This window comes from Pholis gunnellus (assembly GCF_910591455.1).
Source record: "Pholis gunnellus genome assembly, chromosome: 13".
In the NCBI taxonomy this organism is placed as follows: Eukaryota; Metazoa; Chordata; class Actinopteri; order Perciformes; family Pholidae; genus Pholis; species Pholis gunnellus.
Window position 1 is genome coordinate 22,873,285 of NC_136540.1, and position 144,179 is coordinate 23,017,463.

General features: G+C 42.4%; 4 protein-coding genes across 6 annotated transcripts; 3 read left to right on the plus strand and 1 right to left on the minus strand.

Annotated features, from left to right (window-relative positions):
• Positions 1-5,614: 5,614 nt before the first annotated feature.
• Positions 5,615-114,447, plus strand: LOC306705474 (protein turtle homolog B-like; the record flags this gene model as incomplete). Its single annotated transcript, XM_079172243.1, has 21 exons — positions 5,615-5,678; positions 36,732-36,923; positions 50,316-50,462; positions 60,492-60,643; positions 61,920-62,037; positions 71,585-71,726; positions 76,908-77,053; positions 81,819-81,961; positions 82,171-82,311; positions 82,436-82,552; positions 83,062-83,212; positions 84,571-84,694; positions 86,864-87,039; positions 89,267-89,493; positions 94,240-94,324; positions 97,207-97,371; positions 98,658-98,703; positions 100,636-100,722; positions 105,548-107,170; positions 112,332-112,459; positions 114,233-114,447. 21 exons carry the CDS (start codon positions 5,615-5,617, stop codon positions 114,445-114,447), a joined length of 4,389 nt encoding a protein of 1,462 aa, XP_079028369.1.
• LOC306705463 (uncharacterized protein) lies at positions 13,335-14,512 on the minus strand. The gene is made up of 3 exons (XM_079172228.1): positions 14,375-14,512; positions 14,019-14,105; positions 13,335-13,848 (listed from the first exon to the last, which is right to left on the minus strand). Exons 1-3 carry the CDS (start codon positions 14,427-14,429, stop codon positions 13,598-13,600), a joined length of 393 nt encoding a protein of 130 aa, XP_079028354.1. The 5' UTR covers positions 14,430-14,512; the 3' UTR covers positions 13,335-13,597.
• Positions 114,448-128,150: 13,703 nt separating the features above from the next.
• acat1 (acetyl-CoA acetyltransferase 1) lies at positions 128,151-134,464 on the plus strand. The gene is made up of 12 exons (XM_079172260.1): positions 128,151-128,260; positions 128,871-128,918; positions 129,006-129,123; positions 129,345-129,440; positions 129,928-130,028; positions 130,290-130,433; positions 130,744-130,894; positions 130,980-131,075; positions 131,348-131,461; positions 131,914-131,978; positions 133,322-133,479; positions 134,057-134,464. The coding sequence occupies exons 1-12, from the start codon at positions 128,210-128,212 to the stop codon at positions 134,175-134,177; spliced, it is 1,263 nt and encodes a 420-aa protein (XP_079028386.1). The 5' UTR covers positions 128,151-128,209; the 3' UTR covers positions 134,178-134,464.
• A 1,084-nt stretch (positions 134,465-135,548) lies between these two features.
• tmprss2 (transmembrane serine protease 2) lies at positions 135,549-142,946 on the plus strand. 3 transcript variants are annotated; one of them, XM_079171207.1, is made up of 14 exons: positions 135,549-135,670; positions 136,565-136,621; positions 136,816-137,008; positions 138,313-138,405; positions 138,520-138,636; positions 138,731-138,860; positions 139,901-140,017; positions 140,139-140,179; positions 140,329-140,497; positions 140,612-140,784; positions 140,878-140,973; positions 141,153-141,295; positions 141,369-141,521; positions 142,676-142,946. In XM_079171207.1, exons 2-14 carry the CDS (start codon positions 136,607-136,609, stop codon positions 142,682-142,684), a joined length of 1,449 nt encoding a protein of 482 aa, XP_079027333.1. In that variant the 5' UTR covers positions 135,549-135,670; positions 136,565-136,606; the 3' UTR covers positions 142,685-142,946. The 3 variants fall into 3 exon arrangements, with proteins under 3 accessions (XP_079027333.1, XP_079027335.1, XP_079027334.1); XM_079171209.1 differs by having other exon boundaries at positions 135,582-135,670; positions 136,574-136,621; XM_079171208.1 differs by lacking the exon at positions 135,549-135,670 and adding an exon at positions 136,155-136,210.
• Positions 142,947-144,179: the final 1,233 nt, after the last annotated feature.

The following is a 144,179-nucleotide window of genomic DNA, read 5'->3' on the forward strand; positions in this document are numbered from 1 at the left end:
ATTGCAGCAACTCCCTTCATCACCACCACCAGTGTCTGGACTCTAGGGGGATTAGGCCTTATCTGACCTCAGCATCACTACCCGTCTATTATCCTACTTCAGGATGGAGTCCAATCGCCAAGATTTTGCACCATTCAAATTGTATGCATGTGTAATAAATGATTGTTAAATTCTAATGAAGTCTCCCCTGATTTAAATATATTTGTTCAGTTGGAACATCATCAGTGTTTTCATCAATGCAATGTACAGATGCAGCCACCTAGAATTTCCCCTGCCTCCATGATGGTTTCTAGGCCGATCAGTGCTGGGACCTTGCCTCGTCCTTGGCTTAAAGGAGATCGGCCTTGATGACATAGTGAACACGGGGGCGACTCTTAAGGTCCCTATGGGGCCATATGTGGAAGCCAGTTGCAATGGTTTATCAATCAATCCATAAGAAACACAGACATCAAGGTGATCACCAAAGTCAGTGGGGTTAATCATCTGGAGACCGTGACATCTGCACAAAATGTTGTGCCAATCTATGCAGTAGATGTAAATATTTTGCATGGATAAGTGGAAATTTGACCCTCTAGTAGTGCCAATACAGCAGCTGAAAAGTCAGGGGATAACCAAAGTCAGCAGGCTTCAACCTCTGGGGAACATGAATGTTTTAACAATATTTGAATGACAATCTATCCAATAGTTGTAGAGATACTTCAGTCTGGACCAAACTGGTGGAGCAACAGATGAGCTGGCTGACATTCCCAACAATAAAGTCACACCACTAGCATGGCTGTAAAGCAATTTTACACTATTATGACCATAACATATCCTGAAGGAGTTGTAATTTTAATGTTAATTGGTTTCCTAATTGCAAATCCAACAAAAAACACATTGTCAGGCTTCAAAATCAGACCATGGTCCAACATAATAAGCTACTGGAGTACTATGAAGGTAGTGAAAATGAGGAGTCTCACTGTGCCGGATCACCATTTGGAGCCATATTGACAGACTGCTACAAGGGGGGGCATTGATCCCCTCCCAAGTCCAGACTGAGTGCTCACAGGCACATGTTAAACCTGTTTCCACATTAGCCAGCTCCCTCAGCAGGTCACACAAAGCCCTCACATTAAGCCCACTGACATGCCACGCAACTGAAAATGGTATATTGGTGAAGTCGTGTTTGTGACCAGCTATTTCAGTATAGGACACGTTTCAGACAGCAACCCACTCCTGACTTTCGACACATTTATTCATTCCATTCATTCATTTTAGCATCTGCAAGCTGACTCATTTTTTTCACAAAATCACAAATAACTATCCAACATGTCACGATGGTATTTGCAGTGTTGGGTAAGCTACTTTGAAAGTGTTGTGAGCTGAGCTACCATTTACTCTCCATTAAATGAAGTTTCACTACACTAAAGCTAACCCAGAATAATATATATATATATATATATATATATATATATATATATATATATATATATATATATATATATATACCTTTTATATAGTATATATGTTATAATAATGAATAATAAGTGGATGTAAAAGTTTGAGTGGATGGATGGGTCCAACAAACAGCCACATGTGAACGTTAAAACTAATCCAATATGTTTCCATCCAAAAAATAATTGAGATTGCAGTTTAGCTGTAGGGGAACGTCATTTTTCGGAAACAGAGTAATACAATCACTCTTGACCTGCAGATGTGATATTTTCCATACCACGTGTTCACCATGTACATTTTAAGGTATAACTATACCTTTTTTTCCCATCAACATTTTCTTCTTCTCTAGACATTTCTTCGATGATCAGTGGGTCCACCACTTTGGTCTACCTGACTTTTCCTTATCAGAAGGTCCAAATTTCCACTGATCTGATCTTAACATCCTACTAGATTGGCACCAGATTTTTAAATCATGGACCCCAGAAGATGGTTCCTAATGACTACTTCTCTTGCACTGGTCTGTTGCACAAGCTTTAAATTAATCAGTGGGCTCCGGTCCCTTTGATAACATTTACATTTGGGGAGTGTTGTATTTTTGATTAAAGTTATGACCAAAAGCCATCAATCAATTATCAAACTGTTGCTGATTAGTTTTTTGTCCATGGACCAATGGATCAATTGAACATTGTTTGTTTCAGCTGTATTCACCACAGTTTCCCCCTCAAACAAATAAGTTATACTGAAACTGAGGAGATACAAGTTATGGGGGGACTGAATTTCAATTTCAACAGTTTCATCATCACCACATATATAAACAGTCTGTAGCTACGACCAACAGCTGACGATTACACCTGGCTCATTAGTCACCAGGGAGGAACAAAAACCTGATGCGAGCTGAGTGTAAGTAGATCACAGAATAGCCATGAAAGCTGAATTTGAATATACCATTTGCACTTCACACAGCTCTTTTATAGCACACTGCTCCGTGTGACAGTTAGCTGTGAGACATGGCTGCGCTCCCATCACCGTGGCGTTCTGAATGGCTGTTTAGCATCAGGAAAAGGACCTTCGGCTGCATCTGTAGCCAGTCGGTCATAGGAGCTGACATGCTGGGACTTGACATGCCAAACTCTCCTGGCTGTTTCATGAGGAAGAAGAGCCAACGCGAGTAACTGAGGACTCGCAGGCCTTGAGGAGAGACGGAGATCAAGGTGGCCCCAGAAAAAAGAGTGTGACAGAGAATGAGAGAGGATATCTTGTATCTGGATGTTTACCTCTAAATGCTGCTTTACATTAACATCTCTATCAGTCAGTATAAAAAAGAAGAAGAAAAGATGAACAAGAATCCCTCTTATGTTCCTCACTTACAAAAGTAAAACCTTTGGAGTAGGAGAATGTTTTAATGATCAAGTTTTGTTGTTTTTTCCCCAAAACTTGATTCTCTTGTTAAGTTTCCTATCTTTAGAATTTGCCTGTAAAACAACAAAGACTCTGCGTATAGTGTAACATGACACTTCACCATGTTGGGACTGTATTAATCTACTCAGAGTCTGCCGCTAGTCTTCAGTCTGTAAGGCTGTGCTTACACATCGCAATGCTTTCAGCATGCTACCATGTTCCCAATGACAATGCTATGATTGTATATGTAGCAGAAAATTACATACGAATTGAGGGGATTTCAAGTTTTAAGACTTTCAAGTTTTTATTTTTAATTTTTAATTTTTGAAGAGTGAATGCAGTCACCAGAAGTATAAAGCTAACGTTAGGCTATAAACAAACTATACCACTGTCACATGGACAAACAGTAAAAATCTTGAGCTTGTGTTAACCACAGACATTATTTCAGGGATCTAAACAAAAACCCATTCATTTGGAGAAAAAGGAGCCGGAAGTGCAAAAATGCTGACTCATTTCTCTGTTTTAGGACTCATTCCTGCAGCACGCTAGCTGGAGCAGTAGCTAGCTAGCTAGCTTGAGTTCTTCGCTATAAGCACCCTTGGTGATGTGTGTCTCATGTAGCATTTATGTTGCAGTCAAAAATGTAATTAATCTTAAGAATAAATGCCAAGTTTGTAGAGATCAAATAACTTTACAAGATTTTGCATTTAGTTTTATAAAATAAAGTTGTAGTCTGTTATGATTTACATAAATAATGTATATATATTTATTTATAAAACTACTGTATATACATACACACATATATAAACTTCTTAAAAAATAGACATTATTCTTAAGGGAGATGTTACCCTGGTTTACCAAATAGGTCTTTCAGAAAAAAAGATTTTCATTTTATTAAATTAAAAACATAATTTTGTCAAACCACTGAGAAGAAGTGTGAGGAATAGGATATTTCAAACAAATTATTCACATTTAACATGAATTCAATCAAAAGTCCCAATACATCTTCTGTGCTGTATCTTGAAGATGAAAACAAATATCTGATGTTGCAAGATGACTTGTAGCATCTGTCACATGTGTCATCATTGGGCCAGCGTGGGGAAAATGTGTGGATACAAACTAAATATACAAGCTGGGTACATTTGGACATGAATAAGAAACATGATGAGACGAACACTTGCAATATGAAACAGCAGGACCTCGAATAACTCCGAATTGATTTATTTGTCATATTGCTGGAGGCGTTTACTGGAACCTCCTCCTCGTGAAGGAGCAGCCCCGGGTCCTTAGACTTGGAGCTGGAGGAGAAGTGGCTCTGAGGCAGAGGGTGCTCTATGAGCAAGGCCGACTGAGTCAGTAGAATTTGAAACTGTCCTTGACTGAATGAATCACTGTATCAATGAAGATGAATCATGCTGTATTCAAGTTATTTATTACGAATTGTTTTAGTCGGCGTTCTATGATCGCAGTGATCTTCCATGTTAATGCAACACACTGCTTCAGTCATTTATAGTGGACATTCTTTACAAATGGATTTGAATGTATGGGTAGCACATGGCAGTGATCCACATGATGATGCACACAGTCAGGCTCGAGGATTCCTCTCGTCTAAATGCGCAGGATGATACCGCAGCTCCGATACGGCTTCACACTCCAACCCACCTTAAAACGGTTACCCTCCGGTGCTGCATTCAGGTCCTACGTGAAAAAATGCAATCATCCTTTTTTCGACACAGAATTTAGAAACTTGCAGTTTTGTGGATAAATCCTGATTCTTCAGAACCAAACTAAATAATGTGTCACACATAAACACCTACAGCCAAGCAATGGTTGTATTATTATCTTAAACGAGCAAGGGGGATTTTCATTGGATGCCCTCACAGGGTAACCACCTGTTAGATTTTGCCAACTGTTGAGATACCATGAAGTCATAGCTTCTAAATAAAGGGTGAACTCATTCATTGAAAAACTGGCCTCTTGTCCTTGTAAAATGAAGTTTCAGTCTTACTCAATCCTTAGGATAGTTACCATGTTACCACAACAATCATAACTTTTGCCTTCTGTTTTATGATTTGTATTTTTTCCTGGCAGCATGCTGTAATAATAACAACAGCAATGTCTTTAATTATATAACACATACATAAATACATAAAACATAACAGAGAAACAGCAATAAAAGAAGAAAAGCACATAAAAGAGTAATCTTTTGCTTCTAACTCTACTATTAAATCGATTAGCTAGTGTTTAAAAACGTAATATCCATGATTTTATTTCCAATAATGTCAATTTAAATGCGTTAAGGGTGCAAAGGCCATTAATGAGAAAGCAAACTGTCTTTCTAGCTGACATGAGCACACTAAGGTGGTGTCCTTTAACTTAAGCGTGAAATATCCGAGTATGACCGTGTTCAGTGAACGCAACACTCCATCTGAGAAAGCGACAGCGCAGGTGACCAATCAGCGTCCGGACTTCCTCCCACGCCCATCAATGGAACGAGTGCGGAGGCGGGGCCGCGGTTATCTAGGAGCTCGCGCTTGGTTTCACTGCGTCGTCTGCTCTCGTCCCATTGGCGCAGGTGATCCGTCTCAGGATGCGAGAGGAGAGCGGAGGAGAGGGGAAGAGAGAGGGGAAAGCGCCGATGGAAAAGTGTCCAGGGCTCGGTTAACAAGAAAACAGGATACCGGCCCGCTTCAGTTCGTCCTGGGACACTCGGCGATGAGAGATTAACCGAAAGGGGCACTTTGAGATATGATGAGGTTTATTTCTGGCCGGCAATAGTACTATGATTTGGTATGTGGCCACTTTGATAGCAAGTGTATTCAGCACCCGAGGAACGGCCGCTCAAGGTGAGTCGAAGTGCAGTGTGTGTATCCAATGACGTGTATTGCTCAAGTTTTAACTTAGCTTTTTTTTCTTTAAAAAAAACAAAACGTTTTCCCGCTTCTCTGTTTGCTAACTTTGAATATGTCGCTTGTATGTTAAAAAAATGTCACACTTTACGCCATGAAGTTCATACGTGTGTTCACCGCCGCACCTGAGCGGAGCCGGGCCGGCGAATGATGAGGGAAACGGGTCGGTTAACCGTGAAATGACTTGTAACACACGGAGGATAAGGAACTCCTTTGGTTAGACCTTTAATTTAAAAAAATAAAAAGAGAGGACAACCTGTTTATTTCCATTGTAATACACCGCGGACATGCGTGTTAAACGGCACTACTGGGAGTTCTGTCGTGTGTGGCTCCGGGCTGATAGATTGCGGGCTGTTTGGGTTGACATGTCCCTCCCAACATGTGTGAGTTTGCTCTCCTGGAGCTCCAGGACGTTTTTTTTTTTTTTACTGCAGCAGCTCGGTTACACTGAGCAGGACACCGGCTTGAAATGCGAAGGCAAATGTGATTAGCATGGTGCGCTGGTGTAGATGTCATTACAATGCTATGAGTGGATGAACCTCTTCGTATGGAGCCGTTCTTTGCTGAAGCAGACTCTGAGCAGCTGTGTGTCCGTTAGAGGGAGCGCTTTCTGAGGCAGCACCGCATCGGGGTGGATTCCAGACAGAGGCGGCTTCTCAGGCATGTCAAGTGGGATGCAACTTTGATCACATGTACGGTGACTTCATGTGAGCTTGAAACAGTTTACTTTATTCTATCTTATTTTAACAAATCTGAATGTGCTTTCATGTGGAGAAGAGCACAGGTTTTGGTTTGACAAGATGGCGCCATAGGCTGGAGATCACCTGCAGCTGACCTCTGACCTCCCTGTAGAGCGCTAAAAGAGAAGGTCATTGTTGTGTCTGAAAGCCAAGGGGTCATCTTTCACGACCTCAGAAACAGGGCTGCAACTAGTGATCATTTTCATTATCATCTGTTGCTATTTTTCTATTGTTTGGAATATTAAATATCAGAGAATATAGAAATTTGGCAATGACAATTTTCAAAATACCCCCAAAAATATCTCATGGCTTTTAATGACCAGCTAACAGTCCCAAACCCGATAGAACACCAAGCAAAAACAAGGGAATATGGACATTTGTGAAGCTGAAACCAATGAATTTTGATGAAAAAATAAATTATTAAATAAATAAAAAATAATTATCTCATGATTGACAATCTACTAATCATCTAACAAAAGCTCTAATACAGCTCTAATGCAAAATGACATCATCCCCCAATCCCTGGACTCAACATGCAGCTGAGTGGTGAGAAAGTAAAGCTGCACCTCATCCAAAAAAAAAAAAAAAAGGAATCCCTGCTACTTTTACACCCCCCCCCCCCTCCTTCTTCCTCCCCCTTTACCACTCATCTTCAAGAGAGGAGAGATGGAGGAAAGTGGGGCAGCGTCTGTGCTTCAGCATCACTGATTAACGACGAATGAAGGAGAAGCTTGATGACATCAAACAGGCTTCATGTCGTCACGCTTTCAAACTTTTTTTTTTGCACCAAAAATCTTGCAGGTTTTAACGCGTGTTCACTTTCGTTGACATCCCTCTGGCCCGCCGACGGGGCCCGGCTACACGTTATGTGCAATTATGTAACGTCCCGCTTAAAGAGGATACACTTAAAGCGTTGTCTGCCAAACGAGGGGGGGGGGGGGGGGGGGGGGGGCGACTTAGGGAGATGTTATTAAGCGGCTTCCCTCGTCTCTTCCGTGGTCGGGAGGGCAGGCGACTTGGCAGAAAACGAGCACTGACTTCTGAAGAGCGTCTCTTCAGTCGACCGGCTATGCATGTACCGGCCCCGTGCTTTAACGTGTCGCTCCGCGGCCGTCGATGCTGCGTGCACACGGGCGAACACGCTAGCCGTCGGAAGCGGGCGGCCTTCTGGCCGAGTGCTGCCATCTCCAGCTGGCAGCTGGCGAAGCGAGAACCCTGGACCCGAGCCAGACCGTCTCTCTGTTCTCTCCCACTCCTCTCTGGTTTCCTCTCTTCCTCACCTTGTGTCATCCCCTCCCTCCCTCCTCTCACTCTGTCTGACTCAGGTCCTCGCCATCCTCCCTCCGCCTCCTCTCTCTCCTGCTCCTTCCTGTCGCCTTCCTCTTCCGTACACTCGGGTGAACTTGTATCCCTCCAGGTTTCAAGTGGCCTCTCTCTCTCTCTCTCTCTCTCTCTCTCTCTCTCTCTCTCTCTCTCTCTCTCTCTCTCTTAGCGATGGGCCGGGTAGGCGAGGAGAAGGGAACATGGTGGGCTGTGTTAATGGATGCTCGGGGGTTGCGCTCCACGGCAACCGTCTGCTTGCCATACTTGTTACTCCTGCCCACGCACACACACAAAAGCATCCCCTGGGGGGCCAGTGTGTCTTTAACCAGGCTCTGAACATATGCCTGCTAACAGGCTGCCTGCCCCGGACTAAGCTGGGCTCGTTATGACGAAGCTGCGAGATAAATGCCACTCGGTCGCTCAGTAAATACATGTGCCAACAACATGCCAAGAGGGCTGGAGGGGGGGGGAGGAGGAGGGGGGGGTGATGTTGGAGGATAATGGACGTAAACAATGGGGAAAAAATGAAGAGCATTTTCCTTTTTTGTATTGTTTTTCTATTGAAAGCTCTTAGGAGTGCTTTCACATCCAGCCTGTTTAGTTCTGGTTAATCTTCTTCTTGTGAGCTGGTATGAAAGCCGTAACAGACGATATGGGATAATAAAGCCTTGACAGAATCTTTGGCGTTTAGACTCTACAGGGAGATTTTTAATGGAGGGGCAGAAGCAAGAGAGACCCCCCCTCCTCCCTCCTCCCTCTCTCCCCTTGGAGTCCAGACACCGGTGGTGCTGGTGGCCGATGATTCTGCTGAGACTGGTAGGCTGATGAAGCTGATGGATCGATGTAGACTGGGCGGCGGCGAGGGGGGGGGGGGGGGGGGTGACAGCAGCATCGATGTTCTAGAGACAGAGACACAATCGTATTTGAAAAGAGACAGCAGCAAGATGATTGGCTTACAATGTAGGCGTGTCACCGTGCCATTGGATGGATGTGAGCAGCTGATGAGAACAGCTGATACCACCATTGATTTCCTCTTTTCACTGCATTATAGAGCATATATCAGAGAGGGAATTCAGAGCACTTGCTCTAAGTAGCTTATGATATGTAATTAGAACTACTAATATCAAGATTTGTATTTAAATCAAAGCACGTGTTTAAAATTCAATTTCCAGTGTTTTTATCCAAATATCCACTCTAAATAGATCCTTTTTGACAGTTTACATTGACTTCGGTATAGTTGTAATTATTTTTTGGGACGGTGGTAAAACAACAAAAGAAGGTTAGTCTGGATCCCTGCTGTCAAATGTAGCTCTGAGAAATGAAATCAGGATCGGCCAAGAACATTGCAATCGGTGCATCTCTATGTTGGTCTGTAAGCGAAACACGACCCGTAGCCTGAGAGAGTTGTTCTATAGTCTTCCGTGGCTCTGGAGGAGCTTTGTCAAGTCTGCTAGGACTGCACTGACTCCAGTGATTCCACTTACTTACCTCCAAGTTCCTGCTGTCCAGCCCTCTCTATCCTCAGCAGCAATAAGAAAACAAGTTGAGTTAACTAGTATCATAAAGACTGCAGTCCCAGAGAGGACAATCAACAAAACAAGGATGAATGATTCTAAGTTAGGAGCCGATGAGGTTTTCTTTGGTGTGGTCAAAGGTTCCACTGTCATGAACTCCAGCTGCACCACATACCTGAGCCCTCTCTCTGACGCTGTGCTTATGAGAAACATCAGTGTGCTTTTATTTGCATCAAGGCGACGAGCGTTCAACTACTTTCCTTAACACTGGTTTTCTTCTAGGACAGTGAACTGAAGACAGCACCTTGGGCTTTTTATAGACCGAGCGGTTCATTGAGATAAATAATCTGCTGGTTAATGAGTTCATTTTTGTTAGTTGCAGTCCTAAAGGTTTTGCCAGTCATTCCTCTTCTAACAATTACATCCTTTTCCTTGTCCATGACAATCCAGAACTTCCTATATTTGACAAGAATGTTCACTGTCCACGTTTCCATGTTTTTATGCGTGTGATAGAAACAGCAGGTTTTTATTAGTGTTGGTCCTCTAAGCTGATTGGGGAAGTATTTCGTTTGCATCTCTGACCTCTGACCTCTGCAGACGAATGTATTTACAGCTGGATTAGTTTTTGGTGTGGTCCTTCTCGCTGCATGTCGGCTCTGTGTTTGCGTGGGTGAAACGAGATTATTCTGGAGCTCCGAAGCTCCCGGAAAACTTTTGAACTTGTGTGTGTGTGTGTGTGTGAATGGAGCATTTTCTGCCTAATTAATTCTAACTCCCAGAAACTTCTATTTAGCTGCTTACTCTTCTTCCCTGCAGTATTTGTAGACTTGTTTTATTGAAGGATAGCCCCGAACAAATCTTCACATTTTCCTATACAATTTTCACAATAAAAGTCCCCTGATATTTTGTTATTTAAAAGATTTTATTTTGAAGCAGCCAAATCGGGAAGTGTTGGGTTTTAATCAGCTGTTACTGGGTTTCCTCCTCTCTTCTCTTTGCTCGTACCCCTGTTTTTTTATATTTTTGTGATCCCTACAGTATGATCACTTAATGAGTGTTCTCCCAGTAAGTGGGTGGCTACTTGGCAAAAAAACAAAGCTGCTGACCAAGAAAAGAAGACTCGTGTCTCGTTCACAGCATGGATTGCAATCTTGTGGCTGTTCAGCATTTTCTTGCTGTTGAGCCTTCTGTGTGGCTTTTTAAATTAGGAGTGCTCCGAAACTGATACATTTATTGATCTGATGCCCCTTTTTATTTCGGATGTAGAATAAACACATTTCATTTCCTTTAAATTCTTCACAATAAAAGTCCCCTGTTATTTGTGCTGCTTACCTTTCCTCCCCACAGTATAAGCAGACTTGGGTTTTTTTAACCTCTTCCACTCCCCCTCCCTATTTTGGAGCAAAAACGCCTAAAATGACGTACCCAAATTAGAATGGCTATAACGTCTGAACCACTCCGACTATATGCATCAATGATGTCTTGTCAGAAAGAAAACCCCCTATAGTTTATTGTGAAAGTGTCAGAAAACATGTAGGTCATACAGAAACAGAGCAGTGGACTTTTGAAGTCAGTCAAAATTGAAGATTTTTGTCCTCCGAAAATGAAAAAGTATCTTTCAGTATAAATAACTGTCTGTGGCTGTATCTGTACCAGTAAAGGACAGTATAGGGTTGTGTTAAGGCTGAAGTTTCTCAAACAGAGGAGAAGAAGAGCACAGAGGAGAATAAGCAGCCCCCCCCCCCCCCCCCCCCCTTGCTCCCTTTGTTCCATCAGCAAGCAGGGCCAGAATCAAATGGTTCAGGTTAAAATCAAAAGTATTTAATATCTAACAGAAGCCAAAACAAATGCAAACTGAATTACACAGTAAAACAAACATAATATTCCATGAAATATGAGGCCCCGTTCACACCACAGGACAGAATGGTGTGTCTGTCCCATGATGCGGAGGAGGTCTGAGGATCTTCTGCAATTCGAAGATCCTTTGTCCCTGCTGAGTCTCTCAAAAGTATCATGTTTCACATTCCACAGCTCATGGAATGCTCAGTGATTGGCCGGATTCCAATCAGCCCCTCCTGGGCAGATGACCCATTGTTCTGTTCTTCTCACCTAGGTCAGCCAGCTTCGTTCCAACCCCCGCTGGCAGACACCTCCTTACATTCTTGGGGCCAGTTCCTTTGTTTGATTCGCCAAACCCCCGCTTCCAGTACAGTCCTCACACCTTCCTCTTACAGTATGAAATGACCTCTGATGATGAAATTGCTTCTTGGTCTAAACTCTTACAAGTAAACACACTGTAACATATAACATCCAGCACCAGGAATGCTCTAAAACTTAAATCCCTCACAGTTGTAACTACACTATCAGTGAACAACTGCCTTAAAATTTGAAGAAGATTGGACAAAGTATGACCATTCTACAGTGTTTCTTCCATGAAGAAATCTAGGCGGAGCTCTAAAAGGACATTTGGAGACACAAATGGACACATGGTAACCAAGTGATATTCTGACACACTAACGGTGTTTTTTCCTTTACATTTTGATATATTTCATCAATTAGAGCTAAAATGCTCACAAATTTAGAATTTCCAACTTTTCAATAGATTTTTGGTATTACCAATGTGTATAACTGTTTAATAACCACCAATAGCAATGCAAAATATAACTTTGACTCCAAGTGGAGCAGATTTATTGAGAAAGAAAAAAAGGCATACATATATTACACATCACACATTACACTTCACACATCACACACTTGGAAACAACAAATATTCTGTTGGTCATGCCACTGGATGAAACAGTTCCTTTTAGGAAGAAAGCAGAGGGGGGTGGTGCACTTCCTGCAACTCACAGGTGTCTTGTTCTTGCAAAGAACACATTGCCTTCGACCCTTTGTTGCATTGTCAGAGGGAAAGATGGGTCCACATGTTGCTGATCGTGAAGTCTGAGAAGGATTCTGCTTGGTCATTTCTCTGATAAGGAGCTCCCTAAACTTTTTATGCGTCACTGGGGTCTCTCCATTGTGAACTGCAAGCTCCTTGTATATTATATAGCTGTTCACCACAGCAATGTCCAACATGTGGTAGAACACTTTTTTATACCACTTCATTGTTTTCTGGAGAACATTGTAGTAGCCTATCAGTGCATCTGATAGGTCCACTCCTCCCATGTAGGCATTGTAATCCTTTACAGCATCTGGAACGGGGACATCAATTCTGCAGACAACTCCACTATCATCTCTCAGCCTCCTAGTGGCACTGAGACCACTGAACGCTTGGTGGAAGTTAGATGCCACAGTCACCAGTTTGGTGTCCATCCACTGGACAAACAGCAACTTATCCACTTGTAGCCATCTGATGTCTCCCCGCTTGGCCCTCTTCCCCAGTTTATTGTCTTCGGTGGCAGGGAAACCCCTACAGTTCTCACGCATAGTCCCACAAGCCATTATTTTTTTTTGGTCCAAATCAGTCAGAAGCTTGGGACTGGTGTAGAAATTGTCCATGTATAGCTGGTATCCTGTTCCCAACAGTGGAATTTCCAGAAGCCTCATCACAGCAGAGTGGCCCAGTCCATCTGTCAACTGTACTGCTGTCTTCCCCTCGTAAATGAAAAAATTCCACGTGTAGCCATTCATGTCCGCAAGCACAAACAGTTTTATTCCCCACTTGGTTGGTTTTAGTGGTAAATACTGTTTGAAACTTAGCCTGGCTTTTGTGGCTACCATTCTCTCATCTATGGCCAGCCTCTGGTCAGGATGATAGGATGCCTTACACGCTACCATAATGTCATCATAAAGTGGCTTGACTTTGAAAAGCCGGTCATGCTGTGGAGTTCCCCTTTTCTCTTCATTTTTGTCATCCTCATCAGGGTCACTGAGGTGGAGACACCAGAAGATGGCATTGAACCGATTTCGACTCATGGCTGAGGCTGGAAAGTTGAAATTGTACGGCGGTATTCTCCTCCAGTAGTCATCTCTTGAAGGGCACCTCACCAGTCCACAGAAAATGACGACGGCCAAAAATGTGAAAAACTCATCCTTTGCTAGGGGTTTCCATTTGAATTTCTTTCCTGCCGCCTTCAGTTTCTGTGCCATCTTATTTGTGTTTGTAATGATAGTACGTACAACAGTGCGGTGGAAAAAAAGCTTGAACAGCTGGAAGGGTGACCACCTTAAATCCCGGCTGACAGTGGGGCCACATGGATTACACGGGTGAAAGTTGTGTGGGAGAGGCTGCGTGTCAGGGTTAGATGTCTCAAACCATTGTGCTGTCTCTTCCTCTTCACCTCTCCTTTGTGTAGTGGGGGTCTGCGCAGGAGGTGCTGATGGGGCCGTTGACACACTTCTCCGACCTGTGCTCAGTGCGGGTTTGGTCAATGGCTTTGCTCTTTGTCTTGAACATGTGAGCTTCGAGGGGGTTGCTGGAGGTGTTGGTCTTCTCTTTGTCCCGGATGGTAGTGGGGGAGGACTGACGATGATGGCCCTGGTTGCTGACTGAGCCCACTTGGTTCATCTGTGTCCTCCTCATCCAGACTGTGAGAAAAGTTTTAGAATGAGTTGGTATCACTACTGGAATAATAATTCTATTCACCAATTTGTAGCTCCATGCAAATATAAAAACTCCATGGGACAATACAGTAGAATAACAGTAATAGTACAATAATAGCATGCAAAATACTTGTAGTCACAGATGAAACACATACCGTGACTTTCTTTTTTTTCTTGGTGTGGTGGCAACAGGAGAGGCCAGTGGAGGCTCCCAGTCATCATCATCATCATCATCATCGACACTGAGAAAAAGAATAAACAAGATTATAATTAGTTTATGCAACTTCCAATAAAAATAATTGTTTCAGCTAGACTGCTAGAAGACAAGTAATAACTACTCAAATGTGGTCAAATGAACAAAACATCCTAAACTCATACATACAATGGATAACTAGCATGTGGAAGAAGTATGTCTCTCCACCAAAAGCGACTATGTAGCAAACAACACACACCAGAATAGCATAACGATATATAACACGTGTGAAACATGAAATAAATATAGAAATCTTACTTGACCATGACTGGATCAATCCCATGTGCAAACAAATCCTCCTCGTCTGTGGCATAATCCTGGTCACTGTCAGAGGAATCCTCAAACACCGTTTGAGGATACTTAGATTTCCTTGTATTTTTAGCCATTGCAAATTTAAAAAACGAAGTATCTACGGTCGAAGACGTGGCCTCTGTGAGCAGACTTGTTGTTCGTAAATGCGTATGGCCGAGTATGCAGGTAGCTCCGTTACGCGAGACTGTATACGCCCCCAGGAAAGCTCGATTTGCATATGCAAAACATCGTTAGACAGCCTGAAGTCTCCTCAAGACGAAGGGCTTGACAAGCCTAAACGTATCGCTAGCTGTTACTAATGAAATGCACACAAACAAAAACAGAGCAAATCCACGTTTTCAGGGCAGGTAAAGATAGCTCGGTCTCCTGGCTTCAATACATTACTGCCAGTGAACACACAACACTGAGCCAGATGCTAACATAGTGCAGTGTTGAAAACCGGCGTCATTATGATCGCCAAAGTCATTTTTAGATACAGACACACCATAATGAAGCTTCAGAAAAGAGCTGCACATGAAAAGTGAAAAATATGACCGCGTTGGTTGACGGCTTATGAGAGAGTTAGATTAGGTTTGTACTATAAGTACCTATCTTTTCTGCAGCCCCTAGTTCCATGGTAACACCCGCTAGAACATTCACTAGTAAATTCGGGTCTGTACTCCCCGTCCAAATGCTGCAAGACCCGACTTGCAAAGATGAGGATTTTGTGAATCCTGGGAAACCAAGCACGTCCATGTTTTTTTTTACGTATTTTGCATGAGCAAGTCGTAAGAACGGAAGGGGAAGGGATCGCGGACGCCGGCTTCCTCGCGGAGTTTAAGAGGTTTTAATAATAGCTGCTTACAAAGGTCTGCAAATTCTGTGATAAAAAAAAATTCCAAGCAATTCTTCTCCCCTTTATTTTTGCTGCTTATTTGTTCTCCCTACAGTATCAGTATACTTGTTTTATTGAAGAATAGCTGCTAACAAAGCGCTGCTAATTTGCTCATAAACATATTTTCTTTAAATTCCTCTTCACAATAAAAGTCCCCCGTTATTTTAGCTGCTTACTCTTCTTCCCTGTAGTATTAGTAGACTTGTTTTATTGAAGGATAGCCCCTAACAAATCTCCTCATTTTCCTATACAAATTTCACAATAAAAGTCCCCTGATATTTTGTTATTTAAAAGATTTTATTTTGAAGCAGGCGAATCGGGAAATGTTGTGTTTTAATCAGCTGTTACTGGGTTTCCTCCTCTCTTCTCTTTGCTCTTTTGGTAAGGTGGGGAAGATGATGGAGACCTATGTTTGATAGATAGTCCGGATTGTGCCAACATGCATACTACACCTTACCGAGATCAGAACTCAATGCGAGCCAGACCACCTCGGCATGTGGATCTCACTGTGAGCGAGATCTGATCTCAGAGCATAGAGACTTGACAGTTAACACATTCCTGTCATGATCGCACAACAACAGTGGCATTAAAAAAGACGAGTGTGACTCAACATATTTCAGTATAACTTGACAACCTAGCTCTCACCGGTTCACTTAAATCTTACAACTCCTCCCTGGACTCTGCCAGTGGACCAGATGAATGAGCCACGACTCCCATCAGTCTATTTTTATGCTTTTAGAACTTCAAACGAGTCATTTCCTCTCTGGAGTGTACATGTTCTTTAAAGTTCAGTGTGTGTGTGTGTGTGTGTGTAGGTGTGTAGGTGTGCATTGCTTCTCATTGCAGACCAGATTTGAAACTTGAATCAGAGCGAGGTGGCCTTCTCTGCGCCCCGTGGCTTTGGATAAATTGTTTCTCTAATTCCAACACTCTACTTCCTGTATTGAGGTCACACATCCTGGTAAAATCAGAGGATGCATCATGGAAGGCCCACTAGTTTTAATTTGTTCCATGAATCTTTGAAATGTTTGGTCAGCAGTAAGAAAGTTTCGATGTGATGAGAGTAAGTCTACATTTCCCCCCATGGGGGCTCCATTTAGCAAGGAAACATATCAATAGGTAGGTCTTCAAATGTCTTGTTGTGTCCGACCAACAGTCCAAACCCACAGAGATCGAGTTTACTCTGATATAACAGAGAGACGAGAAGATGCTGAGAATCAGCTGAACGTGTATCTGCGGTCCACGTACGGCTGTGCGGTAGCATCTGCTGTGCTTCTTGTACTGAAGCCTTCACTCCCCCTGAGCTTAATGAAAAGCAGCACCCCTGTTGCCCGGGGGCCAAACGACACACTTCATAAAAGTCACCGACCTTTAGATGGGAATCAACCTGGTATTCGGGCCAAGCGGCAGCGGTGACTGGAAGCTGCTGTCGGGCCCCCCCGAGCTCCCAGCAGCCTCCATTTTGATTCGTCCGACTTGTCTGCTGGGGTCGCTCGGCCGGATGAACCGATGGAAACGATTGAGACGCTTCACGTGTGGTTTTAGATCGTCGCAGATCCCTGTCAAATATGTGAGCAGTCCACAGGGTGTTAGTGTGTTTCTATTTCAGTCCAAATAACCCAGAAACACACCTGATTCATGTTTACAACGGGAGTACTACTGCTGTCACTGCTGTCTTCCAGTACTCTAGGAGGGATGTTTCCATTTGTGTTGGGGTCATAGATCAGATTTAGATATTATGACTAAACTTTACTGTATGCACTGCTGTGAACTTTTGTAAATTGGCAACTTAAGAAGCTTTAATAAGCGTGGAATCTTTATTTTATTGCAAGCGTTTGTGCATTTGTCTGCAGCATCGCTCAGTGTCCTGAGGTCGTCGCTTAATTAATTGCTGGAAAGACGGCGTTGCTTATCTAGTATTGCCTTCCTGTGTAACTCCAATTATATATCCCCCCTCAAAGGAGCAGGGAGCCAGCAGAGAAGAATGGTGTATAGTTCAACATGGATAAAGACACCATATCTCTTTAGTTGTCTCTCAACTCGCGTGAGACCAAAACGTACTCCCTCGTAACCCCCTCACAGCGTCTCCTCACATCTGTGAGGGACTGAAGTCGACTGTGGTGGTTCGTTGTACCGCTCACGATAAAGGGTTTGACTTGGAGCGTCCCTCGCAGCACAATCCCTTCAGCATGGTATTGCTCTCTGGCATTTGCTCTGAATATGCTGTACTGGTGTCCTTTAGCTGACTCATCGTAAAGCTGGCCAGCTCGTAATTGCTGGAGCCCTTCTGCTGCAGTCAGGATGCACAGAATGGACACGACATCACAACGTTGTTGTTACATCGTGACTTGTTTTCACCGAGCTGTATACACCGTGTGTAGCAAGCCGCATGTTAAAAAGGATGCCAAAATAACATCATGATGCAGATTTGCAAAAAGTCTTAAGTTCATGCTCTGTTAGGTCTGTAGGCAAGACGACAAGCAAACACATTTTAAAACGCTTGTTTTTTTGATGGGGTTCGGATGGATGACTTCTAGGCAAAAATTTTTAAAGACAGACGTTTGACTCAATCCGCTGCCATGTTGATGCTGGTTTTTCGACACCTGACAGCAGAAATGATGAAGACACTCCGACGAAGGGCGACACGCCCCCAGCTATTCATGAACTAGACCAGAGGATGGATTTGAACATTTTCAGACTTTCTTCTCTCTGTTTGGAGGGCTGTGGGGGAAAATTACCACTTGTGGGCCTACCAATCAAACTGAATTTTTCCAGCAGCCAATCAGAGTGCAAGATACTGTAAAACCCAATTCTCAACGTTGCTCTATGCAGAAATACTGGTGTCCTCCTTGAAGTTGTGAGAAAAATAAGTAATTTTTCTGTAAGGTGAACTCCTTTTCTGTTTGCTGTAGTTTATACGTGTCATTAGCATGTCGTTCACAGCTGCCTGGGGGTTTGCAGTTGGGCATATGGACTGACAGACGTACACAGCGGCCCGGTCCCTGATGGGCAGAGGCAGCTTTATTCCAGTCAGCGAGCAGGAAGGAACCATGAAGGAGGCAGTTCAGGTGCATGAGGGATTTTGATGGCGCTCCTTGGCTGGTCTTACTGCCCAGCTGTCGTCACATTTAGGGGTTTAGATAAGGCCACGATGAAGTGGAGACACCCCTGTTCTTTAAGAATAGCTGTGGATGAATTAAAGTTTGGGTGGAGTGTTGAGTCTGGCCTGACGCCGCTGCGTCTGTCAGCTCTCCCATTCAGCCTCCAACGGTCCTGAGATCTTGCAGCCGTCGAGGCAGATCCGTGGTCCCTCATGAGGCTTGTCATCCTCACTATTATGACATTCACATTGAACCTTTGAAGTATCTGACATTGTTTGCAGACAACGGCAATGCATCCTGCCTCCAGTTCGTGTTCAAAGGGATGCCTTTCCTGGGGTTGACAGTGTGATCCTGATCTGCTGAGAGATCCCAGTGTCCAACACAACAGGTCAGCAGACTGCGACCATTTAGTCCCATTTTGGTCCCAAACATGATACATTATTTAATAGTTACGACTAGGGTTGGGCGATAAGATGATATATATAGTCAGCAATATAAAAATGTGTATTCGTTTAAAAAAAAAGTATATCGAAAAACCAGCGACCGTACAGCGTTACGGTAATATACGTCTTTATTACGACGGTGTGTTTTTTTGGTTTCCTGCTAACATGCATCTTGGTTACTGTGCTGCTCTGTATACTTTCTCTCAATACTGCACTCCCCTCCCCTCCCCTCCCTCCATCCTGAGCCGGCTGGCTTCCTGCCCTGTCTCATTTTACAGCCTAGCCCACTGATGCAGCACAGTCAGCTTCCTCCACGCCGACTTCTCGAGACCCATTAAACATTCATTGGATAGGGCTATAAGATACCTCAGTGTAGCCCTCAGCTCTGCTACTCTAAATTCAGCCCAAGATCTGAGCTTTACACTCTTAACCATGATACCGAAGGCAAAATTCTATAGGCATGTGTCTGAGAGGAGCAGTAGAAAATGCATGCAATAGACAAACTGATTGATCATGTTGGCGTGGCACACTATGTGACACATGATCCTCTCGTGGCAGCAGTGTTGGAGTACATGGAACCACTGACAGATGAATGTTGTTGTTGGCTGTGATAAGGCCCAAACTATTAAGAGCAGCTCATGATCACTAGGATGTTCCTTCTTCATTTATCCGTTGCATCAGAGAAGCTCGAAGAGAACATGTGAGAACAAATCCAACCACCCAAGAGCAAAGTAACCTAGAAACCCAGTCCAACTCTTTTCCAATGAAAGTGGCTCGCAGCACTAGCTCCTAAAGGCGCTAAATGTAGTCGGCAACACTGACAGCTCGTCCCTTCAGGCCTGACTCTCAAGCCACTCCCCCAAAATGATCATTATGAACATAAACTCAGTACTCACAGCTGACAGACTAGCAGCTTGTGGAAGACTCCGGTGACGATCAATGAGTGAATGGTTCAGAGTGCGATCGGGGTAAACAGGCAGGTAGCCCATCCAATAATTTCCTTCGGCCTGAATGAAATGATTGGAATGATTGGTAATTATTCTAATTCCATTACCATCTCTAGCTTTGATAGTTTAATGCTCACAAACTCGGCTAATGAGCTTCACTGGGACCCATGTGTGAGAGGTTTGACCTGGCAACATGAGAAAACAACCCAACTGTCCCGTTCAGGTGTCGCTCGACTCTGGTTGGCACACCGAAGCATGTGACAGCACCTGTTTCCAACTGAGCTCGCCTGCTTCAAACCAGCGACAAGAACAAAGAGTAAAAACACAAAAAAGTAAACCTCTAATGAAATATACAAAACTTTTTTAAGATAAAAGCTTTTGCAATTTGGAACCCGTCGCCTATGGGTCTGACAATTTAGCCTCTGGGGGGCAACGGACAATATTTCTGGGGTTCTAGCGTAGCCGTTAGATAACCGGATATCCGGGCCAAGACTTCCTCTTCTGTGCGCCGCTCATTGTTTACGGTGAAATAAGCAACGGGAGACACCACAATAGATTTGAGACGTCTTCGACCGGATTGTTGAATAAGAAGCCAGCTAATTTGTCAGCTAATGAAAAGCTAAATCGTTGTCAGGTGGTAGCCAATTTGTTCCGGGATTGCATTATAGGCCAATGCGTTCCACATCGTTAGTTCTTGACACACAGTGTTTACTTGCATTCAACCAAAGCCCACTCGAACGTGATTGGTCAATAATACTGAGACTGGAACGCTTCCGATACCAACATCTCGTCCCATCGCCAACAGATTCTCTTCATATGTGTTTGTAGGGATTAAAACTATTGTGTTGTGGTAAGAAGCTGATTAAAAAAATACACTTTCAAGGTCTTTAAAGTAGCTCTATATTCTCAGCTGCCGTATACATGTGCAGTACTTTCAGCCCTCTGCCCATGGTGGTATCCATGACGGCTGCCTCCGAGGTGTCGAGTAACAACTTACTTAGTGTTTCACTGACATGAATTGTTTGTAATCTTTCCATCAAAAGGTCAGAGCACTCTAGCCCAGCTATAAGGAACAACGCAGACATGCGAGGCATCGATGAAGCGCTCTGGTAATTCACTGAAATGTACAACAGAGCAGCTTGGAGACAACGTAATGTAAAGGAACAGTGTGCGGTTTCACATGTGGAGGATGCAGGATGCTTGTGGAGGGGAGGGGAATGGAAAACAGTAGAAGAGAATAGTCAGTTCACTGGGGACACGGGGGGAGCATGGAATAGCTGTCATGTCTAAATAGAGACATATTAGGGGAGCTGGCACCGTATCTCCTCTACCTCCAGGTGAAATGTGCTTACTGTGGACATCGGACAGCAGCGTTTTGCAAACAATACAGGATATGTGTCCTACACATCTGCCATGAATCCTATTTCAAGCCCTCATCAGAGTATGCCGTTGAGTGTCTGCTACAGTTGTAATGTATGCACTTCCTGCCTTTCCTCCTCTGGCCTCTTTCCTTAAATAACGTTCATATTTTTGAGTAAAACAGCAGGACTTAATAAAAGTCAGTTTGTAATAAGAAAAGAGAAGATTAAACGATAGGTAGGTAATTATTTCCTTACTGCCAGTTTCAATATGCTGTGCTGTGGTTTACCTTATCTAGTGGGACCTGATGCCATGACCTTGTCAGAGCAATGACAGCCGCCCATTACTTCCTGATACGCAGACGCACGCACGTGGAGCTATCCCTTCGGAACAGCCCGAGGCCTGAAGATGGAGGGGGGCTCCTGAGCCCTTTTCCCTTTGTCAGATCCGTTTGTTCATCGATTGTGGTTGGCAAACACGAGTCGGGTCCGCGGGGACGGTCGGTGACTAATCGGAGCGATAGCTCGTATAACTAGAGAGATTTATTTCAGAGCGAGTGCTCCCCTCTGGTTTCTGTCAACTCGTCCTGGATTGTTTCGACGTGTCCGCTGCTAAATTGCAGGTTCAAGGGCAGAAATGTCGGCATGTTTAGCGGCTGTACATGAGCCGCGCCTGTTGAGATAAATAATGGCTTTTTAAAACCAAATAATGATGGCTGCTGTCATTTAATGCTGCATATACACATATATTCAAAGTATCAACCTGCTGATATTGAAGTTGATCCAGCTTGTAGGCCACTCTGTGGAACGGGAAAATAGTTCTGCAATGTTCCTGTCGGTAGGGCTGAGCAATTTATTGATATTATATCAATGTCGAGGTATGAGACTAGATATTGTCTCAGATTGTTACATATCGTGGCATAAGTGTTGCTTTAAAGACTGCATTACAGTAAAGTCATGTCATTTTCTGAACTTACCAGAGTGTTATAGCTGTTCTATTATTTGCCCCTTAGTCATTATATCCAGATTGCTGATGATTATTTATGAAAGAAATCTCAATCTCTGTTGATATTTTGTGAAATGACCAATGGTCAGTCAATGCTATAATACCGTCGCAATATTTATATTGATGTGTTTGATCAAAAATATACTCTCCATATCTACACCCTACCTGTGGGTCATTATGACTATAATATTGGATTGTAGGGAGGAGTCACCTGGTCATTTAAAGAGCAAATATATGTGTGTGTGTTTTCCCCTATAAAATCCTATAAAAAATACTTTTTTGTAATGCAAAAGAAAATAACGCGAAATATCCTTTTCATTGATATTCAATGCGGAAGTGTCTTAAAACTTGCATTCTCTCTACTGACCATCAGGGGGCGACTCCTCCGGTTGCAAAAATAAGTCAGATTGTATAGAAGTCTATGAGAAAATGACTCTACTTCTCTCTTGATTTATTACCTCAGTAAACATTGTAAACATGAGTTTATGGTCTGGCACTTCTCCGCATTCCAAATATGGTAACTTCTGTTCATTGGTTGCGAAAAAAACAACACGGTAACGGCCGTATTCCAAGATGGCGACGGTGAATACGGCAAACTCGAGGCTTTAAAACTATCAGTCCACAAACCAATGGGTGACATCACAATGACTACGTCCACTTCTTATACACAGACTATGAGTTGAACAAGTGAAGTGAAGATAACGTTGTTGGTAGCCTACCGGTTACATGCAGAAGTGAAGGACACGCCAACACATGCTTAGACATTCAGAGTTTTTAGCAGATCGGTGATGCTCTTTTCCCCTCATTGTTCTCTGGGAAATTTGCTGGTCCCGGTTGTGAGAGAAATGTGAGAAAATCTACCATTGTCAATGGTAGTAGAGTGTCCACAGTAGATATAGCTTAATCGTGTGTGTGTGTGTGTGGGTGTGTGTGTGGTGCATACCCCTGCTGGTGCTGCAGAAAACACACACTAATGATTTCTCCCAGAACGAGGCTGAGGCTGCAGCTTCTTGTAGTCCACACAGACAGCGAGGCCGCTTCAGGTCTGTCCTGTAACTCCGGTCCAACACTTAAGTGATTAGCATACATGAAATGACTCTGCAGATTAATTGAAGAAGAAGAAAATGAGACACACACACAGCTATCACTGAAGTAATGTGGGAGGAAACGCCGTTGACTTGCATTCACATCTACAGCCATTTTACTGAAGGGTTTTTGATCAAAGCTTACATCAGGCCTTAAAGTAATCTTTTGAAGCAGCCAAAAAGAGCAGCCTGCGGTTTGGGCTGAAAAGAGAGGATACCAGCTGGGCAGTCAACTCCATCATAGCTAAGTTATGTAACACACGCTCAAGCAAAGCATGTAGGCATGCACAGTCAACAGCTCCTAGTTATTGTACGTCTACAGTGGGGTTTTTCCCGAATTAGTGATTTGTCTGTCAATTAACTAGAGCTGTCATCTGTTTTTTTAAGCCGTTTGCTGCTCACGTGCTGTGAGATTAGAAAACACACAGTAGTTATCAGCACCATGGAGAGTTACTGAACATAATTCATTTTCAGAAAGCTCTCGCTCGCTGCATTTTCTTTGATCGTACATGTCAATAAAAAAAGGTTTAGAATAGAAAATACAAGTTTGCACTCAAGCCAAGAGTTGTTTCACCAAGCAAGTTTAGTTTGTCAGAAAAGATTTTAATTGGTTTCATACATTTAGATCAGTTTGATCAGACTAATTAAACTTTCTGTGTCACGCTGCAAGTTCATCTTAGTCTGGACTTCTTTGGACTGCTTGGGTTCACTGTCTGGTATCCTGAAGCTGGCTTTCAACTTGTTCACAATCTGGCTATGAGCACGTTTGTTTGAAAGAGGCCTTAATAATAATCAACACTGTCAGAACCACGAGTAGAGTATTAAATATATCAAAGTAAGCCGATACTGTTAACAGGAAGCTGTAGAGACCGACGAAATAATATAAGTAAAGCCATAATATCAGGCTGAAAATATATAAGGCTAGACAAGTGAGAATGATTACATGACCTTTTTAGAAATGGTTGGCATATTCAACATTGACATTTTGTCTCAGGCTGTTTTTGCTGCCAAAGCAGAGAGGAAAACTACAAATAGTCTGTTCAAGGATAATTTGTTTCCAGACATCTACACAAGAAAAACATGACACACAACCAGACCAAAACAGTAGTTTTTTAACTTGCATCAGGAGGATTAAAAAAACAGCAGCAACAAAACAATTCTCTGGGCCGACATCTTAAACAGAGTTTGCCTCCTCTCGTCCCACCGGAGTCCTGCGTCCTCTGGCGGTCCGCCCGTCAAGTTCATCTTCGTCCAGGACCGCGATGGCGCCAGGTCTCTGCAAAGATGTGGGCACAACAGTCACCCATGTCCCATCGTTGGGCTAGCCCTGATTTTCTTGTGACCGAACATTAGCCAGGAGCAGACTGAGTGGTGGAATAGCCTCAGGTCCTAGCTGGGTTAGCTTAGCTTCCATCGCGGCTCCCCTCCCTCTCGACTCCGTTTTGCGGTGGTGTTTGGTCGGGCAGGTCTGGCTGGGTGGTCGGCTTTGGGAGGTGATCGTTTTAAGGTCCGCTCCCCAATCACCACGCTTCCTTCTCTGATGTTGATGAGTGTATTCTGTCATACGTCATAAGTGCTCCAGTTATAAACATGAAAAGACAACAAATGAAGACACAATTCACGGGAGCTACTGGCCGCAGCATGCACATGCGCTGCCGTTGCGAATGGCAAATAATAATAAAGGTCACAGTGGTCATACCTTTTTATTTACAAAATCATATCTCATTGAGTCTTAGAAGATGTAATACTCACAAAGTCTCATGTGATGCTAAGGTGCAGTTATGCAGTAATACAACAAAACAGTTATGACCAGCTTTGTGTGGATAATGATCTATTTTGGTAGAAGTCTACGTCACAAAACCATGTGAGTAGAAAAGAAAAACTATTATTAAATCTCTGACGTGATCCACATGGCAAACAAAGTAATTCTACTAATCTATAAAATGTCAGTCTTTTTTTCTTTACTGGAAGTGATTATCAGTTTAAAAGGCAACTCTTTTACAAAGCCTTTTGCAACAAAGGTCACCTGAGAGATTAGCCTGTAGACGTCAGGGAGAACAAGTTTTGGAGACATATTCATGATAGAGTGAAAGCTGGCAGAATTGGTCCTTATGGGTAAAACAATATATTATTTAGAGTAATCAGGACGGAGTGTGATATTAAATATGAACGCGTAGTTGATGGTGTGACACAGATGATTTGGAAGGTAATACCTTTCCTTGTATTCATAAATCTTAAAGGAGAAGCAAATTTTAAACCAATTTATAAAAATGCCACGTTAAGACACCAAGACGTTGAGGAAAGACATTTGGTATCAAAAACCTTTGACATTTGGGGATTTCTTCAAATTCTTTGGCAATTGGATGGCGAACAGCTCATTGAGTCAACTGCAGGCTGCCATGCTTTGAGTCTGCAGAGCCCTGAAGCCCCATCCCCGATGCTGCACAGAGAGCGGTTCGCTTGTCTATTCAAAGTTTATTAATATTGAACGTGTCCGAAACTGCACCAACACGGCACCGACTTCAGTTCCCAGCAATACACCCGCCAAGTGTGAAGTGGATCAGATGAACGCTTTTCGAGGTATGCGAAGGACACACAGACAGACAGAACGACAGACTCCTTGCTTTATAGTTAGATGTTTTAAAAATAATGGTGTGCCGCTTTCACACACCAGAACGCACAAGGAGCACTGGAAGTGATGGATTGTCATCATGACCTGTTCCCAGTTTCTTTTACAAGGAAAACGAGTGAAGCAGGCTGAAGCTCGTAACGCATGCTGGCAGCTGAGCAGATGCTAAATGTCCACACACACCAAGAATGCATCTCTACACAGTCGGCCCGTAATGTGCGCTATTTATTCCGATTAGTTTTCCCTCACATAATGTTCCCGCCTTCACTTGGAAGCGCTCCAACAACCAGCTGTCTGTGGCAGCCCAGAGTTTGATTAGGGCGTTCTCACCTTCCCAAACGAAGTGTACCGAGGGTGTGGATGTGCTACAGTTTGATTCAATTGCAGCATGGCAGCCGCTTTCACACCTGCCATGCTGCAAGAGGAGAACACCGAACCTTCATCTCAACAGAAGCGAGAATGTCAGTAACAGTATTTTTGATTTTTTCAAAAGACTCACACAATGCAACACATTTGAACACCTTTGTATTGTTAACCAAAGCTGTAAAATTGCAGCTCTACTAATCATTTCTTGTTTTAGAAATCATACAGACGCAGTGCGGTCATTTATTTCTCATACCTGACAATTTTTACATATCACTGAATTGGTTTAATTTCAGTCGCCGAGGCCGTGGTTACACTTCTCTATTCAATACGACTTTTGCCATCCCATCATGTAAAGACTTACTAACTGCACGCTAAGTCTGTACGCTCCGAGATCAGATCTGGCTCGCATTCAGGTTCGATCAGCCTGACCTCGTGCCTAGGTGGCCCGACTCTCATTGAGTTCTGATGTCAGTGAGCTGTGGACAGCATGTGGACACAATCCGGACAATCTATCAAACATAGGTCTCCATCATCCTCCCCCACTCGTAGAGTTCGTCTACCAAAGAGAGCAGGGTAGAGAGGAGGGGAAACCAGCAGCTGCTAATGAAAACCCAACACTTCCTGATTGTGCTGCTTCAAAGTAAAAGCTTTTAATTATCAAAATACTGGGGGTGTTTTGTTGTAAAAAATGTATAGAATAATACGTCAATCAGTTGCTTTTCATCAATAAAACAAGTCTACTAATGCCGCAGGGAGGAAAAGTAATCAGAAAAAATAACGGGGACTTTTATTGTGAGAATTATTGGAAATTAAATATGTTAATCAGTGAATCAGCGGAGCTCTGGATGCGGCTATCCTTCAATAAAACAAGTCTACTAATGCGGCAGGAAGGAGTAAGCAGCTAAAATAACGGGGGACTTTTATTTTGAAGAATTTAAAGGAAAGGAAATGCGTTCATCCACTGTTCTCCAGCCGCTTCTATCGCCACAAAATATACCAGAACACTAACCAATCAGGCGGGTCACACTGAAGTGTCAGCTGCCGACACACAAATACGGACACGGCTGTGTTCCTATCTGGGGCATCCAATCATAAAAGTGGCATTGAAAAGACAAGTGTGACCCCGGCCTCAGTTGCCCTCGCTTATTGGTGAGCATTCCTCAACTTGATTGTACGCTGATCCTCCCTCTACCATCTGCCCTTAATTCCAGCCAGTCAACGGGAGGTAAGAGGCTCAAAAACACTTTGTTTTCCTCCTCAACACACATGGCAAATTCTGAGATTCTTAGGTAGAAGCCTGCAACAGGTTCAAAAGTTGAAGCACCACTTTTCCAAACGAGTTCAAATGCATCCTTACCAGCAGGTTCACTGAGCAGTGTTTGCAAGAGTGAACTGTCTTTCTAAAGAGATTTATACAAGCATTACTTTCTAATAGTTGGATTTTGCAAACTCTTCTAATTACTCCTGGCTAGTTCATCATATGTTAAAAAAATGTAAAGCGGTGTGGCAATTCTCAAACTCACCAGATGAAAGCCCAGTCTGATAATTGGTGTCAGACAAATAGTGAAATTACTATAATATGCATGAAATGTAATCCCATCATTTTCATATGTAAATGCTGCATATATGGAGCAATAATTTGAATGAGACACCTCTTTAAATGTTAAAGTAAAATGATCTGTCAAAATACCCTGTAGTTTACCCTCAACATAGAAGTGTTTTATACCTGGGCCTTCAGTGCTGTCCTACTGCAGTGGAACCGCCTCCTAATAACCTCATTATGACGCCACAGCTACAGGTTTTTATTTGTTTCTAGGGGTGTAACAATACACATATTCGTATTGAAGCGTTCGGTACATTACTAACCGAACAATACGTTTGAATAATACTAGTGCATTTTTATACATCTTACATTTATACAGCACCTCTAAAAACAGAGTTCACAGTGCTTTAACAGTCAAAGCAGCAAAAACACGGCTCCACTCAAATTGACACTTATTTTGTCTTTTTCATACCACTGATTGGTCAAAGACAACCGTCACTAGCGTGACACAGGACGTCCTGCACAAATCTTCCGTTTTTTTATAATTTTTTCATCATCAGTGAGACAGCACTATCCACAGTAGAAAACGAATTAGAGAAAAATGACCTGGCAACAAAAGTGAGCTGAGTAGAGTCGAGCCGTGCGGTGCAGTGAAAACGAAGCAAAAGCCTACATCTGCTAGCCTACTTGCTAGCAGTCTTTTCTTGCATATCTATGGTGGCGCGTTGTCTCCACTAACTGTTGGTAGGCAGAATAGTGAGAAACCACCAGCAGGAATGTATCTCATCACCAGTGTGCTGCTACACATGGCCTTAAAAACTACTCCATATTGCTCCTAGTGGTTTAGTGTCCACAAACTAAACAAATAAATACATCCAAATAAATAATTGTCCCTCTTCAAAAGGTATGCAAAGGTTACAGAAAGTTCTTTCACCATGTGACACCCTGAAGGTCTGAGTAGACCTCTAAGATTTTACCCAATTAAATCAAATCATTACGAAGGATTAAAGTCCAAATGCTGATCTGAACTGAGATATGCTCCTTTTAAGTTTGACTTCGCCTGCTTTCACCTATTCATCTCAGAACCATCTGCTCTGTCTGAATTTCCGGATTCTGGATGCGTGTTTCTAATCAGCAGTTATTACTTCCTGGATCTTTGGAAGGTTCTGCCCTCTGGCAGAGAACATGGAAATCTGAATTTCATTCAGGAATCCGTCGGGACACCAGGAAAAAGGGGTCATGGAGGAGGACAGGATTAACGGACAAAATACTTAGTGGGCATTCTGTCGACACCATGATAGAACCGGCTGACCTGAAATCTGTGTTTAAAAGTTGTTGTCTGACTGAGAGCCGCCTGAGTCACCTTGACCGGTGGCTTCTGCTGTTTGCGTGGACTGACAACAAAATAGAAATTGCTTCCCGGGTTTAAATGCCTTTTGAAAGTCAACCCTGTTGTCTCGATGTGCTGACTATTCACAAATGTTTGCCGTGTTACTATATAAAGGCTACCACCAACATAACGTTAAAGCTTCTGTTTGCTTTACTCCTCGTGTGATGCGGGAGGGATCAGATTCACAGGAGAAAGATCTCCTGTGAATTCCAAATGATGAAAGCTTGAAAGTGGGAGTCCAGAATTGAGGTCAAGTCTCCCACTCTTTGGTGTAGCATTAGTGTTTTAAGCCACCCTGATATATCTAAGGATTGTAGCACAAGCTGACAAACAAAAAAATGAGCAATGCAATTTCCTAAAGCTCATACGCAGAACGGTTTGACTTTCTGGGTGCTGATTTCTGGATTTCTTTCTATTTAAACAGAGTCACAGTTCATTCTCACTCACTGCTCTTCCCAAGTGAATTATCTCCTCCTGCAAGAAGTATTTGCACAATGAATACACCGTAGTTCACACATTGTGCTTTATTGATCTAGAACTGTACTTGTCTTTGATCTCACACTGGAGAATTGAGGCTCTTAATAACTCGTCCAATGCTTTTCGGGTTAGAAAACTATTCGGATACTGTAAAAAAAAAAGAAATCCCATTTTTCGTTCTCCAAATGCATTTAGCATGAGAATGTTGTTTGTTGAGCTCAGTCATCTTATTAGCACTCTGTAGGGTTGTACGAAAATAGAGAGTATTACACTGTTATGTTTTGTAATACTGCATCAATTCTCAAAAAACATTAATGATTTTAAATAATGGTTAACATGCAAAGATCAGTCAATACTTTACATTTTTTTTAAAATTAAGTGTATGTGTGTATGTGTCCTCTCAAAGTAGGGCTGGGATGTTGAACGTTACATGGACTACGATGAATGCAGATCACACTCGTCTGATTGCATAACAAAGTAAAGTTTTCTAAAATTAGATATAAAAAGTCTCGATATATCGCAGTATGTTGAATCTTAACCCATGTATCATAATGCGTATAGTATCGCCAAAATTCATGACAGTACACAGCGCTAGTACTCTCTTTAATTAAAACTTTAGAGAAGGATGACATGTTTTAACAAAGGCTGACCCAAATGCTTTGAAGTTTAGAAGCTTCGACCATTACCATGGTAATCAACGTCCAAATCAGTGTTCAAATGCATGTTTGTTTAAATTTTTGTGCATTACCAGGTGGTAACCTCCAGATCTAAAAAGTGAAGCCAGTGCAGAAGTGTCTTCAAACTTGCATTCTCTCTAGTGTCCACCAGGGGGCGATGCCTCTGGTTGTATAGAAGTCTATGAGAAAATGACTACTTCTCTCTTGATTTATTACCTCAGTAAACATTGTAAACATGAGTTTATGGTCTCAATCTCTAGTTTCAAGTCTTCTTCAATACAGCATGATGTTCATTTAGTAAATGATGGTCCATTCAGAGTCAAACAGACCATAAAGCAGAGTATGCTTTAGGGCGGGGCTACACAGTTATTGACATGTTGCTACCACAGCGTTGTCTGGTCTGGGAGTTGTCCATGTTTTTATCTTAGAACTTTTAAAACGGCAGTCCACAAACCATTGGGTGACGTCACGGCGACTACGTCTACATCTTCATAACAGTCTATGTGCATTACCCCATAAAAAATCCCATATAGCCCCTGAAATAAGGAATAATATCTCACAGTATTTATTATGCATCAATATGAATTACTATGAGTTATTCTCAGACGGGTAGCGCTCTCCTACTGACATGAGCCACTGCATAACTTTGAGCCACACGGTTTAAGCCTCCAGATTCTGGTAGCAGATGGTGATGGAGTTTAAAGGCCAATGCAGAAAGAAAGAGAAAATGTTCTAATACAGTACACATTACTACTTGGCTTTTTAGACACAAACTTGCACTAGTATTTGAGAACTGATCATAATGAACCCCCAGTTCATTGTAAATCTCCTTTGGCTCAGCGGGCGGGCCGGTAACATCATTAATGGCGACATTAATTTCAATGAGCTGCCGTTTTATTTTCGCCACCTCAACTTTGGAATACGATACAGGAGTGCAGGTGCAAGAATAATAGGCAGCGTGACAATGCACTGACCTTCCTATTGTCATTAATAATTCATGTTGTATTTTGTAAAAATCTCATTTATTTTTCATTTTTGTTGGCACTTAGCAGAGTGGGCCAGTTGTCACTGCTAGACAGAGCCAGGGGACCGGCTGAGACAGGGACGGGGGAAGCTCCAGTATATTTGGTGTTTTAAGTGCTAACACAGAGTCTCAGCTGAAATATTACGCCAGAGTGTGTCCTGTGTGTGTGTGTGTGTGTGTTTGTGGTAACGCTTCATACTTGCATTGTTAATTGCATCCCACTGAATTTTCACGCACGGTCTCGTTTATCACCTTGAATAAATATAGAATTGCAGTTTTCTCCGAGGCTTCAGTGTGAATATAAGCCTGTCTGCACTGTCACATGGTATTACGCTGTCATCTATCCTCTGTTATACTGCCATATAGCAGAGGAAGAGCACTTAATATGTGACACACCGGGGCCTGGGATCAAATATTACTCGTAAATCATTTTAGAATAGCAGTTTACTGGAGCATTATGAAGGAGAGAATACCATAAACACACATAAATCATATAGAAGGGTTCTGTCTTTTCTTTGCAAAATTCGAACATTTCATTTGAAATGTCTTTAAAATGAAAATCGCTCAAGTGACTGACAAAAAGCAGAGTGAATATTTTGTCAATCTACATGTTATGTTTTATATAGTTTTCAAATAAAGCTTATGGCGTTATAAATAAGGTTGATCATTGGATAAACCTTATCCAATGATCTGGGCTAATGGTAGATGCTCATTTTAGCTGCAGGAAGAATAAAACCACCAAAACCTAAAAGAATGCAGTTCTTCAAATGGCCACTTGAGGCTGGCTCCAAAAGCGAGTCAATCCCCATAGACCCCCATGTCAAAATGCCAAACATTACAGCAGTAATAGACGTGTTTGCAGCAAAAAAACGGTTTTAATCATATTTACTTTCATGACAACTGTACGGAGGTTGAATTTTTATATATAACTCACCCATTTAAATTATATGGAGGCTTAAAGTTATGCATGATTAAGGCCGTGGCCGCTTCGAGCAACAGGCGAGTGATGCTAACGCCGATAGAGTACGTCCCCCAGCAACGCTGCTAGCAGCAAAACCCGGGAGCCAAGAAATCTGCGCATTTGGGAACGAGTGTGCGCTCCGGACGGGCCAAGCCAAGAAAAGGCATTGCACTAGTTCTTTAAATGGCGTAACTATTAAAAATAAAAACTACGGTAGTCCAGCTAATGACAGTAAGCCGTGTTGACGCAGTCGGTGAGTTTCACCGTGGTATAAAGTGATTTCACACACACACTGGCACAACTCTACAAAGTGTCTTTCCATCCACCACTTTTTATGTGCATTTTCAAATTTGCACATTTTAAAACCTTTGCAAAAAAGGTTTATGCTTGGCTGTTGTGGAATTGTTTGTGTATTGATACAAATTTCAATGGAAACAGAGGCGAATAGATGCATGAAACATGTCTTTGTGTCCGCTGAAGAGACAAAAATAACGGCAGACTAAAACTACGTCTTTCCTCAAATGAATCGATGAAACTGGATAGACAGTAAATGCACGTTTTTCTACATTTTTGTTGGTTTGATGCTTTTAATCACGTCATCTCGATAGTCACTGAACAGAAGTGGATAAAGGCACACATCTGTTTAACGTTTGCTCTGCATTCGGACGGAAACCTGGCTTATGGATCTTTTAAAATGTCTACAATTGACCCTATAAATCCGTTTATAGGGTCAAAAACACCACAGATCAAACATCTACATATTTCTCTTCTGATTGAACTGGGACACAATATATTTTTAATGTGACGGTGGCTTTCAAGAAGTATTATAATATTACACAAGTGTTACAGTACTCCTTACTTAAAAGACAACCTGGTTTTCGGTATTTCTTATTTCAGCATAAAAGACTCATGCAAAGCGGGTAAAGGATTTTTTCCATCACACAACAATCACACATACCCAGCAAGCATACCCTCCCCATCTCTCTTCCGCCGTGCTCACACTCTTGGTACTGCGTGTGTGTGTGTGTGTGTGTGTGTGTGTGTGTGAGTGCACCTCAGTGGTTGTACCTAGCGATGGTGCCCTCCCCCGGGTCTTTGATTGTAGATGAGCTGAACCCTTATGGGTGGGGATGGGCAAACGAGCTGTGCCTCTCCTCTCTCCCTTACTCCCTCTCCGTCTCATCAGTTACAAACAGTGAAGTCATACCTTCCAAGGGACCATTTATTTTTTTGGTGTTATCTGCCATGATGTCACCGGCAGCCAATCAACACATAGCGCCGCTTGAGGAAGCGTGTGGGTGTGTATGTGTGTGTGTGTGTGTGTGTGGGGAGGGGTGTTCACCACTGGGAAAAGCACAGTTATTATCTGGCTCAGCTAGGCGAGCTCCAGAGCACACATGCTCTTCAAAATCACGAAATCTGCGGGCTCCTTCTGATCCCCGCTGCCTCTCAGTGATGTAATGCACTCTGTGTTACATAAGAGCGCTGTATGCTGCGTGGCATTGATAGGCCTGTGATGGTAATGATGTATTCAGATACAGTCCACACGGCGCATTGTGTTTCACGAGGTGATTAGCCGCCCTGTGTTTGGGGAAATACAGCTCAACTGCTGTTAGAATTTCACTTTGAATCTGCTCCTTTTCATTCCATTAGTTCAGACAATTAGGCCTTATCATCAGATAAACATCCTCTGTTTAGTGCAAAACCCAGACAGTTAGTCGAATTCCATATTGACCTCACTTCAAGGTGACTGTGGAGGCCTTTCATGCTTCCCTGCTGCAGCCTTAATACGCCCAAACCTTCAAGTCAAGACAGATAATTCGGCTTTGCGCTTTACGGCCGGCCTCGAACGGATATTCAGTTATTGCAGCGGTGTAATTTGTTTGGTCTGTTTCACAGCGAGCACATTCTGCTAATTGCGAATCGGGAGGAGCATCAAGTGCCTGGGATTGAAGCTCAGCAGAATGTCATCCTCTGAGCGTTTGTGCTTTCAGCGAGCTGCTCCTCCTGACCTTTTTCTTTGCTGTTACACACACACACACACACACTCCGCTGAAAGACGCGTAAGATACCCCGAAGCATTACTGTGTTCATCGTCCTACTGGTTGGCCACACACCACAAGCAGTGAAAACATTCTGAATACAGCGTATATTTAGGTGTCTAAAATACGTTTTGCATCCACTGGGGATAAGTACCTCACACAACCCCACTTTAAAAAAAAGATCCAAACTATCCCTTTAAATATAAGTGCAGCTTTAAATCAATCATTTCTACAGCACAGGTTTCTAAATATTTGCCATTCGTCCGTCATCTGCACTTGAGTGTAGGAAGAGTTTCAGCTGATCGTAAAAAGATGACGTCCTTTGCTTTGCTACAAAATGTTAACGCCATAACTAGCGATCGTCCTTGCTTTAGTTATTTGCAGATGTTATAGATAAAGTCCCGTTGCACACGACGCCCATGAGAGACCGCGCAGGCAGCGGAGCAGCGTCTGTGTGCAGGAGGAACTCGCTGCCCCGCCCGGCCTCCTCGCAGGCCGCAGAGGCACGAGCAGCGAGTGCATCCGATTAGCCATATATATCGACTGGTAAAATGCTACCACGCTCGTAAAGCCAGGCTACATAGTAATTAGCCTGGGATCGATGTGTGGCCCGTCGAGCAGCTAGCCTGACAGACGCACAGCTTCACTGGGGTTACTCCAATCACCGAGCCAACGGAGGGAATTCTTCTTGTGAAAGGTCAAAGTGTTATTGAACATCAGTTGCATTACTGTCACATTACCTCCTGCATGTTTGCGTCCTGTCAGTCGGAATTAGATGGAAAAAAAAGACTCTGCCGAGATGAATCACATTCAAGTGTCTGCGGGTGCCGTTAATCTTCTCCTGTTCCCAGCCCCTTGGCCTTGGCTCTGTATTGGATTTGTCGCCGGCGGTCCTTTCCGCCCTGAGTGATGGAACATATTGCTTAGCACATGTTTGTGTTATCACACACACACACTTTCACTCACTTCTCTGGGTGGAACCCTTTTTTGCTTTCCGAAGACCTTCTTGCTACGTTTCTCTCTAATCGGAACCATCTCTGATCAGGCGAAGCGGCTTACCACCACCCCCGCCTTGTTTACTTCACGTCGACTGATGCCACGATAGCCTCCAGATCAGACGACGTGATCGTCACTGAAAGGTGATGAATGGAGCGTCAACACTGTTTGGCAATACTAGTTTACCGTCAAGTACCCCGAAAGGATTCATTTGTCATTTAATCGGAAACATGCTTATTGGCTTATTGGCCCGCTCTAGAATGGGAAGCCATTTTCGCAGCAGCCATTTTAAGGTGTGATAGCATAGTAAACAGAGGCGTAATCGATGATAAATAAATGATGGTCCCGTTCTATTTAGCGTGTAGCAGTCATTCCAGTGAGCCTGCATACGCAATACCAGGGCCATGGCCCATCGAAATGGAACAGGGCCAGAATTCATGTTATTAATTACATCTGTGTTAATTAACCCTTCAATGTTTTGTCAAATGGCTGCTCTGAAAAGGGCCGATTGTCAATTAGCTGTCAACTCATGATACGATATTATCACGCTACGATCTTATGGTGAGTTTAGACCTTTTTGTGATAATCAGAGTATTTCGATAACGTGTACAGTACATCGCGATACTTTGCAATTTATTCTTTTTTTCAATTACAATTTAAGTATTTTGTCTGTTTTTCCACTCGGTTCATCTCACTTCACACATCTCACTCTTATTGCAGCAAAATGGGTTTGTCAGTGACGCAGACACTGACCACCTCCATCTTTGTTTTCCTGCCAATATCGCTGACACAGCACCTTCTAGTGGACTGAAAAAGCCTTGTTACCAAAAGGTTTAATTTGTGTATGCGATATTAATAGTTCATTTAATAGAAGATTGATACTTGGTGTCCGTTTGTATCGATACAATATTGCCACGCAAAATATTGCAATACTGTGCTGTGTGGATTTTTTTTTAACCCCACCCCGAGTCTTTATGCCAAGCTAAGCCAATCAGCTGCTGGCTGTAGCTTCACATTTAGCGCATTGACATGAGAGTGGGGTCCACCGTCTCATCTAACTCTCTGCCAGAAAGCGAATGAGCGTATGTTCTACACATGTCAAACTATTGCCTTGAACGAAGCTTTTACATGCTGACTGTTACTGTTGCTGTTGTTATTGAGTGGACGACAGCAGGAAGCTGGTGGAGGTCACGTGGTCGGCTCCCAGAAATAGGATTCATTATTCTCTAACCCTTGAAAATGATCTGCCTGCCTTTGTATCTGCTCTGTGGTTGCAGCAGGAGTATTGTACACGCTCTAAATGTGTGAAGATTTGAATTTAAATGTAATGGTGTGAAATGGGCTCGTTGACCTGGCTGACCTGTGAATGCCATTAACCCTCCAGGTGCCCACGGAGTGCGAGAGGAGCCCCAATTTGTGACGGCCCACGCGGGAGAGAACGTCATCCTGGGATGCGACGTGTCCCACCCCCTGAACGGCCAGCCCTACGTGGTGGAGTGGTTCAAGTATGGAATGCCCATCCCCTTCTTCATCAACTTTCGCTTCTACCCTCCTCACGTGGACCCGGAGTACGCCGGTAAGATGGTGAACGCAGTCACATTCACACCACAAACGGCGAAATGTCACTGCTCTCTCCGGTCAAACATTTCACGCCTCTTTAAATCTCTGACCCCAGACAGCATCACTCAGAAGTGTGCTCGGTTGCCCCCAGAACTTAGCGGTGCACCGGATCATTAAACTCACGGTTCGGATCGGACCACAGATGGGATCAGCACAAAAGAAAAAAGGGAGCAAATATTATTTTAACAGATCCCAGATCATGTATTTTTTTGCCGCCGATACTAATTGCTGATCATTGATGACATCATGATAATATAAGTTATGATTTAATAGAACAAATTTTCACAGAACAGAGCCTGAACGCATCATAAGTGAGCGTCACCTATGTTTGTTAGCAGTTAGCGGTGTTGCTACGGACACCAGCTCTCCTCCTGTCCATTGAAACACGGATTGGTTGTTTTCAATGTAACATTATGAGAGAAGCATAAATGCTGATTTCCTGATCGCATATTTTACGGATTGGTGGCGAGGGGAAGTGCGTGGATGTGAGGCAGGAGTCGCTCACGGGGATGTTTCACGTTCTATTTTTAGACACGTTTAATGACATCGATAAGTCCCGACCTGTGAGGTTCAGGGCTGATTTAATACAGTATGGTGAACGGCGTGTTGAGCTATTTTAAACCCATTAAATACAGGGTTTTTTCCTGCTTCCTGGTTTTGGAAAGAACTGTCAATACTAAAACCAGTCATATGATTTAGTTTACAGCTCAAAAAGCACGTTTGAGTGTGCAGCACCACGTTCCCCCTCCAGACATAAACAAGGCTGTGCTTTCACTGTGATGTTTGTTTTTACATTCATCTGCTGACGGTGCTGAACTCTGTGTAACATCATGACACACCAGCAGGATTTATGACATCACACACTAGTTTGGAAAGCCCATCACAGTGATGACAGAAAACTATTGAGCAAAACCATATTAATAGAGAAACTCCCGCCAATCAAAAAGTTATATTCACTTTCGAATATCAGCTTTTTTTTACTAATCAAATATATATTTTTGTTTAGAATATTTGTGGACAGCCCTGATTCAAAGCAATTGTTACAAATGTGCATCAATAGAAAGTGAACTAGGTGCGTTTCCAGTAGATACAGTAGATACAGTGTCTCCCTTGATGTATAGAAGAGTCTCCCTTACAGGTGCAGCAGTGCGTTCTGGGAAAAGTTATGCTGGAGTCGTCACTTCCATCCAGCTCCTCTCACATAGAGAGAATTCACATCAAAATATTTGGATGGAAACATGGTGTTATAGCAGCAGTGTGGGATCTTCAATGAATAGCTCGAGAGAGTGACGGTGGGTCCGCTCGGAGCAGACGGCTGTAAAGGGGTCAGCTGGAAGTAAATATACAGTGCAGGTTCGGTTTGTCTCTGAGTAAACGTTGCAGCGCCTCAAGACCGAAGAAAGCTATGCGAGTTAACTTCCTTGAAACCTGTTTTTGTTACACTAGGTCAGCAATAGACAGACGTTTTGGAATGAAGCAATTTAAAATACATCTGTGCAACCAGAGACAGATTTATCGACACCGTTTTGCCAACAATCGCATCATTTTGGACAGTCAGGGTCAGTTGAAAAGCCAGACACAACCGCACCGCTGTGTGGCATCAAATAGACAGGAAATTACAATCAAACCGCAAATCGCAATTAGTTGTACAACAATTAATTGGCAATTAAAATGTCATGACCATCACAGTTAGGGCTGGGCGATAAGGATAAAATCAAATACCACAATATTCTCTCAACAAATACCTCAATATCGATATTGAGAGGATAGCTATGGGTTGGCCGTTGATTCTTTTACAACATATTTACACAATGAGATTTTTGATTGTTAAATAAGTAATGTGGATATAATGACTAAGTGGGTAAAGACAAATCAAAGAAATGCTAGAGTCTCATATCACGATATTGATGTAATATTGATGTATTGCTCAGCCCTGGTGTACAGTGATAACTATTTGTTTTCAGCTCACTGAGTTGTGTTTCGTTCATGATATCTGTCTTAGTGAAACCAGCGGAAGAACGCTCAGGATATAGAATCACATTTTGGATCCGCTCTCTGTTTTGGTAAACAAAGACATGACTTCTTGACAATAGTGCTGTCTTTGATCAGTGGTGTGCTCACAGCGGTCGACTGTAATAAATCTGTTTACTAACTAAAGCAGACAGCTTTAATGAGATGACATGTCCTTTAGAGAGCAGCTCTTTCCACCACAGATTAATCATGTGTTGTGCTCAAGGTGAAGCGGATTTCCCCGTTTGCCTGCTTTTGATTTCCTCCCCTCTGATCATTACATTTCAGAAATAATCCCCCCCTTCAAAGAGCTTTTATCATGTATTTATTCATGTCATAATAAATTAAATGTCAACTTTTCCACGTGTGAGGAGGAGTCAGCGTAGCATCCACATGTTGGATCATCCAACGAGTTCAACAGCATTTCCCTTCTGAGCGTTATGACGTAATAACAATTTCATCATCACGACAGTTCATACTATTTTATTTTGACCTTCAGCGAGACGCCACACAAATACATACATTCACTTCAAATTTCAATGGCCAATGAAAAATCATTAAAAACAAAGCTGATTGTTGATCAGCTACTACCACTAAAACAAGATAAGTGTAAACTCTACTTATATATATATATATAGCACTCAAACACAGTTTCAAAGTCATTATCAATAAGAACAAAAACAGGAAAAAATAAATCTAAACAATTAAATTAAAAACTCCAATATATATAATTATATACAAATGACAAGAGACCAAAGATCTCAGGGAGCATTCGGCAATAACTAGTCAGAATAAAGACCGCGTGGCTGGGCCGCTCAGGCCTTTCAAAGTTTTTAGTAAGATGTTTTTGTGAAAAGAATACAGATAGATATCGACCTGTGGTTACTGTCATTTTCTTCTCACTATTGTAGAAAATTCTGGCATTAATAGATAAATCTGTGCGTCGTCTGCGTAAAAGGTGTTCCTAAAGCAAGCATGCGAAAGGAAATAAAGTATCGACACACACCACAGAGAAAAGACATTGTGGCTGATCTCTAGCATCAGCAGGACCTACACAGAAACACTGTGAAGGAGAAGCCAAACCTTTGAAGAGCTGTGCCACTAATAACCACACAGGTTTCAATTTATTCATTAACTTAAGAAGAGCGTTTTTAGTACTATGATGGTTCCTAAAATCAGATTGAAACAAATCAATTGTACTGTTTTCTCAAATTCATTGTTTTTCACAATTTCACTAATCATTATTGAGAGGCTCTAAGGTTCAATTTAAGACATTTTCATGTTGAACCATGAGATTATTTCTCAATAATCTGGATGCAGGATATTCTTGAGAATTGGGAAACTTTAACATCTGTGATATTATGTTAATATTAGTATCACAAAAAGCCCTTCATAATGCGAAATCATTTTCTTTATTTCTCTATTAGTTAGTCCAAGAAATATACACTTTGAAGCAGGATTTTTGCTCTCACAGTTTAAGTCCCATCGTTTGAAACACAGTATAATATCCACTAGTCTACCATGCCGTTTAAAAAGCGGATACTAATCTTCACGTGTGATTGAAAGGCAGCCGGTTGATCTGCCGCTGTCTGCATCAGATACAGGAAAAGGTGTATTTTTAAAGAGTCCTTTACATCCCACCTGCCAGCCGCAGCAGGAAGAAAAATAGAGTGTCAGACTAGGAGATTGTGTCAAAAATACTCAAGCTTTGTGTGATCTTTCATGCACCCTCACACACTTTGTCCTCATTGATTAGATCACCAAGTTTCAGAAGCTTTTGGTTACAGTTACAGAATCCTGACCGCAGCAAAAAGAGCAGCAGGATGGGAATGCAAATCTTTTCAAAGGCCGTATAACAATGAAGTTAGGTTCAGCTTTAAATATCTGCATGTAACTAACATAACTCAAAGTCACTTTAAATCTGTATCTCAAGTTTTCTTGGCTGGATACAGGTTTTAGTAGCAGCCCGCTATGTTCACAATATAAGTGCCAAAGCAACAAAATGGCCAAGCGCGGTCAACTACATTGTCGGCGAGTCGCTGTTGAAGTGTTTCTCAAGCGCGCGTTGACGTTGTTACGCCGTTAAATATCACTGGGAACCAGGCGGCAACCTCCAGTTCTTCCAAGTGAAGCCAATGTGGAAGTGTCTTAAAACCTGCATTCTCTCAACTGACCATCAGGGGGCGACTTCTCTGGTTGTATAGAAGTCTATGAGAAAATGACTCTACTTCTGTCTTGATTTATTACCTCAGTAAACATTGTAAACATGAGTTTATGGTCTCAATCTCTAGTTTCAAGTCTTCTTCAATACAGCATGATGTTCATTTAGTAAATGATGGTCCATTTAGAGTCAAACAGACCATAAAGCAGGGTATGATTTAGGGCGGGGCTTACTGTGATTGACAAGTAGCTGCCAAATTCCAAATATGGTTACACCGTTCATTGGTTGCGAAAAAACCCCCTGCTGTTCAGTAGAGAGAATGCAAGTTTTAGGAGACTTCACTCTGCAGAACAGGAAGTTCCCGCCTGGTCCCGACCTGGTCTTTGGGAATGAGTGCTTCAGAGACTTATTGTCAGTCAAGCCCCCATGTTTTTTGAGGAGGATAAGGATATCGATATCTGGTAGTTTTAGTAAATTTGTTAATTGTATCTGGGTAAACTCTTTCTAGTTCCTCTTGTCAGGTTGTACAGCGTCCCATCAGATGACACATTGTTCATTCAATTTTTTTACCCCCGTTCAAGGCTCTTATCACTGTTGGCCTTGTTGAATTGTCTAAACATAGCATTCACTTACATTCATAGAGTGATGTTTCTTTGTACAGACACTGGTTGGTTGAGAGCACATCACCCAGTCAACAGCATAAAGTTTCATTTCTGCTGCTACGTAATAAAGGTTAATTAATAACACTACCGCCAGCAACGTTTGTCATTTTAACTGGAGAGAGTGACAGCCATCGCAGGCTAAAAACAGCTTCATGTGAAGACCAGAATCCACATTTAGAGTCCCAGGGAGACGGAAGTCAGAGTGTGTTTTGCTTCTGTGCTGTGAAATGAGATACATTTAGGAGACGGATTCAAATCAAATCCTTTGCATTTGATTGGACTGCTAAAACGTGGGCTGGGTTAGAGTTTAGCGTGATACTACAGATGACTGTTAGCTCCACACACACCTCCCTCACCTGTTGTTAGATCAGGAGGAGGCCACAGGGGGAAGTAGTGCTGGGCCATATGACCGCATACATTGTCAAACAAACTAAAATGTCTATTGTTTATATTTTTAATACATTGTTTCCATCACAATGTTTAAAGAACCAGCGGCCGAGCAATATCTCTCTGACCCTCACATGTGGGAGCTGGAGTCCTCAGCTGTTTTAGAATCACGGAGAGGACACAACATGCGGAAACAGTCTCAGACTAAAACCATTAGAGCTCGTAAGAAAGTCAGACACGGACCAGAAAATGCTCTACTTTTCATTCAGTATCTAATTAAAAAATGTGAATGTAGGTAAAACTATTGCATGTAATGTCTGCCCTGCAGTGACACAGAGCTGGTTGAGTATTGGCAACGTTTCCCCTTGAATGAATTAGATCTCAGCCACATTGGTTCGGAAATGTCCACTCATATCCCAACTCACCTCTCTTCCTGTCTCTCCTCATGTTGCTCCATTAGCTGCTGCGATCCACAAACGGCGAGGTGCGGTTTCATATGAGCGACGAGGTAGTCGCCCAAAGTCTCATCTGATTGGATGATTTTCTAAGTGCAGGATGAGTCACCAAAACATTTCAAACCGTTTTACAGAAGCGAAACGACAGGAAGTCGATTTAAAAAAGATACTAGATCCAGATGTTTTGATATACATTTGTCATATAACAAGAGATGAATGGACAATTAACACAGGATTAAAACTGGGAAGATGTATATTATATTATATTTATATTAACAGAGGCAAACATTAGTTTGTATCATATATTGCTTTAGAAACTTCAAACGCTATAATAAAGACTGCATACATTGAACTGGTTTTTAGGGACCATACACACACAACCTCGGCTTAGCGTTGTTTTGAAATTCTTCTCGCCGTCTTTTCAGTCCCATGAGACACATGGCCGACTTTAGCCTTCAGCGAGGCGACCATTCATCTCGTTGTTTCATAGCGCAGAAGTGAAATATGTGAAGTTCTTTAGCCGGGGCGCAGGCGAGCATCAACCACCCACTGTGCTTTCAGTGTGACATCATGGAAGATCACAGGTCACAGCCAAAAGCTGCTGAGATACATAGAGGTTCACATTGTGCCCTCTTTAGATCGGGATGTTGCGGAGGGTTAATGAGCGGAGCCAACCACAGGGCCACTGTTTCCTAGACACCGATCTGCCCTTCTGTCTCAAACAAGCCTTTGTCTTATGTTCTTCATAGAGAGGAGGAAGGAGAACACATCCGTGAGAGTAGAGGAGGCAGACAAAGTCTCAAACATGAGAACCAGCAGAAGGAAGAGATGGACAAACGTTCATAGTCACTAAGGAAGAGAGCAATAGAAATTGAAGATGGAGGGACAGAGAAAAAAGTAATAAAGAAACAGCAGGAAGTGGTGGCAGATTACATTGTTGAATGCCCCCCCCATCATCGTGGAAGATCTCCAAGCTGATCCCAAATGGGGACATTTTAAAAATGACCCAGCAGACATTCACTGAAGCTAATAAATCTGCTTTGCCCTTCTTCCTAAATTAGGCAGAATACGGGGAGCTCAGATTGTAATCCAGGTTTGATCAATTGCAATTTTTCTTTGCTGTCGATCGATCGGTGCGTATAGAACTGATGTTCTTATATAACAATCAAGGTTTAAACTTACTGTTTTTAGCACAGTTAAATATGAAGTAATATGTATGAGAATATGTCTTATCAGAAGCGTGGCCTTTGATGATACCACTGCAGTGTTAACAAGCCAACCCGCAGCACCAGGCGACCTCATGTGAAGTTTTTGAAAATGTGGACCCAAAGGCGAGTCCTCTGATGTTATCACAGTTAATGTCAGTCAACGAGGAGTGGGGCTCTGTGACAGGCTGCCATGTGCCGACTGCAGGAAGCCGATAGAAGAGACAAGAAGTGGGGTCGGACTGACTGGGTAGAAGACAACAGAGGAACAGCTGGAGTTGTCATAATTACTCCAATGATCAGAAGTCCCGCTGACTACTGCTCTTCTTGCCGTAGGGATACTGTTCTTGTCAGTCATTACAATATTCTAGGCTCACACTTCAGGCCGTATATTCCATCTGTGAATTGAAGAGGGATTTAAATGAGAATTTGTCTGGTCCAATGTATCGTCTGTCCATTTATTTTTTATCCGAACTGAAATATCTCAACAACTAGAGTCAAAATCCTGCACACAAGGCCTGCACATTCTTTTTCAAATCTGCGACCTGGAAGGACATTGCTCAATTTTGTGCAGCATCTGTGATCCGCTGTTCACTAACTTCACTGTGTGACTTCACCCAAAGCAAAATGTATAGTCAGAGACTGTAGGTCAGCTGCGACATAACATCACAACAGACTTGATTGACTTGTAAGTCAACTTGACACTTGAGTCCTCACACGAAAAAGTTGACCTGGGACTTCCAAAAGTCCAGTGTGGTCATTGTGGTCGTGTGGTCTTTAACCCTCTGAACAACCCGCCGCTTTGGGCCGTTTTTTATGCTTGCGCCACATTTTACTCTCCGTGGCCTTGAATTGCTCTGCAATATAAAACTCCTGCACCTCTATGGAAACCGTAGGCTAGAAGTAGAGAGACATGTATTTGGTGCAGTATAATACAGTTTCCATGCCATAAACCATAAAAATGAATTTCTTTGGTAATTTACTGAACACAAATTGGAAAATAATACAATCTATATATACAACATTTCTACAAGTTTCCACATGTGGTACCAATGTTTGAAGAAAAAGGAGGCTCTACCTTCTGTATTGATTGAACTATTGACGTATTTACGACCTCTGCAGGCTGCTGTTCTTTCACTGAATTTATTTTACCTGACTGTTGGTCTCAGACGAATCAATTACGGCTTCCTAGTTGTGCTGAAAATGTAATGCTTTTTACAGGATCTAGACAGCAATGACGGGTTTTGGGCGATTGTTTAAAGAACAGTTGCATATATACGTAGCAGAGATTAGCCTGTCGTGTTAGCTCTGACAGGTACATATTCTTCCAAAAAGAAGAAAAATGGATGCTGTTTGAAGTGATTAATTACTGCTGTGGGGTTTTGCTCGGCTTAATTCACCACCAGTGGACTTGTGGCTTTCATGAAGTTTGCCCAGCCTGGGCTTTGTGTGTGATAATGACATAATTGCTGCTGAAAGCAGTTAATGAAGAATGAATAGAAAACAAAGCCAAAGGGAGCATGGAGTGTTCTTTTTAAATGCCACTAAAGCCCTTTAGTGGCTCCTCACCTCAGTCAATAGTAGCTGTAGCCTCTTACTGAACTGTCAAAAGGACTGCGCGACTGCTTCTCACTCTCCATAGGAAATGAATAGAAAGATTTAGAAGCTCTCCGTCGCCGGATCCGGTTGAAATGCACCGTTGGACATTTTTCTGAACACAGGAAGTGGTTGTGGCATCACACGGTACAGGGAACATCACAAAGATAAAGCATGAGACTGGCAGTACTCTTTATTTTTCTTATTGTCCCAATAACAATGCTATTATAAAAGACCAAAACCCATTAATTCATTTATCTTACTATCAAGAAGAGATGGGGTTGAATGGAGTCCAGTTCAAAATATGCTCATCCAAAGTGAATCCTTTCAAATCTTTTAGGCGGTTTGTTCTGTAAAGTTCTTACGTTAACATGATGTGTGGTTGATACAAATTCAGGCAGGGATTCAAGAAGTTGTTGACTTTGGTGAAGCACATCCTCACATTGGAACGTTTAAGTTCAGGGTCAGTCAGTCTTATTATCTCCACCAGGAGATTATGCATTCGGTCATGTGTGTGCAGCTCTATGTCTGTCCACGACTGATCTCACATACTAGCTCACCCATCAGCCCAATATCTATTGTGCTCAGTTATGACTAAGCATAGAATCAGAATCAGCTTTATTGGCCATGTATGCGTACGCAAATGTATTTTAAAAAAATAGATAAAAGGACAGCAAAAAAACTAAAACAGATGTAGGTATAAACATTTAACAATATGTACAATATAAGTATAAACATATATCCAAAAAGTATATATATATAATTTATATATGAACATAAACAATGGCAATGGAATTGAGGAGATAGTGCAAGTAGTGATAATAGTGCAGACAGAGGTAGTAGTGCAATATGACGGCCAGCAGAAAGAAGCTGTTCCTGTGTCTGGTGCTTTTGCCGTACTGTGCTCTGTAGCGCCTACCAGAGGGGAGGAGTTATTGTTGTCCAAAAACTATAGGAACACTCCAATGAGCAATATGTTTTTAGTGATGTTCCACCATGGTACATACACACTGAGCCTTACTGAGCCATTTAAAAACATGAAGTCAAACAGTATAGTATATTTGTGTCTTTTTTACAGAGCAGAGGATTGCAGAAAGTATTTAGAGATGCACTCAGACATTGGTTGTTCATTGGTTTTGGTCTTTTTGTGGAATTCTTCAAAAATATTCAATTTATAGAGCAACGCCATCTTAATCCTTTAATCTGGTAAACAAATTCACCACATTTGAGCATCCTGGTGTACCTAGTGCCCAAACAATTGATGCGTTGCCGTGTAAGTAACATTAGGTCGACCGCGATAAGCTTTTTCTCCAACCTGTGTTTACCTTAAATCCCCCTCTCCGGTAATATATTTTTCGCGTCAGCCTAGGCTGTCAGGCAAATGACAACTTACTGACGTGAAAACAAGAACAAGACCTGCATTCATACACTTAAAAATAGCTTGACACTTTCCAGCTGTCAGAGGAGTTAAAAATGAATCCAGCTTCAGTGAACACACAGAGCCAACAGAAAGCATCACAACCCCGATGCTGTGTTGACTGAGCAGTGGAGATTGTCTGAAATAAATGAGTGGAGATTGTCTGAAATAAATGAGTAGGACGTGACCTCAGGGGGATTATTTTGATTTGCGAATATCACTCTCAGCAGCAGGACTCAATGATGCAGATTGGTATAAAATTAAACAAATAGACTTTCGGCTAAAAACATGGAGCCATAGATCATTTTAGGTTCAATGATCAAGTTCTTCAATCAAATGTCATCATTAGTTCTGCAGTTATTTTTTTAAATTCATGATCAGATATTGAAGCATACACCTGGTTATAAGAAGTGGACGCTGACGTCGTGACGTCACGCGCTGGTTTCTGGACTCCGGTGTTTATGCCTCGTGTTCAGCATTTTGGCAACCGCCATCTTGGATTTTGTCCGTAGACCATCACATATGGTAAACACAATGTCTACACAGCCCTTCAGCACTAGTTTTATACCAGTTTTTTTCTGATTGTCCTAAAGCACAATAATTATAAAATATATTTTTATTATTTATGTATTATTTTGGGTGTTATGTGAATTGCTCTTCCTCAGGATGCTGGATCCAACCGGGTCAGTACTATGTTTCCAAGGCCCTATATTCCCAGTGCCCTATATTGTCAGGGTCCTGTGTTCCCAGGGTCCCATGTTCCTAAAGTCCTATGTTCCCAGTGTGCTATATTCCCAGGGTCCTATGTTCTGAGGGTCCTTTGTTCCCAGTGTGCAAGGTTGCTAGTATCCGATGTTCCCAGGGACCTAATTTCCAAGTGTGCTTTGTTCACAGGGTCCTATGTTCCGAGGGCTTTTTTTCCCCAGTGTGCTAGGTTGCTAATATCCGATGTATTTGCGCATTTCATGTTCGCTCCGAGGTGAGGCAGCGATGAGCTGTGCCTCATCTCAGATTGTGCAATCCCTCACAAACTGGGTTGAGCGCATGTCTTTTGCTTTCTCATTGTTTGTCACCACTGTAATATTTGTAGACACTTGTATTATATGTCCTCTCTTTCCATAGAATAGGTCATGTATTTCACGTATGTGTAGAACATATTTAGTCTTGCTGATCTGACATAAAACTGCAGCGAAGAAGCACAGAGGGGAGGCAAACAGTACATCTGCCTCAATGAAGGGGGCGTGCAAGAGCCCACGAGTCGGGTTTATGCTTGTTCTGCCGTTGCCCTTCTTCTACACTTCTCTTCTTCTTACATTTTGCTTTGACCGCAAAAATCCGTCGGAGCCGGATCGCGGCGCACATGCTATATGTACTGTCGTAGAATATTTTTATGTTAATCGGGAGAAGAGAGTGATATTCGCAAATCAAAATAATCCAAGTCTCCAAATCATTCAAAGTTGTCCTTTTCCATTTATTCTCTTGCAAGAGGGAGAATCCCCCAACACAGCTCTTCACACAGAGACTGCTGGGAGCATTCTTCAACATCAGTTCAAATCCTCACATACTATATACTAAAGCAGAAACAGTCTCCTCCTTCAGACAGGTCAAAGGTGTCTTACGCTGGTTGATCTTATCTTCCATTTTCCATTGATCTCATTGTCATTCTCATTTACATTAACCCAAACATCCCCAGGACAGGAACAAACCCCCAGTGTGACCCTTTGATCATCTTCCTGTGTCTGTCTTTACAGTCCTCTAAAGTAAACAGTAACTCTGTTCCTGATCTGATCCTAAATCATGTCGACACAGAGCTATCTGTTCTTACCCCATGTATGGACAGAGCTAAATGTCTAACTCTGTTCTTCTAATGTTTCTAAACCATTTCATGATACAAATATATATTTTTTACCATTACAGTACCTTACCTATAGTGTGTGTACAGAATACTGATATGAAATATGAAAAACAACCAATGTGCAAGCTGCCAATTGAATGGTGATTCATATAGTTGTAAATCTGACTCTGAAAGAGTCAGTGCCTCACCAGCCACGAACCTCACCGCACGTCACTGGTCTGTGGGTAATTCTTCCTCAGCATGCTGGGGAATCAGTATGCAGCAAAGCGAAGGGCCATGTGTGACAATGAGGCACCACTATGCTTTCACACAGTAAGCGAACAGCACCGCGTGTTTATACAGACACACTCATGCATGATTTCTTGTTCATTACCTTAAATACATCAAGTCCAGAAAAGGATACCCACTACTGTTTGGACACGCTGTTTACCCTAAGACAAAGAGAAATGGAGGTGGAATCAAAGGGCAAGTACACAGCAGTGGATAGTGAAGGACACATAGATACGTCTGTATACTAAAGGCATAGTTCACACTCAATAATTAACACGGAGTGTCTTTCTCAGCTCTTTCCAGTCAGGCAAGAGAGGAGACAGACATGGTTGGAAGCTGGACAAATATAATCTGATGTATAAATAGCCTAACCACGACACACACACACACACACACACACACACACACACACACACACACACACACACACACACACACACACGCTATAGGGAAAAAACATCACTTTGACCGTCTACCTCAACTCAACTCACTGAGGCAGCCGCCAGTGCAGCTGATATATTTACCTGTGGTGTCATGCTGCAGAGGAGATTTAGGGGGGCAAACAAACATTAGTCAGGAATACCCTCAAAGTGGAGCGGACTGGGGGATTAATGAAGGATAGCAGGGCTTTGAAAACGCAGACGTTTTGAGCCGCTGCGCGCTCCCTGAAAGCCCTTTGTTTAGCCTTTATTGCCAGTCGCCATCTGTTATGATCCAGTTGCCAGATTGCCCTGAGCGACATCATCAATCCACCCCCCCCCTCTCAGCTTTTGATCTGTAAAAGTAAGCCGTCCCTGACTCTGCTGTACTCACCAAGTCGGTATCTGTTCCGACGGATTGTTGGCTCCTGCGTAACCCCGAGGCTCCCCCGCTGTCACGCTGGCCACTTCCCACTCCTCAAAGCAAGCAACGACCTGTCCTTGCCTCGGCGCGTCTCCAAAATAGACCGCCACACACGCACACAGTAGCTTAAGTGACAGATTTCATTGCGCGCATGCAGCTGCAGCCGGTCTCCCACTATGATGTTGTGTTGCACTTTAACCGTGCAGCAGAAAAACAGGCCTGCACTGCGATGTCGCCCTGTGACACCAACTCTCCGAGTTCTGTGATCCCTTTATATTTATATCAGAACCTGTTCAAAGGTTGATTTTCTCTTAAACATTCACCCCGCGTTCCCTCTTCTCCCCATCCATTCACCTCTCACCTGCTCCTTCCCCGTCTCCTTCATTTCCCTCATTAAATTCAAACCCACCCGTCCCTCCTCACCTCTCCGCTCGCCTCCTTTTTTCCGCTGACACGTCATCTCTGTGTTTCTGTGTCTCTCGTCCAGGCCGGGCCAGTCTTCACGGCAAGTCCTCCCTGCGGATAGAGAACGTGCGCTCAGACGACCAGGGCTGGTATGAGTGTAAGGTGCTGATGCTGGAGCAGCAGTATGACACCTTCCACAACGGCAGTTGGGTGCATCTGACCGTCAACGGTGAGTCCCATGAGCATGCTTTACTCACACTGTTCAACACTAACAGATATGTATACGGAACACATGTGGACTGATGTATAATTATAGGTATATTGATTATTAGTGATATTGTTATTGAGACGTGCACAATCAATGCAAACACACGCACACACACACACACAGTATTGCAGGCAATTGGGATGCCTCTCCCAATACCAATCCTTATGCACAAGGACATGGAATAAGATACACTCAGATGAACTGCTGTGATAATGTAAATAAGCCAGTGTGAATCTATAATGAATGAAGTAATTCAGTCATAAAGACTATTAACCAAAATGAATTCCTACATCAACAGAAGGATTGTGAGGCTAATGTTAAAACTATTCAAATATTATATATATATATATGTTATATGTCAAAGGTTACTCATTTCTCCATAATGCTGTTCTTTTCGTAACTTGATAACCAAAATGAAACTTGGCTGTCGTCTGGTTTAAGTTATCTCTCTCTCTGTGGCCGCTCTGTAACGTCACTGTTTCTTTGTTCCAAACAAATCCAACAGAGTGGGACGTCTTCTCTTTACCTTTTACCATGTCTGAACGATTTGGCAAAAACGTCCGCTTAGCCTCAAGTAGCCTGTAAAAAGGCTAGTAAGGCCTACTGACATTCTATAATATAGGACTATAGGGCTTCAACCAACAAATATTTTTACTATTAATTAATCTTATTAATTATCGACCAAGATACCAAACAAGACACGGGGGGCTTTGTTGAATCTCTCTCTGTCTCTACTGTCTGTAAAAGAAAGAAAAAGAAAAACTCTCATCACAGTTTTTCAGATTCTTGACCAAAAAGTCAGCTGCAATCATAGCATGAATGTCACATTTTATTTGGGTAGCAATAATGTCAAGTAAGCACAAGGTCAAAGCTTAAATCCCCACAGCGACAAGTCCGCAGTATCATGACACTGATTATGGGTTATTGTTTGTGGCGTCTCACTGTCAGAACTAGAAGACCGACCAAGTTGTCCCTGAGACGAAACCACTGCGCTCACCGATGACGTCTCCAGAGAGGAGCACTGCACAAACACCTGAGCGTCAAATGAGTAACCCACACAAGTGTGAACACAGACTATTCTTGCCTTCAGTTGGTAGCCCAAGCGTTCATCGAGACACTTAATCAGTCGGCATATGATGACGCCGGTTGCTGTGGCAACAGACACACCAGCTACGGTTCTGCACACGTGGTCACGGTGCATTAGCTCGCTTTCATCAGTGTTGCTCTTGGTCTGTTTGACTTCTCCCTGCCTCTTCTCTCTCTCTGTCTCTCTCTCTTTCTCTGTCTGTCTCTCTCTCTCTCTGTCTGTCTCTCTCTCTGTCTGTCTCTCTCTCTCTGTCTGTCTGTCTGTCTGTGTCCGTCTCTCTCTCTGTCTCTCTGTCTGTCTCTCTCTCTCTCTCTGTCTCTCTGTCTGTCTGTCTGTCTGTCTGTCGCTCTGTCTCTCTCTCCCTCTGAAGTGCTTTGAAGGCCTCAGGCTTCCTCCTCTGCCTCTTTTCTCTTTCTGTCTCCACGTCCATCACTCCTCTGCTGTCCTTCAGTGTCTTGGTGCCACAGCAGACATGAGCCGAGGCACTTGTGTAGACAAGCAGTGTTGTTGTACAGAGCACAGCTGATCGGGTTGCTAGTTCTACCAAAATGAAGAGGTCAACTTTGTTCAGAGATGTGCCGACATGGGAATAAATGACTGGAGTTGTCAGTTTATGATTCAAAGTCTGAGTATGTAGAGATGTCAAACCATGAATAATGAAGTCATGAAAACTTTATTGTATTGAGGCATATTCCCAAATGCTTAATTTACACAGTACTTTTTGGCCGTGCAGAATCAACAAATGACAAACTGCAGGTTGACAATACAAGTCCAGTTTTGAAACATGAACTCTACACATCGGATGAACTGTACATCTTACTGTCATCACGGTGTCCTCCCTGAGGCTTGTGTTGAATAGGAAATGTGTTTAAGTGTTGGAGATAGTTGTGAAATTAAACACTATTGTGGTTGTGGCAGAGTTTCTAGTGTTTCTGCTCTTTCCTGAGAAGAAAAAAAAAGAAGCTAGGTGTCAGTGAGAAAACAGCCAGTGTGGGTGGGAGGTCAATATGAGAGCATAATTACAGTATACCAATAAAACAGAGAGCTTTTTTCCCCTTAAAAATAGTAGCATATAACATGGCATGTGTTGTGTAAGTGAAAAAAAAGATGGTTGCACCGTGTTAGTTTATAAAAACAGGTAGAAGAAGGCTCATCGTTGGTGATCAGTGCACATAATCTTTGCATGCATGCTTGCAACCAATAGATGGTTAGTTAGTGACCACTCAATAGACAGGCAATGGCTGAGCAACAGTGATGGTGACCCATATGATGCAAGCCAGAAAGCCTTCACAGAGTTCTCCTTCATCGTCGCGTTTCGAGCCATCTCCGAGGAGATGGAGGTTCACATGGAGGACAGGAGGCGGCGTGCGAGCCACAGCAGCATTGATTGCTGTAGAGATGTCTCGGTTCTCTCACAGCCGAGGTCGGCGAGGCCGAGGAGGTTTGCTCGGGGAAATAAAAGGTCCTTCGATGGAGAGGCTTACAGCGGTGAAGCGGAGGCAGGGTCAGGGGGGGCCCGTTGCTTCACTGTTTTGATGATGTCATCCACATGCAGGCGTAAACTCCCACCTCAGGCAAAATGTCCAGCTTTGGCGACGGTGTTCTGCACCATGTTAGACATATGTAGGTACACAATCCAGTGATCTGTGGCTGTAGAAGTTATGATGCGGCGGCCAAAGTGTAGTCTGATTCGCCGGATGTAGACTCTGTGGGTATAGGCCTGCCATTGGCCGCCCATTTCAGCCGGTACTGTATTTTGCAAGGGACACCTTTGTTGTGTAATGTGCTTAGCGCTGCCCATGGAGATTGTGATTGGTTTAAAGAAAAACGAACACGCCAGAGCGTTATTTTCCCCCAGTAGCAGAATGATAATGTCAGACCTTTTTTTAGCGATGACACAGGCTATCAGAGACTACAAAAACATTAAAGATCAGAACTAGAGCCAGCTTCTAAATGTTTTGGTCATGTCCACATCAAATATCAAACTCACTCCAAGTGAAGATTTGGTGCGTAGCAGTCCTCAAACATGTCAAATATACATCGTCTTATCAGACAACCTTCCGCTCATGGCAGCCAAGCAGCGTCCCTCCTTCTCCGCTGTTTGTATTATTTCACACTTCTGTTCCATCAGTAACAATGTCACCGACTGAGAGGTGAGTTCCATGCCCTCTCTCAAACTGCCTGGTCATTGATTGGTCATTATTATATTGGAATCGGTCAATTTAATGTTGCACTCTGAGGAGACCTTTGCAGCTCTCCGAAATAAAGGACTATTTTTAAATCACATTGTTATTGTGAAAATCTTTGTCCAATAAGTGTCGATGGTAAATGTAGTCAATTAAAGCAATCAATTCCTCAGTGCGTGCTGTTTTGACTCAGAAAGCTAAGTTCTCCTGTTAGCGGAGCCGGCAGTGCCTACATGTACCAGGATGCATTGCGTGTGAGCATGGCGCAGCTCATGCAGTCGCAGCCTCAGCCTCTCCCCGCAATATTTCTTCAGTCGCATACTCTCTCCAAAAACAATGTTCAACGTCCAGAACATGCTCCGCACTCATATTTACATTTGTAGTCTTGGATAACCTGACTAGTTCACAATACAAGCAAAGAGAACAAGGCAGTTCTGTTTTTGAGCTGCCCAATGGCTACCCAGAGGCGAGAGACTACAAATCTTCCTTGAATCCAACTACGTCACTGTCACGTCAAACTGGCGGTGCTTGGATGCAGGATGAATACAGGGTCAATATAGCGCGCACTGAGGAATTTACGCGCTTCGATCAACTACATTTCCCATCAATACTGATTGGCCATCCAGATGAACGGTGGCTTTCTTTTTGACTGAGCATGTACCTGCACATTTTCTGACCACAGAGGTGAGAAAATAAATGGTCAAGCCTCAAGAGCTCCATTGGCGGTGAAGCCCTTGTGAAATAGAGCTGAAAGAAACTGTAAAAAAAAAAAAGAAGGAAAGAAAAGTCTTTTGGCTTCCATTTGATGGGGTTTAGTGTGATCTATGAGGTGCTCTCTACATCTACAGTAGATGAATCCACCCAAGCTTCACATCCTCGCATCTGAGTTTCCGTCGATACAGTTAAGTGTGCAGTCGCAGTGAACCAGTTGGCGCTTCCAGCGTCGGTGTACTTCCCTCAGAGATAAAGCTGTGACTCCCATCATCTCAGTGCCTCTCATCACCTGCCGCATTATTAGCGTGAGTGTGTTGAATCCCTAACTAACTGCTCCAGCACCATGTGTAAAGTGTGGCTAATATTTTTTCGGAATTGCCTCGGCGGTATCTGTGAGGTGTCAGGGCCCTGCTACATACTTGTGCCGCATGAAGCTCCAGCAGTGCTGCTATTTATAGACCCCCCCCCCCCCCACCACATTTGCAATCCACCTCTCTCCCTATCGTCGTCAAACATCAGTGGCTGTCAGTGATGACTCTGAGCACTTTAGCTGTCAGCCTTGTTGGCGTTGAAGCGACGCATATAGATTCCGGGTGAGATGCATACAGATTGTGGGTGAGAGCGTTATATCGCGCCGATGCTTTTCCTCTACAAATTTACACCTGTGCTCGGATCCCCGTGAACTTGTATCACCCTCCAACTCCTTCGGGGGCCGAGTGCGAGTGGAGAACAGGAGGAGCAGGGAGCGAGAGGATGGGTTTGTAAGGATGATGTAATTATTGTGCAAGATATGTGCTTGAATGGAAGGAATGCCAGACCAGTTATTGCTTGAAAGAGGCGTTGTTGCGAAGTGCCTAAAACCCCCTTAGCTGCTGTAAACTCACTGCAGCTCACAGCCGCTCACAGCTTATTGCTTTTATAAAACGATTACTACACATACCTGGCAAGCTTTCATAAATAAACAAACAGCAACAACAACAAAAAAATGCAATAATTCATGAACAACAAATTCTGCCAAGCAATGTAGTTCCTCAGCGAACACAGCAGAACGTTTGCCAAGCGACACACAGATGTAGTCGACGCACAAAGAAAGCCTGCTTAAAGATTAGGGTGATTATTAGCATTTATCTGGATACAGCGCTATCAAATGGTGCAACTGTTGAAGGAGCGTTCAATCATGTTAGCATTGTTCTTTGCTGGTACAGGTGGGTTTTAATCACCTCCGTATGCTCTCTGGAAGACCTAACGTGAGGGGAAAGGAAAAAAAAAAGTTGTCACCATGTTGCAGTTATATTATAACCATCATGTATCTACCATCAGTGACCATTAAGTTCCAAACATAGCTTGAGAAACGTGAGCATAATAGGCTACAAATAAAAACATGGAAACCAGCTAAAGTAAGGTGGTTAACCTACCAGGGGTCGCTGGTGTAGTCTGTCCGCTCTGGATGGTGAACCACATTGTCCACATAGTCTGTGTGACGGTCCTGTGTTGTGTCGAATACTGTTTCCCTATCGGCATGAACGCGGCTCAGACAATCTTTTTGCACTCAAGACGCTGCTGTTGTGAGACAATTATGCATTTTTTTTACCCACTAAGCGGGTTAGAAAAGTGATGTGTGGATTTGTGGACGGAGGAAGAGGATCACTGGTCCTGTGGGCAGCATCCCAGTTTTCTGCCCTCTCAGGGCATTACTCTTCCTCTTTTTTTCCTCCCTTCTAAATTGATTTAGACTCCCGCTGTTTGCCTCGCTCTCCCTCACAGTGTAGGCCCCAATCCAGCACAAGGTGACGCCAAAGAAGCAAGGTTCATATCTCCCAGGGACGGTCTTCAACCGCTCCCCTTAAAATAGCTCGCCATCCCCTGTATTCTGCAGCAGAACTCTGCAGTGCCTGCATGCTGCACACCAGCCATCTTTCCTCTCTGTTTAGTCTTTACCCGTCTTTCTACCACTTTACTTTACCCCCCTTTTTTCACTCTTATCAGCTGTTTAGCACTTTCAAACACATACAGACACTTTCTTCAGCACAGGTTGAGGTCATTGAGGAGAATGGGATGAAGAGGTAATTTTGCCACACTCCTGGCCACTGGCCACTGATTATCCCATATACTGACAGAGCAACAAGCACAGCCCTGAATGGAGACAAAAAGCTGCATTAAGAATCAGAACTTGTTTCAGATTACATTAAAATCCACTTAGTCTAAGATATTATAGAATCATAATTGGCCCTATCTTCATTATGAAGCATTGTGTTGGCCTCATTTGCACTTGTTTCATATTTGAGTGGCCTGTGAGTGACTTATGTGGTGACGTGGAAGTACAGGTACTTAATGATACTGTGTCAGTCTGGTAAAACAGTCGGTATGAAGAGCAGACTGTTTTTAGTTTAAACGTTGACATTTTACTTATCGGTGGTTCGAAGAAACTGGGGCCGGAAATAGAAAAAAGAAAATCTTGGTCATCTGAAATTCTACCTACTCTTCAACCAATCGATTGGTCGATGGGACAAAAAAAAAAGAATTCTGCACGATTGACTAAATGGCCACAGTGCTCTACATGGTTACTTGAATTACTTATAAATAAACATAAAAAGCTTTTTGCCCAAATAAAATGATTAGTAATCTAGATCATGTTTTTTAATACCCACCTAGCTGGACCTAGCGGACCTGATACAACAGCCGATACGCACTGCCGAACCTGCAAAAATATACATTAATCAACCGATCCCGACCTGCAAACTGCCAACTGTATGCAGTATAGTAGCACTATTATCAGGACTGAAGATTGGACGAGGACAGAACTGACCAATGGTCGGACAAGAGCATATCGATCTACCATCCGACCAGATGGTGCCGACCCAAGCAGAAACGCTCGTCTGTGTGAGATGCGTATTGTTGTTGTGATCGCTGTGACGGCTACATTGACATTTGAGTGTGTACACACCCGACACAAACTTCCTCCATGGCCAGTCCCTGCACTGGAGCACAGTTGGCTCTGAACATTTTATCGCCTGTCACATATGCCACCGCTCAGTAAAGGTCGACGGTATCCGGACCTCGTGATGGTGGTCACTGTCATGGTAGATTTATGAATCACATCTCATTACCTGCAGATTTTGACAGGTCAGTATCATCAAGCACGGCAAACTCCCAGATCACTCCTCCTTGCATTTCACTCATCAGTCATACTACATACACACTATATTACTTACAGCTATTTGCCTGAGAGCTAACGGTTTACATTAATTTCGCTACGCTGCAAAGAGATTACATTTGTTTGGAAATGGCATTCCATCACGTAATTCAAACAATTTGCTTTGAATAAAGGCTTTTCTCGCTCGCCAAAACAGAAAAATAAACATGGTTTCTGAATGCAAAGCTGGCTATCAATTATTGGCCAAAGTGCCCTTGAATGCACCACAGAGGAGAGTTTTATAAATAGCACCTGCTCACTACTGCAGTTCACATGATGACATAGATGTAACTATAGCAAACGGTACAGGTGAATGATCTGAAATACTGTGTCTAGTCTGCAGCTAATGCACTAAAATATGAAAAAACACCATTACTGGAAAAAAAAAGAAAAAACATTTAAAAAAATATCATAATATTACAATAGAAATGTATTCCAGAAGATATCCGCCATATTCTAATGTGGTAATATAGATATTAATACACATCATATATCTCTGCTATAACTATTTCTAGAAATATAGAGGGATATAATCCTATTCATTGTTTCATATTTTTACACGCCAGTCTTTGATGAAATATCTTTAGCAATTGGAGATAATACAAGAATAAGATTGAAATTCCAACACATTTGCTGTTCTCTTACTTTTGCTTGAGATATGAAATGAATAGATGGAAATAAATGTCTCTTAAGGAGTTGCACGGTGCGAGTGCCGCCACGGTCACCACCTCTGTGGTGTGGCGAAGCGTGTGGCGTTGGAATTAGCACTATGGCCTGGCTTATGGCTGCAGATAGAATGACATGTTAGCCATTGAGAGGCTCGTGGATTACACGCGTAAGCAGATCAGCTTCGGTCCTAAGGTGATTAGATTGAGAATATCAAAACAGGAATTATGACCAAACAAAATCTGCATCAAATCACTGACAATGATATATCCATGTGTGCGTGTTGGTTCAGGTTGAACGGGGAATATACAGCTTAAGTATATGTGATAGGAAGACGTGCCAACTGTCTTGTGTGATCATCCGTCCTCATAATCTAGACGGCCTCTGAGCTAAAGAGGATTCTGAAAAATGTTTTTACATAATGCAGCATGCCTGGACATCACCACTAAAGAAGCACACTTGATTCGAGTGTCAGAGCCCTGATAGGCAAGGAGATTTTTTTTTTTTGCAGTTTCTCTAGCTCAAATGGGTCATTAGATATTATGACACACTCGTTTGTAAACCTTTCACTATACTGTATGTGTTCAATTTATGCAAAGTTAGTTAAATTGCAAAATGAACTTCTCCACATCATTATTTTGCTCTTACGCAGTTTAAAACTCAAAAAACGGTCTTCTTCATGTGACAAACGTTTGGGTTTATTTAGACATCGCGAACCAAAGTGTGAAGAGGTGCTTTGCCAGGAGAATTTAAAGAAGATGGCACCTAAGCTAAGTCGTGTTAGATGATATTAAATGCCATGGTCTGAAACATGTGTTGTAGAAAAAGAATATTCTATAAATGCTGGAATAATATCACAATCTTCATAATGAGAGTCAGTAAGGTCGCTAGTTGCCTCCATTACAATGCAACCACCATCGTTTACAGTGTTTTTTTTCTTCATAATTACACACAGTTCAAATGATAAGGAAATAAAAGATGGTATTTTTATGGATTAAGACACATCTTGTCATTAGTAGTTTTAATGTATTATAAGATGTTTAGAGCTTAAACAGCTCATAATTCATCTCTAATATCTATTTATGTGAAAACATCTCCTTCAAACATCTGGATTTATTCAAGTTTCTCACCAACACTACATTTTACGAGATTACAAGTGAACACATCATGACAACGTTATAAATGACCTTTGCCCAATACTTATTTCCACTCAACAGATCCTGAACGCATCATAATGCACCTGAACAGAGCCTTCCTTCGCTGGCCTTTAGCGGTGCTGCTAACGTTACTAGCTGTCCTGTCCATTTAAACACGGATTGGTTGTTTACAATGTAACATTACCAGAGATCGGTGACTAGAGAAGCATAAATGCTGATGTCCCGATCGCATATTTGACTCAATATTGGCGGATAACGATCGTCAGCAAAACTTTATTGGTTAACGTTAAACTGTGGAATTAATCCGCGGTTCACACGCGTGCCGAGTCGTGAGGGCGGATTGACAGTGGTCCGTTACACCACTATTTATTGCTATTATTATACTTAACCTTTATGAAAGTCATGAAACTGATGTAATAAAAACCTGTTATTGGAGTCTGCATTAAACTTTAAGGAGGCCGTTTTTTCCCCACATTGCCATGCTGGCTCATCAAGAGACACTTCTGACAGTTGGTCAGACTCCTTCACAGCCTCCTGGCAGCCATCACATACCAGTATGTGTTACAACCGTTGTAAACACAATATGTTGTGTCTGTTAATATATACGGCAACATTTATATCTACTACTGCAGTTTGTCTTCATCTGTGGAGCTTCAGGATGCATTGCTCACTCACTGTGCAGTATGCTTGCAGCTAACGCTTAACAATAAACAAGAGAGCGCAAGAAAGTCCCAGAAGCTTTTGAACTCATAAGAACATCGTAGCTTTGTCTTTCATAGTGTGAACGTATCGCAAGAGTTGTCGTTGTCTGATGAATGTGGTTTAATGCTGCTAACGGTATGCAACCGTTTATATTGGGTCAAAAGAAGATGTCGACAGAAGGAAGTCTCCAACTTTTGGTCCTTCTGCTATCTGTGCTTTATCCTTTTGAAACATGTTTAACCCGTCCTTGTTTATTCTGTTTCTCCCCGTCCTCTGACTCCTCAGCTCCCCCCACGTTCACGGATACGCCACCTCAGTATGTAGAGGCCAAGGAGGGGGGCAGCATCACTTTGACCTGTACGGCCTTCGGCAACCCCAAGCCCTCGGTCAGCTGGCTGCGGGAAGGCAGCCTCATGGTCAGCAGTGCCAAGTATAAGGTATAGAACTCAAGCACATCATTCACACAGAGTGTGAGACAATGACATCATCGACGCACACAAGGGAGAGACAGAGACAAGAGGAGAGGCCGAATCTCCTGGAGAATCTGTCAACCTATTAATGAGTCTGAGCCTTCTGTAAGAGTAGCAGCTCAGTGAATGCATCGCTATCCCAATTGGGATTTTTATATTTGCTCTCACTATGACAGTTTGGTTTTAGTTTTTAGAGTTTGTGTTTAATGAGAAGAAAGAAGCCTTTGTGTTAAAGCTGTATAGTATCGAGCATTGAGTGCTGCGTGTAAGAATGGAAATGACTCCCCCACATTAGATCAATTATTTAAACTTTGTTCACAGCAGAATTATGTTTCAGTCGCAGGCAGCAGCTAGACTACACTGTATACTTCTATAGTGGACTAACATGGAGACGTGCTCTACACTGACTGAAGATTTAGGCAATGCTGTAATCTGAATAACCCGTTTGGTGTCAATGCAGAAGTCTGCACTCTGATCTCTGTTTGAAGCTGCTGCTTCTTGCTGTCAGATGTTTTGGATTGAAAATGAAATCCTCTGAGTCCATTTTGACTTCAGCAGTGTTGATGTGATGTGACGCACTAACCATAGAGATGTGTTGTTTTTTAAAGCTTCTGCAAAAAAATGCCAGACAAGTTAAAGTCAGCTGATAACTACATGTTCACACTTGTTTTCATGTTTGTCTTAAAACACTGATCTACAAACAGTGGAGTTCCTCTTTAAGCTAAACTGCTCACACAAAACGTAATCCACATCACAAGCCACACCAAACTGCTTTTATCCGCCCAATGAAATAAGAAGTAAAACCGCCCGACCACCACCAAGATCTGCCATACGCAGCGTTTCACTGCCTCACAACTGGGCCCTGTGGTGACAGTGTGTAGTAAAAGCTGCCTCTGTGTCTGATGCCTACAGTTACTGTATGCTTTGACCTTTATCAGACCTTTACCTTCCCTCATGGTTCCATCTTCCATTTATCATGATGTTTACATATATTCTAAAGTGATTGTTTGGAAATATATTATTCTTATTTATTTGCTTTACTTTTTAAAATGTTATTTGGACTCAAAACCTAACGTGTATGTGTGTGTATGTGTGTAAACACACAGTGACTCACTGGATAAAAATAACATTCTTTGTTTGGAAGACCAAAGTTTAAGGCCTTTTGTAACCCACGGTCCATTTTAACAGTAGTTAAATGTCTATGTTTGTGTGTGTGTGTGTGTGTGTGTGTGTGTGTGTTCAGGTGTCTGATGGGAGTCTGACGGTGCTATCCATCACCAGGGAGGACCGTGGGGCCTACACGTGTCGAGCCTTCAGCCCCCAGGGAGAGGTCATTCACACCACGCGGCTGCTAGTGCAAGGTAGGCACATGTGTCCGTGTTGCTGCCAGGAGCAGGCTGTGTAGTGGAGTAGCTAGGTTAGCTTAGCTTCCATCTCGGCCCTCCTGCCTCTCCTCCCTCTCCTCCCTCTCCTCCCTGCGGCAGTTCGGCGGCGTTTGGTCCGAGGGCCGCTGCACCTTTTTCCGATGTTGAGTGTATTCTTTCATATGCCACGAATGCTCCAGTAATAAACACGAAGGAAAAAACAACAAATTAAGAAATTCATGGGAGAAAAAACCTTACTTAGTTATCACAAACTGTGAAAATGCCTCTCAAACAACGTGAGGCATTTTCCAAACTGTCACCAAGTTACACACTGAAACTAACTACACGTCAATCTGACCCTGACTTATGATAAAGCAAAACTATCCACCAGTTTATTAAAATCCTGGGGTCTGACCAGATTAATGAGCATGGAGGAGAGAAAGGTGGCTTCTACGAGGAAAAGTCGAGTATAGTACACAACACTCCAAATGTAATACACTGTACAGAATGCAAAACATGATTACAGTTGTTTGCCTTGACTCTACATAGACAATATCTGCATTTAGGCTACTACAGTTATTTCATTATGACTGTTTTTACTGTGAGTTTGCATTCAGTTTAATGTATCTGGGTACATTTTGTGCAACATAATGACCCCACTGAGAGCAGAGCAGCTAAGGAAGAGGGAGAAAGTCGTAAGAGAGAGATTGGTTTTGTAAGAATAGAAGTATAGAGAGAAAATAGAAAATATTTGTTTCTATAATCAAGAAAGATGGAGCAGATCTGGGTTTACTATTATCTAGCACAGACTAATCGATAAAGTACGCAGCAAGCTACCAGACCTGTGCACCAACAAGGACTCACAACATGATCTATATTGATCCACAACAACAGAAACTATGAGAGCCCTCAATCCACAGCTGTTCTTTTTTATCTCCGCCAGGAGAATCACGCGACCACTGCCCGTTGATTCCCCACTCACCACTCTGAACCGGCCCCCGGCCAGTAGGGGCCGCTAGTGATAACACAGCGAAGTGCATCGCCGACCCAGGAAGTGACGCGATAATTACAGTTCAGTGTGTCGGACAAGATCGTTTATTCTCACGAAATGATGTCGAACGGCGGTACACATATTGAGCATGTAGTGCATAGTATTTGATTTAGGGCACAGTCAAAGTCTGTCTTTTTAAAGAGCGAAATCCTAAATCCTTACTTCATAAAGTACCTAGTGCAGATGCAGCGTTCTGCACACACTGCAAGAGTACATTTTTAGTTGCGCACAGTGGAAAAGCTGATACAAAAGATCATATTAAGACGGCCAGGTAGCAATATACATTAGTATGAGCATGAGCAGATACATTGCATACACGGGACAAATTAGCGTCCCGTTGGGGGGTTTGAAAGTGTTGTCGCCCTAGCATAGATTCAAATGTGAGCGTATCTGTTGGTGAGATGTGCGAGGGGGGATCTGCACTCTAGTTTGTACTTAATCAAGTCCTAAGAACAACAATTTATAGGATAAAAAAGGTATATAGAGTGTTAATAACCACTCGATAAAGCTGAGAGTCTGCAGCTACACAACAGTTGTACTTTGAGCTAGCTAAATAAAAACTTGGTGATGGTATAACATTTACTATATAGGTAGCATATGTACATATTGTGTCTCGTTTAAAGCATCTACAAAAAGAAATGTAAGACATTGTGGGTTTAAAAAAGCAACTCCAGATCCCACTTGTGCTAAGTTTCCACTGCATGGTACAGCACGGCTCAGCACGACTCAGCACGGCTCAGCTCAACTCACTTTTGGATCCAGGTCCTATTCTCTATTTGTTTTCCACTTCAAACAATACTCCCTCAGTGTATGCGAGACTCTCAGCTGATCGGCATGATCGCGACATAATCTGCAACAGATCACTTGCTGGATCCTTTCATTGGGCACCAAACCAGCTGTACGGCGTAGTGCATGTAGTGTAAGATGTCGGCTTGTGGACAGTTGATTAAAGAAATCTGGGTTGAGTAAATGTGGCCATATATAAATGGCGGGTTTGTGCAGGACGCACCATATTGCCGAACCATATTATGAACAATTCTCTCTCACCAGTCAGCGGTCTGCAAAGTTTGAACTCTACCCTCGAGTATCAGCTCAGCTAGTTTGGAACAATAAAAAACAAAAACAAAAAGGTAGTAACTGAGAACCACAGAAACAGTCAAATTGGGTAGAGCCGTGCCTTATCACGCAGTGGAAATGCAGCAATAGTTACACATAGTTACTTCTTTAATACATGTATATATAACTTGAACGTCTGTACCAAACCTCATGGCAACGTCGAGACATTCCCTCAAAACAAATCAAATCAGCCTCGTGGTGGCGACGGAGGAGGTGGACCAGCTGACAGCACACTAACATTGCTGGTCCTTGAGCTAAACCATAAAGTAAACAGCATTAAGTGAAAGTTTGACTTCATTTGATTAAAGCTAAATACATCCCTTCCCTGCTGGTGTAAAACAGACACAACCTTTGTGATATCAGCTCGCTGATCCCCCAAGCGTGCTATCGCATCCGTGCGAACACAACAGGCTGAGTAGAATTTAAATAGTGTATGATGCAGCAGTACGTTTAGGAATGGGACTAGACTGGGACTGAAATTAGTTTGGGGGCGGCTAACAGCTGCATTCTACAGCAGCAACATTTAAGACTTGATTGCTTAGCAATTGTATTCATACATTTGAGCAGTTTATTATTCATAGAGGCCTATGGAGTAAAAAGAATCAGAGGATGAGAGCGTTTCACGCCCGCAGCTCTAAGTGAAATGTCCGCTTCCGTAACTATAACAATCTGTCTGTATCCGTCCACGCTTTGCCACAAAATCAAGACACATTGAGCAGATTAATTATTCACTGTCTGCAACGGGCAACATCATGCACAGATTGCTGCTCAGTCACCTTTTTTTTTCTCCAGGAATTGAAAGTAAACACAGTATCAAATGTGTCTGTGCAGCGACCTTAGATTTGATACGCCTCACCAAAGAGGATAAATGAAAAATCGGCAAACATGGCATTCCAGGTCATCCCATTTAAAGATTGCTGCCCCAGATCAACACAGCTGAGTGGTCATGACCTCATCTGAACTCAGGGGGAATTGAGGCTTGATCTCTTAACTGAAACACTTTCACTGAGTTTTTCACCACATTGATTCCTATCATTCTTGTAGAAATTCAACAAAGTAGCAAAAGACATGCTCACTTCATAACAAATGCCAGTTAGACACCAGAAAAAGGACTAAGCAAGAGGGGACTATGAGACCTTAAGCTGGCTGTCGGCCGTATAATGCTCTGCCAAACCAGAGAATTATGCTTCTAGCTCCTTCACTGTGGTGTTTGACCTTCACTGTGCAGAATGATGTGCAGTGTTTGCTTCACATTCATCTGCTCATTTACTTATTGTACAATATATGCACATGACCACGATCATTTTTTACATTATCAACTTATCTTACGATACATGGACATGACCTTGATTGGTTTTGCTTCTCTTAATATTGCCCATGGATTTAACATGCCACAACATTTTTGCCAACATGGTGCCAGAATAAACAACACGGTTTACTCCCTACCATCAGATGACTTGCATATCTGTTGCATATATTATGACATTTAAACATAACTATCATTAGTTGAGCACTCCGGTGACACAAATAATCCTTGTGTCACCGGATCTACTTTTTCATCCAGAGCGATAACCAAACCACCCCACTACGAGCACACCTCACAGCAGCAGCCTGTGAAAAGCCGTGCTGAATGTTACGGCGGCAGTCCAGAGTAAAACAGTAATATACTGTACATTTTACAGGCAAAACTGAAATGCTCTGAATTCGGGTAAAGAAGAATCTTATTGCGAGTCTTAATTTGATAAAAAAGACTTGTACGTCACCAGGAATGAAGAACAACATGGAAGTGAAAGCAGTGCTCTGTTCATTTAAACGTGAAAGTGCAATAAAAATCAATATTGATCAAAAATAAATGTGCTTATCATTGGGACAAAATTGTGCAGCCATACACTACATATTAATGAAATATAGCCAATAGTGCACATGGCTTATAAGTGATCACAGCAAAGCTGCAGTGCTGGCAGTTACTTCCTGTAGCTTTACGTAGCTGAAGAAGAGGAACAGCTTTGTGGATGCGTAAGTTATTTTCATGCAGTGGGAAAACAATTGCTTCCACTATGCATAGAGAGAGAGAGATAGAAAAGCTCACAACTGTTGCAACTATGTGTCACTTTAGAAAAGAAAAATACAGTCCTCTTTATTAGCTCTATTACTTGGCATGAATGTTCAAGGTTCATTGATTCTACAACACAGGGTTGCAAAATAAAATGCAGGCTAGCCTTTATAATACAATAAAAAAACAAACTATTAGGATTATGAAGGATGAGTTGCTCTGTGATGTAAGCATATGAGCCCGCTTTCATCAGCTCGGTGCTCGACAAAAGTAGTGTCTGTGTTTTTTGTGTCAGTCGCTCTCATTCGTCAGAGAGCAGACGGCGAACGTGTTCACAGAGGTTGCGTATTTGCTTTGGAGACTGAGCACCAAAGGCAGTGCAGAGCCGGAGCACTCGTCTGACCCCGTCCTGTATAATTTACGGGAGAGACGGATTAATAGAGGCCCTCCTGGAAAGCCACTGAGCAGCAGATCGGCTAAGAGACTACAGTGCCAACAAATCTCCAGCACTCAGCTGGTTCCAAATAGGGCGGGTTGGCACACACACACACACACACACAAACACACACACACACACACACACACACACATACACACACACACACACACAAACATGCGCTCAAACACCAACAACAAACAGTCATCCAACACAGCTCTAGTGCTGGTTGTCCTGCTAAGGGGCTGGCAGATGGAAATGCTGTGCCTGTTAAAGGATCAGGCCGTGGGCTACAGATCAGTATTAACATATGGGACTAGCAGTTTATAGTTGCAACAGTGGCTAAACACAGCTGTATGTGTGTGTGTGTGTGTGTGTGTGTGTGTGTGTGTGTGTGTGTGTGTGTGTGTGTGTGTGTGTTTGTGTTTATCCTTGTGTGGACCAGTTATGAACATATTCGGGAATATAAGGATAAATGCACGCGTGCGTGTGTGTGTGTGTGTATGCGTACATCGGTCTTCAGGAGAAAGTGTTCACAGGTTATTGTAAACCAGCCTCACATAAACGCTGCCTCACAGCTGAACGTTGAAGCAGGCTGATCCTATTTATATCTGACAGTCGGGGTAATATTCAGAGATTGGTATTGAGGAGTTCCTCATGACAGGAATGACAGACAGAAGGGTTCCGACGAGGTACCGCTCTGTCTACAGTTCCTGGTAGTCGTCCTAATTGGAGGAGGAGATGCTGTTTGTATCGTGTCTTGGAACTATACTGAAGATACAGAGCACGGCACACTTTCTAAGGGAACTCTGCATTTGCTATAGATCATATTGGGTCATATTGGGTCATATTGCATTGCCATTACATATATTTTGTATTTATACAATAGTATTCTTTCACAAAACTATTTTAAACTGATATAGAAATGATTAAATCAGTCAGTAGGGCTGGGTGTTGGTACTCAATACCTTTTACGGTATCGGCTGAAATAACGCAGTACCAAGAAGTATTGAAACTTCTCCAGTCAAACAATATCTGCAATCGATCCTTTTTGTACCTAGATCTAAAAAACTAAATGTTTGTATCACTTTGCTTGCAGCCAATCCGGTAAGCCTTGTTGGATTAAATGCAACGTTTGATTGGCCGCAGCAGCTACAACCCATACGGTCTGTAGTGTGGCATGAAGTCAACATGTACGAAAGTATGGCTCTAGTACACGGCGGGGGTTGCGTGCTGAAAATATGTGTGGTGGTGGTATTTCACCCAACTGAATGCTTCCAGTCACCCATTGGTTTGTGGACAACTCATTACATTACATTACAGTCATTTAGCAGACGCCTTTATCCAAAGTGACTTACAATAAGTGTATTCAACATAGGTATTCAAGAGAACTACTCGTCACCAGAAGTCATAAGTGCATCTCCTTTTTAAACAATCATCTAAGAGCATAAACCAGAGCAAACGTACAGTGCAGAAACAAACGAATACAATAAGTGCAACAAACTAATATGAATCCAATAAGTGCTGAGTGGAAGGCTCAGGGTAGTACTTCTTGAAGTACTCAACTGGTATCGGTATCATTTTAAGAGTTTTGTAATATTTTAAATGAAGCCCTAGTGTTCAGTGCCTTATCTCTTCTAGTCAAGCTAAGTTAATTTTATTTATACTGCGCCAAATCACAACAGAAGTACACTCAATAAACTTTTCATACAGAGCAGGTTAAGGCACAGAGATGCCCAATAATAACCATAACAACTATACAGATACAGTAATATCGATAGAACCAACTATAACAATAGTAGCAGTGGGCTTCAAGCAGAACCACCAAAACGAGCGCAACCACGATCCAGGTGCAACCATGACCCCTGTCAACCTGCCAGACCATCTAGTCACCAAAAATCTTTATTTGGTGTCGGTGTGTGCACTTTAGACATTGGACCTCTGTCAAGACCAACTGATACATTTGCTTCTAATTGGCTCAATTGATTCAAGACAACTTTTGGCCCTAATCACAAACCACATTCCAGAGTGTCCCAGACCTGTCGCAGTAGTTACGTCCATCTTTCTCTGCAGCAGGAATGGAGAAAGAGTTCTGATGCCTTTATCTGAGTTACTTTGTGAGGTTTAATATGTTCCTAAAAACTATTTAAAAAAACAGATAACTAATATAATCTTCATGCATCAAATGTTCCCCATATCGTCCTCACGGCAGGGCAGTGTGCTGAGAGCTTCCTCTCCAACAGCTGTCTTTATACAAGTCGCTGTTCAGAGGAATATCCTCCCTTCCACCAGTCTAGCAACACCCACTGTATGATCATCTGTTAGTGGCAGTTCCCCTTGACCCCCTCTCATCCAAGTGATGGGCAGCTCCGTTTCTAGTGTCAAACTTGTCGTCAAGCCAATCCATCTTTATTTCTGTCACAGCACGGCGCTCTGATGTCGTTGGCAGTTTTCATATTTTCTCTTCTCAGATCAAGCAGGTAGCCAGCCAACAACTGTACCTGCTCACAAACAGGTGGCATTCATCGAGTTGAAACGAGCGATTTATGACAGATGTGGACGAGAGAGTTTTAGACAGTTCGTTACTTCAGCTATAGCTAAGTGACGAATTCCTTCTGGTGTATCTGGCAGTTACCAAACAGCTCCAAGTGTAAATGAAGGTGTCTCAAATCCAGGTGACATTTTGAGACTGAAATGGAATCTAAGTGAATCTGGCTTGGAAAAAACATGAAATAAGCCTCACAAGCCTCCTGGAGCAGCCAAGTTTAGAGCCTTGAACCCGGAGTGCACCGCAGCCGTTTCATCAATCTCTTCATCACCAATTATCTTCTCAGCCTGTGGATTTAGGGTCTGGTGGCACTCCTCCTCCTTTTTGACCCTCGCAAATAGTCTTTTGAGCGTGAGCTTCCGAGTCCCTTTGTCCTTTCTTCTTTCTACTCATCCAGGCCCATCTACCCGTCCGTCTCCCCATCCGTCTCTCGGCTCTACGTACATCTGTCGAAATTCTGCATCGTGATTGGACTTTTTATGACTTTTATGCCACTTTTCCTGTTGTGTAGAAATTTGCATTCAAATGAGATCTTTCACACAAAATGGCTCAGTCTGCCTTAGCAGTACTGATGTTTAGTATTACCTATTTTTGCGTGGTACTGCCACGTACGCTTGCACTTTAATGTGGTGCTCTCGTATAAATCCAACCACCCAGTGTGTGGTAAGTAGCTGAAAGTAGATGAAGGTAGAATAGGTTGACCAAACTCAGCACACTTATGGGTGTATTATGTTAGGAAATGACTGCAAATCAAATGTCATAGAGTAAATATAGATCCATGCGTGCAAGGAGGATGATCCATCTGGCCCAGCAAGGATCACTCAATAGATTCTCATAATCCTTTACTGAGTGCAGAATAAGTATGTGATGTGGCTCTGGGGTCTGCCACAGAGTGGATGCACCGGTGTTAATCCCTGTGTGTCTTCACAGCATGTGCACATGGCCATAAATACCCCACGACGACCCTCGCCAGCTGTTAACTAATTACCATGAGGTGGTTGTGACGTGGCTGAGTGGGAAGTTCCCACTGAGGGAAGTCGTATCGGTGTCACGTCCTCGTGGATGTCGCGCTGACCCGTGTTCCCCATGTTGACGGTGCAGTTAGTTTCATGCTGCTTATGTCTCATGTTTTAACATAGCCCTGGTTTAGGAACAAATCGTTGACACGTTGGGCTTGTACACTGAGAAGTTTTGTATTTGAAACAATGATTTAAGATGGAATATCTGATATTTTACTCTTGTTTGAATAGTAGTTTGAATTTTGAACAATAAGTGACAGCCCTGCTCCCTAACTTTAAAGCAAGAAATCTTTGTATGTCTGTGTGTCCTTCTCATTTCTCAAGAACCGTTGATCTGATCTACTTCACACTAGGCGGGTGTATCGCTGGGGACCCAAAGACATGCAGCTTTGAAGTTGGTGTCATTTGGACTCGCGACACATTTGATATTACTCTGCGGACTGAGTCGAGCGCGTCATCGCAGCAGGCCTTTACAGGCTTCGGCTCATTGACCGCAATTGATTTTTGCTGCTGGTTTCTGGAAATTTTAACGTTACACCCAAACTCTTCGTCACATTCCTGGAGTCAACGAGCAATGAGCGGTTCTCGACAGCGCTGCAAGTAGCTCTACCAGGAGCCAAGCCATGCTATTAAAGGAAGACTGAAACCGGTCTCCGGTCTTTATTTTCAAATGAAATGGAGTTTGATCCAATACTGCAGGCCAGATTTGACTGCACATGCGTTGTACCCATAGACTGTATGTAAGAAGTGGACGTAGTGACTTGTTATCACCGTCTTGAATTACCTCCGTCGCCATGTTGTTTTTTTCGCAACCAATGAACGGAGGTTACCATATATGGACTATGGAGGAGTAACGTAGAGACTCTGTATACGGCTTTGGTAGCAGCAGTGACCTGTCAATCACAGTAAGCCCGCCCTAAAGCAAATGTCTATTGGACTTTAAATGGACCATAATGTACTAAATGAACATCATGCTGTATTGAAGAAGACTTGAAACTAGAGATTGAGACCATAAACTCATGTTTACAATGTTTACTGAGGTAATAAATCAAGAGAGAAGTAGAGTCATTTTCTCATAGACTTCTATACAACCAGACTTGTTTTTAAAAGCAGAGGAGTCGCCCCCTGCTGGTCAGTAGAGAGAATGCACGTTTTTAGACACTCACTCATGCATTGGCTTCACTCGGCAGAACCAGAGGTTGCCGCCTGGTTGTACCTCAATGATATGACGGCGTGTCCTGTATTTTAGCCTCATTGGAGCCAAGAAATTGACTCAACGTATGTTTATCAAGACTGTTTTTGTGTTTTTTTTCTCCTCCAGGCCCTCCGTTCATTGTATCGCCACCAGAGAACATCACAGTGAACATCTCGCAGGACGCCTTCTTCACCTGCCAGGCGGAGGCCTACCCCCGCAACCTGACCTACACCTGGTTCTGGGAGGAGGACAACGTCTTCTTCAAGAAGTAAAGTTATGATCGGTTTTCTTATTGTCTCCCATATCACCTCACCCGTCTGTCCTTACTGTTGACCGCAGTCAAGAGTCCTCTCTTATGATGGTGTTTTTTTTCCTGAGATTTTCTGAGCTTTCGCTCTGTGAATAAAGGCGTCAACCAATCACAATGTCCTGAACAGAGTAATTCAACACGTACACTATAGTGTACAACAACACGAAGGCTCCGAAACCTAGAAGGCAAAATTTGAGTACTCCTTTCATGTTTATAATGAAAAGAAAAGTGTATCGCTTATCTTTTGCAATGGATCCCAAGAAATGTCCGTCAGTTGGCACATCTCCCTCCATTGCCACGAGCGATGATGACATTTCTACTGTTAGCTCGTGGAAGCTGTTCAGACAGACACAATGCACTTGTCCATTCTGCTTACCTAGAAAGTGCCCTACAGCCACCAAAGCTTGGAGTAAAGTTCGGTTCGTGATGCACATTCACAATGCATCATATTGCATCAACGTCTGCTTCAACGCACTGTTTTTTTAGGGAGACTGAGCAGACAGGGAGGAACCCAGCTCTCATGCCTTGGTGTAAAATAGCCGAACAAAGGGGGAGCTTTTCTCTTTTTTTACTGGTATGTCCATTTCATGCCGGCTAAAATAATATTCAATTATGGCAAAATAGCAAATGGTCTTTAAAGAAAATAGTGTAATTTTATGTCTACACTTTGAAAATTGTAAAATAATTTTCATGGGAGTTCAAAACAACACAGTGGAAATTAAATTAAATCTATGTCATCATTCAGCATATATCAACTAAATGAACGGCAGACTGATGCATTTAGCGATACCTGAAGGCGAAATGGTCGCTGCACTGCAGCAGGTCACAAACTCTTAGAGGTTCTGGTGGCTAAGGCCGAGCGCTGGTGCTTATTTAACTTTAACGTGATGCAGTATAGATGAATATTTCAGCAGGGACTTGATCCCTCCTTGGTTGCGAGTACTCTCCTTCAAATATCGCAGTAGTTTGGTCAGTCTTATTAACACATGTTTGCATACTTCAGCAGTATTCATTCTTTGAAGTGTCACAAAGAACAGGGGAAAGAAAATAGTTCTACACTTTAGCATTGCAATATTATGTTTTGTGATACTGTGTTGATTCTCAAAAGCACTATTGATTTTTAATTCATATTTTTCATGCAAAGATTTGTGGCAGATAGTGTCCCTGTTCTCAGATTGTATGCATATGGTGGTGGGTTCTTTATACTATTACAGTTTTCCTAAAATTAGATCAAAAAATGTAATATTTTGCCTTGCTTACAGTATCGCATTATACCGTGATATATTGAATCATAACCCTTGTATTATGATAGGTATCGTATTGCCAGATTCTTGCCAATACACAGCCCTAGAGCTAAACTAACCCGGTAAACTATTTTACCAACTTAGAACCAGGTTTCAAAATGGAACCGGCTATCCGTCACATGTATACTGTCACTGATGTACGATGCAAGGCTGCTGCACAAGGCGACACATTTTCTTGCCCTTTTGTGACCATATCCCTGTGGCTGTAAAGCTCTGGTTTTCCTATGAATGATATTCTGCACACAGCTTGATTCATGGTACACAGCAGGACGGTTGATTCCAGGGGAACTGTAAGTCTACTGGCTACAAAGGTAGCTGTAAATGCATTCCCCTTGTTTGTTATTTATTGCCCCATCGCACAAACTCTTTAGAATAAATATATGTACCATAGTGAGGTTGAAGGATTTATTGATACCGATACCAATGATAACTTTGCCGGATGCAGAGATTTCAGACTTTTAAAATCCTACTAATCCCCCCAGCTTGTAGGCTTTGTGTTGGAACTGAAGAAGGGGTTCACAGAGATCTTGGTTCATGCTTGACTCAACGTCACACGCAGTGCCTGCTGATTTTTCAGCAGCACATTTATACTCAAAAAAATCCCATTTTTCAAGGTGCTTGACTATTGTGCGATCAGGGGTGTGTGTGTGTGTGTGTGTGTGTATCTCTGGAGAACTACACTACAGTCACAGTCCTGTTTCTGGAACTGCTTCTGTGAAATGTATTCATTTCAATATGGTTAGAATGTGAAGGTGGAGGAATTTAGTTTTTTAACAAGTCTGGTATAAAGAAGCATTTTTAAGTTAAAAACATTAGCATGACAGTGAATCCAGAAAATGTTTTATTATACTTTGTACGGTACCTAATTTTGCATTTCTATCCATCCAACTCCAAAAACACTGGATCAATCACAAATGCATAATTTACAGCAGTATTGAGGGTACTAGTACCTTAGGGCAGCGTTTTCTGAGCCGCGGCACATTTTTTATAATAAGAAGATCCCGCGGCACACCAACAACCAAAAAAGATACAAAATGACACATTATAGCATAATACAGCATATATGCCAGGGGTGTCACACTCAATCACAGAGAGGGCCAAAATGAAACGTTGAGGTGCTGTGGAAACCCTCAATGTGGAGTGAAGGTGTGCATCAGTGAGACGACTCCTGTGTGGGTTTTTGTTCATCTTCATCACAGAGAAAAGCTGCTCACACAGGTATGTGCTTCCAAACATGCAGAGCATTTGAGCAGCATGTAGGCTGAGTTGAGGCATCGTTTCGGGGATGAAGCTTGGAAACTGTGCAGCACCCACAGAGTCACACTTTGCCTGGAGAGTGTCATTACACTGGAGGTCTATCAGCTCCATTCGGATGTGCACAGGTGCTGTTTCCACGTCAACTGCAAACGGATTGCTCAGCAGTTCAAATTTATATTTCTGAGCTGCAAAATCGACAAATCGCAGAGTGAACTCTGTGCCAAGTACGCCCAGTTCATCAGCAAAATGCGCAGTCGGGAACACAGCGGTGGAGACACGGTTTGGCAACACGGAAAGTGACCCAAGTTTCCTTTCTGTACCGGAGTCTCCCACAGGCGCAGCTTGGCTTGGAAAGCTCTTACTGCGTCATACATGTCTGTGATCATACATGTCTGTGATCATACATGTCTGTATGAAGCTGGAGGTTTAGCACAGTGAGATGCTTCGTGATGTCGCACAAAAAGGCCAATTCAATTGGCCAGTTATGATAGACATACGATTCTTCCATAAACTTGGAAGGCTTATGAAAAAATCGGTCAAAATCGGACAATCAGCAGAGGCCAAGATTTCCTGACTTAAGTCCACAGTCATGCTCCCAAAATCCCTGGATCCTACATTTCCCATAATGCACTGTGCTTGTTACCGCCCACATCTTTCAAACTCGACACCTCTTATTTCTAATGCCAGCTTTTTGTTAAAGCTGAAACTGAGATAACTCTGGTGACATCACTATTACATCATCAGGGTTATTTTCCCCGGAGACACACTGATGGGTTTAAATTAAATTGATATTCATCATTTTTGTTGATAATATTTTAAGCTAAATGATGGACGTTAGTACAATACATTATCAGCGTAATCAAAAGTTTATAACGACTATAACAATTACAAAAACAATATTTAAAATAAATAACTTGTAATAATTCCACACTCCCTGTTTGTATTGCAGGCTATCTGCTGTCTTTAATCTTGTAGCCTCATACAGCAGTGTTCACATGCTGAGAGAACTCCGAATGATGACCTTGATGTGTAAAATACACTGTTACAGTATTCAATTAAAAAAAGCACACTTTGTTTTTACTCAGTCTGATGTTTTACAGAACATGTAGCTCTGTCTATAGTGGCATCTCTCCTTTTTTTCTACATCAGACGTATGTTTTTATTTGGAGTGAGGGAGCTGGGGTGAGTTTGAAGCCAGTCCTGAGATTTGGGTCTGCTGACTGTTGACCAGCCACTTGCCGTAGCCAAGGCAACAGATATTTAGCATTCATTCGCTTTGCTCCCTCCTCTTCCTCATTCCAAATCAGACTGGGAGAGTGCAACGAGCAGAGGTGGGGAAGCTAGTGAGAAGAGATGACATCATCCCCGACGGAGACGACACACATTTGTTGTCATTTAACCGCTGTTGTGGTGTCACTTTCACAGGACTGTGTTTCTATATAAAGCAGTGTTTCTGCTGATTGAACATAGAATAAAGAGAAGTGTTGAAAGCAAAACGTCAAATCAAAGATCATTTGCAAATTGCTCATGATTGCAGCTTTTCAAAGGTCTGCGTATTAGAGCGAACATTTCAGAGAGAAACATGAGGGAAAAACAATCATTTATCACAAGTCCACCCTTTAGTCTTCAGTCATTAGAAATGAGACTGCCAGCAGCAACAGAATCCGCATCACTTGCCCCGTCTGGAGGCGCTGAGACTCGGCTTGTTCCAATTGGCGATCGTATCGTATATTATAGATCGAAGGGATGATGGATGATTGTTGTTTGAATAGAGGAGCCATTACTTTTAAATAGAATGTTTTAAATACAAAGATATTTTAAATAAAATGTTCACACACCTTTGTAAATGTCGATTTGCGTTACTTGAACGGCATGGCTTACAAAAGGCTTCAAGGCTGAAATGATTTCAAACGACGTGTCGGAGCTGATCCACGCTGTGCACCGTGTCATTTCTCTCACAATAGCGTGGTGAACTGATTCAGCAGCTCCACTCAGAGACACTGATAAGCCTTAAGAATGAATTACTCAGCTGTAAGAATACGCAGCTGGTGGGTCTTCCGTCCGCAGGATCTCAGCTGTACGTGTCAGTGGGCGACTGACTCACATCTCATTGATCCTTAGCTTTACCTACGGTGGCACTTTCTACTCATTTTTTCCTTCTTTTGTATTATATCTTCCCATCATTTTTGTAGTATAATGCTTATATGTGTTTTCTTTTTCCCATTGATGTATAACAGTTTTTATAGCTGTGCCAACGATATTCAGATGTATTATTGTATAAATATCGTACAACAGAGGCTACTGTGGTGTTTCAGTGGAGTGCCTAGTGACAACAATATGAGCATCTTGGTGAAAGATGTCTGCCTGGTCCCACAGATGTATGGATGGGTTCAGATTCATTTCATTTTATTTTGTACAGCTCAAAATAAAAAATGTCTCAGAGGGTCAATCTGTACACAAACATCCTCTGTCCTTTGATTTTTCTTCTCTACACTGAATTCTTCAAGATGAAATGACGTGTCAGCTCAAATACACTTAGATCCCAACCTAAACATTTCTATCCTTTTCATCTTCACAGTGACCTAAAGCGCAGAGTCAGTATTCTCATCGACGGTTCCCTCATCATTGCCCAAGTCAAGCCGGAGGATGATGGGAAATACACCTGTGCTCCCAGCAACAGCCTGGGCCAACCACCGACTGCCTCTGCCTACCTAACAGTGCAATGTGAGTGTCTTTGACTCTTCTTCTGCTGCATGTGCTGATCTCTGGAGTGTGTCCTGATTCATTGCAAGGGTCCCTCCGTCTTCTCTTTGTCCTTTCTGTGTATTTGGGTCAAAGCCATGGCCACCTCAACTCTGTACTATTAATACTTGAATCCAAGGGCTAATCATGCTGGAGGTTCACTGGAAAGGAACATGGCCGAGCATGTCCACTGCAAGAACACGGATAACTTAAAGCCCCGGGAAACTTGGCTTCAAATCTTCAACATTGAATGTAAAAAAACAAATAGGAAAGAATCTAAACACATGTTTAGGTGTTATTTATTAAGAGGTTGACACATGTTTGATCACATTTGATTGACAGTGACCAACCCAACTTTCATCTGATCAAAATGTTGCTAAATGCCGATTGGTGCGAGGAAGATTGTGACATCACTGGGGCTGCCACGTATTTTCTGTATTTTCTGATTCTTCTATCAACTATTTTACAGAATTTTAAACAATTAATTTTCCCACGAAAAAATCGAATTGACCATTTCATTAAAGTTCATTTTATTTTGACAAACTGTAGGCTACGTCATACATTCTTAAACAAAACTATTTTTTTTTGATAATTGATTTTTCAGCACAGACATCACCTTATTTCCAACTGAGCCCCGCCCACTTCCAACGAGCAAGAAAAGGACAGAGAGAAAGCCAGATACAGATTTGTGTGACGTGAAACAAGCTGAAGGATTCCAACTAGAAGTTTGTGGCTTAATAAAGCATTCAGTCACTCAGACAGTTGGTTAGGGGAAATACTACATCAGGGACTTTAAGCAAATACACTGTGGAAGAGAAAGTGACTGAGGATTTCACATAGTGCTTCATCAGACTCATAAACACTCAGTAAACGGGCAGTAAGTTAAATAAGATGTCAAAGTCAATAGTCATGAATACAAAGCACACAGAGAAACATAGAAAGGGGGGGGGGGGGCTAACACAGGGTTCCTTTGATTCCCACACCTCTGATTCCTCAGAGTGAGTGTGGGTTGATACATTTGATAATGTTGGACATTAAAAGAAGAAAACAAGTGGGGAGGCTAAACCAGTTTTGCTCATTACTAGAGATGGCACATGTTTGCAAGGCATTTAAAAACATTGTTGAATAGTAATGTAAGGGACACGTTGGAACACAAATCTTTATAAATTGTTGATGGAAGCTGTAAATGGGGCGCTTGTGCACAATGCAACAACACAACTGGACGAACTTGGTTCAGCCGCCCAGGTACAGGTAAACACATACACACTGGATTCTATCTGTTCTCCATTAACTGGATTTCTATGAGAACAAGTGGAAGTGTAGTTCTTGGATGGATGTGTTGAGTTCAAACGTAGATGGACTTTTACATAAGTTAGCATTATTTATAAATATTAAAGGTGCTAGTTTTGAAATCCAGAGCATTAATTAAGCAACTATAGGTTTATATGTAAAGATATAGTGGCGTGATGTTTACCTAAGCAGAGAATGAAGTCACGCTTTCTGATGATGTTTGATGACTAGTGACTAAGGCTTATCCATAATTGTAAGTTTCTGGCCAGCAGCAGGAGTGTCAAATGACCAATTCTGCTGCAGGGCTGCATGTCCACAAAAAAAGCATCCTCTGCCCTGTGGAATGGATTTGGAAACTCAGTCTCCAGGCGAACTCTGCTCCACCTCTCAGCCAATCCCACCAAAACACCCATTTGCTCTCTCATATCTACTTTTCCTGCCGCTCCCTCCTCTGCCTCCCCGTCCTTACTCTCTTCATGTCTCATTTATACTCATTTATGTATATGTATCCACATGCACACCGACACATCTCTCCCCCCCCCCCCCCCCCCCTGTCTTCATCATGGGTTGCCGCCTCCTTGTTCCCTCCTCCTGTACAACACCCTCTCAGGCTATCAGTCACTGGGAGCTCCAGAATTGCGGTGAATCTGTCACTTTGGAAAAGCATCTGGCTCCCGTCGGCCAGGCGGAGGCAGCACGAGTGTTGAGATTTTTTTGGCCTCGTCGACCGGTGACCGGCCACCAGCAGTAGTCAAGGCAACAGACATTTTGCATTCCATCGCTCTCCTGCCTCCTTTGATGGCTGTACATTAGATCGTGGCAAGTGTGTGCGAGTGTGTGTGATGAACAGAGGCGGGCAACAGCAGTCGTGAGAGGGGGGGGGGGGGGGGGGGGATTACATCATTGCTGTAAGACCGGGGACTTTTCTCCGTCAGCCTGCAGACTGCGCTCTCCGTCCTATTCTCTCCTCTTTTTTACCTTTTGTTCTCCCTTTATCCCTTCCTCTCTATCCTCAACATTTGGTCTTCCCCCATTTCTTTTATGCTCGCCAGTGAATAACTTCCCCCAAAGCATCTTGCAGTAGGGAAACCGGCGTGTTGTGAGCGATAGCGCCGTCTGAGGGCTATATTTAGAAACTTGGCTGATATTCTTGTCTGTGGTGCCGCTGGCGGTGCTCCTCTGGGCATCTTTGTGGCCGAGCGCTGGCGTGGGGGCCGGCGGTGGTTAGGACTTCAGAGGACAGCAGCTGTAGAACAAAGTTGTTCTGGCAACAGTGCGGTTAATCGATCCGTCACCGTGTTTCAATCCCTCCATCTCATCATGTCACACAGTCACTCGCTCACTCCCTCATCTCCTCTCCTTTTTATAACGCCTTTTTTCCGCCGGCTTCATCGCGTTCACAGTCACGCTGCCTCATCCTCCTTTCTCCTCCTTCGGCTCCTCTCCACCTTACGTCATCCAGTGACATCTCTCTCTCTCTCTCTCTCTCTCTCTCTCTCTCTCTCTCACCTGTCCTCTTTCCCACGCTGATGCTCAGCCTTGCTCGTCCACTCCTCTATCGCTCCGCCAATAGCGCTCACCCCTCCTCCTCCTCCTCCTCCTCCTCCTCCTCCTCCTCTCACTCACACCATTTCTCCTCCTTATCACCCACTGCCTACTTTGAAGCTCTCCTCCTTGACCTCATTTGGGAACCATGCTGCTCTCTCCCCTCTTCAGAATTTAGGATTTAGAAAGGAGAAGCCCCCCCGCCCCCTCTTTTTCCTCCTCTTAGCCCCTTTCCTTCAGCCAGATGGTCTCCCTTTTTTTTCTTGCGTGTGCCCGAAGGGTATTTAGCTCGACCATATCGAATCCTAATTATTTCAGACTTAAAGTACAGAGGGGGCCACTAATGTCGAGCAAGTAATGTAATAAAACTCAAACGCTTAAGCGCTGATATGATGGGGCTGATTGAGGGGAGGCTGGTCAGGTGTGATGTAATGAGATTTTTATAAACTGTCTATAACTGAAACTTTAAAGAATTTAAGTTCAAAGTTTGCAGTATAGTTCTGCATTTTCTACAGTATCTTATGCCGTTGTCGTTTGGTTAAAGGCAAGGTTGGTGATCTTCTTCAAAAGCATTTCAGATATTTTTGTTGAAATTCTCATCACATCCTGACAGCAATGAATGAATCAAATGCTCTGACAAAAAAAGGAGAACAAAAATCTGATATCTGTTTCTGTCCCAGGACTGTAATAACTTAGTCAATTTATTTTATAATAATATAATATAGGACGGGCCACCTACCTGTCTACCTGATCGCATTCTGCCCGTGCACTCATTCCGGGTCACCAGAGTCTTCCACAAGCTAGCTTGACAGCTGTGAGTACTAACAACAGCCACGTTTGTTGTTTACGTTCATTAGGATAATGTTGGGGGAGTATGGAGCTAAATCCATGTCAAAACTTTTGATCATTTGAAAAAAGAATTGAACCTGAAAGTGAAAGTGAGGGCCAGCGTGCCGGGTGAGTTGGGATCCCGACCCCGCGGCGTCGGGCACACCGCCGGCCCGTCTCGCCCCCACCGTCGGGGAGGTGGAGCGTGAGTGTGTGCGATAGGACCCGAAAGATGGTGAACTATGTCTGGGCAGGGCGAAGCCAGAGGAAGCTCTGGTGGAGGCCCGTCGCGGTCCTGACGTGCACATCGGTCATCCGACCTGGGTATAGGGGCGAAAGACTAATCGAACCAGTAGCTGGTTCCCTCCGAAGTTTCCTTCAGGATAGCTGGGGGAGTCCCCCCCCCCCCACACTGCATTCACATGAATATGGTCTATAGGAAGTGTTAAATTACCTGAAGGCAACGTGGTTGAGGAAGTTCCTCAGCCTTCTTTATTATGCTGTCACTCATGATGATGACACGCCCCTCAGGAACAGATACCTGCTGCTTTCAGAAGGCTGCAAAGAGAATCACCTGAGTAAAGGCCGTCAGAATAGGCTACTAAGTGTTGTGGATTCACTCATTCATTTCCATTCCATCTGGCTGCCATTAATACCATATTCTTAATACAACTTTTTTCCTGTATCACTGAAAACTGTAGTTATTAAACAACCTTTTTCTGACATGTGACCATCACTGTTTTGTCCAGGAAGTAGAGGGACTGAGAGCATCTTGAAGTGTGGTAGAAGTCAGTGTAGCACACATACATGAGAGCAGGTTGTAGTGGGATTTGATCCTGTAAAATGTATTCTGTGTCATCATGTACACAAAGCTGTGTGTGTAATCTCACTTTAAGAATGGGTGTTCAATGTTTACACGTACAAATGTTGCTCTCAGCCCAGCTGTGCTCCATATTAACTCATTTATCTTTTTATGACGAGCCCATTAACAGGTTGATTTCCCAATCTTCTCTACGTAGCTCTTACAATCAGCAGGGTTTCCCTCTTTTCACAACAGATGTTTTTTTCTCTCGTTTTTCACCAGATCCTGCCCGTGTTGTAAACATGCCATCCGTCATCTACGTGGCCATCAGTCTGCCCGGCTTCATCCGCTGTCCCGTAGACGCCAATCCCCCCGTAACTTTGGTCAAGTGGAAGAAAGATGGCCTCCCTCTCCGGATCGATAGGGTGAGCCGGTGCAGCATGGGGTTCCGTTCACTTTACCTCCGCCTCAAACAAGTGCGGCATTTCTTCAGTGGAAGCTCCAAGGGATTCCATTTTTCACTTCAAACCTTTTTGGTTTCAGTGTGCTCCTCAGTCTCTTATTTGAGTTATCATTGGCCTTTAACAAAACATGACCCTTCCTTACACACGATTCATGACTTCTGCATCCACAGTACCCTGGTTGGAGCCAAATGGACGATGGGAGCATCCGTGTGGCAGAGGTGACGGAGGACTCTCTCGGCACCTATACCTGCATGCCTTACAACGCCCTGGGTTCCATGGGATGGTCCCCTCCCGCTCCCTTGGTGCTAAAGGTACGCCCACAGTCCCATAGCCAGTGCATTTAAATGCATCCAGGAGGCATCACAACTCACCCGTTTTTTACTCACCTGTTTTTTACTCACCTGTTTTGGCTGCTCCCCCCTTCCCCCCGGGTAGGACCCTCCCAAATTCTCAGTGGTTCCTGGAGGGGAGTACAGGCAGGAGGCTGGGAGAGAATTGGTCATCCCCTGTGAGGCGGAGGGAGACCCCTTTCCCAACATCACATGGAGGAAGGTAAGACACCCTGCGCACTCTACACCACACCTGCCTACATGTAAACAAGACTTCACATTGTGTGAAGTCCCATTCAGGGTTCTCCATTGAGAAGTCTTCCCGTCTGAAACCTGTGCCTGTAGTAAATTGCCTGATTTTAATTACTCAAACTACTGTATGTCATTGTAGCATTTTTAATCACATTTTAATGATGTCTTTAAAATGTGCAATCAAGGGAACATATTAGATTCTCTCAGTTGTTTGCTTGATTATGAGGCATGTTTAATCTTGCTCACTGACTACAGTGTGTTTAGCAATTGTTTTTACGTCCCACTTGTGAAATCTACCATTCTGTGTAATTTGATACTTAAGTTAGATATTGAAATCAATGTTGTTGTAGATGTAAAATTGCAGATTGATATCTCAAAGTATCCCTGCTGTATGTGAATTTAGAAGTGCGTGTTCTCTCTCCGTCCCTCTCTTTCTCCCCTTGGCTGACTCTGTGTTTCCTTGGCTGGGTCGGACTGCAGGTAGGCAAGCCCAGCAAAAGCAAGCACAATGTTCTGCCCCGAGGCAGCCTACAGTTCAAGTCACTCACAAAGGAGGACCACGGGGAGTGGGAGTGTGTCGCCACCAACGTTGCCACGAGCATCACTGCCAGCACGCACGTCCAAGTCATAGGTACCCCGACATGGACACAAATTCACACAAACATACGTTTACGTGTAGAAACCTACATATATTTCTTCAGAACCTCTGCAGTGGTGCAGTCATGGACTGTTCACTAAGCCCCGCCTTAGTTCATTTGTAGACTGCAGTTTTGAAGTTCTGCATATGACATTTGTAGACGACCATAATGTTACAATTAACTTTCATGAACTGTGCAAGGCTAAAACACGGACAACTCCCGGACCGGACAACGCCATGGTAGCGACCTGTCAATCACATGGTAGCCATGCCCTCAAGCAAACCCTGCTTTATGTTCTGTTTGACTCTAAATGGACCATACTTTATTGAATGATCATCATGCTGTTTTGAAGAAGACTTGAAACTAGTGATTGAGACCATAAACTCATGTTTACTGAGGTAATAAATCAAGTGAGAATCAGAGTCATTTTCTCATAGACTTCTATACAATATATACTATACTTAGCTTACATACAAAGACAAACATGTTTCATTTACAAGAGCAAAGGCTTTTAGGGTGAAAACTAACCAATATGTTTGGGGAACATAACGCTATGTCGGATGGCAAGTTTTGCTGGAGTTTGGTGGGCTGCAAACTTCCTCAAATCTAATACAGAAGAAGACACAGCCTCTAACGTTAGCTTGCACACTCAGATAGATAGCAGTAGTATCCAGGACCAGGTTGTTACTGTAGGTAAGCTAGTTGGCCAGCCATGCTAATGATTGCAGCTTACAGTCGAATACACAATTAATTCTTTATACGTTTACTCTTGTCATTTGGACTCATCCTGTCAACTCCTTGACCCTTCCTCCTCTGAAGAGCCCAATCGAGAGCGCTCTGACACAGGAGGCGGGGTTATAGAGAAAGTCTTAGAACAAGGCCAACGTTTAATTTCTACACCCGTAGCCCTTGTTTCTCAATCGCCTGCTGTGAGTGGTGATGGTAAAATAATATCACTCTGCGGGACATGGCTTGTGGCCTGAATATGTCATTCGAGGTGTTGTTTCTTCCCGCTTTGGCTCCAGTACAGGACCTAAACATTGGGATCGGAAATTAGCAAAAATGCATATCGAGAATTCTGCCTGGAGAAATCAGTCGAAGCACTGTTACTCACATTATTTACGTTTGACATGTCACAAGAACAAGAAAAGTCATTTTGGACTCAAGATTACATTATTCATGCGAAACCAAAAATGTTTCTTTTTCACAGTTGGATGTTACATTACCTGGTCCAGCTCACAGTAAATCCATTTGACATTCAAAATGAATGTAGTGTACAACAGCGAGGCTACTCAGTGACTAATGTGGCCTTTTAACAACACCTCTCTCGCCGCTCTCTCCCTCCCTGCAGGCACAAGCCCCCACGCCCCCACCAGCATCCACGTGGCGGCGCCCTCTACCTGGGCCAATGTGTCCTGGGAGGTGGGCTACGACGGAGGCTTCCAGCAGACATTCTCAGTCTGGTATGGCCATGTGTGAGTCATCCCAGCATGCTTTGCTTCCTGCTTTTTCTTCTTCCGGTACTTCCTCTGTTGTTTCTGAAAACGTCTTTTTCCAGGGTTGTGTTCAGAACAGTTGTGAGAACGTAGAGATGGAAATACACGGGGGATCCAGATGTGTGAGTGAGTCTTTCAGCTCTGATCTTGAAATTTGTTGGTTGCAACTAAACTGAACATGACCCCAAATTCTCTGTCCTGCTGCTGCTGCTGCCGCCGCTGCTGCTGCTTCTCTGCTGCTTGACTTGGGAAAAGGGCCTGGGTTGAAATGTTGCATTTATTTATTGACTTGAGATTTCAGAAATGACAGTAAGTACAGTGCTTGAGTAAATGAACTTAGTTACATTCCACCACTGCAAAAAAAAAAAAAGATAGGAGAATGGACACAAACCTGATGTCGTTCTAATCAATAAAACAAAGTAAGTCTAGAATGCTCATTTAAAGGTCCATCGGATTGTTCATTGCTGCCGACTTGTATGCATTTTCAGTGGGATGCGCAGGTTGATTTTATACTAACAAACTCCTCTACAAGAGCGTTGACGAATGCGGTTATTGGCATGAAGTTAATGTATATTTAATATATGTAATTGTGAAAGCAGTAACTGCTGCCGGTAATATGTGCTGCAGACTTTGTAAAAATGGTTAGTTGGTTCTCGAACTCAGGAGTTAGATGCATTCTGAGTGTCTTCTCTGTCACTATCTGGACACTCTGAAGTATTCGTGCAAGTCTCCTCCTTAAGCTTCCCAAACGCGATGCAGGACACCAACATGCAGTAAATAGTGTCCTTTTTTAAAATTGGGTTGTCCTGAACCAATCCACAGCATCAACTATAAAAAAAACAACTCCCGTCATGCTTTATTAAAACAGCGAGGGAACCGCAGAGCAGCACAAATATAGAGAAAAGCAGACAGCAGCTTTAATTAATAATATTCAGACTGACAGCAAACATCAGTGAGTGATGCGAGTGGAGCAGCTTTGGGCTGCATCCATCTCAGTGACATTTCTCAGGTGGTTCTTCCCCCTGAAACCCTGCCGTCGGTTAAAGAAGTGCATTTTAACTTCAGCATTGTGTACATGCTAGGGATGATGAGTAGTTTTCCACATCCTGTTTTCAAATCTTCCTGCCAAAAAAACCCGATGCACACTGACTCTCTTGATATTACTGTGTAAAACACTACAGCGCATTATTCCAACTCTCTGTAAGCGCTGAAACCTGCTACATTTTCTTAATACAAAGCCACTCAGCTGTCAAGCATATCTAAATGGGATTAGCATTTCTAATTTTAATTAAGGCCGACTCCAGGCCAAGTGTGTGCTGTGCAGCTGTATCAAGGAGGGAACAAAACTTTACCAGATACGTCATATTAAGGAGCTCTGGGGCAGAAACATCTTCCCCTTTTATTGATACGGTGAAGGGGACATCTCATGCTCATTTTCAGGTTCATACAGTTGGCTCATAGTGTCTGTCCGAATATACCTGAATTCAATCTGACTGAAACACTCCGTTTTAGCGTCTGTCTCTTTACAGTCTGTCTCCCCCCCCCCCCCCCCCCCGAAAAAGCTGCTCTGATTGGCTTGCTGCAAAAAGCACCTTTGCAAAGGTAGTTGTCAAGCTGTGGGTGGAGGTTCTCAGATGAGGGGGTTGTATTCTAATGAGCCTGCATGCGACATAGGAAGGTGAGCCAAATCTGGCTGGCTCGTTGAATCACATGTTTTCTGATTCTACAGTAGCTATGTTGGTGAAAACACTATCTCACTAGGTAATATATACAGTATAAAGGAAGTGCTTTACTATAGCACCAGGTGTTTAGAGTAGGAGTGTTGCATGTGTAGAGTGTTCCGCTTTATCTGGTGATCAGGTGCAGCTGAATGTATGGCATGGGCAAACCGCAAAGCTGAGCGCAGCATGGGCTTTATTACCATCACGTGGAAGTCAACATTGTGAATGAAGTGAACAAAAATACTTGATGTTGGATCAATGATGGAACTAGAACTGTTGCAGAAATGACGTCACATTATGTTACATCGTGACGAGCAAAACTGTGTGATGATAATGGTGCTGGGAAAATATAATATTACCTCCAGTATAAAAAAGTGATCTCTCAAAATGTCTCCACTCACCTCCTCTCATCCTGACCCCTGTCCAGGCTGAAGAGGGAGCGTTTAGGTCCACACGACTGGCTTTCCATACCCGTGCCTGGAGGCCACGACTGGATGGTGGTGCCCGGCTTGGAGCCAGAGACAACATACCAATTCAGCATCTTGGCCCAGAACAAGCTTGGCACAGGCCCTTTCAGCGAGGTTGTCACTGTGAACACACCAGGTGAGTGTACTCACCGCTGTGACAAAAGGGATCCTATAATGAGATGGCTTTGGCAAGTTAGGCACGTCGAATGAGCAGAAAGTCGACTTACTTACTTGAAACTAAACGTTTCTTATCTTTTTGTGAAAAGTGAAAATTTCCTGGATCACCAAGGATCGTAAAGATCTATTCTCATTTGTATTCTAACATTTTCAAATGAAGAATTTGTCTCTAAAGAAGTAGGAACAATGTTGAAGAACTATGGAAAGTGCTCTGGTTAATATATTAATATAAAGTAAGCCAGCTCAAGAGACATTCCTGGATATCATTCCAGAAAAGGTTAGCGCTCCAGTGTGTAGAGTAACGGTTTTAGAAAGTTCTCTGCTGTAAATGAGGTCTGACAAGTAAATGTTTCACGCCTCCACTCAGGGAAATCCAAACAACACCCTCTCCGTGTGAGTGCTGGTCGTGTGATGTTTCACGTCTCAGCTGGAGAGGATCATGTTTTATGAGCTTTCATTCAGTCAGAGGCTCTACTCATGAACAACAATAATAATACTCATTCATTAAGGTTAGGGTTAGGTTTTATTTTCTGGCCCTAATGAAAAGTTATATTGTTAGGCTGAATTATTAGAAAAGTATAAAGATGCAATTTTTCTGACCAATGTTGCAATATAAATTGCAACTGTTTTCTATGTATTAAACTGCAGGCCTATATTTGTTGATAAAACAGGATATGACTGTATCAAACATCCCAAAAACAATACAAAAATGAGGATGTTGTTTAAGCCAGTCAGTCCGAGAAAAGGCTAAAAACATGTAAGTAATACGAAAATTGAGCAGTTCAAATCATATTATTAAGATATTACTGGTGGTTTACTGGACATTACCCAATAAAGTGACATTATTTATCGTTTGGCCATTTACACCACAACTGCTTCCTGTCTGAAATGAAGGTGATGTCCTTGTCATGGTCTTCTACAAACACAGAGCTCGACAGTAACAGTTACCTGGTTGCTATTGGCAACCAATTATTAGCCTTTGGTTGCCATCAGTGACAGCAAACACTAAAATGTGCACCCCAAAATAAATACATTACTAAAATGTGTAGCATTAGTAATATCTAAATATTGCTGTTCCAGTCCTAACTAGAAGTAGACGCTTCACGTATGTTGGTGCGATCACACACAAAGGCCTCTGTTTTAGAGACAACGGTGAATCAAAATGAGCTTTTGATTGTGTTGTAAAAAGTGCATCAACCCTGTCAACATCACAATTGATGTATGTGCAAATTGATTCAGCTGACAAAGAATTTGTGAAATCGTTGGGAGGCGAACTATCCCGGCATCTTTGAGCTATTATTATTATTAAGCTGACGTATAACTGCATAGTAGCTTAATCACTCAAAATATAAAGGTGACCAAAAACGGCAGCCATATTTTCAGCTTCGGCAACCAAACACTGATGCCTGGTTGCCACTTTTAGAAGTCGAGTCGAACCCTGAAACAGCAAAAAGACACAGCACGCTGCTTATGTTGTGCTGTTTCTTCTTCCAAAAAAACATCTTTGTCTAAAGAGTGCACCAGAGTGCAGAGAAAGAATCTCTTAACCAGATAACAGCCAAGAAGTCTTAATCTGCCGGGGATAGTTGTCAATAGAAGACGGTGAAATCAACACTTCAAACATATCTAAGTGTACTGAAATACAACATATAACTTAAATTCACATATTTTCTGTGCATTTAAGACGTCTTTTTGCAGGAAAAACCAGATTATCAGAACCACAAAGAAAAAGCTTAAACTAGGCTGTGGTTGAATCATTCATCCTACAGTACCATTTCTCCTCGCAGTGATGAAAGGGACATTTATTAAGTATAAATGAAGCTGTCACAGATTATTACTTAAAGATAAGTGACATGCTGAAAATTGGGGTAACCATTCAGGCTGCATCACCTTCTGTGTCGAAGACGACAAAGCATTCAGCCGGGGGGGGGGGGGGCTGCTTCTTTTCTTTCTCTCCTTTTTAAAAAAACATTTTCAAGTCACATGCAACAACACATCTATGAAAACCACCAACTGTTGACCACCTGAATTAGTAAATGAGGCAAGGACCTAAAGAAGTCATGTGAAGTAATGTTCTGAAACAGTGTGAAAATGTAAAGGCGGGCTGATTCACTGGTGGAACTGCTCACTGAATATATAACTGAGTGACTCACACACACATTCCCAACCCGTATGTGCTCTTCCAGTATTTCCTATAAGTACCCCTGAACCATTGGTGCTGCTTACCCCACCACGGTGCCTCACAGCCAATCGCACGCAGCAGGGAGTCCTGCTCACCTGGATCCCACCTGCCAATCATACAGCACCTATCCAGCATTACGTCATGGAGTTCCGCCTCGGGGAGCGATGGGAGGTCTTGGACGACAGCATTCCTGCTGGGGAGACGGACTTGCTCGCCCGAGACCTGATCCAGGTAAAAGACAGGACCCGAACTGTAGACCTCACACACAGTGTTATAGAAAACCTGCATCTGACCAGTTCCACGCTAACGAAGTGTCTGGGATGTAGTGGAGGGTTAAATATGCCTTTCAAATGTGCACATATTTGAATTGGCATATAGGGATGTTTTCATAGAGTTCGATACAGTCAGACGTCTTTTTGCAACTGGAGGAGTCGCCCCCTGTTGGCCATTAGAAAGAATGCAGGTTTAAGAAACTTCTGCACTGGCTTCACTTTGTAGACCTGAAGGTTGTCCCTTGGCTTTAACCTGCAATAACTGATATATTTGGCCACTCGGGGGCTGGGGAAACAAGTTGTTAACACAACATTGACATGTCCATATCTTTCAAGTTTATTTACACATCCAGCAGTTGGGGAGCAGCATAATCATTCATCATGAGTCATGTTTGTGTCCACCTGATGAATGTAAGTCCAGCATTCACTCTCTTCTAGTTCCGGTTTTCGCTCTAGCAAGTCTTGAGGGAAATATCGGGCTTTTCAGTTGCTAAACGCTCTATTAGCAAGTCGCTAACTGTGTCCACCTGCCGCGTGGTGCTGAGCAGGTTGTTATTGTGCCTGAGAGCAGTGAGACTTATTCCAAGCAGTAAGTTCCAATCTCTGCTTTCCCGCCTAAAAGACTGGAACACACTGTATCCTCCCAACTCAAAACCCACCTGCACTCCAACCAACTCTACAAAACCATGTAAATCTTTTCAGACCCCAACACAGCACAGAAACCGCCCTGATGAGAGTCACCAATAACCTCGTCCTCTCCGCTGATGGCCACACCCTCGATATATGTTCACGACTTGACCTTAGCGCTGCCTTCCACGCCACCAATCACTCTCCTCCTCACCTGCCTTGAGTCCTCCTCCGACATCACTGGCACTGCCCTTGCCTGGTTCAAATTGGTATCAATAAATCCAAAACTAAAATCCTCATAATCAGGCCCCAAATCCCTCAGCAAATCCCCCCACGATGTCTCTGTGATCGATGGCTCCCCTCTTACTGCTTTCGCCCAGATCTGTAACCTTGATGTTATCTTTGATTAAACCTTCTTCTTCGATCACCGCCTTAAACACATTACAAAACTACCCTCCTTCATCGTAAAAAACATCGTCCGTCTCCTTCTAAGCCGCTGAAATGCTCATCCAGGCCTTCATCTCTCCACTCGACAGCATCCTGTACAGCACAGTCCACCAAAATCCACAACAAACTACATTACATCCAAAATGCAGCTGCTTGTCTGCTCACCCACCCACCCACCCCCTGCACCAGAGTGAGCAAAGAATCCAGTTCCCCATCACCTAACAGCAGTGGCGGGCCGTGGATTTTATACCTGGGCCTTCAGTGCTGCTCTCCACTTCTAATAACCTCATTATGACGTCACAGTTACGGGTTATTATTTGTTTCGTGTAAAAGCCGCATATTCACATAACACTGCAACATTTGATAAATGAAATAAAATGTGCAGATACATGAATACGAGCATGACGGGACGCTGCGTCATTAACGGACAATATAGTCCAAATCAATGTAACACAATGACAAACTCACAAGAGCAGTCGCATATATTCATATGACAACAAAGCAACAAATCAATCCAGCAGACCTGTAGCGGATCCACGCATTCCACCACACGAGCACGAGCCATTCAAATATTATTCATAAAAACGCCACGATAGACAAATGCACAGTAGAGGTAAACAAACGAAGTTCACTTACCAAATGCTGTCTATGCTGACAAAGAGTTTAATCCCAGTACATCAGTTCTAGTAAGAAGTCCAACCGGATCTGCCGCCGGTCGGTTGTCCGTGGTCCGCCGCTGTTCGGTCGTCGTCTTCGACCGACGTTCGGTTATCTTCCGCTGCCGGTCGCTTGTCCGTCTTCCGCCGCAGTTCGGTGGTCGCCTTCGACCGCGTTCGGTGGTCGTCTTCGGCCGTGGACCGGCGAAGGGCGGGCCGCGGTTGTGAGTTGTAGATCCACTGGAGTCTCTCCAAAAGTACCGACGCTCAGTTAAAATGAAACACATTCACAGCCATAATATGTGCAACGCCTCTGACGCTACATACAAATCATTTTCCTGGCTGGTCAGGGCTGCTAGCTGTGGGGTCGTTTCTTACTGTCCAGTTTGTTGAGAAATGTCCTTCTTGAGAAAAGCGTTCCCAGTAACTCCGCCACCAAATCCGTTTCTCCTCCTTCCGCCATTTCATATTAAAAAAACAAAGCTAGGTAAAATGTCTTTCATATATTTCCACTTGAACTCTGTCTGCTACAAAGCTCTGCTAGCAATCATGTTTCGCGGGCACATAGTCACGTGCCCGCCCACTGACCAATCACAGCACACTCTGCACCTTGCTGGCAGAGAGGCATCTGGACTCTGAGCTGACGTAACTTGGCCTGCAAACCGCTCTGGTGGGGCCATGAATCCCAAACTAAAGATCTGATTGGTTGAATCAACAATATCGTCCCCATTCAATTTAAACTGCACATGGCAGCACTGGGTGAGTCTGCAGGCTGGGGCCTCTCTTCTTACTAGAGACACAGAGGTGAACTCTGATTGGATAAAAGCTCTACTTAAAACAAGCTGCACTGGAAGCAGAGCAACTGAGGAGCACAGTAGCTGTGCAATGAGAAAATAAGATAATGGGAAAAATATTTTTATAAATTATAATACATATAAGAAAAAATTAAATGTATTTCAGAAAAAATATTAAATTATAAAATAGCTATAACTTTGTGATTCTGTTTAGGCCAGCAGAGAAGGCTTTGCAGGCCCTGACGGCCCGCCACTGCCTAACAGAGGCCTCCACAGCCTAGCCCCCTTCTACCTTTTCTGACCTCCTGCACCGGCGTGCTCTTACCCTCAACCTCAAAACCGCCCGACGACAAAAAAATGCGGTCTGCTCCGTTTCACAGCGCAGAAAAAAAAATTTATTTAATAGCTTACCTGAACAAACCCCAACACTGAGGCTGCTATGTTCAGACTTGAGGCAAAGTTGATTTGCTTCTTGAAATACTGCTCTAGATTACCCAGATCAGACTCTGCATACGTATCATTATGTGCCGCCACGTCCACCTTGGTTGTCATAGTAACAATGCAGGTGTGCACACGTTAGACCACCTCTGTGGGTTTTAATTTGTGCCATTTCGGGTTATTATATGTTATGTCTAACGTCCAGAACACACAGGTGTGCTTTTACCTCTGCAGGTCTGCCACTAGCTTCTACTGAGCGAGAAGACAGACTAGCAACCGAAACGTGACGTTCCATACAATGTAATATCTGTATGAAGAGGACGGTGAATTTTACTGACACAATACTTATTTTTAAGCATTCCACATCTAATTCTCCTGCCGTGACACATTTGAGCTTCTTTTCTTCAATCTAACTGCCACTGTCAGCTCCATGCGGATCCTTCCACTGCACAGCAAACACCCACACACACCTCTCTCCAGCTCTCTCCCCACACACACACACACACACACAATGCACCTCGCTTGTATGACTCTTTTTGCTGCACATTTTTTGCTGTGAGGTGAATCGACCAGGGAGGGGACTGCTCTGTTTGGTTGGTGATGTTTGGTAGGACCCGCTTCCCCACATCCTCAATCTTCTTCCTGACGGGTAAACGGCATGTTTATCCGTTGGTTTGTGGGCGTTAAGTCAACAGTACAGCAAAGCAGGAGTTGCACCCCTGCTGAGGTGTCTTTGAGCAAGACACTAACTGAATCTCTGCCAGCTCCACAGCTGACGCTGCTCTGTGGAGAGCACGGGCAGCCACGAGGAAATGAAATAGAGGTTTAATGTCTTTTCATCATGACTGAGTCATAGGTGATTTATCCATCTTAAGCCACGTTATCTAGCCATTACCATATTCACGTTATTGAGATTCTTATTACTTGTTCCTCCTTATGCATATTGGTCTGATCACAGCACAACCTCGTGATGTGATGTTGATTTTAACATGAAGCTTCCGTTTATTACGGTTTGCATCATTCTGCTGTCTGAATAAAATCAGCAAACGTCTCTTCATTTGGCATTAACAGATTTTAAAGTTTCTTTTTGAAAACATAATGCATTATAAACATAATGTGTTATAAGCACTCATAGATACATAGCACATTATAAAGCATTATTTAAGAAGTTATAAGGTCAAGTATCATGATACTTCATTATTGCTCACTGACATCTTAGATGTTCTTTTTTTCCCTTAGAGCAAACAATGATGTCGAGTAACTTATAATCACATTATAATGGATTATAACAGTGATTATAATGCACCCTAAAAATTATATTATGTTTCACAACTATGGGAATTACTAAAGCCTTGCAAAGTAAAAATATCAATGTCGATCCAAGATAACCCTGACGACATCGTTATGACATCAGCGGTGTGATTTTGTTTTGTTTCTAGAGCGCTTAAGAAGTCATAAGAGTTTGTAAAATTAGCGGAGTGCCCCTTTAATAAATAAAATAAAATCTGAATCTGAATGCATGACTTCTAGGTTCCATTGTGCTATTTATAAACTGCAGGAACAATGATGGGTTTTGGAATCTGTTTAACACTAAAAGGTAACTATTCATATCCACAAAGCCTCTGTGACTCAGCTGGCTGGTCTCTGGAGACACAAACAGAATCCTGCAGCCCGACAGACACCAGACACGAGTTTGACCTTCTGAACGTAGCTCTCTCTCTCTCTCTGCTCTCCTGCTCCTAGGAGGCGTGGTACGAGTTCCGCGTCATGGCCGTCATGGACGACACCATGAGCGAGCCCAGCAACATAGTAGGAGTGTCCAGCACAGGTGAGCCCACACAGTGCACACACTTGAATCTCAGCTCACCGCCCCGAGAAGCTCAGAGGAGCTTTTCAGTGCTCAAACGGGACTCAAACCAACAACCTCTGGCGGCGAGCTGCATCTGTAACCTCGGGCGATCTTAATGCGTTGAGCCGAGGAGAGGCTGCAGATGTATTGCACACGCAGCAGCTCCCAACTTTACATTGTGCCCACTCAGCACTATTAAATGGAAGCTCTCTTTACATGCACACTTCTTTTGTACCTTCCTGAAAAGTATGACATCATCGCTCTGCCTGTCTCCCATGGATTGAATCGGGCGGCTTTGTGCTAAAAAAAAAAAGATTCATCAAAGCCAGTCTTTTCTTGGTCGCAACGCTTAAAGTCTGTTTTAAAGTCTGAAACAAAACCCGTCAAAATGGGATGTCACTCCTCTGCAGAGGTCACTGGGTACACATCATTTGGGAAGAGCAGCTGTTGGTAGCGTTTATAGACTGGATATGCTCACGGATCTCTGGAAGCACTCTGCTGCCCCCTCCTGGTAAATGTTTAGAGCTACGCTAAGTGGTGATCAAACGCTCAAAAGTAATAATTTGACTGCTTTTTGTTCTGTGCATATCTTCAATCAGCATCATACTCCACACATGATGTGGATACACGCTCTCTTACTGAAGGTGAAAGGTGTTCTCTGGCTGATCAGTAGTTATTTCATGAACGGTGCAACACTTTGCATTTTGCTGTATCATGCTTCACTGCAGCACATGAACCACTAACACAAAGCTTGACACATAATCCCCCCTGGTCGTCACTGAGCGACTCATTAGCATGTCGGCCACTAAAACAGCTCCAGCATTAATAAGTGAGGACGGTTCTTAAAGTTGGTTCCTCTACAGCGGGACTTAGAGTTGCCCTCTATAGTGCTCTGGCTGGGTTTTCATTACTGTAAGAATATTGATAGTGCACAACTCTGCCGTGTTGAAGAGAAGAAAGGCAGCTCTAGAATGTAAGGCTGCAGGATTATTGCCCAAATGATAAATGCAATTATTTGTTGTCAATATTGAGATCTCGATTATTTATTGATTTTAGCGTACAAAACAATTTTATTGCGCTTCCACATTTTAGCTAAACTTCCATGTACACTTTCATGTTGTGCTGCATTCTTGCTATTTTACAAATCAAAATCATTTTTTAAAATAAGGTTTTTTACCTGATTTTCATGCATTTTTGTCTTTTTCTGCGTAACGCAAAACCTGTAATATAAAGTATATTAATCTTCTTCTCTGGACTGCAGCTGTAACAAAGCTGTAAGGGGCCGGGCAGCGGCCATGACGCTCCTCAAAAGTGAGGCCAAAACATCTGCATTGCCCCCTGGTCGCTGGCTGTTGGTTTAGGAAGCGCTCGATTTGATATGCAGTGAAGATTTCTGGAAGCGGAGCACGCATTTTAAAACGGCAATTTCGCAATTGATCGTGTTCTGTTAATTAGGGAAAGACAAAATCGTGATCGGGATTAATATTCAATAAATAAGCATCCCTGTTATAAATATGCTACAGTTTGTTTGGGAAATCTTAAGCTGCAGCTTTGAATAAATGTATCTAAATGGTTCTACACACCGAGATGGTTTATGTTATAAATATTCAAGAACATCTCTCAGTGACGCCATCATCACTTTAAGTTTGAATCATAATTCAAAGTTCATGTCCAGGTTGACAAGTGAAGGAAACCAACGTAAGAGACGTACGTCTTTAAGCATCCCATCCACTGTCTCCTTTCCCACAGACAGTAGTATGTGGATAATAATAGCCACGTATCAGCTTCTCTGAATTATTAGGATTATTATGGTTATGGTTGATTTTTGATATTCTGTACATTCATTAAGAGTTTCCCCGTCCTATGTCCCTTCAGTTTACGTTGACGCAGCATTAAAACAAAGCAGTAATAATAGCTTTATTCTGTTAATTATTATTAACAAGTGGAAACCAGTATGTATGGCCATGTCATAACTAATACATGTGGAGTGAAGTAAGAGACATCTTGTGTCCAGCAGTGAAACGTGTTAGAATATTCATAGATTCTGGATTTCTTTTCTGCAGAATAATTAATTTAAAGCATTTAGGAATTTTTAACTTGGTAATGTGATCTGACACAAAGCATTATTCCAAGCAGAACACAATCCAAAGAGGCAGCAACCAGATGATGCAGTGCACATGTAGCCTCCACAGCTTTCTACACTGCAAGGGGAAAAAGGTTTAAATTCTGCTGAGTCATCAGCATGTATCCTGCAGAAATGCCCATTTTGAAGACACATGCAGTAGTAAGGGTCAGCTCCTGCATATCGGAATCTCATTGGAAATGGGCGGGGCTTTTCCTTTCACTTCAAAGGCTCCTCTGCAGGAACCTGCAAAGTATTGCACGAGGTGTCTCTTTTCTTTTGGTTGGAGACCAATACGCATACACCCCCCCCCAGATTACCGTCAGAACATTCCGATTCAGTTTCTCATATAATGAAATAGCTGCTTAATCAGAGCACAGTGTGTTCTCGCAAAGGACAGCGTGCTCTTTTTTTCTGCGTGGTAATCTCACCGTATCAGCCCCGATTTCAGAGCCAGGATATGAATGTTGACATTAGCATTCATCTAGAGCAGTGCCATATCAGAAGTCTAGTGAGCTAACTTAAAGTTTAACATCTGTTTCATTTACTCTCTTTGCTCGCTCCTCCATTCAACTGTCCATTTTCCTTCTACCTCCAGGAAGGCCCCGTCTCTGCCCTCACACCATGTCCCAACTGCAAACTGTCACGTCCTTTTATTTTTGCATCCTTTTCATTTTGATGCCACACTGTGACTCCCACCAGCTCAGCGTCCCTGACTCTTCCCTCCTCACCCCCACAGACTTCTTCCCTCCTCCGGAGATGGTGGAGGAACGTGGACTGGCGCGGCCTGTGGTGGCTGGCATCGTGGCCACCATCTGTTTCCTGGCAGCAGCTGTCCTGTTCAGTACGATGGCGGCCTGCTTCGTCAACAAGCAGCGCAGGAGGAAGCTGAAGAGGAAAAGAGGTGAGGGAGAAAGTCACGGTCATTAATAGCTACCTCCAATATCACAAAGCCAATGTTTTGGGAACTTTTAAAATATGGCATGAGATGAGAAGATTATTTCATATTGTACAGAATACATTAAAGGAACAGTGTTCAGCATTCAGGAGGATCTATTGGCAGAAATACAATATATTATTAACTATGTTGTCTAAAGTGTATAAATACCTGAAAAGACGAATTGTTGTGTTTTCGTTACCTTAGAATGAGCTTTTTATATTTACATAGGGAGTGATGAAGTCTGCCATGTTGCTACAGCAGCCCGGAGTGGACAAACCAGACGCTGGCTCTAGATAGGGCCATTTGAATTTTCGTATCAGCCACCGTAGTTCTCCGAGGTTTCAGTTGGTCTGCATCCTCCCCGCTAGATGCACATTCTACACTCTAAAAGATATTTAAAAAGCCAAGAGAGGCAAGTGAGAAAAATGAATTCAATTAAATCTAATTAATTCTGGTAATCCATCTTCTTATTGTGATTGTTGTTTTCTGTCCCGTGTTTATGACTGCTGATAAAAAGGTTTTGCCCGGATAATCTTTTACTTCCTCAAAAAAGGGTTTAGGACTAGAAATGTAATAATTTAAACAACTACAAACACAATATATGTAGCTTGTGTTCAGACTGCATGGACAAATAAAAACTCTTTCCTTGAAGAAATCATGAATGCTTTTAGTCCTATTTCAGTATAACGTGTACTTAACTGATTCATGTACTTTAATCCGCTGCTTTATGTTTCCAGTTCAAACAGCAAGCATCCATTTAATAGTTTGATTTAGAATGTAAGCAACAATAAGCTTAATGACACTTCAGAAAGCAGCCATGGCTATAGTCAGTTATTATTTTTGATGTTTTTTTGTTATAGCCTCATTTGCATTTTTCTATTTTCTTTTCACTCTGCATCAAACCCTGCTCCAGGCTCAGCTGCAGCAACACTGATGTCGTCTTTGGGGGAATGAAGTTTCTTTAGACCTCATATGTAAATGTCTCGGATCAGTGTTGTTTATCATCAATACCAAAAAAGCATTTTCCTCAGTATGATGATGTGCAGGGGCTTTGAATCCTCCTGAAAACATTGAATTTGACTCTGAATGTGAAAGCAGTTCATCCGCTCCGTCTCTTACACTGCTTCTATTAGTACTTCTGAAACGAGAGATGAAAAACGCTGCAGGAATTATCATACAAACTTACTAAAAACATACACATCAAATTGATCTTTAATGGCACTAATGGCCTTTTTCTGTCTTCTCTCCAGACCCCCCACTCTCCATCACCCACTGCAGAAAAAGCATGGAAACACCGTAAGTAACAACATGACTCACAACACTGCACAGAGCTCCACTGCAAACCCCATAATAACACAACACACCAGTTAGGATCATACACATCAACTTATCCCGTCGAAACCTAAAGAACAACTTCACACTGCGTCAGTGATGTCAACCCTGCATGTTCCTTGTGTTTATAGAAGAAGAAAAAATCATCCGACATGAATTCTGTCTATGTTGACCCTGAAATCCATCCAACCCACCATCACAGAGGGCGCCTCAGGTCCCTTGATTCACTCTTTTCACAGCTGACATTTTGATATCTCATAACAGGAAGAGCACACGTGTGACTTATAACATTAACCAGGGCTCTAGTGAGACGTGCCAGTGTGCTGGCATGCACAGGCTGGAGCCCTGGCACTGGCACACCTAATAAATGGAAAGTATCCATCATGGTGTTACACCTGTATGAGACAAGTGAAAATGTCTCAATGTGGGTCTCAAAGTCTGATACATCTTCGTCCTCTGTCCCATAGAGATCCATTGTTGTCCAAAAACACATCCCAGACAAACACTGTTGCACTGGGTGACATGTTTCTTCACACTGTAGTTTATTTTGACTCTGTAACGCATACACCAACTACTCAGTAGCTCACCTGGTCCATGGCTGAAAATAGTCCCCAACAAATGCACTATTTACTCCTGTTGTAGTGACGTTTGTTGTTTATTCATCCTTTTAGACAGAAAGAAAGTATGTAGAATTGACGTCTTCAGGAGGAACCAGTGGGCAGAATGTATTGAGAGACAGACACACGATTTGGCTTTTATCGTGTAATTTGTCGACGATTAGATGACAAAATGTATTATCGGCCTTTTCGGGTGCTTTCACACCTAACCCGTTTGGTTCGGTTAAAACAAACACAGGTCCGTTTGCTCGGTTAGTAAGGTCCATTTGAGCCCGTGTGAAAGCTGTGCGGACCAAACACCCGAACCGAGACCGACCGGAAAAGGTGCGTCCTGGTCCACTTCCTGGTGGACTCGTGAGCGGTTCGTTTGAGGTGTGAAAGCAAACGCACCACAAACGCATAAACTTCTGACCGTACAGGAATTAGATTCCCTCACGTGAGTCCTGATGATACAGGATGACCTGTCAGTCGGTAAAACTATAAATGTTTATTCCTTATAAATAAGGAACTAAAATGCAACAACGTATCATTATTGTCCTTGGTCTGGACCGGAATAACCCGACTACAGGTAACTCCCAGTGGTTGTAAAAAAACAGTCTCAGATCAATTAGTGGAAACAGTTAATAATTGTTCTCATTTAAAATCAGAAAAAAGATGCTACAAAACCATTTAAAATGTCTACACATTAACCTAACACTTACATATTTGCTGTTTGACTGATCTGTACAGTCCGAATACGGAGTTGCTGTGCTTGTGTGGATGCGTTGCAAAGTTTTGATGTATGACAATTTGCATAGGCCAATGTTTCCCAACGCCAAGCGACAGAGCGGCACCACAGCGGTGCAGCCGTCATCAGCAGTCACACGTCGGGAGGCGCGTCTCATTCCACGAAAAATACGCATTCACTTGATTTCTCCCTGCTCGCCCCTCTTCTACCGTCTCGTCTCTGTGGGGGAAAATGACATTCACCTCGAGAAAACTGAGTTGTATCAGTGGAAGAGTGCTCTGGTTATGAGAATGTAGGATTTGGGCCTCAATAACCTAACCCTGCCTTTATCTCCCTCTAGTTGCTCCATGGCAGCCTTTCTCTCCGATCTTCTCTGCGACTTACTAATAATGACCTCTTCCCATTCCTTTCCTTTTTTCAACCCACTTAATAATATCAACCTGTTTCCTCTCTTTTTCTGTTGCCGTTTCAAACAAGCCTCTCATTGACGCGCTTCCTCCTAACCTCCATACTCTCCTCACTTCTTACTGTCTGATCTCCCCACTTCTACAGGAGCCCACTTAGCCTCATTCCCAGCATTGAACCCTACTGGGAGGGGCTGGACGCAGGCAGGTACAGGCCCCGACCCTCCAGTCCTCAGTGAGTGTGCCAACCGCTGTCCCCCCCCTTCTTGCACACAGTATACACCCCCCCTTTTGCACTTTGGTTCAACCCCCGGCTCCTCAGAGTCCTGGCCTGGCTGCATTGCGTCTGGCCAAATGTACCCACAAAGTCGACAACAATACCGGTCTTGGTCTTTCATTGATGAAAAGTTGAAGGATCTTCATCAACAGAAGATGTAAAAATACAACTGATTATTAGGGATATAAAAGCACGCGGGACAAGATTTAACGAGACAGGATAACAAAATCAGTTTGCTAATACCTCTTAACTTAACACTCATCCCCATTCAGGACAGCAGGAGTAGATCATGGGACATGTAACCTTGCTGTCATTATTTCTGGACTTCTGGACACCATACCAGTTACAAAACTTCCAATGGTCATTATCATGTATGTCATTCGCTAAGAGGATCTCACAGTTTTACGTCTTGATTATTTAAAGGTCCCATATTGTAAAAAGTTAGATTTCATGTCATTTTTGCTTAAAAGCTAAAAAGATGCTTTATCGATATTTTGAACGTATCAAACCTTTCAATCCAGGGAGCAATGCACACAGCGCGTTTTCAGAAATTGTTCCTTTCAACCAGTCATCAGGACTTCCGTATGGTTGTGATCGGTAGAGGTGCTGCTAAACTCTGTGTGGTTGACGCACACTTTGAGTCCCACGACTGTAGGGACGCTGTCAAGATGGCAACAACGCAGAAAAACACTGACCAATCAGAGCAGACTGGGCTTTTTAGAGAAGGGGGGTTTAAAGAGACAGTTGCTAAAACGGAGTGTTTTTAGACAGGTTGAATATTTAGACAGACAGTATGAGAAACATAATGTGTTTTATGAACATTTAAGCATGTAAACATGTTCTAGTAGAAACCGAAAATACATATTTGAACTTTAAAATGATATGGCTCCCTCTAAAGGAATAGTTTGACACTTTAGGAAAACCCGTTCTTCTCTTTCGGGTTAAAGCTAAATCAGAATCGTTACATCTCTCATGTTTGTACGCTATATGAAGCTGGGACCAGGGGTTGGTTGGCTTAGCTTAGCATAAGACTAGAAGCAGAGGGAAACAAATGAGGTATAACATGCTAATTAGTGTACTTTTAGCCTTTGCAGTGAGCCAGGCTAGCTGTTTCCCCCTGCTTCCTGTCCTAATGCTAAGCTAACCTAACCGTCCCCTTGCTCTTGCTTCATACAGACATCAGAGCAGCACTGACGTCTCATCAACTCTAATGCTGTCCTGCTCTGAGATCCTGTTAGTCGACTACATACAGTAAACTGGTCATTCACTGTATGGCAATGGTTCGTTGAAACATCAATGAGAGGCAGATCATGAAATGAAAGTGAAGAAAAGAGTTTTGGTAAATGACATCATGCATATATATATCTGCTTTTGTCTGAAAATAATATATAAACATTGAGAGACTTTCCAGAGCAATGAAATCATTCCTGAGATGTGCATTCAACCACAGTGCTTTGCTGTATTTGTTAAAGGAATAGTTTGGCGTTATGGGAAATGCAAAGAGTGGTGCTGGTAGGCTGATTTTGTCACCAATGTAGTCTTTATGCTAAGCTAACCAGCTGTAGCCTTATGGTAACCGTACAGATATGAGAGAATCAATTGTCTAAAAACTATTCCTTTAACATAATCCTTGTTTTCTGCATTGTTCACAGCACTCTATGCGTTGTAGCCGTTCCTAGTTTGAGCTGTGTTTGCGATGGGTCCTTTCTCACTCCTTTGAATCCCCGTTTCACCTCCGAGTGACCTGGAACACTTTCTTTTTGACACTTTGGAATTGATTCACGTCACCACTATTCCTTTCTCATCCCAGATGCTGTCACAGTCACACTCTTTTTTTCTGCCTGTTAATCTACCTTGTTGTGTTAAATAAATGCCAAGTGTTTGAGTTGTTAATCTGCATTTTTAGCTTCTGTGTAAACTTATGAAAAATCTTGTCTGTACTCTGTATTTGATCTAATTGAATGAGGATCGAGTAGGACCTATTTTTTCTGTACAGCATCAGTAGTGATCACTGAATCTTTATTCAGTTGTTGTGTAATGACACAGTAATTAATGTTTTTTTTGTCGTGAAGCAGCCAGTTTGAAGATAATCGGCTGTATGTTACGTGTACATGAAGGGAAGATTTTGCTCATACAGTAAATAGCCTGCTTTTCATCATTGTGTCCTCTATTCCTCTTGGTTGTAGTCCGGATTTCTTAGAGAAACAGTGACGCAACAGCATCATCAATTTAACAATATATGTTACCGTTTCTGATTATTGTAACCAATAGGAATGATGGTCAAATCAACAGACATAACAGAAAAGTAACCGTTATGATTGTTACATTGTATGAGCAGTCTTTTATGTGAACACAGAGCATCCCATATTAAGAAAAGCATAGTTGTTGTGATGTATGTGTTTCTGTTACAATATATACATGGATATAGATTATCACCATAGTTTATGACAACTAGCTATATTTTAGTATTATTTGTCTCTGTAGCTCAATAAAGCATATTTGCTTTTTCACAGAAACCATATCTCAGTATTTATCTTGCGTAACAGTGTTTTTTCAGTGGCAGCTGCCTTATAAAGACTCTTCTTATATTATAAGCACACGTCTGAGTGATTCCTATGAGGATTGGCTATATGTTTTATTTTCCACTAAATAAAGTAACTGTGGCTTAAAAAACAATTGTTTTCATTTACTCCTTCCTATAAGAAGACAAAGTCATTAATAGAAAATGTCTCGCGAAATGAGAACAGAGTTTCATATCGTGTACTTTAAAGAGTGGTGTGTACTGGTCATATTCTCAAATACAAATACAAGGTATATCTGTCACCGCTGAACTTGAATTATTTGATGCCACCCAGAAATCTCACCCTCAAATCCGGCCACGGAATAAAAGGGCAGTTGCAGCAATTGGGCTATCTCAGCTGACTTTCATTAGAATGACCCTTGACCTGGTAGTGACACAAGGCCAGTGTCACTCCCAGCTATGGTTGGTTATATGCTCACTCCTCTGCAGGTGTCTTGGATCAAAGCCTCTGCTCCCACACCTGTCGGTCACACCTGCCTGCCATACCAGAGCGTTACATTGCTGTTGATGACAACTAGTGTTGCTGAAATCTAGTGCAAAGGCCAGCTCTTTTTCCTCTTATGACATTGTCATGGATTCCTACTATTTGGCCCTGGAGTGGTCAAGCAAGCTGTAACTCCCAAGCTTGACTCCAGACAGTACTGCAGTTAACATGCTAGCCATCCTAACATATTCACAGTGAGCATCAGGTAGTGCACGTGGCATAAAGGAGGTTTTCTTCCGAGCTCTGAAACGGCAAGGGGTAGTAGAAATGCTTACATATTTATTGAAACATGTATGCCACACACTGAAATCTACACCTAGATTTTGTAGGCATTGTTGAAAGAAAAGTATTGCTCATCTTCAACTTTAATTTGAGAGTGTTTGTATCCTTATGTATTCCTGTAAATGTTTAGCATTGTCAAAAAGGTAGGGAAACTATGTGTGAAAAGGCTGCAAGTCTTAGTATGAATGTGAACCCTTAAAGGCCCCAAAACACCATTTTCTCTGTCAGCCTCTGAGTGTTGGTGATGGGTTCCTAAGTCTGAACAGTGTGGTTATTTCACTCGGGAGATATGATATTTCCATTTTTTCTCCATGCTCTTCACACTAGTTTGAAATAAGCGGGGATGCAAAAAATGTGATGTCACATCCTTCCAGACAGTTGGTGCTTTGTTTGTTCACTGTCAATCAAATGTAATCGAACCACGCTCGCACAGAAGCAGTTTGACTGTTAAATTCTCTATTATAATGCCAAATATTCTTTTACTTTGTGTTGCTTTTTTAGTCATGGATATTTCATATTTTAATGGAATATTTTAGATTTGAAGCTACCTATTCCAAAGCTTTAAAGCTGAAAAACATCATTATTTAATTTAAAATAAAGTGCACAGCCAAAACAAATGAAACGGTGTCACTGTCCAAATACACTTCAGATAGCTAGAGTGAAAGGCACTGTGTGTGTACCAACCAACCAGTTTGTTGTTCTCATTTTCCTTTTTTTAATGGAATTGCAAGAAATGTATATAATGTATGTTAGAGATTCCCACTGGTCCATTTAGTGTGTGGTTTTCCCTCATTGTGTGCACCTTCCTGACTACTTGACAAATAAAACAAAGATCTTGTGTCACCAAATATCTGCATCTACAGTCGGTTGAACCTCACTGTTCAAACGAAGTATCTGTCCAGCTTAAGTTGCCAAGTTGGTGGGAACGGTGAGGCATAGAAGCACATAATGTCTTATTGTGACTGTTGAATGAAAAGTTTAGATGATGCAGAAGCAAATACACATGAATTCACGGCTGTCATGCAAAATTCATAACATTTAGTATCAAGAGAAAAGTTGAGACTGGTTAAAGGAGTCATAGTTCTTCTCAAGTTCCCATTGGTCACTCCATGTTTATGTTCAAGACAGTGGAGGGTTGTTCTATCCCTATCAACATGTTGCAAACAGCACACACATTTTGCAGGATATCTTTGTTCACTCATGACTTCAAAAAGGTGTTTTGAAGTAGAAGTCATAATCTTCTCAATGGAGTGCAGCCGTCATTGATGTTATTGATTAAACCTGTGCTTTTATATCTCATCTTCCTGTGTAAGGTGTGCTGTCATTTTAGTTTTATTGTAGCTGGATCCGTTTTCAGCACCTTCACTGAAGCTTTGCGCAGAGTACTGGCTTCATGAATATTTAAAGATTTACTTCTTCTGTATTCTTTTCTGTAGGTCATCGTCAGGAAAGGTGAGCCCAGAGAGCATTCGTTCAAAGGCATCACTGTCAGAATCATCTGAAGATAGTCATGACCAGCGTGGGATGAAACCACACCCAAGTCCGGGGAAGAGGGAGGAGCTGTCTTTATACAAGAAGACCAAAAGAGCAATAACAAGCAAGAAATACGGCATCTCCAAGCATGAAGCTGAAGCAACAACACCAATTGAACTCATCTGCCGAGGCCCAGATGGACGCTTTGACCCAGAAATGTCTGTTAAGCCCCGGCGAATTGAGGGCTTCCCCTTTGTGGAAGAATCAGACCTCTATCCTGAATTCCGTCAGTCAGACGAAGAGAATGACGATCCCAGGCCTCTGCCCCCAATTATGGCACCACTCCGGCCTCACCAGATTTCTCCGATCTCCAGTCAGGAATCCTACCTGCAACCTCCAGCCTACAGCCCTCGTTTCCAGAGGCCCTTCGAAGGTATGACCATCATGGAGAGCAGTCGGCTCCAGGCCACTGGGCAGATCCGAGGTTCTCTCCACCACAGAGCTTTCTATGGCTACCTAGGCCACCCTGGGGATCATGATCCCCCACCTCCTTTTTACATGCCCGATACTAGCCCTCTCAGCTCAGTCATGTCTTCCCCTCCATACCTTGCTGAAGGTCCTTTTGGTCACCCTATGATTCCTGAAGAAATGGGGGATGGTGATTTCCCACAATATGCTGTCCCTGGTTTCCCACTTCCTCTGACACTCACCTCTTCCTCTCGTTCCCCGGAGATTTGGCAGGGACTGGATTTCACCTTTGCAAGTCTGGAGGGGCCCCAGTTTATTTTTCCGCCCCATCACCCTTTGCATTTCCGCCACGACTCACCCTATCCTCCTCCACCTCATGTTCTTCCCCTAAGTGCTTTCCAGCCCTCCTCCCTTCCAATGCCTACTTACCCAGCTGTCCTGCCACTGCAGGCCCCAAAGAGCCGCTCAAGCAAGTCTCCCAGCAAGGCCAGGCCTCGTGGCTCCCCAGCCAAGCATTTTGCTATGCAAGAGGCACATTTAGGGCAGCTAAGACACACAAGCCACGGTATGGGTGTGCCGGTTTTGCCTTACACCGATCCAATGGCCCATATTGTCCCTAGCCAATTCAGTAGCTTGGACACACGATGGTTTGAAACCACCCCTCGTTTCAGTCCCAGACAGGCTCGTAGGATGGATTCTGGCATGCATCAGGTGGTTCTCCAGCCCTCCCGACTCTCACCCCTCACCCAAAGCCCCCTTAGTTCTCACGAGGGCTCCCCAGAGATTGTAGTACGTCCCAGGCCACGTCCCAGCATTGTCCAACCTCACATACCCCCAGAGATGTCTGAGATTACCCTCCTCCCTCCTTCCACAGCCAGCTTCTCAAGGAGATCTACCCCCTCCTCCTCACCTGCCCAAGGCCCGGGTAGCAGGAGAGCAAGTCCCAGCTACCGTTCCCACATGGCCTTTGCCACCTCTGCAACCAGCTACCCAGCTTCCCAGTCCCCGTCACCCCCCATGGAAAGCAGCAACCTATTTGGGCAGATGCCATCTCAGAGGAGGACTGAGGAGGGGATCCTTCCATCTGAGCCCTCTCCACCCCAGTTGTCAGCTTCAGGGTAGGTGCATTAGGCATGCAGAGAGGGATACCATTTGAGTCATCTGCCCCAACCCATAATGCTTTGATGTATGAAGTTGCTCTGACATTTTGGTTAGTGAAAGTGCTGTCTAATATCCATCAATCTTTAAATCATCTCTGTGGCAAATTAGTTTAGGTTTTATTTAGATGCTTTTTTCATTTGTTAACACTTTTATGTGAAAAATGAAAACCATATGGTTGATGGAAACCATTTAGTTGAGATGATTCATTTGATGAGCTCTGGAAGTTCAGTTTAGTTTCAGTTTGGTCAATGCTGCTTTTCATGTCAGACATCAAGTTAGAGGTATTCACCCATTACATCTGTGAAGCATTGTCTTAAAATGATCACCTTGAAAACTACATTGCATTTTACAGTGAAACAAAAAAGTATAAACTGTGAAACAAATTATTTGTTGAATTGACAAGACAATGCATTTGCTTCACAGATTACATTTCAGACCTTTTGGGGCTACACTCCACCCGGATGAAAAACATGTAATTTGCTTGGCACAAGCCCCTAAAGGCCTGGGAATTTGCAGACATCACCACAGGATCCCTGTTTTTCCATCTGTATCATGCGTTACCCTGCTTTCACCTAACAGGAGGAATCCTATACTATTCATCCAATTGATTCCCCAGACAAAGCAAACACCCATTTTTATGTCTAGCCTCAAGCCTTTGAAGATGCCTTAATCATGCAGAGGGATGCTTAAAGAAGAGTTCATCTTGGCAGGCCCTGCGGCCCATCCTCGGCCTTAGTAACCTGACTGCATGACCAATTCTCCCTTACCCTCCAACCTCTCAGATTTTCTCCTACCCTACTTCTCCTTCCCTTTCTGTAACCCTCCTCTCCCCAACCCCTTTAATTGCCCCAAGGACACCCCCAGGTCTGACTACCAAGGAAAGGTTGTTGGGCAAAGTGTGTCACAGGGCCTGTCCGCTTCTCATGTACTGCAATGTCTCCATCATTATGAATTAGGGGCAGTATGGTGGTTCTTGATGGCTCCTGGAGTCTTACCTGCTTTGTTTTTGATTGATCTCAGCTATCTGGGCAGCGTTGTTGTGACCAGGTCCTCTACACCACAATAGGTAAGGGTTGGATCCATGTCTGAAAGGGGGGGGTTAGCAGGTGGGACTTTTTTTGATCACCTCGTCCTTTAAAGGGGAATACAAGACGCTGAGTCTTTGTTTGATTTGTTCCTTCCTTCAGTCAACACGTGTAGTTCATTTCAGTTCTTTCCTTTTTCCTTTTTTTTAAGGTGGTTATGCATTTTAAGTTCTGCAGTCTTCAGTACATTATGCATTCTGTTATGCATATGCCATCAGTTAGCCAATAAATTAGATCGGTTGTATCACCAACATGGTTTCATGCTTGAGTGGTTTGCTAACTGACCACGTTCACAGATAACTCTACCACAGGTCTACACACAAGTACGGCAATAGTGCTCTTAACCGCCTAAAACCAATTTTAATATTTATTGTTCATTCTTATTTATTCATTGCTTACTTTGCTATTCTGAAAATTGGTTCAGCAAATGTCACAAGGGAATATAATACATTTCATTACAGTATTTGGTGCAAAAGCCTAAAATCACATCTGTGCAAAGCCAAACTGGACTACATTCCAATTGCCTAGTTAAAAGCTTTTCTTTTCTGAGCCTTTAGTCTCGAGATAAAACCACACTTAAGTTGTCATGGGTTCATCAGCCAAAAGTGAAATGATTGTCAATGCAGCCCCTGAAAATGACAAAGTTTTGACTTTGATTGATTTTCCCTAATTAGCCTCCACCTCAGCACCCTGAGGCAGACCAATTCACTCGAGTAGTATGCAATCATTGAGTAGTAAAATTGGTGTCAGTTCACATTGAATCCATGCAAAAGAAACAACTCTTCAGCAAACATGACGGTCGAAATCCAACGTCATTGTAAGATATCATCATAGATGAGAACAACTCCTTCTGTTCCACTCCCATCCTGGCTCAAAATGCCAAATATAAGACCTGGGTTATATGTCCCCATGTTTCACTACGCCAAGAAAGAACAGAACGCATTGCTAACCGCTGATCTTGGGGCAATGTCTTTTGCTACCAAATGCATGGTCAAAGCCCGGCAAACAGACAAAGGAATTGCACATGACAAGAATACAGCCAGTGCCTCCTTCCCTCTTCCTCCCTTTGGCCCAATGGTAATCCATTTCCTCTGTTTGGCCATCTTCCTCAGAAAGGAATCAATTGCTGCTCGATCCTGTCCAATTGCTTATATGTTAATGCTGCTTAGGGTGCAGCTCTAGGCTAGCCTTCTTAGCAGACTCCCTCACTACTACAAGACCCATCTGATTGCCAAGGAGATTGTCAAGGATTACCACACTTCTTACCAGGATGTCTCTGGTGTTTACTATCAACTGTGAGAGAACAGTGTGCACTACTCACTGTAGGACGGACACAGGCCCCTTTGGTTGAGCCATCTGATGCTCAACATGCCATTCCTCCAACTCACTATTCTAACATCCAGCAAGATGTTAATCTGACATCCAGCTGCTCCAAGTAATCCTTGTCCTTCTTCTGAAGATGAGCCTCGTAGGGATTTTGAGGGCCAATCACATCTGTTCCTTGGCCCCTGGCCAGAGGCCAGCAAAGAATAGCCCCCAGGCCACACTGCCTGTGTGAGCAGCGTGTGTGCGTTGGGTATTCTCTTGTTTTTTATTTTTGTGCCCATGTTGACGGGTTCAAGCAGCCTCACTGCATGCATGTGCCTGTCTTCTAGAGATTTTAGGTCTCGCATATTTTTTGGTATAATTGGTGGACGACCCTCTCCACCTATGAGCGACACCCCCTCACCTGTCTGTGTGGACAGCACATGTGTGAGAGACACAGCAGTTCAGCGAGGCAGCCATCATGCGCTGCTCACAGAGGCAGTGTGGCCCGGTGTAATGCTAGTAATAAAGGGCGCTATACCACTAATTACTTTCTTTATTGAAAAAAATAACCAATAGTGAAGTCCATAAAATGGCTACTTACATATTCTTAGAACTGGAGTTACATCCAGGTAATGTTGATTTCACATTATAAAAAGCAAATGTGCTGTTCTCAGCAGGTATGATCAACAATTTATGTTGGTGTCCTGTGTCTTTCTGTACTGTATAGATGATTACAAGGTGTGGCATACTGTGTATTTATTTAAGGGTGGTCTATGTGGACGTCCACATTGACGTCCTTTATTGTTAAATGATCACGTTCTAAAACACTCTTAGCATTCTCCTCAAGCGTGACACATTCTTCCATTTATATATTTCTACAGATGCTTGTATTGTATGTCACCAATTGAAAATATTTTGGACCCCAATCTCCAAAAAATATTTTGTAAGATTGACGTTATGACGTTGACTTAAGCTGTGTCCACTGGGATCCATCATTCACAGCTCCTTTTTTTTGCAATAACAATGAAGCAGAAATGCTGCTGCATGTTCCTGGCACTGATGATAGCTTAGCATGTGCAAAGTTCTCATCGTACAAGTTACGAGAAGTGAAACAAATATCCTAGCTTTCGTCAGAAATGCACCAGATTCTTATCAGGTTTTGAACAGCAACAGAGCAATATAGCAGGAGCCATGAGCAGCGCTTCCATCTCTATCTAGCCCCAGTAACTAAATGCAGATTCCTGGTGGACACATGGCCTTAATCCCCTGTCTAAAGCATCTGTATAGAGCAACAATCAAACCATCTACTGTAAGTATACAATTACACTTTTAAGTTTGGACTGCAGAACAGTTCTCACTGCCATGTGAAGCAAAGTGTCCTGCCAAAACAGCTCATGCACTTCTTTTTATCCTAAGGAACAAATATTTTGCCAAGGGCTTGCAGACGGGGACACACACACGGGGGGGGCTTCAGGACCCCCTTATGTGTGAGTGAACTTCCCAAGTGCTTTTGAATGTATTCCCCTTTAAAGTCGTGTTCCATGTGCAAACTGCCATGCATGCCATCGCTAAATATTGCTCCTCCGTTTGAAAAAAAGAAGAAAAAAGAAACAATTCTATGGATAAATTCTTGTTACATTTGTTGTCCTAGTGCTTCGCTTTTCTTTGGCTTATTTTTCATTATGTGACTGTTCCCGAGTAGTCATTTTCCCCTCCCGCCATCTCTCCCCCTGTCAGCATGGTGAAGCCCATTGTAGACAGTATCCATGTCTATGAATACATATTGATGATGCTTTGTTGCTCAGCTGTGATTCTCCCCCTCTACTAACGACCTTCGGTTTCTCTCTGCAGCCACGGTGGGAAGATGGCCTCTCTGTAATGCTAATTGTTTTCTGTGCCTTGGGAGAACCGAGTGTGTGTTTGTGGCAGAGATCTGTGGGCTGCCAAGTCATATAACTGCCTCCATGAATGGGAGGGAGGTCTGTGCAGTCATGATCAACTGAGAAATATACACTGAACGCTAAGGAAACATTTGTTCTGTTATTTTCAGAGAGGGATAGATTCATTTTTTAAAATAATGAAACAATCTGCAAACCTATTATTAATTCAAACTCTTGCTTACATTTTGTTCAAAGTATTCTATTCTTAAATTTATGGACGAATTTTCCTCTGAAACCAACAGTGCAAGTGTTTTTTAATATGTTGTATCTTCTCAAAATGTACTCACTGTTCGGATCTGCACCGTGAGGTCAACAGATGGTTTCAGGGGTCATGTAATACTTTGCTTTCCTTTAGATAAAGATTGTTTGGATCAATTTGAGCAAAATACCTTAGATGTCTCTGAAGGGCAGTGAAATTTCAAGGTGCATAATTTGATATACCATCTGGATCTATTAACCTATATTGTGAAACACAATCATCTTTGAGCTGAACATAACTGTTAGTAAATCCAGATGACCTACAAGGTTTTGACAATAGTAGAATTAATTGCACTGTTCTTCAAACCTTTATGAAGAAAACTTCAGTTAGTTCAGAGAACAGCTCTTTCGGTGTCTCATATTGATCCTTTGGCAATGTGCTGCACCTCTTTGCTTAGCACGAGCCGTGCTGTTTTGAGATTGTGTGGGTTTCTGGCTCTGTTGCACTCCGTAGTGCAGAAACACCGTCCACTGACTATGTTTGGCCCGGAGTTACCCGTTCTCCCCTCTCTCTGCTCTTCATCCAGAAAACGTCGAGGTGCGCCGAGTGCCCTTTCGGGGTCTGAGAGGATTGATGCACTGAGATACCAACGTATTAAAAAGGCCAAGAAGATGATGATGAACAACAATAACTCCAAGTCCAGAAAGAAAGCAGGTGTGAACCCTGTTCCTCTCACTTTTTAACGCAGTGATCATTTTTTATGTCATGATGACCACAGGTAAAAATCTTTGTTTTCTTTTTGCTTTTAGAAGATGCATCTGTGTGTTTTTTGTGACCTACGAAGGATTTCTTTATTATTTTTTATTTTGTGTGGGTCAGACAAATTAGAAGCAAAACTCTTTTTTTGACTCAATTGGGGGGTCCGTCCTGATTTGGCATGTGATATTGTAAAAACATTGTCATCATGAACCTCTCATCACTGGTTGACTCCAGGGAGATGAAGAAGAGTTTGGTTGTCTGGTTAGTATGTCAGCATCAAAAGTAAACTGCAGTCAATGAGCCGCGGCCTGTAAAGCCCAGCTGGGGACATGAGGCTCGACTCCACAGAGCCCTCAATCACCGCCCCTGCTGCTGCACTTGTTTATTTAAAGTAAAGTAAATCGGATGAACGGTTCTTGAGATTTGCAGAGCCATCCAAACAAAAACACACAAGACAGGTACTGCAGGGTCTGACAAAGGGAGCCCATAGATGGGTTTACACTGGAGATGTTAATCACTAGTCACTTTACTAATTTGTATTCCTTCGTTTAGCTCTATTCAAAGATTTGTAGCCACTGACTATGTAGTTTGTTCCCTTTTTTTCTAAGCTATGTGAACACATCGCTGTTCAAATGCAATACAGTGTGTACAACAGTGGGTGCTTCTCAAAGTCATGGATGCTTGGTCGGACGGGTCCTTCCACATCGTGTCCCACAGAGGCGAGGCAAGACTCCTTCCTTGTATTCGGACAGCACATAATGGTGTGCGTCACTGAAAAGACTCTCTCTGCTACTAGGGGATTATACAGCTATTACACTATTGTTTAGTAACATTGTCATTACATTTGCTTCTCACCAATATACAGTATGTGTGTGACTGGCCGACTGATTAGCGACCGCCGGCCGTTTGTAGAGCTTCTCAACTCCAAAAACATTGGAGCAAATTTTTTGAATTGGAAGTTAGCAAATGGATATCTCGCCTCGAAAATTCTCTGATGTGAATTTAATAGTGAAATAGCATACCGAAATTGTAACAAAAAACTTGAAGTTGTTGGGCTGTTTCTCTGCTGCTTTGGTGCTCTCTGCCGTCTGGTGTGTTCGTAGGTAGCTTTCCTTCATAATACGGGAACGGAAATGGGCTGAGTTGCTAGGAGTATAACGCAAGAGTCAGCAGGTGATTAGCTTAGCATAGCATAAAGTCTGAAAAACTTTAACAAAAACAACCTGCCTACCAGCACCAGTAGATTTGACTAATGAACATGTTGTTGTCACATACTCTATCATGTTAGTTTAATCCGTACACAAACGTGTAAAACCGTTTAGTCATCGTTATGATTTTACGGGGAGTTGGAACTTTTTCTCAGCCGGGACATTGATCTTCCTGGAGCCTTTCCTTCACTAAGAGGTGGCCCGGCAACCAACGGAGACTCCAGGAATTAGATGCTGGTGGATGTTCTGTTTGGACTCCGAACATGGGAGATACAGCACAGATTGTACACTGAACTCTCTCGATCATTTGCAGCCTTATGTCATGTACTCTTTCAATTGCATTTTTAGTTGCAATAGATATTGATGTGGAATAAATGATCATTTCACACAACATGGTAAAATTAAGGCAGGAAACGACGACTCCAGTCATGTCAGTGGGATTAATGTGCAGAATTGCCTAAATATTGGCACCATGAGTTCCAGTGGCCATGACCCTTCCTTTCATCTCCCCCTCCTCCAGGTGTCACCACCTCTCAGACCCAGCAGGCCTACACCTCTCAGGTACTCCAGCCCGAAGAAGCTCTCTACCTCCACAAGAAGAAGAAGCGGCCCATCCTCCACGACCCATACACTCGCTTTTCCGCTCTGCTGTACCGCCGCCCACTCCGGGAGGACCAGAAGGCTATTCTGGCCAGCATGGACAACATAGACCTGGACCACGCAACGCTCCTCTGAAAGCCCCTTGGGGACAAGGTCACAATCATGCAATATGCCCTCATTCCAAAAGTAACACTAGCAACATACCAGATGGTAAAAACAAACAAGATGTTTGCAATGTATTGTCTATAAACGGAGGGAGCATTACATTTCAGCATTCAGATTTAGTACATTCTATAGCTACGGGCCTTGGTCTGTTCAATCCGCACGAGCAAACATTCTGCCATGTTCCATCTGTGATGACAGCAAATCAAGAACAGATTAATGATTGTGTCTGAAATGCTGCTCCCAACTTACTGATAGTAACACAGCAGACACAGCTCTGAAAAAAAGTTCTGATCGTTTGTACGACTACTGATTGGGATGCCCAAATGCACAAAGATCTGTGTGTGCTAAAATCCAGCATTCCCTTTAAAAAGAAAATGTGTTTAGGCTAGACCATAACAATCTAAACGATAGCTGCCACGATTTTCCAAAGTTTTACTCCAGTGCAAAAAGCTGAATTCAAAAAGAGGCAATACGTTTTCCACGTTTTTCAACCCAAACCAGTTTTCCCTCGCTAGTGTTACCATTTTAATTTGAAAAGGCTTCTCCAGACATAGACCCCCCCCCCCCCAAATATATATATATATATATATATATATATATATATATATATATCCCGGTCTCCGTTTACAGCACCTTCCACCGGATCCTCTCCGCCAGCAACGTCTCCTATCTGCCGAGAAACTCGCCTCACAAACGTGGACGTTCTCACTTCCTACCAAGTATACCTCAGAGCACAGGACACGAGACCACACAACCACAGGATCAGCCAGCAGAACAAACTAGCCTTTTGCCATCTCTTTAGTCATCTTTGTGTTCCACTCGCTTCCCTTATATTATATTGACATGTTCAACTTTTCACACACTTCTAATGAACCACTAACGCGGCGATTCAATTACTTTCAGTAACAGATTTGGTACAGGAACCAGATATAGCAGATAAACCAGATGTATCTGGCTCATATAGCACTCTATATAAAGTCACCTAATTGCTCCAATTAACTGCTCCGTCTTTAGCTTCTCATATATCATATACCGGTTTGCACTGGAGCAAAATCTTCTCCATATTACTTCCATGTGTGTGTCTGCTTCTTGACATCGCCAGTTCTTCTACTTTAGGTAGTGTAGAGGGTTCAGAGAGAACTATAGTTATGCCAAAAACAATTCAATTAAAAAAAATAAAATAAACAACCATACATAGTGGAGGGTAAGATTGTGTGCCATAGTATATTATAGTATTGTCTTCATACATGTTAGAGGGCATAAAAAAAACAATGGCTTCGTTTGGCCTTAATCGAGCTTCTGGTTGGTTGCCTGCTTCACTTGTGTCTATTTCTTTATTTCTACTTTCTTTTTTATTTCTATTTGTTTGTGCGTGCTTATGTAAGTACCCGCCTCTTTGTATTTTGTCTCTTTATGCGCTTGTCACTCGAAACGGAAAAGCAGAGTGAAGTCACCTGTTAAGAACTTAGTTTGTGGCATTGAGGGTAACAAAGTGAGCCAAAAGGTTTTGTGTTGTATACCACACGGGTATACGCAGTTTTGTTTACATGTTGCCCAGTTTTACTTTAAAGACTCCAGCGATTGAGATGATTCAATTTATCTAAACGTGGACGCTAAGGGGCTAATTTTATTGGATGAGTACAGGAAGTGCCATAACATCAGAAACCCAACAATATCACACATTGTACACGCTGCAGCTCAGTCATATTTTAGATTCAACAGAGAGCGGTTGTGTACTGTTTTTCAGTTTTGCTCAAAAGGTGCTCAAATTCTTCAGAAGTTGTATCCATTTATAGACATTACGGTAACATATCGGGGGCTCCTGATACGGAAAGAAAGCAGTGACCATGTTCTTCTGAAGTGTGTCTGGAGTGGCATTGCTCATAGCTATGTTCAATGAATTGTTATGCATCTATTTACTTGTGTGACTTTTTACTTATTTTTTTATTGTCATTTTGAGCAATTCTTACAACTCCAACATAGTCTTTTATAATTAACCAAATTCTCAGTGACTAAACTCGGTTGCTTGATTAAGATATTTCCACAATGAATGCTTTTAAAATGAGCGGTGTCAATGTTTTGAAAGAAACTGTGACCTCTCCTCTAATATTAGATATTTAAAGTGAAGAAGAGATGTGATGGGATCTATTTACACAAATAGTCCTGACTCACAAGCATATCCAGCCCACAGGAATCAAGTCAATGAAGTCATTAAGCACATGCATTGGGGTTGCTTTAGTAGGTAGAAAAAGCAGCAGTTTTAGTAAAGAAGCTAGTGCCTTTATGATGGAATTATGACGTCTGAAATTGTTGGAGCATCTGGTAGCTAACAGTAAAGAATGTGTCAATACGATGCACTTATTGTGGAAATACCTTTTATTCAATTCAATTGAATCATCTCATCTCATCACAGGGTGCTTGAGTGGTCGTGTCAAACACTTCTTGCGGTCTAAAGGTGCTAAGCAAGCCGTGTATGTGTAACGCCGTACCAATGAGTATATGTTGAAATGATTACAAATGGCACTGGAATGGGCGGTCAGAAGGCGCTTGTCGAAGAAATGTGGTTGGATTCAAAATCACACTGAAAGAGAAACGAGGACCTCTTCCTCCATAAAACCCTTTATTTATGGCATAAGAACCGTGATATTGCAGGCACTCTAATGCATAATGTTGTAACAAATATGTAACTGTACCTTGTTGCTTTTGAATATCATTGGTTTTATGCCATTTATAGAGCGATGTTTGTCAGATAGGAGCGTGCCATTGTTTCCTTTCAAAGGGACATGTTGGACCATTGACTGCTCCACTGAAGACCTTTTGATGTTTGTGTTGCTGTGGGTCCTCTGAGCACAGTTCTGAATGAATGAAATCTTTGTTTTTGTTGAAAGACCGTGGACATTCTAGACGGGACAGAGGACGTTACATGTAACACTGTGTATGAAAAGACAAGCTAACACATGGCAATCAATTAGCAATGAATCGCCCAATAATTACTATAATGACTTTATTTACATTGCTCAGAAGTTAGCAAGATATTGGTGACTTTCCCCAATACTAGCAGAACATTGCTGAAACATAATCTCAAAGCCGTTTCTCTTTTCTACCAATGATAGAAGCTTTTTAGAATGGAATCAATATTAGACAGGTGCTGAAAAGTCCTCAACTTCCTTTAAAAGAATTTAAATCAAGAATTTATAACGAAGGTAACTGTATTAACAATAAGGCCAGCTTCTATTGTACATACTGTATTGTACCAACATATTGTCCCAATCTACATACCAATCATTTTCTTTGTTGAGGAATTAACTTGACAAGGAATTGCATATATTGTATCTGCAAAATCCTAACCGGTGCGTTCTGGCAACATAACACTGAAGGGACTGTTCCATGTTGTAATCAGCCTACATTTAAAAGAAATCAAAACACTGACAGATGTGGGAAAAAAGACCAAAATACATGTAAGATTAATTATTGAAACGTGTAGACATAATTAGTCTATATATTGTAAAATGTAAAGAAAAAATAAGAAACTGAATATTTTATTAAAATTGGGCAATGATATGCATGCCGTTACCGAAATCAATCTGAAATATATACCCATTTATTAGATTTGAATATAAATTAGTTGTTATGTAGATGCTGCTGTGAGTTGGACAGTGTCCCTCCGAGCACAAATAAACAGCCTCTACATCCCCTCCAATGCAAAGTGATAAACTAACCCAACTAAAGCACTGAAATGTGCACAGTGAAGGTTCAGAGCTTTGATTTTATTTTAATATTTTTCTGGTTGAAAGTAGAGAGCATGAACACCTTGAGTACGCCAACAAAGCCCGAACATTTATTTTGTCACAACCACGCTCTTCAAACCCGGGGTTGATGGGAAACGGTCCCTTTGTCTACCAAGGGCTTCAATGAGACCTGTAAGCGAGGACGGTGTGAGCTGGATGGACGAGACCTCTTAACAAGGCTGAGGGCGAAGTCGGATCTGCCTCAGCGTAGAAGTACTGTATACCTCTTAATGTGCCACTGAGAAACGTGTACATAGTGTATAATGAAAGATATTCTTTGCATGGTATGACACATTTGAATGCTACTGATTGGTCCTGAATATTGAAGCATAAACCCAATGTTAAAAGCTTAAAGGTAAGCTGTGAGGCTTTTAAACTGACTACAAAACGATAAAATAAAGGAAAAACAATTCATAAAACCAGCTACTGTAGCGGCACTGCTTCAAGTTTGACCCTTAAGAGGAGACACATCTATGGTTATCAACATGAAACTTCCCCAGTTTATTACTAACATTAAGACAATTATTATTTGTATTACATGTTTTCTGAAATGTTAAGTTTAAATATGCGAAAGAGGCATTATCTTAAATATTTATCAAATGTGTGGTAATTTGCATACACTTCCATAACTATGAAATATGAACATTGGATAAAGCCAGGATATTACATTTTTGTTTCATTTTGTTGACATATATATATATATATCTTTGTATCACTCCATGAATCAGAAAGTACTGTCAACAGCCCCCCAAAAAATAACAATTTCCACCATGTTTTCAGTAATAAAATGTTCAATAAATCAGGCTATGAATGACACATGTAAAACCTTTAGAACAGGAATGAACCTGGGAAGTTTGGTGTATGTAAGTGCTACTGAACATATTCTGAAAATGTCCTTTAATTACATACATTTTACAGGTTACAAGGTAAAAAAAAAAATCCCCAGTTGATAACTTACATAGAGACAATTGATGTAGTTTTCTCAACTGTTATGTTAAAATATACAAATGAGGCGTTATCTAATGGGCACTTTTGGTAAATGCAAATAGACAAAGTAGTAAAATAAACATTTAAATGTGTATTTTGGACGTTTTCTTTCCACTAGTGTGAAAAAAAACATGTTATGGAAGCAAAACAGACCCAAATCTCTAAATTAACCAGCGCATGTAAAACTATATTTTTTACCTGTCGTGTCTCCCCTGCAGCAAAAGCTTTAACACGCAATAAAAGAACATACGGTCAGATACATTCAGTGGATTTGAAGCGGCAACACCCAGAAAAGAGTGAAGATGATTTGGTAATCAGGACGTGTAGAGTTGCTCTTTTACTACTTATGTGATGTCTTATCAATTGAATTGATATTTTTGTAGTACGTGTTAGGTGAGCGTTACGTCACAAACCGTTAGTCTGGAGTAAAAAGAAACCAAGTCCAGTCTAGTTGACTTTTGTTCAGTCCAGTACATAGATGTACACTCCTTTGTGGAATATAGGTCAGAATGATGGACTATTTACCATGATGAGGGTAACTCTTAGTCACACATCTATACTGTAGCTTTGTCATATGAGCTCTTCCAGCAAAGCGGAGATAACAGCGACTCTGAAATAGCTTACAAACAGTTATCACAAAAAAAAAGAGTTTATTAAGAATATCTCAGTACTGTATCACTCCTGACTCCTGAGCTGAGGAGACGCGGACGTTCTGCCCGTGCTTCACATACTTTAAGATGCATTAGGAGAGAGAAATCTCTGGTGCTAACACGTGTTTTCTTGTGTTGTCACCACATTGTAACCACATTCACCTCTCTGGGCTCACTGCATCTGATACTTAAAACTGCCAAATATTATTTATATTATATTATTATTTATATATTTCTTTTTTTAGCCTGAACAAGCAACTAACCCGTGTGTTGTGAAATAGGATGAAATCATATCACTGAGATCCATGAGATTTCTGTAAATAAATAGACATCTTGCTGTGTTGACTCAAGGTCAGAGCTGGCATACTCATTCAACTGCAAATTGAGACAACGTAGTATGTCACAAAAGACTTTCCTCTGCCTTTCAAATAAAATGACAGCTTACAGAACAGTAAAATAAATCAATAACAATAAATGACATGATGGTCAGAAAAGACTCTTCTATCATCTCTAACTGGCAGGAATGATGGAGACCTTGAGTTATGACTTTTTTTTTTTACTCTCCAAATTTGAGTGTACAAGCAAGGCATTACATATTTGAGATTTAACAAAAAAACAAACATTTTGTTACTCTGTGTATATAATATCTCAAATAAGCTTACCTTGTCATACATCTATTTTTTTGAAGAAGAAAATATGATGCACATTCAACCCTATTGAAGCCTGAGCGGGAACTGAGTCTGCTTCAGTGACACATTAAAACACGGCGTAACAGACCCATCAATATCTTCCACATGCTAGAATTTAGTTCAAGAATTTAATATCCTAGAGGCAGGAAATATAGATATATAAATAGATATAAATATATTGTCATGGAACCAAAACGGTTATATGAGTATATATATATATATATATTTGGGGACAGTACTTGTTTTCAAGAATGTATAAGTCTATATTCTATTATTTTTATATCCATTTGTTGCTCTTTACTGTAGCAATCACACAAAGTAGAGAAAATGAGTTTTTTAGCCTGTGTGCAAAACAAAAGAGAATGGTGCACCAACACCGTCACTGTACTGTATACCTCACCGTCTCTCACACGGAGACCGTCAGAGAAGGATACAGCAAACTAGTTACCATAGCAATGTCCATTTGGTGTGAATAGCAAATGTAATTGTTGCATTATTTGTGGGCCATCTTCTTACCTTTACTACCTAATCTATATATATATACATTTGTTTTCTATCACCAGGCTGGCTTCTGCAGTTACACATTCATCTTTAAAAATAAATATATATATTTTTTTTTTGGCATGAAAGAATGGCGAGACTCTCTTTCCCTACTATGGTGCTCCCTTGCAATGTGTATCAAAGCAGAGCACACAAGCATAAATGTGTGATCCACAGATAGACACCTATATATTTACAGTATGTGTGTAACAGTGCTTCATGAGGCCACTTTGAACTGGCATAAAGGGGGGGGATCCACATGTTTGTTGTAAAACGGGAAGCACGTGCAAGCTAGCGCTAACGCCCTGTCGCCTTTCGCTCAGGAGTGGAGGTCGAGCGTTGCAGCGGCTGCTAAACGTTTCTCCCACACATTCAATTCAGTGCTGTACATTGCCAAAAAAAAGACACGTCATATACTGTACAACTGGTGCTATTTAAACACATCTGTGGTGCTTTCTTTTTAAGTTGGAGGTTTCCTTGCTTCAGACAAAATGTAGCTACACAATCCTGTACTGTACTGTATGGTTGCTGCCAGTCAGCTAGATGGTTTGCTTTGACTGCTCGCTGTTTCAGGGAATACACAGATCGGATGGGACTGACATTTTGAGTGGCGAATTTAAAAAGCAAGGAAATGGAAACAGAGCATGTTCATTCGAATACACGTATCCTAACGTTTTTTTTTTTCCCCCGGGGGTTGAGTTTACAAGTCTCTTGTTCCCTTTTTTTTTGCTCTGAACTTGCTTCAAAGTCCGATGTATTGGTGGCTGCAAATAGTATCCACACATTGTGTTTGGTGCTGAGTGAACAGATATGCTCACCATGACTTTTGATACGGTATTTCATCTTAGACATTCAGCTCCCTCTCTAGTCTTTCTATCAGGTCCGGTAAACATACTAACCCCCCCTGCAGGTGCCGTTTTACTCTACAGAATAAGCAACATCAACAACTAGTTCTTCTGCAACCGAGCAGCTCCAAATCCCACCACTAGGTGAAGGTTGTTGCTTATTAAGGGACCTGTAGTGTTATTTAGTGTGAAGACTGGAGGAAGCATTGAAATATTGTCTTATGAAGATGTTTAAAAGTAGTTAACACTCACCTTTTGGGAGCCTCTGTACATGAAAAGTTACATGTTTTTTTTCATCACAAAATGCAATACAAGTGGAAGAAGAACAAACTGAAGTTGTCTCCCTCTTAATTGTTTGGTCTTCCTGAGATGTGTAGAACTGGTTTGAGTTACAGATATTATTATTTTTTTTATCTGAAAAACAGCAAACAAGCGTGTGAGTGTGTTCACTGTTAGTTACAGGTGTAGACAACTCAGTACCTCAAATTGTCTCTTCATGGAAATCTTCAGTACAGATATATAATTATTCTGTTTCTTTTTTTTGAGTGTGTATTTGTTTTTTAATGTTCACCATCTCGGAGAAGTCAGTACTCATGATGCTTTTTTATATTTGTTGGCACAAACACTAACAAGAATGTATGGCTATTGTAATTCCTGCTCACTCCCACTCTTTCTAAAATTGAAGCTTTTCAAGCAAACAGTCGTTTTTTTGTATTTCAAATGTCTTGGTATGCTTGTTGTAGTTGTATATTCATAATGGTGTATATTACATCAGTTTTTATTTATTAAAATGTTTAAATTTTCTAAGATGACTGTTCTTGTTATTGAGCAAAGTGGCCTTAATCATTTAAAGATGCAGAGAGGTGTTTACTCAGGACCATATCAGTGTGTGTGTGTTTTAAAGTACTGTCCCTACCGTTTCAGGCAGCTATTGATCGCCATTCATTTCATATGTCTACATAGAAAATACACATTTCTAAAACACAACATCAAGATCTGCAAAGTTGTTGTGTAATAAATGTGACTCACAGTAAATGTGATAAAGCATGCAAAACCACTGGTATGGTCCTTTAAAGCAATGTCAACATTTAGATTAGCCAAAAATTAGGTGAGAACAAAAGTTAGCTACCAGCACTTGTATAGCATTCATTTTCTTCTATCGCCATCATAAGGTCATCATGTTTGTCCAATACTTTGCTTTATGACCAAATATCTGCAGCTGTACTTTTTGTTTAACGCTATTTAGCAATTGTTAGCATGCTAAACCCGATGTGTGTTAACATTTGTCTGTGGTAGCGTGTTAGCATGCCGTCAATAGCATTTAGCTCACAGTACAGTTGTTCATAATACAGCCCCTCAGAGCTACTAACGCGGGTGTAAGCGCTTGTTTTCAAATTGTAGTGGTATCAATCGATACAAGTTTAGCTGGTTATTATAAAGACGAAAGGAATACACTTCATCACAACATTATGAATTATTCATAAGTGTATATTTTCAACAGTATATTACATTTTGTGGTACAATACAGTCGGCTTTCATAGAGTTACTACAAAAAGAGCATAACCAGGAAATTCGGGCCCCGTGCAAAGTGAATCACCGCCCATCTTTCACTAAATAGTCGTACCCACTGGATATCTACAGGACAACTGTGGCCTTTTGAAATAGCATCTACTTAAAACATGTGAGTGATGGCATTGCATGCAGAAAAGAGAAGGGAAATGTGTCAGCCTTCTAGTCCCTAGTGTCCACAAGTATCTCCTGTGTCTTTGGACATATGACTGGACATGTGACACATGCCACTGCAAAGTGAGGAGTTTACCAAGTGGATGTAGAGGGAAGTAACTCCTTGTCCGAGTTGATCCTGACTTGCTCTGACTTCATGGACACTTGGGCTTCGGTGACCTCACAAGATCGAGGCGGCCTCAGCATTTAGAACCAGCGGTTCTACAGTACATCGTGCGGTTCAGTTCCAGCCAGAGGTCCTCCAACGTGTTCGTTGAGTTGTAGATCCACTCGGGTCTCAGCTAAAGTTTTCAAAAGCACCGTAGCCTGTAAGTGTCCTGTCGTGCTATGATGTTGTGCTGCTGCCTTGGTTAGCCACCTCAGGTTAGCGTAGCGTAGCTCCAAACACCAAGACGCTCAGTCGCAAATAAAATGCATTCTTAGCCATAAAATGTGCAACGCTTCTCCGACGCTGTCAGCCAGAAATACCATTCGTACAAATCATTTTCCTGGCTGGGTCAGGGCTGCTAGCTGTGGGGTTGGCCGACCCTTTCTTATGATGTCCAGTTTTTCTTCAGCTATTGAGTGTTAAAAAACAAAGCTAGGTAAAAAACTAAAAAAGAATGCACTCTGCAGTTAGTGTATTTGTAGGTGTTGAGCTTCATTTTTACACGAAACAAATAATAACCGTAGCTGTGGCGTCATAATGAGGTGTTTCAGCTGCAGGACAGCAGTGAAGGCCCAGGTATAAAATGCACAGCCCACCACTGGTCTGCTGGTACTCTTCCTCTGAGTGGTTGAGGATCATCAGAGGGCCCTCAGGGTGCAGTGGAGCAGAAGAGGGCTGGGGGCCGGGGGCCACGCTGGAGACCACTGGCAGCTCAGTAGGTGGGATGGTGGACAGAGGCCTTGGGAACAAATTCAACAACAACATTATGTCAGCAGCTGGAGTGGAGGGCTGAGGAGAGACACAATTTACCAACTTTTGGAGTTTCAGCAGAAGGTTTGGGAGGACGAGCCACAGAGGTCCACGTCCTCTTCTGGGGACGGTTGGCAGTAGGAGCAGAGTGCTGCTGGTTTGGGGTTAAATTCGGCACATGGGGAAGGTGAGGAACAAACGAGAGGATGTCAGAATTTGTACTTTATTCATTAATAAGTATAAATGTGATGAGTTTCTGTTCATCTTGCAAAATGTTTAAATATGTGTCTCACCTCTGTGTCTTCATGATGTCCTCAGGGCTCTTTGGGTCACATGTCATGCAGGTCAAACAGCTCGGATGCCAGAGTCTGCAGGTGAGGCGGAGGTGCAGGTAGCTGGAAACGTCTGGAGGTGGAGGTTCAAGCTGCACCTTTCTGCTGGTATCTGAAGGTGGAGAAGAAGACTGCAGGTTACTGATGAATGCTGGAGGAAGAATCTGGAACAGGTTGCAGGTGCAGCTCTCTCTCACAACATGCTGGTGGTGCCGGAGGCTGTAGGTGGAGGTTTGGTTGCAGTCAGAATCTTCAGGTGGAGGCCATGGTGGAGGTTTCTGCAAAAGGCTGTAGGTGGAGGTTTAGGTTAGTGAATATCTTCAGGTAGAGGTGGAGGTGCAGGTTAATGACAGAGGCCATCGGTGGAGGAGCAGGCAGTACCTGTTTGCAAGTATTTCAAGGTGTAGACGGAAGATGCTGGTTGCTGACGAAGGCTGCAGACCAGAACTGGAAGAGGCTGGAGGTGGAGCAGGAGTCTGGAGATGTCTACCAGAATCGACAGGTGGAGGCCAGGGCTGTAGACTGCTGGAGGAGGCTGTAGTTGGAGGTTCTAACTGCAGCTGTCTGCCAGAAACCTGCAGGTGGAGGCGGCAACTGCAGGTTGCTGGCAGATGTTGTAGGTGGAGGTATTGTTTGTAGCTTTCTAACAGAATGTGAAGGTGGAGGCGGGGCTACAGATTCTGGCAAAAGGTTGCAGCCTGAACCGTGGGTGGAAGCGGTAGGTGGAGATTTAGGATACAGTTGACTGCCAGCAACCTGCAGGTGGAGGCGGTAAATGCAAGATGCTGGCAGAGGCTTTCGGTGGAGGTTCTAGTTGCAGCTTACTACCAGAATGTGAAGGTGGAGGCGGCTGCAGATTCTGGCAGAAGGCTGCAACTGTAACGATAGGTGGAGGCAGTGGCTTCAGGTTGCTGACGGAGGCTGTAGGTTAATGTAGGTTACAGCTGTCTGCAAGCAAAGATTGTAGCCGACCCCTCTCACCCTGGACAAACACTGTTCATGCCCCTTCAATCTGGCAGGAGGCTGAGGTCCATCAGGACCAAGACCTCACGACACATGAACAGTTTCTTCCCGTATGCAGTCGGGCTCATTAACAGAACCCGGGTCCCCCACTGACTGTCATCCCCAGGACAATTTCCTACGGGTCACTCCCCTGCACATCCCTTCTAGGTTCTTATTTAATTACACTCAACACTTTTACACTACACTTACATCTCACTTGTTTATAGTCCTGTTATCTGAAATATTTTATATTTCACTTTATTTTATATTTTACTTTATTTTATATCTTTCTGTAAATGTTAATATGTTTCTACTTTGCACTGTGTTGATTGTTGTTAATTGTTAAATGTTATGCACCTCCCATCATGTCAAATTCCTTGTATGTTCAACATACCATCGCAATAAACAGATTCTGATTCTGATTCTGATTCTGAAATTCATAATTCAATTAACTTAAACTGAAATTCAAAAACATCATTATGTCAACACACAAGAAACAACATCTGGATATCAGTTACAGGGCTGCTGTTGCATTTCACATCACATCTGCCTCTTACTGCCCACTCCGTGTTTCTTACCCACAAGCTGCATTCATGGTCCCAAAAACATGTCTTGTTCTGTTTTGTGTTGCTTCATATTGATAAGTATATATATTAAAGTAATCCAACATTTTGGGAAATGAACCACATGAAGCAGAAATATACACATGGCATGGTGTGATACTAGTAATATTATTTTATTGTCGTAATACTGTGTCTGATGAAGACAAATGTTCATGCAAGAGTTTGGATAAAACATCACCTCACAAAAACCCTCTGAATATGATCCTTGATTTAGGATCCTGTTGGCCAATTGATGTGGTAAAGTCCAGATTACAGTAACTACAAAACAAAGTTTGACAATGAAAATACAGCAGGAATCTTGTCTCTGGTAAAGATGAGGAAACCCATAAAATAATGTTAGGAAAACTGAGAAAATGAGTTGATTGAAATGTAAGAGATCTTCTAATGATTGAGGCTAAATATTTCAGTTCCATTGCTTCTTTTTATCAATATGCATTTTCCCATAATGCACCCTTCCCTTGGATGGAAATACATTTTCCTTCAAAGTTTAATTCAAACAAATCCAGACAGTTTGCTTCCGATAATTCCTAAATCAGCAAACAACTGTGACACATTTGCCAACCTCATCACACAATCATCACATAAATACGAATCTTCTGCTAATATTGATATTTCTTCCAAACTTTCATTTCAGCTACATCAGGGCTCTGCAATACATCACAGAAATGGATTCATCATATGCTATACTCACTGGGATTAATCCCATAATATCCACATCTGTTGAGAGTGTTACCTGCTCTGTACTGTATCTCTCGCTTCAAACTGTAAACCACGTCTTGTGCTACTGAGCCATGAGCTCTCCGTATTGTTTCACAGCTACTGTTCATGATTAAGGCTGATATAAGAGTCACTCAATGAAAACAACAAACATACAACAAGATAGAAAAACACATTTCTAAATGATTTTGATCCAGATGTGTATACCTTGAAGAGTATTATGGACATATTTTTGTTATTTGAACAGAAAAACAAAGAAAAGTGTTTGTTTGTGACTGTGCACCTCTCCATCACGTTGATTGAATGTCATAAAGAAAGCCCCGTTAGTTCACTGTATCTGTGGCGCTGCACTGGCTGCTGTGATTGATGCTCATTGCTCCTCTCCTCCAGGTGGAGGCGCTGTAGGACAAACAAACACAACTGGTTTCTGAATGTTTTCATGGGAAGTAGAATGTCTTGCATACGATCATTCTATTGCCTTGACTATTATTTTGAAATAGTCTTACTTCCGGGTTACCTGTCGTGCTTTGCGTCTCTTTTTAAAGGGATTCGCAAAAACCAAAATCGGCTCGTTATGTAACTTTGGTTCTCTCGTTTTTAGATTCAGACAACAAAAACGGAAATATGTCTGTGCTTCTCCGTTTTTGGTTTAAAACGAAAAAAACGTGGTATGTCTGTATTGTACCGATTAAACGGTAAAACAGACGAAAAAACGTACACGGACCATTAATGCTGAAATAATGTAATCAATTACTCCACATCATGTATTGTGGGATGTCATTGGGAAAAACTACATCAACCACAATGCCCAGCCAACGATGACGTCGAGGGAACACACCTCCTACTGTGATTGGCTGAGGCGTTTTAACCCTCCTGCTACATGCTTGAAGGTGAAGTGTGTGAATCTCACAGTCCAAAATGTCATCCAGTGGACTTTTAACCATGCGCACGCAATTTTGTAAACGCCTGGTAAGTGAAAGCGTGTATAAATGATTCGTTTGGGTTCGTCTGCGTTGTTGTTATACTGCAGAGGAATGCTGTAATGACGGTCTGTCTGTAAACACAAGGCCCTGGTGGTTCACTTACAACAGCTCAGCTAACCTTTTTGTGTCGTCCTTGACCAAAGTAATGAAACAGCTTGAACACACTGAGAACTCAAAGTGGCTCGAGCGCTTTAGTGTTCTAATGTCACAGTTTTTCTCAACGGTGTTTCAACAAAGGCTGCTTCTCTACAAACTAAATATATTAACAAGTAAAGCAACAATAGTAGCTAGCTTAACTGACTATATGAAAAAGCCCAACAGAGGGTCTTTTTAACGGGTGACAGGTACAGGTTTGACCGACACGACACCTAACGTTACCTTAAATAACAATTTGACTGTTTACTCTGCTAACGCCAGCTGTTTGTGTGCGCCCTTGTTATTAGCATAGCTAACGTATCTCTCACGTTACTTGCTTGAGTTGAAACTGAATTTGGCCCAGAATGACATCAAGGCGCTTCAGGTTGACCAGCAGACTTTACTGGAACGTGTGACGATGAGATAGATGCTTTATCCCCATCTTTGTCCTGCCATTGTAGGCTCACAGGTACCTCTCGAGAACCTACACGTCTCGCCCTTCGCTCAATGTGAGTACAGTAACTTGTATAACCTCATCACAATTAAATGTTAGGACTGCACACTTAAAGTGCAGACTTAATCATGCCTGGTTTCAGGAAGTCGTCATCGTCAGTGCAGTCCGCACTCCAATGGGGTCCTTCAGAGGCAGCCTGGCAGCGGTGCCAGCCACCAGACTGGGCTCCATCGCCATTAAGGGAGCCATAGACAAAGCAGGTGTGTTGGTTCACTTTGTTTGGCGAGAACTGTTCGCTTTCATTTAGGCCTTGATGTAACATCAGCTGATCGTGTTCAGTGATATGTGTGTGCATGCATGGCTGAGCTAATACTCCAGATGTAGCAGATCACCTGTATACATGAGTAGGTGGAGTGCTGCATCAAAGAGAAGATAGCTCTGTGTATATTCAGTGAGTTGACTTTATGTTCCTGGTGTGTAGGAATCGCTCCTGAGGAGGTGAAGGAAGTCTACATGGGCAACGTGCTTCAGGCAGGAGAAGGCCAGGCCCCCACAAGACAAGCCTTGCTCGGAGCAGGTATGACTCCACCAGTATAGTGTCACCTTCATTCCAAAGATTCTCATCATGATACATGTCGTTGTCTAGATATGAAATGACCTATATCGGGAGAGAAGACTGTGACCATATCTCCCAGCCTTATCTGTGAGCAGCTAATATACATTCATAACCTGAAAGCTGCACTTCATTCACGCATGACCGAGGCTGTGATCTATGAAAACAAAAAGCTTGCAGCTCCAAGGTGACACAAGGTCTATCTCCAGCAGCTTAGAGAGACCTCTTATATCATTATTGATACAAGAGGTTACAGGAAGGTTGGAAGCTAACGTGACCTACATATTAGAAACATTACAGCTATGATTGACGGTTCACTCTGAAATATTATAACACCATTGTCAAATATGCAGTTCCCCTGTGCAGATGCATAACTGAGTGAAGGTCAAGATAATATAAGTTGTATCTGTTTATTTTTTGCTGATTCAAATATGTCTGGTTGTATCTTTAGGCTTGTCCCTCAGCACTCCAGCAACCACCATCAACAAAGTCTGTGCCTCCGGAATGAAGGCCATCATGTTGGCAGCTCAGAGTCTAATGTGTGGACACCAGGTAGCATTGAATACACTCTCTTCTGCTCGCTCGAGTGCAAATAAAAACACGAATCTGATCCCTGGCAAGATCCAGGAACACTTTGTTGTGACCAAAAACAAGTTTTGTTTGCACGTTGGTACAGTATGGTCATCATAGACTACACAGCTTTCAGTTCTTTGACAGAGTTTCTGTAATGATCAAATCCTGTCAAACATAATAAGATACAGTAGACTGTAGATGTTGCTGCATATAAGTGTGTGGCTGTCTGTGTGATTTAAGGACGTGATGGTGGCAGGAGGCATGGAGAGCATGTCCAACGTACCTTATGTGATGTCCAGAGATACCCCAACATACGGAGGAGTGAGGATGGAAGACCTCATTGTCAAGGATGGACTCACTGACGTCTACAACAAATTCCACATGGTAACTATCAAGCTAATATCACCATGTCATATATTTACATTTTTCTTGGAGATGACGTTTGAATAGGACATTTTTATATATATATCTCTATATCTCCTAACCATACATTAGCATGTAGCTGCCACATACATGTGTGTGGAGCAAAACAGCTGTAATTTCCTGCAGTGTGTGTTTACAGAGCCTGAGAAGGAAGAGGGTCTATACATTTATACTTTGGGCATTTTTTTTTCAGCGCTGAAATCGGATGTGTGATTTGGTCGGTTTCATGTTTGACCTGTTGATTTTGCTTTGGCCTCGCTGCCTGTAACAGGGCAACTGTGCAGAGAACACAGCCAAGAACAGCAGCATCACCAGGGAGGAGCAGGACGCCTACGCCATCGGCTCGTACAGCCGCAGCAAAGCGGCGTACGAGTCCGGCGTGCTGGCCAAGGAGATCGTGCCAGTCAGCATTCCCCAGAGAGGTACAGCGAGTTGGTCTAGGGCTCGCGAACGTTGGTCGTTTACTAAATGTAGCCGAGCATATCTGATGTGGATATGGTTCTGCAGGCAAACCTGATGTGGTCGTGTCCGAGGATGAAGAGTGGAGGCGGGTCGACTTCAGCAAAGTTCCCAAACTGAAGGCCGTGTTCCAGAGAGAGAATGGTAACGATGCTGTCATTACGTACTTCCATTTTGCACATTTTTAAATGTCGTGCTCATTTACAGAACCTTCCATCCTGTAGTGACTCATAATCATACTACTATGCTTGGTATTCAAGTTGTGCTCTCCTGCTGCCAATTCTCTTTGGAATGTAATTGCATGCTCTTGTCAATTTCAACCGTAAAACCATTTTTTGGAGGGAAAAGTAATAATGGTAATCATTATTTATTTTTTTATTTGAATGTACATTTTGTTCTCTTCACCTGCTCTTCAGGCACAGTGACGGCGGCCAATGCCAGCACACTGAACGATGGAGCAGCCGCTCTCGTTTTAATGACAGCAGATGCTGCAAAGAGACTCAACGTCACTCCACTGGCCAGGATTGTCTGTAAGCTTTACGCGCGCGCACACACACACACACACACACACACACACACACACACACACACACACACACACACACACACACACACACACACACACACACACACTCACACTCACACTCACACTCTCTCACTCTAAGCTGTTCTTGCAGAGCTTAATGGAAAATGAGGTTTTGACACACGGCAGATCTACAGATAAAACGTATGTTAGGTTGCATTTATTATAAAAGTCAATAGTCAGAGAAGTCGCTATGCTAGTTTAAATGTTTGTCGGATGTGTGTTTGGGCAGTTAGAACAGTGCAAAAGCCATCACATAAAAATACCTGTTCAAATTAAATATAAAAAATAAATATAATGAAAATAAAACTTCCTATTACCAAATCATTAAGCAGAACCTTTTTATTTGTCATAGTAATTATTACATTGCAAGATTGATATGTAATGTTTTTTCCATAGCTTTTGCTGATGCTGCTGTTGCGCCCATTGATTTCCCCATTGCTCCTGCATTCGCTGTACCAAAGGTGAGTACAGGTCGATGTAAACGGTAGGTTTTAGTAACATCTGGTCCGATGCTTAAATTGACCTAAATGCTGATAGAATATGTACACTGACTGGCCTGATTCAAAACTGCACTATTGTACAAAATCAGCTGAAGCTGTTGACATGATTTGGATGAAAGTTTATCTGAGAGAATGTGACTCTTGAGACTTATGTGACGCGATCTGCTGAGAGAAATGACATATCACTCTGTTGAAGTTGTTTTTAGGGATTGGACAATATAGGATTTTACTACGGATCACAATTCAAAACCATCAATAAGTTGATGGTGGTGAATCACGATAATGGGAAATATCCTTATGAGTGACATGAAAAAGCTGCCTGGCTCCCTAACATGCTACAGAAGTGAGATGGAGCTGGATTACAGGAATTATTATGTAAGAAAGAAAGAACTTGCACTATGTTATTTTTGTATCCTATGCGGGAGGCCCTTATGATTACCTTGTTTACTATTGTTTTTTTTTACGAAATATGTTCACGAAAAAAAGATGTATCCTATCTGTGATGCAATACAAATGTTTGTTTCCTAACAGAATGGTACGGTAAAGTGATTCCAGGATGTTTTAGTGCCATTTTGAGAGTTTTAAGCATTTTGTAATGATTATCAGGATGACTACGATTATGTTGGCCAGGATCACAGTGACTTATTGACCCATGCCCAGTTGAGACTATAGAACACTTGTTATGAGTGCAGACACCGGCTGCCTACAACAGCCAGGTTAAATGTTGATGGCTCACGTTATTGACTGCTCATATGATCTGTCACCAGAGACGTTTGTCAGTTCTTCTGGTGACAGTGCTAAAACAGCTAAAACTGAGAAGTCACTGCCAGAATGTTTGTATACTGTTCTTTGCAAATAAGAAAAGCGAGACAACAGACTGCTCAGTGTCAGAGTTTAGCGACTATTTTGCCTATTTTTGTATTTTAATGACCCGGGTGTCCGAAACACGATCAGCAAATGATTTCTTCATATTTGCCACAAATTCACACCAAAGTCTAATAGGATCAAATTATGAAGTGATGACATTTTGGACAAACATGGATGTAAAATGCAACTTGACTGGTTGGCAGAGATATACAACCATTAAGCAATAATTCTATGTTTGTGTGTGTGTGTTGTGGTTGTAAATGCACAAAAGAGAACCTGAATGATCAGAATGATCCGGTTCAAAACAGTGGCATATATATTTAATATACTATTTAAGTCCAAAAGAGCTTGAATTATTTGAGCAAAATGACAAATATGCCCCATCCTGAACCACAGTGCTGCTGTTCTACTGCTTCCATCGTGTGTCTGTGTGTCAGGTCCTGGATGCAGCAGGGCTGAAGAAGGAGGACATCACCATGTGGGAGATCAACGAGGCCTTCAGCGTGGTCGTGCTGGCCAACATCAAGATGTTGGACATCGACCCCACGAAAGTCAACGTGAACGGGGGAGCCGTGTCACTGGGACACCCCATCGGGTAAGCAGCTGAGGGAGACTCAGTGACTGTCTGGGTGTGACCTGGGATGAGGAGAAAAGAACAAAACCACTTGGCTTTTTTCAGGAGGAACAGAGCTGAAATGAGGAACAAGGTGTTTCCCAAAAATATTTCCTCCATATAGTCCTTCCCTTTGACGTGGAAACAGAGTTTTGTTCTGCTATTATTTTAATCTGATCCAGTCGAGTAAGAGACAGAAGTTCAGACAAATTATCCAAACGAGAAATCTTTACACAAAGTATACCTACATTCCAAACATAGCTCAGAACACTATGGGTGCTTGTTTTTAACGTTTCAACTAAGTAGTTTGTTGGTTTTTCAGGACCGTAATGAATTAGCATTTCTTCTTTGTATTTCTTTTGTACTAAACTCTAATGACTGTATGATTTCATACATATCTTATTTGCCTTTGGCCGACAATCCCATTTTTGCTTCAGAATTACCTTCAGCTTACTTTCAGTGTTGATACTTTTCAGGGTGAATTGTAGCTGCACGATATAAATGTATATAGATCAAATGTTATGATCACTGATACTGTGTTTTCTCTTTCTGCTGTCAGGATGTCTGGGGCGAGAATCGTGGGTCACATGGTACACAGCCTGAAGTCAGGCCAGTACGGACTGGCAGGTATCTGCAATGGAGGTGGTGGAGCATCATCTATTATCATCCAGAAATTGTAGGAAACTTGATGGAGGAACTTCTCTCTCCCTGAAACACTGTGTGTTCAACTGTGTGTTCACTAGCTGTCCACTCCAAATGGCGAAGGCATCTGTAAACTCCCCTTCTTACTGTGAAGAATGTTTCTGTTACAACTTTAGAGCCAGTGGCCTTACCCAAGCAGCAAAGTAGTACTCGATACTCGATACATGACATCATGACTGTTTAAAACACTCCTTTGTTCGATGAAACTTTGATTCATATTTAACCCTGAATTGAAATGTTTAAATAAATAGTTTTTATGAAACTACTTTTGTGTTATTGATCTCTGATTAAAAGTTTGACCTGCATACATTGAAGTTTCACAACATTACATTGTTTTGTTTTTAATAAAAGAAACAAAAGTTATACTACAGTAAAATAAAATTGGCGCTGTCATTTTAGAGTTGCCCACTAGATGCTGCTATTGTCTCTGTAATGTTAAGTGCACATGTTGCAGTGCTTAACCGGTCAGAGCTGAATTTGTTGTTCTTCTAATCGTGGAGCTTATTTCCTTAAAGCTTAAACAACCAACACTATCGCCTAGGATTCAGTAAACAACACGTGTGGTTTGCAAACACAAAACTCCTTCAACAAACTAATGCATTTTGTTTATTAAAATACTATACAAAACATACCCATCAAACATGCACAATATATTTAAGTCACACTTCATTTCACAGGTCTGCAAAATTCATGAGCAAGTAAGGCTTTTGAAATTCTTTGGAAATTAACTCGAATATTTAGAAAATGACTCCAAACATTATCCAATAATTCAGCTTTTTCCTAAAACGCAGGTAGTACATAGCTGGTCATTTCTTTTTAATACATTTATGGGAAAATCATACCAAGTTCATTTATGGGCATCATTACAAACTCTGCAGTTTCCTCATACTTAGGTAACGATTAACAATTAACTTCCGTAAAAAGGTCTTTAAAGTCCCCCAAAATGTATACAAATCTCCCCAACACTGTTTCTGAATGGTGCTGTTTTAACAATCCCCCACATGCTTAAACTCTATGTGCAAACGAAACGCATAAAACCATTCGATTAGCTACCAACACCTTTTTTCACGCACATTACAGATTTGTTGAACCCTTTTTGCAAAAACCCTAAACACAAGTCTCATCTATAAAGCAACATGTTTTTGTGACCCACATTATATTTACATGTAATTTAGACCATATCCTTGGACAGTGAGTGAAATGATGGGATATATCTATATCTATATGCAGTATGTAAAAAGTATCCTACGTTTGAGGTGATGTCACTCGGATGGTATTTCTGTTCAGTCTCTCACTGGACGGCTTACTGCTCCTTCATTCCTTCCTGTTCCTGTCAGTTAACACAGTTAAATATTAACAGGGTCTGAAAGTCCTCCGGCCCAAAGTATTTTTAAGCCACTTACCCGTTTGTTTGGACGTTACTGATTAAACTATCAGACACTTCTTGTTTGGCGGATTGGACAATAGCAATGTAAGAACCAAGTCTTTTATGCCTTTTCCACTTGACTTATACTTTGTGTTTTGTCCTATAGGGCCCTGTCTGAATGACGGCTTGTCACCTGTTGACTTTTCCTCTCAGTCACACTGTGTTTATATTGTATATAATATAAAGTTATATATATATAACATGTTACATGACACGTTTACTATTTTCACTTTTTCAAGAAATTGCACTTTATCGAGGGACTTATATGGAACATTACAATTTCTGTGCAGTTTTAGTTTAAAAGACCACATTCTAGTTTTTTTATTGAATGTCTCTAATTTGAATAGAAATTCTGCAAGGTTTCCTGCATCAAAATTAGATTTGTCTGCAGACTAATTTCCAACTGTTGCGTAAAATCAGACGGGCTTCGAGGAGGTAATGTCATTGGTGCAAATCCCAGTATATGCATATCACACAGCATGGTATTGGGGGGGGGGGGGGGGGGGGGGGGGGGAGAGACGGAGAGAGAGACGGAGAGGCAGACATCAGAGTCAGAGTGCTTAAAGAATTTGTGGAGATATCAAGGTAGGTGGAAATCTGGTGAACAATGTGGATAAATGGGTTTTTAAACTAAGTCAGCCTACTCAGGTGGCGTGTGAGCGTTTTTGAAATTGTGTTTTTGAAATTTGGAGTTCTTTCTTTAAAACCTGGGAATTATCAGTGTTTTGGAAGAGAATGTGTATTTCTGCTTTATATTTGTTGTGTTCTTTCTTGTGACCTTACATTTTAATAAGCAAGTTTTTCAATCTAATGGTTTTGTTTTCTGAAAATTGCTGTAATCTATGCTCCAGTTTAGTCATAAGCTGAGTCATGTCGCCTATTATACTCGTGACCAGTTCTTCGCTCATTTTAATTCAAATGCTTTGAAACCTTTTTGAGGTTCCACAGTCTCCCTCCCCAGGCAGCGTAACCGGTTCCATTATGAATGATAATCAGGTAAGTTCAGTTTCATAGCAAAAGACAATATTTCCATTGTTTTCATATATTTTCTCTACTTATTTTGAACAGTTGACTCCTTATTTCACTGATCACCATGTCTTCTAATGTGAAATGATAGATTTTTTTGAGTAAATCCAGATCACCTTGTGTTATCTATTCTTATTCCTTAAATCTATTTACTGTATCTCCAGGCAAATGGTCCCACCTATGACAACGTAGGTTTCCAGCATGAGGAGAGGAGACCCCCCCCTAGTGCCCCACAGCAGGGTATCTACCCTTACCTCCCACAAGTGACCCCCAGCTACGTAGCTGTGTCTCCCAAAACCATCAACACCCACCACACCGTGACACCTGGAACGCCGCATAACACGGGACGAAAGACAGGTACAAAAAACGGATGACTCATGTTGTGTCACGAGCCTTTTGTAAAGCGATACTGCGTGGTGGTTCCAATCAGTCAGAAGGCAAATATCCAGAACAAAAGCATCTCATTTAATAATTAACTTATTTGTATTCATACTAGAAACAGAAAGTCTGGCCTTACCTAAAGCTCGACTGATTAAACCAATGAGACTCTAGTTACTGAGATATACTGTGTATAAAATGAATTACCTCACAAAGATCATTATGTTAGAACATCTTTTATCGGAGCGATACTTTAAATACCCATTATGGCCATGTTTCAAGCACTTTACCATCACATTGGTGACTAATTTGTGGTGCATTTAAATGATTGGGATGGGGAAGGCAGCGGAACCTTATGGTTCACTGTTTAAACAAAAAGATGTTCACTCAATGGAATGCATGTCTCTGCAAGGTCTTCAGCTCCCCTCACAAGTCACTTGGCCGGTTAAGAGGGGTGAGGAGTCAGCAGTCAACGACTCAATAAAACACACAATAGGGTCTTCAAAAAGTATCAATCACCACAACCACGAGAGGTCCTTGAGCAAACAGTCATAAATATGCAACGCAAATATTAGTCTAATCGGTCCAGCAGTAGACGGACACACAGATACACACACTCACAGCCGAACGCATGATCTCCCTGCAGGCCTCCCCTTCGCTGAAAGTTTCAATGGACGCTCTCCTTGACTGGGAAAACACCTCCAACCCCCTACCATGTCTGCTTTATATAAATGGAACAATCATTTTTACATAATCCACTAAAGTTTGCATTCAAAATGATGAGGAACATAGAATAGTTATAAGATTAAATATAATATTGATCTAGGATGAGAAAAATATCAAAGACCCTGCTCTTCCATAACGATGCTGTACCCTCTCTTCAGTTTGTTATTAGGCTGCTACGATTACTTCTCTTTTAATCATCTTTTTATACTTGTTATGAAGGTGTTATAGTTTTGAAACATAAAGACATTTATGGAAAGTTATTGGACAATACAGTAGATTTAAAAGAAAGCAATTTAGCATCAACACAAAGCCCTCCTAGTTGTAGTCATATCATTTATATTCTTCATAAACATTATGCAGCTAGAAGAAGCTTCACTCAGTTAGTTTTGTGTTAGAGACTTAAACTGTGTTTTAGATCTATAGAACGTTTAGTTTTTGTATCTGCTAAGATCTGTTTGCATGTGTGACATTGTTCAAATCTTGTGGAGCATGCAATTCGTATATTTCTTTTACTTAATCAGTGTCATCCCAAAATGTTTGTTTGTCTTGCGTTGCAGGAACAAAGAAATGTCAGAGGAAATACATCCTGTGTGCATCCCTGTCTGTGCTTCTCATCTTGGCAATTATCAGCCTCTTGCTCTGGTACTTCTGTAAGTTCATTCGAAGATCTTTGTAGCCGCATAACATGTTTTTTGTCATCGCATGAGTTTGATTTCCTGTGTGCTGTTGCATGTGTGCTGTACGCTGTACATGTGTGTTTGCAGTGTACTACCAATGTTTAATGGCGAAGTCGTGTGGAAGTGGTGGGAAGTGTTTGAGCCCCTCCCAGTGGTGCGACGGTGTAGAGGACTGTCCTCACGGAGAGGATGAATCTCAGTGCTGTGAGACGTTAACATCAGCACCTACACATGCATACATACATTCAGTCAGTGAACGTCATGGCGGCTAAAAAGCGTTGTCCTGTCTGCTTCACAGTTCGCCTCCACGGGACCAACTTCATGCTGGAGGGTTACTCATCAGACAGGCAGACGTGGATGCCGGTGTGTGCTGAAAACTGGAACAACAACTACGGGAGAGCTGTGTGTGAGCACATGGGGTACAAGAGGTGCTGATGGCCTTCTTCACCACTGTTCACACGCCCCCATTCTGCAGAGTCTAACTGCTGCACAACACACACTGCATAACGTTGTGCAATTCATTTGCTACTGGTATCTTAGAATTTCCATGCTAAAATACCAAAGCACTCATTGTTTTCCTCATAATACATTCTTGTCAGAAAGGAAAAGCCACTGAAACTATTTGTCGACTGTCTGTGTCACATGAAGCTAATAATTACCGTTGAAAAACAAAATGATTTTAGGAATAGCAGCAACCTGAAGCAAAGAGGCCAACATTTGATATTTTAAGGAGCACTTGAAGTCCATGTGAGGAACTTTTAACTGCTAGTGAAACAGTCAGTTTCATACTGATGACTCTATATGACCTACATAAGTAAACAAGACCATCAGGGAGAAGATTGGCTATATTTCTATTCTTTGTGCTCGTCATCCGTCGGATTCCTTGCAAAATCAGACAAAATCATGAAGGTTCACCAGAAAACTCCTTCAGCTCAGACTCCAGCGGGGCCTCCAGCAGCTCCTTGACCTGTAGTCGGAGCTCCGGCGGGAGGAGGAGAGCTCAGCGCCCGGCAGCAGCGGCTCCTCCTCCGGCCAGGGGCAGAGCTTCCCCTCGCTGCTCTGCAGGTCCCCGCTGGGAGCCGACACTACGCTGCTGGAGACCCAGGCCGTATTACTGGGCCCGCTGGAGGGAAGGGAGGCACAGCAGACTGTCAGACCCTACTGCATGCTGTAAAATGAGAGATTTTCTGAAGGGACTCTGGTGCTCAGAAACACTACTGCTTTTGTCCACAGGGGCCGCCAAAATCAGCACAAAATAAAAGTTCCTCTTAGTAATTTTAAAGAATGAAGTGCCTTCACTGATTTAGTAAAAAAATGGAAAACATTGTGCAGATTAACATATTTTTTATAGCTGCAGTCTGAGAGGAACCTCCGTCATATCAACAACGCATGACTTGACTGACTGATATCTAAACTTTTTAAGGGTGTTGATCTTCCCGCACTGATCACACTTTTGTCCATCCCACAGGCAGGATTATGTGTCCTCCACCCAAACCAGTGCAGGTTCTTTGGCCTCGAAGGGATACATGAAGCTGAAGCCTGGAAGTAACCATGGATCAAATATACAGTCCTATCTCTCATACAGGTATAACACCCCACTCATCACTGCATATTTACCCCATACACAGTATAGACTGAATCAGTCTTACCACACCCAAACATTTTTTTGTCTTGAAGATCAATTGCTGTCATCCTTTCCTTTGCAGCCTCCTTTGCTTCAACACAGCAGTCAAGCTTCAATGTATTGGTAAAATATTGCTTTACTTCGGAAATAACTACAGCACTGAAATATGTAGGAATTTAGGTGATAAGAGCAAAGTTCTGAAAGTGGGATTAGCTATCCAGACACTTTTCTTTTGTTAAATCAAGCTTCTTCCCCCCCCCCCCCCCCCTCAGAATGCGGAGTAAGTTCAGCAGCCCCCAGTGCTCGCATTGTGGGTGGTTCGCAGGCAGCAAAAGGGGCCTGGCCGTGGCAGGTCAGTCTCCAGATCAACCGTCAACACATTTGCGGCGGCTCCATCATCAGCCCTTATTGGATCCTATCGGCTGCACACTGCTTTGAGACGTGAGTGCCCAGTCTTTACGCCATTTAAGGTCCCTTTATACTATTTACATTTCCTTGTTGCGACAGACATTCAGAAAATAATTTTCCCTATCTCTGTTTTTGACCTCTTGGCAGGTACTCTAATCCTGGACTGTGGATGGTACAGTCAGGTGACGTGAGCTTGCATCAGATGATCTTCAGCACTGGCAAAACAGTTAACAAAATTATCAGTCATGAAAAATACGACACGCAAACTAACGACAATGACATTGCTCTCCTGAAGCTCGATGCGCCTCTTGAAATCACAAGTGAGTATTTGCAAGCAAAAGTTATATTTCACCATTTGAAAGATAATTTCTTCATTGGTAACGGCAAAACTTTAAGACATGTTTATGTCTCAGGAACGGTGAAGCCCGTGTGTCTCCCCAACACTGGCATGGACCTCTCTGCTGGACGTCAAGCCTGGATCACAGGATGGGGAGCAGAGCGCTCATTTGGTGTATATATTTTCCAACTTTCCATGAGTAGTTTTCTGAACTTTTCATTCCTCCTCTCTAGATTTGTCCAAAATGCCTCAGGGCCCCCTTTTTTAAGGCTGAAAGTCCAACTAAGGGAACAGTGCTTTTTAAATTATTGACTGAGCTAACTGTATGTGGTAATCATTCATATTTCTCAGGACCATCCCCGGACGGACTAAATCAGGCCCAGGTAACCATCTACAGCAGAGACACCTGTAACACCGCTCAGGTGTTAGATGGAAAAATCACTGAGAACATGATCTGTGCCGGCAAGCTGCAGGGAGGAGTCGACACATGTCAGGTTAGTCTGAGTTCGTTCTCTCTGTCACTTCAACACACACAAACACACTGACCTGAGATATGGTCTCCTGCAGGGTGACAGTGGAGGGCCCCTGGTGGTCAAGGAGGGAGATGTATGGTGGCTGGCAGGGGACACTAGCTGGGGGATCGGATGTGCTTTGCGCAACAAGCCAGGAGTCTACGGCAATGTCACCTACTTTATCAACTGGATATATGAACAAATGCAGGTACGGTATGGCTATGCAATGGAGATGTAATTCTCTGTATTCTGTACAATGTGATTAGAATTGCTCAAATGCATCGTTGCTTTTGAGGAATTAACTTGAGTTAGCACCTCGCGGTGGATCCGCCCAACCAGCCAAGTTGTATCATACATCCGCATCCGTTCATCATTTTATACTTTTAGACATTTGTATGAAATCATCATAATTAACATTATGCATTCTTGAGTTATGGCCACAAATGTGTTATGTGAGGTCACACACCTCAAAATTCTAATCAGTTCATCCTTGAGTCCAGGTGGATGTTTGTGTGCAAGATGTGATGAAATTCCCCCAGGGCGTTCCTTGGATATTACATTCACGAGAACGGGACAGATTTGAGGTCACAATGACCTTTGACCTCTAAAATCAAAACAATTCATCCCAGGTGTGAACATTCGGGTTTGAAAATGGAAGCCGATGCAGAAGTGCCTTAAACTTGCATTCTCTCTACTGGCCATCAGGTAGTGACTCGTCTGTTTGCAATTACCTTTATTCCCTCAGTAAACATTGTAAACATGAGTTTATGGTCTCAATCTCTAGTTTCAAGTCTTCTTCAATACAGCATGATGTTCATTTAGTAAATGATGGTCCATTTAGAGTCAAATAGACCATAAAGCAGCGTATGCTTTAGGGCGGGGCTACATTGTGATTGACAGGTCACTGCCACGGCGATGTCCGGTCTGGGAGTTAGCTGTGTTTTGCGTCTTAGAACTTTCACAGAGTATTTTAAGTAAGAGTAAGTTAATTGTAACCTTTCGGTCGCCGAAGAATGTCTTATCAAGCGTACATTTGAACTTAGCTCCGCCCTCTCGTGTCACTTCTGGTTGCAAAAAAGCAAAATTGCGACAGCCAAATAAACAAGATGGCGGCGGCACACACGCTGAACTAGAGGCTTCAAAGCTGTAGACCACAAACTAATGGGTGACCAATGGTTCATCCTTGAATCCAAGTGGTACTTTGTGCCAAATTTGATGAAAATTCTGAGATATCCCTTTCACATGAATGGACCGGACGGACAACCCAAACACTTATTATGCCTCTCAAAACACTAATAATGACTAATTATTCTTGTCAACAAGTTCATATTTTTAATTCTATATATTTTTGTATCTACACAGAATGATTGACCGAGTTCTCGGTGAACCCGAGGAGGAACCTCTTCCATTAATCAGCGGTACTTCCTCTATCACACACCTTGCACTTTAAATCTGAAGCTCCGAGGATGATCAGGAAGATTTTCGTAAAACAAAACCAAAAGGCTGTACAAACAAAATTGTATCATTTCATTATTTTTATACACTTGTTATTAGTATAGATTGAATGTTTGTATTTGAATAAAAATCAAGCTATTTATTTGATTTAATAAAACTCATTTTGCTTTCTCTTTGACATAGTGTGACAAATGTCCTGTAGAGATAGTTGAACACAGAGAACTCACGGCACACTCAACACTACTCTACATCCAAATCTCCCTCTGCAAGATGGTTCAAAAAAGACTTCCCCTTTGACACGAATATTTGTTTTTCATCGTGTTACCTTGAGCTCTTGAAGTATTGTTTTCTCCCACGCCTCCACAGTGAACGGAGAATCCAAGAACGGAGTAAATCTTTGATGAATTGAAGTAAATTTAACAACAGCAAAACTATAAAACAATGCACATGCGTGTTCACCATTATAGTCACGTCCCACATTACCATGGTAGAGAAAGTGTTTTAAATAGTAAGATTGTGGCAAGATTGGTCGTCCGGCAACCGCAAGGTCGGCGGTTCGATCCTTGGCTGCTACGAGTACCTGTGCCGAAGTGTCCCTGAGCAAGACGCTGAACCCCTAACCGCTCCCCGGGCGCTGCTCAGCAGCCCACTGCTCCCAGTAAGCTAGGGATGGGTTAAATGCAGAGGTTTCATTTCATGTATGTGTACAATGTATATGATAACATTTCATTTCATTTTTTTACTGTGCCGTCTGCATGGAGAGGGCTGCTGAGGAGGAACACACTCTCACACTCAGTCTTTGAACATAGTCATAGCCGGATGTAATTCACTTACGTCATTTACAACTTAATGACACGGGTGTGCCTTGTGCTTCACTACAACAATACTCGCAGATACAGTAGGTCATTGTGCCATTGACAATAAACACTGAGGCATGCATGAGTCTGCACCTTTGCTCACTTTATTTTCCATGTTTTCAATCATGCTGTGTTTGTTCTTCTATCTCATTGCTCTTTATCTCGTTATTATTGTGAGACCCGGTCGTGACGTCATTTCTAGAGAGGTGCTATTTGAGTCTGGTTATACTTTACCAGAGAATGTGATTCACGGGATGTTTACGATCAGCTCCAGGAACCTTGGAGGAATAAAGGTTATATAAATGTACCCACAGAAATCAAACAGAGGAGGTTTTGGCATCTTGCCACATCCTGTTTAACTATGAGCTTTAAATGCTTTCTCTGCCTGGCTGAAAATAAGCCCTACATTCTATCATTTAGATCTAGTTAAGTAAATAAATGCAAGTTCAATTTGATCAAGACAGATAGTTAACATTTAGGCCACTTCATTTTTTTCATACATCCTTTGCCGATAGTGATGGCATATCTTTTAATGTCACTGTCCTCCCTCCATA

Excerpts from the sequence above, each read along its gene's own strand:
- tmprss2 (XM_079171207.1), top strand. Across the intron at positions 138,406-138,519 it reads CCTCTTGCTCTGGTACTTCT|TGTACTACCAATGTTTAATG; the intron begins GTAAGTTCATTC and ends GTGTGTTTGCAG. Across the intron at positions 138,861-139,900 it reads GAGCACATGGGGTACAAGAG|GCAGGATTATGTGTCCTCCA; the intron begins GTGCTGATGGCC and ends TCCATCCCACAG.
- acat1 (XM_079172260.1), top strand. The coding sequence starts at position 128,210 with ATGTCATCCAGTGGACTTTTAACCATGCGCACGCAATTTTGTAAACGC. Across the intron at positions 128,919-129,005 it reads CGTCTCGCCCTTCGCTCAAT|GAAGTCGTCATCGTCAGTGC; the intron begins GTGAGTACAGTA and ends GCCTGGTTTCAG. Across the intron at positions 131,979-133,321 it reads CTGCATTCGCTGTACCAAAG|GTCCTGGATGCAGCAGGGCT; the intron begins GTGAGTACAGGT and ends TCTGTGTGTCAG.
- LOC306705463 (XM_079172228.1), bottom strand. The coding sequence starts at position 14,429 with ATGCCACAGACGAGGAGGATTTGTTTGCACATGGGATTGATCCAGTCA. Across the intron at positions 14,106-14,374 it reads ATTGATCCAGTCATGGTCAA|TGTCGATGATGATGATGATG; the intron begins GTAAGATTTCTA and ends TCTTTTTCTCAG. Across the intron at positions 13,849-14,018 it reads AGAAAAAAAAGAAAGTCACG|TCTGGATGAGGAGGACACAG; the intron begins GTATGTGTTTCA and ends CTTTTCTCACAG.